Genomic DNA, 144,179 nt, shown 5'->3' on the forward strand with positions numbered 1-144,179 from the left:
GTGAAATTCTGAAGTGGGTGAATAAACCTTTAAAAAAGGGCCTTTTTGGAAAGGGTACCTGAAGGAACATAGTCATAAATATCTTACTAAGAACTTTCTCTTGTAGTTATAGGTTGTTTTCCCAAAATAGAATCTTTTCTGATGGTGTTTGACAACATGCAAATTAGTGAATTCATTTGGTATAAATATCATTAGAAAGACTGACACTATGAGTGGGGGAGTATAGTTAGGTTGTTGTCATGTAAACAGAACTTGAGCTTCAAAAACCACATATTTATTTTAGTTTGTCTTTTTTATTATGAAAGAACAGTTAGCAGATTAATGAAACTAGCCCAATGTTGTATCCTCTACACAATGATTAGTTTAAGGCAATCTGTTTTCAATTAAAGTTTTAAAAGTTAAAATAATTTTGCTTGTTTTAATAAAGTTTATTTTCCGAAAATATGTCTAATGTTATGTTTGACTGTCTGCTAAAATCAAATCAAATGCCTAGTCTTCCTGTCTCCTGCTTACAATTGTCTTTAATCCTATTACTAATTTTTTTTGCCTTAAAGCTAAGGGCTTTGTCACACATTTTACAAACACCTATTGAAGTAGTGCAAATGGATTCTCCTCCCATTATTGTTGGTGAAGAATATTCAGGCAAACCAATAATACTTGTGTAAGTATGTAATTTTATCTCTTAAATTTAGTGCACTTGCTTCTGTAACAGAGGCCTCAGCTTTGATTCTCACCTGCTCTTTTATTTTCTGTTATGCATCTGATGTTGAAACACTGCTTGAGTAATGGTTGTGCAGGTCAGAAATTGTTTGTGACTGACACACTTACTTTGGAGAAATTGTAATTAGACAGTGTCTGATGTGTATCAGTCACTGATTTAGAGAATGCTGTAGTCATTTTACCTGTTAAATAATTATAAAATAATAATGACATTGATACAAGATGGAGGAAACTTTTTTCCTACTTCAGTGTATTTGTCAAACTGTGCCTGGAAGTCACCAGAATTAAAATTTGTCTTTATTAATACTCTTCTGTAAGCATCCTATATATTTTTGTTGCTAAAACTCAGCATTATTTAAATTGTCTTCCAGTGCTGTTACTGTTTGGTGTGATGTATACTTTTTTGTTAAACTGAACACTCTTTCTGTAACTTTTTTTCAGGTATATGAGGCATGCCTATGGATTAGGAGAACATTACAATTCTGTCAAAGTTCTAACAGACACTGCTACAGAAAACAGCAGCTAGCATACAAAAAAGTTGTATGTTCACATGGATAACGGTTGCATCGTAACGTGTTGGGCTCCAGGAAATTCCCAGTAAGACTGGAAAGCAAATGGAATGGATTATAAATTAAAAAAAAAAAGGAAAAAGACATTCAAGGTTTGATTATAAATCAGAAATAGCTCTTGATTTAAAACCAAACCAAACCAAGACCACACAACAGTATTTTAAACTCATTGGTATTAATTATGTTTAGAAGATGATTTGTAAAGTGGTGGCTGTGTAGATCAGGTTTTTTTCAACAGAGCTTCCTCCCAATGCTGCAGGGAAAATATCAAGTAATAAACATTTGTTTTGGTTAGTCTGCATTTCTGCTGAAGATTTAAGGTTACCTGAAGTCCCTGTTCCATTATTTCTGTCAGATTTTCACAATAATGGAAGAGTTCAGGCATTTGAAATAACTGATTGTATTTTGGTTATGGAATGTCCTCTCCAATGTTTCTGTAGTCCTATCAGGACTAATTTCAACAGTGTAGTATTAATTCCCTTCTTTATTTAGGCAGAGAAGATCTGGAGGTAAATCCAGCAGTGGAATATCTTGCTTGGCTGAAGGAATTGTACAATCTTTTTAAAGACTTTCATGTAAGATTTTTACCAAGGTTCAATGTAGGGTTTTTTTTTTGCAGCTGACTGTAGGAATTTAACTGTTGTGCAGGAAGAGCATTGTTATTTATGACTGTAAAGAATACTGTCTCTGCAAGTTAACTGCACTGTTCATTCTCCATGGTCTTTCAGCTGTGCATTTCAGTGAGTCAGAAATCTTACAGAGCACCTCAGTGTCCTCACTTCAGTGGGGAAGTGAAACTCATCTGAACTCATAATTTCTGGATCTGCTAATCTAAGCACTTTGTCATCTAAAGTGTGATGTTTTATAATGCTTAAAACAGCTGGGTGCACACAGCTGTAGAAATAAACACCTTGGGTTTTGTCAGTAACTAAAGGTGATCTGGAAAAGAACTAAGTTTATTTTAATCTCTTCTTACAGGACTTGAAAGGTTTTAATATGGCTTGACTTTTTACATTAGAAATGTAGATTGTTGTCTGTAAATGTGACCTCAAAATTAGAAGCATACTGAAACCAAAGTTTTAATGCAAATGTTTTTTAACAAGAGAAATGATTTTTAATTTTTTTTTAAAAACCTTAGTCAATAAAAGAATTGTCTCTATTTTACTGCTGCTGAGTTGGAGAAAAGCATTCCATTAAAAGATTAAACACCTTTGCCCTGGTTTGAGGATTATGACCTAACAGTATGTATCTTGTAGTCCTTCAGTAAAGCTAGCCTGCAGACTTACATTCCTGGAACTTAGAAAAATCTGCTCTTACTTAAGAGGGAGATAAGTGATCACTTTATGGGTCAGATTGTGTCTGATTTAAAGCGCTTTGAGAGAGGGCGTAAAAAAGACATCAGACAATTACAGCAGGAGTTTTTGGACAAGCAGTTCTTTACACTGGTGCCTGCTGGAAAACAAAGTATTAACCAGATCAGGAGTTTTTACATTCTTATTTATCTGTTATAGTAGAACAAATATAGCTGGTTTATATACCAAACCAGCTGGCTTACTGTAAAATTTGGTTTACTACCTTGATTGTATAAAATGATGGTTTTAATTTCAAACAAAAAATAGGATATAGCAGCATGGAAAGAAATGTTTCTATTCATAATACCATTACAAATGTCACTAAAAATAATAGTAATAAGTACTCTTCTCTGCATTGCTTAGAATTGATGTGATATAAAATGCACATGCTGCATTTTATAGATATGCAGTTCTTTGGTTTATTTGGGTTTCAGTTTTGTTTAACTGAGAGAGAAAAGATGCCAGAATTGGGGGAACATGTGTACCAAGAGTTTGTTATGTTGAAGATGTTTACAGTTTGTATAAAGTTAAATAATTTAATATAGTGAGTGAAAGATCCTTGCTCATGCTGTATGGGACTTACCAAAAAGTAATAAATTGGTTTATTTGTGGCAAATCTTGTTGGGGTCAGTTTTATTTTGTATTCAAATAATTCACTTATTTCCTAGTATGAATAAGCTTATCTGTTTTAAGTTTAGAATCTTACTGTAATATGAATTCTAAATCAAGTGCTTGTATTCAGGCAGACAAAGCTTCACTCCATATGAAATTAAGTTGTTTCTGAACAAAGTTTATCCTTAGCATTGCAGCAGTTAAACTTGAGCTCTTCTGAAAAACTTTTTGAAAATACTGTTGAACTTCCCTATGCATTAGAAGGATGAAGTGAAACTGAGAGGGGGGTCTTCTCACAATTAAGCTTTTAACTTCTTTGTCAGATTACATTTTTCTCTGCAGAATAACACTATTTACTTTGAGTGTGTATTTCAGTAGCTTTCCTTGCTTTTATCTGTAATTCATGTTCTTCAGACACTATTTCTTTTAAGGACTGTTGGGTATTTTTTGCAAGATTAATTGAGATTAGCTGCCAGTAGGAATGCTCACATGAGCAGGAGGGGAGCTGTCTAGTGGCCTGCAATGAATTGTGTACAATATTCTGAAAGGGAAGAATGTATTTGTTGCTGAAAACAGTGGTTACATCTGGCTCTTAGTGGTTGTCCTTGTCCCTTTCGCTTACTCTGCACCAGCCTCTGCTCTGTCCAGTTGTGTGAGCTGCAGGCAGCCTCAGAAAGGGGGTGGGAGGTGGGTGGCAGCAAGAGGGACTGCAGACTGTCATAATTTATTTAAACAGTAAATTAATTCATCTAATAATTATTTGCATAGTAAATTAGTTAAAGAATTTTTTTTAAAAAAAGAAAATATATAAAATGCAATGAAGCAGTGATGTCCTTTATGTATGTTTGTACAATTCTCATAATTTATTGTGCTTACGTGTATTAAAATATTGCACCAAAGCTAAAATGGAACTTTTTTACATTGAGGGTGGCAGAGCACTGAAACAGGGTGTCCAGAGAGGTCGTGGAGTCTCCCTATCTGGAGACATTCAAACCTCCTGTGTAACCTGCTCTGGGTGGCACTGCCTTGGCAGGGTGGTTGGACTGGATGATCTCCAGAAGTCCCAACCCTAGTGACTCTGTGATTCTGTGAAACACAGTGAAGAGAGAATTTGTTTCACACGTACTTGCTTTGAGGCAAATTTGTCAGTAGGAGCACTTTTTGCCTCCTCTCCATGCTCCGTTCTTCTACCCTTTTTAACAGGCAATTCAGCAGAGGCTGTGATAGGCTCCAGGACAAAAGAAAAACAGTGCTGGAATTCTGGGTGTGTGCAGAACACATCCCCTCTGCTCCTGCTGTGACTCAAGGAGTAAGATGTGCTGGCAGCAGTGTAACTGGTACATCTGCTGCTTGTGGGATGGTGGCTGAGTTATGCTTGAGTGTAATGTTATTATGAATTACAACAGTGAGAATTACTGGAGTTAAATGCACAGGTGGCAGTAGAGTCGTGGGGTTGGGAGGGGCACTCTCTCTGGCAGTTTGGGCTGTGGATTTTGCCCCGTTCCTCCCTCAGCAGCACTGGTTGTCATGGAGCTTATGGATTCATGGTGTGACAATGGCTGAGTGAAGGCAGGCAGTGTCCGTTTCATAGGCAGTGCCCACAAATGGAGGTGTGTTCAGGGCAGCCCTGCTCAGACCCTGCACAGGTGTGCTGGGCCAGTGGCATCTGCAGGGGTGCAGCTCATCTCTCTTAGGCCATGCAATTGTTACAAGTACAACTTTCTATTTTTAGTCCTTGAAACACAGCCTGCCTCCCTCTGTCTCCCAGAGGATCTCCTGGGATGTATTTATGAATGATAAGCAGCCTGTGTTTATTACTTAATCTGTAAGAAGTTAAGCAGACTTAAAAATAGGATCTAAAACACAGAAGGTATTTTCTGTACTTTCCTTGGCTCCAGTGAGAATGCTAACCCACCAAATCCTTTGTGTTGAGCAACTACTAAAAGCAACAGATGGGTTATGATTGATCACTAGAGGCATATGATAGATGTACTTTTGAATGCAACTAAAATCCTTAGCAATTGCCTCTGTATTTTAGAAACAGTTATATCATAAAAAAAATTATTCACGCACAAAAATATTTGGTAAAATTCAGAATAAACTGATGCAGCCTCTATGTTGAAGATTAAATAAATACATCAAGGTGTTGAAAAGCTTTATACTCTTTACAAGTTAGAAAAATTGGAGACATAAACTTATATAGTAAGCAGATTAAAAAATATTGCTAAGAGCCATATTTTCTGCAAAGGCTCCCTGAACTTTCATCAGTTTTGCAAATATTTTGTCATGATATATGAAGGAGTTAGACACGTTAAGAATCTGAGAGTGCTCTGTTTGTCCAGAAATGAAAACCTTCCAGATGTGAGTAATGCTGTTTTATTGCTCCTTTTTTTTCCTTTTCTTTTGAAGGATAGCGTTATGAAAACATTTGAGCAAGATCTCTTATTTGAAATTGTGTAAATCATGAAGACACACTTTGACAATTACATCCAGGAAGGTATAAGAAAGCTAAGGATGTGGAGATTTTAAACTAATAATTCTTCCATCTATCTATCTATCTATCTATCTATCTATCTATCTATCTATCTATCTATCTATCTATCTATCTATCTCTCCTCTCAAATCAAAATATGAGTAAAACCTCAATAGTATAAAGATGCAGTAGTTTGTCATTAAATCCTAATAAGGTTCCAATAAATGGGGAAACAGTGAGGGACACCTAATGAAGAAGCATTTCTCTTTTAGCTGTTTGCAGAATGTTGGAGCTCAAAAGAAACAGAACGAGGAAAGTGGTTTGGGGATATTCTGGGGATGTCCACAACTGGGGATGTCCTCATTAAATGCACAAAATGTTTCAGTGCTGAGGAATATTCCAGGTGCTGGTGGCTGGCTGTGCTGCACATTGTGCCCTGGCTGGGGGAAAGTGACTGTAGCCCCAGGCAAACAGTTCTGAGTGTCCTTTTATACTTAAGTGCTTCTCAACAGTTGCACCACATTAATCAGCAGCCTCCAACGTTCAGAGTTTGGTGAGCTCCCTGGGAGTGTTCTGTAGGTTCACTGGCAGCTGCATTGCATCTTCTTCACCAGTTGGTGGAACCGTAGATTGTGTCAATGGATTTTAAAAACTTTATTTTGATCTCTGATATATTTATCTGCATTAGACGTACAGTACTTAATGTTGCTGATTCCATTGTAGTGCTTGCTGTCTGCTTGATCTGCTGCTTGTGTGTGTTATCCAGCTACTTCTGAACATTTTATTACAACTTTTGCAAACGACTGAAGAATTAGAGTCATCTTGGAGATTTTTTGAGAAAGACTACAGGGGGCAAGGATCTGGAGAATGTAAATCCAAGTTGAAAAACTGTTCAGTAAAAAACAATGAAGAGACTATTAAGGAAAATTATTTTGCTGATCTTCCTCTTACATTTTACTTTTACATTTTAGTTGTGACAATCCAGTAAAAATTCCCAAACTCATTAAAAATATTACAGGAGTTTTGAAACAGTCTTTATAAATTTCAGATGCATTGGTATGCAACAGTTTGCAGTCAGAAGACGTAGAAAATCCTTTTACTTAGTCCCATCTCTGGTGGTATTCAAAGCCAGGTTGGGTGGAACTCTGAGCAACCTGGTCTGGTGCAAGGTGTCCCTGCCTGTGGCGGGGAGGGTTGGAACAAAATAAACTTTAAGGTCCCTGCCAACCCAAACCATTCTATGATTCATCATCGTTTCAAGGACTGAAATGAAATAGGCATTTTAATGAGGAAGGGAAAAAATCCAATCCTGTACTGCACACTGTAAAAATAGATGAGAACTACTGATTATTATATTAGAATCTAAATAAACAGGCCCAGAAGAGAATGAACTGGTATAAAGTATAAAGCTTACATTTTATTTATTAAAGCACTGTATATGTTAATGATATATTGTTCAGAGTAAACTCTGTAAATTTTAATTTAAGAGCCATAAAAATTATAAAAGTGCCTTCACTTCTAATTTTGCACATAGTACATCTCACAAACATTTCCTTTTGAAGTATTGAAGTGAGGGAATAGATAATCCATAACTATACAAAGTAACTCAAATTATATTTAAAATTTTGAAACTAAGATTCTGCATGTTTCTCGTGCATGTGGACATACAAAAAAAATGTAGATGTGAAATGTATGTTCTACATATTTGGTTCTTTCTTCAGTTCATTTTATAAAGTAATGCAATAGTTAAATTTCTCATGTCGGGGCTGAATGTATCACTGGCACACAATGTACATGACATTCTGTTCATTCAGTTAATGGTTTCAAGGATAGTTGAACCAAGTATTTGAAGAACTATACACCAAGATTAAAGATACGTATTGAATAACTTTTTATCTCTGTTTTTATAATAGCATAAATCAAAAAGCGGGGCAGTGGATGTGGGGTGGGAATATGAGTCTCAAAGCTGGAAAAAAAATACTTGAGAAGGTTATTAGTGGCCTCAAAAACACGTTTTAAAACAGCAAGTACCTTCCAACAGGTGGTTTACAAAATATCAAAATTTGATTACATTTTTCTAAATGCAGTTTAAAACAAATGAGTAAATATGAAGCATGATTTTCATAGAATGTTTTAGTTTTGAAGGGATCTCTGGTGGTCCTCCAGACTGACATCCAGCTCACAGCAGTACTAGTTTCAGATAGAGCAAATTATTCTGTCTTTCCTTCTATAAGCATCATCTTGTATGTGGAAAAAGGAGACAGAAGGCAACTGAGAACTCTGTAGACAGAAGAGAAATGTGTGAAATGCATGTTCTATGTTTTTGCTTCAGGTTTCTTGTTTCTGTGTCCATGCCAGTCAAAGGGGTCACCTCGGAATTTTTTTATCTGAAGGTTTCCCCAGTTTGAGCTGAGTTTTCAAGTTTCTTCAGGCTCAGTCTCCTAGGTCATAGTGAGGGAGATGTTTGTTTGGGGTTTTCTGATCACTTTGATTGATAGAGCCAGCTGACAGACTAGAACAGCTTTAAAGCTATTTCTGCTTATTCAGCCTATTTATAATACTGGTGTGTTTAATTCAGTAGAATTAACGCATCTGATGCTTATTCCTTTAGACAAGGCTTTCATTCCATAAAAACTCTGCCTTTCTTATATGAGCTATCATGCTTAGTGCTTTTTGGATAAATAATTTTATTGGAAAGTAGCTGAAGACTTACAGAGACTGTAATCTCCTGGTGGGAACTGTTTGAGTTACTGAAGAATTAAATATCAGTTGTTTCTTGAGACTGCTGGAGCTCTGTAAACTAGTAGTTGTGAGCCCATTCCTTGGCAAAGAAATCTGCTTACCTTCTTTGGGCAGATGGGGAGCAACTCACCCTTCATTTTCTGCTTGAATATCAGTTTGTGATTTTTTGTTTGCAGTTTTCTATTTCCAAGGGTCTTTTCATGATCAGACCTCCCTCCAGTTTAGCAGTAACTGCACATCTCATTAAAGCAGTTTCTATTTCTTGCACCTCTTTAATGAAGGGTGTTACAAGACTGAACTGGACATTACTAATGAACTTTGTCACACAGCATTAGCTATCCCTCTCAGCAGATGTCTTGAACTTTTATCATTCTCCCTGAGCCTTTCTTCATCATGGAGCACCAGTCCCAATGATCATGGACTGTTTCTGACACATTTTGTTGTGACATCAAATACTTTGCTAGTTGGATGTAAGCTACACAAGTTATTACACAGAAATTGCTCATTTCATAGTCCTTTCACCTCTTTCAAAAAGACTTCTCCATCTCAGAGGAGGTAATCATTTCTTTACATGTGCAATTCTTGCTGTGACTGCCAGTAAGTGCTCCACCCATACTATGAATTTTTTTAAAATCTGGATTTCATCCATGAGTATCTGATCTCAGGCCAGGGAGTTAATATCAAATAGTTTGCAGCAGAAAGTCTCTGTTATAACTCATAGAATACGTAATGAAAAGAGTGACTTGGAAATGGAATGTCCTAAATTCCTTGGCCATTTCCCTCAGCCATCCAGTCCTCAAGACACATTTGCATTTTATTTACTTTCTGAAGTGCTGATAGCCCTAATTTTTCCCGAGATCCTCTTAAAAGCTATAGAGTTTTGGGAGTAAAAGATTTCTGTGTTGGATAATGAACTTTCAACCCCATATGAAATGATGTAATGCAGTTAAAAACTGCACTTGAAAGAGACTGAGGTGGATATGCCTCATTCCGAAAGTGGGTGACTTAAAGGGTCCCATTATGGAAAAATAAATGGAGCTTCATACTCATAATTACTTTAGCTGACATGTTTTGCTGAGCAGCAATAAAACATACATCATCTTAATATATATTGTTAATCTTCTCAGTGATTTATATCATGCAAGCTGAAATTACCTCACCCAGTTAGACAGAATGAAGTCAGTGAAAAGCAGCTAAGGATAATTAAGCTAGACAAAGTGACAAGTAGGTTTTTCACTGCTTAATATATGCTATTATAACTTATTTGAATACTAAAAACCAACATGAAATTCCTTTCTTTTAACCATAATTGATCCTGCTGTGGATGTGTTCAAACAAAAAAGATTTCAGATATTTCATAGCAGTAAATAAACATGGTTTTATTTCATTTGGAGAACTGTATTAAAATGTGCAGTTTTAGGCTAAGATCTCCAGCTTTGACATTCTTCTGATAAATCATGGATGCAAAGCAACAAACGAGAATTTTGATGTTTGAGGGGTGTGTCTGAATACATTTCTGTCTGTACTGCTTGGGAGAGAACATTTCTGTTTAGGTGTGTTTCTTGCAGTCTTTTCTAATCTGAGAGAAATCAGCCTGTTGATGACAGGAACTGGGAATCTTTGTAATAAGAGAAAAGATAATTGTGTATTCATCTACCTTTTTTTCTTTTCTTTTTAAGATGATTATTCTTTAGATAAAACATACAGAATTTATACTTACTGGGATATTTTCAAGTGCTTTAGCATAAAAGGAGATAATTATATTTTCTTGTCTAAAAATATCCTTCTTTTCAATTTGGACCTCAGGGCAGTTTTTGTAGCATCATTGTGCAAGATGGGCTTATAAGGTTCCTATAATTTTTAAAATACTCCATAATGAAAATCTGATAAGCAATTTCACTTAAAAAAAAAAAAAAAAGTAGTACTTCAAACCTAAGATTTAGAGGAAAAGAAAATCCTCATGTTTTAAAATCTTTTATCATCATTGGTTGTCATTTTGAAACAACTTGGAGCAGTATCTTAGTCCAAGATTTCAGACAGAACCTGATTGGTTCTTTAGTCATGGTTATGCAATCACTTAAGGCCACCATCACTTATGTTCTGTATGCCAGTGAACACAGGAAAACACAAATTTCTTCAAAGCAAAGGCCTGATTTAGTAAGCTGTTTCTAGTTACTCCTAGCTTTTGTTTATGACTAAGTTGTAAAGATATGCTCCTATGCAAGCCTAACTTCATGAAGTGTTGTGAATTAAATGTCTATGCTGTCAGTGGAACACAGGTGCATCTTTGTTCTTGTTATACAGGCCACTGATTTGCTGTGGTAGATAAGGCCATAGAGGTTAAATGTTTTGTCTGCAATATGATGAATTGTACAACAGGAAAGAGAATTGCATTACATAAAGATGTGGAATGAGAAATTGAGATGGAATTGCAAATCTCTAGGAAGCCTTTGGATGCACAGTACTGAGAAACAGGAAATCCTGAACTTGTTCAGCATGAGCATAAATATCTACAGAAGTAAATTAATTTTAAAGTGGCCAAAGTATTTGGATTTTAAAACTGTTATTTTTCTGGTTCTGGGTGATCTTATCTAAGAGGATTTACAGTACTATTCATTGAAGGACTGAATGTTTGTTTGGTTTCTTATACAGCTGCTTAACTAAAGGCTTTATTCTGGTTTATAATTTGTAGTTTTATAAAGCATTTTAAAGACATCAAATATGAATGCATTTTGCATCCCAGTGTAGGCAGTGGAAAGGAAGATAGGATGGTCAGCACCTCAGAAACCCAAATCTCTTAAGAGCCATTTGAACGTGGAGCTACTCCCAGGCAACAGTAACATCTGGATTTCACAACAGCTTAAATAACTTTCCAGATGGATGTTACTTATGTTTCCAGAAACACAGTTGACATTGTGAGAAAAGAGTGAGAAGCTTGAGGATCTGTTTACAGCATCTGTATAGTCCTTACCTTGTTCTTACTGGCAAGTCATCCATTTCACGGACCTTGAGAGTCATGGAATTGTCATGGTTGGAAGGGATCTCCTGAGACTGTAGAGCATAACTCCCTGCTCAGGCAATTTAAATCTTTTGGCATGTGTCCTGGTTTCAGCCCAGAGCAGTGGGAGGTGGGATGGACAAAACCATAATGTTACTCGATGCCAACTTATGTCATTGCCAGGGGTGGAGGAAAAGGATTCTCTTTTGTTCCAAGATAAAGGACATTCTTTTCCAGTGGGGAAAAAGCATGATGTGGTGGGGAAGAGCCAGATGGCATTTGTGTTCTTCTGTGTAAATTGTTTCTTTATCTTATACCTTTTGTTATTAGTATTCTTGCCATTATTGTTTGTTTTCTTATCTCGTTGCTCTTTCCAGTAATTTGTTCTTATTTTAACCCATGATTTTCGTCTTTTATGCCTCCAATTCCTAGCTCCACCTATGGAGCAGAAAGGGAGAAGGAAAGGAGGGAAGGGTGAGCAATCAAGTGGTGTCTGGTTTGGGAGAGTCCTGGTGGGGGCACTGAAGTGGGGAGTATCATTCCTAAACCACAACAGTGTGTCAGTGTGTCAGATAGGAATCCCATTTGGTTTCTGAAGATGTTATACTGAATGCTGCATAGAAGGTAATATTAAGGTAATATTAAGGTAAGACATTAGTAATTACTAATACTACTAATTACTAACATTACTAATCTGCTGGATGCATCACACAGTGGAACCTTTCTAGGGAAAGCCGGGAGAAGACTGCTGCAGCCCACTGCCAGGCTCTCTGCTGGACCGTTCTTGGTGTGCATGACTCGAAGAAATAACCTTTATCCTTCATGTGCTCCTCACATTTTAAAGTTTATGAAGCAAGCTGAGGGCAGTTTGTCCAGCTCAGGAGGGCAACGTTTGTACAGAATGGAGTTGAAGGTATGTATAAGTGTTTAAGAGTGTAGCATGAGGATTTTTAGGGGTTAGTGAGGATGGAAAAATTTCTGGGATAGCACTGAAGGGCTTAGTATGCAGAAAAAGGCAGAACTGATGTAACCTTATCCATACTGACTATTGGCTCTGGTTTTTGAAGTGAAACCTCCTCCAAACTTTGCTCAGTTTCAGGCCAAAAGATGCAGGGAGTAAGTGAAAAACGAAGTAGTGTGGACACTGAAGGGTCTGACACACAAGTTCATTTTCTGGTCCTCAGTTACTTATCAGCATGGATGTTTTCCATGAAGTTCAGTCCTAGTTAGAATATTATTTGTACTGCAGTATAAACAATAAAGGCATAATAAATTAATTTCTTCTTCCTAAATTAAAAATAATCTAAGTTGTTTATTTGATTTCAGAAAACTTGTGTTTTCTTCAGCATCATTACTTTCCGCTCCTTGCTCAGTGTTGCATATGACATGACAGATAACAATGGCCCTGTCCTAAGGATCTCTACATTTAAGTGTTAATCTTGAAGAAAAAAATGACATGCAAGTTGTGCCCTTGGAAGCCTTTGAGCCTTTGAAGCCATTTAGAAAGAACCAACACTGTACAGAACATCTGGCAGAAAAAGAATTCAGCAGTACTTGGGGTATAGATTTATGGAAAGTATTTTTGAAACATTGGTTTTACACTGGTGTTTCTTCAGAAAAAAAAGTGCAGTGCCTCTTATTTGCAGAAGAAAAGGAAAGCAAGCTGAAATGTACACCTGCTAGTGTAGAGAAAATGCTGTGCTCCTGCCCAGTGTAGTCATGGATTGGATGCTGTTTCTGTGCCATAGAGCAGGCAGGGAATGCACTCACTAGATCAATCAGATTGCTCTCTTTGGTATTGTTTACAATAATTGTTAATTAGTTTCCTAGGATAGTACCTCATTTGTGGTCAAAATAAAATGTACACCAGATGGAGAGAAAGTGAATTCCAAAGCAGTAATCTATTAATATACATAATTATTCCTTGTAACTCTAATGGTGGTGGTTTTGGCTGTTTAAACTCCAGCAACAGATAGATCAAGCAGATGACATTGCTTAAATATTATTCAGGGTTTTATTGGGTAAACTATAAACAATTGATATATGATTGCTTTTTGACTGTCTTCTTTCATGTGTTTTAGTTTGATATTGCGATTAACATTTTTTCATTTAGAGACTTTGAGTTCAAATTTTAAAGTTGTAGAAATTCTTTAGATGTGCTTCTACTATTACTTCTAATATATTTCAGCATTTTTGCTATAAGTCCTGCCTTTCCTTGGTTTTGAAACTGGCTTTTAAAATGCAATGTATGGATGTCAGTGTTAGAAAAAAAAATCTTAAAAATAAAGATAAAATACTAGGTTTGAAATGTTTGTAGAGTTTTGTGTTGGGTTTTTTTTTCTGGAACAACTTTAAACTTAAGGAGACTCTTAGACCTTATGGAAAGGAGTCAGAAAACATACTTAATCTTTGGAAATGCTATATTTATATTCTGCCCATGTTTTTATTCCTGTGGGTTGTTTCATTTGGAATCAAGGTTATTGTTACTTTTTTTTATGCTAAGAATCTGATCATTCATGTCATTTCTCTCTCCCCTAAAATTAGAGGGTGTTGTTATTTCTCACCCTTTTGAAAGAATCATGTTGTCACAAAGACAAAACTTGTAAGGAAAGATATTCCTAAGTATGTAATTAGTAATTTCAGTGGGCATCTCAATGTGCTTGAAATTAAGGATGTGCTTAGTAAGCTTCTTCAACTGCTCCAAATTTACTTATTTTGAAATAATTCTAGTGTGTCTACTACTTCTATATTAGATAACTTTAAGGATAAGTAAGTCAAAGTTCCATAAAGAAGTGTGGAATTCTTTTCCTATGTGGGTAGTTTTTTGTGCTTAGAATAAAGGATTGCTGGAATGCAAACATTTCTGGAGACTTTGGCTCTGTGATGGAACCTAGGGGAACTTTGGGCTTGATCTTTTGGCTTTGAACAATGAAACTAGCTGAGAAACGAACTTTTATATCACTGTACAAACTGTGAGAGGTATCTTGGCTATGCTCTACATATTCTGTCACTCTCTTGAATCTGAACATTTCAGTAAGACAGTGTTTAAAGAACACTTAATTCTATTTTGGTTCTTATGTAGAATAAAAATGTAAAAATGACGTACTAAATTCACATCCCCATCCCATTAAGATGACATTAAGAAGGCTGTAGTAGATGCCCAAATATATGGAAGTGACAAAACCAACAAAACCAGAGCTGGTCAGGGGACTTTATTTGCGCTTTGCCTTTAAAAGTCTTTAGAAACCAACATTTTATGTGTAATCAGATTGTACTTCCAAATACAAGAAGATCAGACTATTTTCACAGCTGTCTAGTATAAGATATAATATTAAACACGATATAAAAGCCAATTATTTAAAATATGTAAAGAGATCCTATGATGGTTTTATTTTTTACATTCAACTAATTAATGTAATGTATATGATGCTTTTCCATTTGGTATAGGATGAATTGAAATTCATCTATGAGAAGGAGAAAAGCATATTACTGAAGTTTATACAGTGCTGTCACAGAGCAAATATTCACACAGGCACTGGCACAATGTCTTGGCTGTGTAGGAAGACATCCACACATACAGGTTAATCATTTAGAAACCTTGGGAAAATAAATGCGCATAGATAATTCTGTAGAATGTTAAAAATTATCTGTAATTTAAGTACAAAATTTGTTCTGTTCAGGTTTTATTGTTATATGTACATGTTCTAGTTTATGCTGAAATATTTGTTCTGTTTTCTTTTTCAAAAGCAGTTTCATTACAGCATGAAGTTTCACAGTGTTTCCTGTTTGATATTATATGGACACTGGTTTAAGTTGTTGACTTTTTAAATAAGACGATTTACAAATGCATATACAAATTAATAAGGCAACATCAAAATGGTAGATATTAATTATACTGGCAGATAAAATAAGTCTTTGATGGCAGACAGGGGCCTCATTTACCAGCCACTGGGTTCTAGCATGGCCTGAGGTAGCAGAAAGTCAAAGAAGTGTTGGAAAATGGAATCATGGTGCAGCAAAGTGGTTGCTGTCTCTAACAGCTGCCCAAACCTTTGATTTCCAGTGTAGGTTCTCATTACTTCCTTGTAGTTCTTTCTGGTTTGTGTAGAGGACAGTCATGAGATATCTCACTGCTTTATCTTCTCATGAGCTGCTGAGTAACATTTCCTTCTTCCATTTATGGATGGACAGAGAGTATCTGAAACACAAGAGAGGATCATGCACAGAGCTCCTCTGCCCATGGGGACCAAAATGATAGTTGTACCTGACAAATTTGTGTCAGTACAGACAGGTGAAATTAGTCTTGTTTCTCATTCAAAATGCATAAGTAAGCATGCCAGATTTCTCTGAAGTCTGGAAAGGCCTGCAAAGTTTCTCTGAGTTACTAAAAGTTTAAGTTTCTCTGTAAGTTTTCTGTAGAAATTGTCCTGAGATGTGTTTCAAAGCAAGTTTGGTTGTTGTTGTTGTTGTTATTTTTTTTTTTTTTTTTTTTTTTTAATTACTGTATCTTGGAGGAAGTTTCCCCTCTCTCCAGTGAAATCCTATTACAATTTCAGCTGTGGCAAAATTAACACAAAGTAATCATAGTTTGAAACAACAAGTCTGTGCTATATATGCCTTATTTTATGCACTATTCTCCCAATGTCTAACTTACAAATATTGCACATTTCTGAATGAATGATTCATTTGAGGAAAGTAATTCTAAACTGGGAAAGTGTGAAACTTATCAGTGATTAAGGAACACCCAGTGAATAATTGCATCAGTGCATTTGAGCACATGGGGACAGGTTTTAACAGGGTGGAAGAGAAATGCCTGTATGGAATATGGGAGTCAGAACAAAGAAATCTTGTATAAATGGAGGAAAATTATTTGTAAACCAGGGTATGAGAAGACAAAGGCAAAACAAGAGCTAAAAAGTCCAATTTTTAGAAGTAACGATGGAAAAGGAAATATGAGGGGGAAATTTAAAAAAATGGTTTTGTCAAGATCAGGAACTAAACAAAAGCAACTGCTAAGCACCTGACTCAGCAAACTATCCAGCCATATGCTCAAGTGCATTTTTACTTAACAAAGCACTCCACAGTCAATTAAGCAATCACTGGGGTCAGGAGGAATCTTTCCATAACGGCTATGAGAATTTAATCTCTTAGATTTTATTCCTTTTTAATTTAGTAACATGTAGGTTTTGTGTTCCCATTGTTTATGGGATTAGACAAAATGAGGCTGAAACAACAATAAAGATTTTTATAGTTTTTAAGTAAAATTTTAAATGCATGTATAATGAAAAACACTGTCTTCCTGTTTACTTTCAAAAAAGTATTTGAAAAAGTTGCATCAATTGATGGGTTTCTGTTTTCAAAACATGTCTTAAAAATACAGGGTTTGAAGTATGCAAGAGAGAAAATTGGCATGAAATTAGCTCAGTTGTCTGTACTCCCTCTCCATGACAAGGAAGAGTGGTAACTTCATATGGTTTGGAGCTATCTAGGGCAAATATTGATTATTTGGGAAAATGTGAAGTTGTTCAGTAGCAGTAGTACATTTCTCTTGCCCTGATGAGCATCCCTGCACCCTCAGACAGCACAGAATGATCTGTGCCACCCATCTTTACCAGCTGTCTTCCACCCTCTAGTTGGTGCCATGTTCATATTCCTAGGAAAAACAAGACGTACTATGTTGTGGGATGTAGAGAATTGCCTTAGAGACCCAGGAAAGGGATCACGTTCAAAACTTTGAGATGTTTACTTAGACTACCTAATTTACTATTATCTATTGTTAAATTGTCTAATCTAAGTAACAGCTGATAATTAAGAAAGCACAAAACTACTGCTTTTTCTTCATCAATGAGGTCATTAGTAATCACATCAGAAGAGAAAAAGAGTATATCCTAATTAGCATGTGAGGCAGAGCTATAAAGACAGAATGCATTGTTCAAGTTCACCTAGAAGAGATTTTTTTTTTTTTTTTTTGCTGTAAATATAGATCTGTAACAATTAGTAACAAGTTGTCCAAATCAGAGTCGAGGATCTGCAAGCATGTTTGTACATGGAATTACTTTTTTAAATAGTCAATTGTATAAAATACTACCTGGTTGCATAAAATGGACAAGTAGCAGCATTTGTTTGGGTTTTCTTCTCAATTCTGTAATTTTATGCAAATTAAGATGGACTGTGGTTTGGGATTTGGGGACTATGGAGCTCTGTAATGGGCATTTTGAATAAAATATATGGGCACATCTAGATGCTATATATGAATTATATGAATGAGCAATTTTTAAATTTTTTTAGTACATTTTAATGGATTCTTAAGCACCTGGCATGTGAGTCATGGTGTTCTCAGGTATCCAGGGCCAGTGGGTTGTTTTTCTTCCTACACTTTGGAAGAAATTGCTGAAGGAGTAGCAACATTCCTGATTTCAGGGCACTTGGCAAGTATACTGGGAGATTTAGTTTGGATTATTTGTATACTTTTGAAATTTGGGATTATTATATTTTTATAACCTATGGATGCATGTATGAGGAAGTTCAAAACACAGTCTTTCAAACTGAAGTATTTTTGTGTGTGTCTAGTCATCAAGTCCCAGGCAAGGATGAGAATTTCTACTGAAGTAAGCAAGGTAGTTCAGTGCAGCTGTTTGTTGTGTGACTTTTCTGAGGTTATTGTCTTGTAGTAGTGAAGTTGTTTAGAAAATTAATGTTCTTATGTTTCTATATATCTTTTATGCTTATTTCTGGAACTAGTAAAAGCTGATGTTAAAATTCAGACAATTATTAGTACAGCTCTTCTTGTCTACTCTTTAATTTGGCATCAGTGGATTTCCTGTCTACGCACTGATGATTATTAAGTCAGTCTGGCAAACAACAAATTTGAGGAGAAAGATCATTAAAATCTTTTTGGTCTCAAGTTTGAAGAGTAACCTCTTGTTTTATTTGGTATTCAGTAAGCATTCTTCATGTGAAAGTTTCTATTAAGTGTGCAGACTACAAGGTAGTGGTCTCATAAAATATCTTTTCAGATATTTTAAATTACAATGAGATAAGAAAAGACTATGTGGATATGTAAATGCTTTTAGATCATTTATTTTCAAGAACTGTTTTAGCTTTCCCACAGGCTGCATGGGATTTTCTCAGCTGTGATCCTGAAATTCTGTCAGTTTGCTGTCTCTGAGGGCAGGAATATATTAGCTACTTAAATACTAAATTTTAATTATTACACTTCATAGGCTTTCCTTTTTGAATGACTGTACTTTCTGTCACGTGTTGTAAAATCTGTTGCCACTGTGATTTATATTATGACAGCCTACAGATCTGGATTAATATGCTGCTTTATAAGTATACTGTTAACTTAGTTTCCTCAGTGAGGTAATTAAGTATCTGTTTCAGCTGGATGAAATTAAGTTAACCAGTGAAGTATATGGACACTCTAAAATTGCAGGTTTTTCTGATTAATGCTTTCACTTACTGATGTGTCACTCTAAAATACTTAACAACACCACAGTTTGTTGTAAAAGAGAGTAGAAATGAGGCACTTAGAGGTTTTTGCACAGGGAGAGAAGAGCATGGTATTTTATCATAGGATGCAAAAGGTGAGAGTTCATCTGCCTAAGGGTCTGGAGGCAAGGTATTTCTGATTACTCAGATAGTAAATTGCCAGAATAAAAAACTTACTGTTGAAGAAAGGTAATATATTTTGGGATAATCTGTAATTTAGTATTCATTCCACTGCCATATGACACAACCCTCAGTAGAGAGGAATGCCGCAAGGGGGGTTAAGCACAAGAACAGTTTGTCCCTCCTGAGCAAGGTCCTGAGCAACTTGATCTGGCTTTGAAGTTATCCACTCATTGAAGAAATGTTTGGATAAGATGGCCTTCAGGTGTCCCTCCTCTCTTAAATTACTCTATAGTTCTAAGAATATCTGGAGATAAAGTCCTTGAGGAGTCCTTGTTTCATGATACTAGTTCCCAAATCGTTCTCTTGTGAGACAATCCATAATAAGTGAGCATCGAAATGTTCTGTGGTTGATGACATTATGTTCATTCAGGTAAATGGTAACTTGAAGGTGGCATGTCTTGAACATAGTTACATTTTAGACCTATCTGCTGTTTGTCTAAGTCACAAGACTGTTGCACCTGAATTCCAGGGAAAACAGAATCCTGTCATGGGAGGTGTTAAGGAAACTCCTGTCTGACCATCCAGGAGTTACTCAAACAGTCACAGTCCCACCACCTGAGCTGGGATCACGAGCCTTCCACAGGAGGGGAGGCCCCAGTGACCCGATGAGTGCCCTGCATGATTCCACACTCACATACTTCAATCAGGTTTTCTAACTGGCTTGATACAGGTTTCCCACATCTTAGACCTCTAGATCCTTAAAATAATTTAATCATGGTGCGACAACAGAATAACAGCTTGTGCCAAGAAGTGGAGCCTGAATAAAGGACTCCGTGGGGCTTTTATAACCTTACTTTAGGTGTGCAAATAGTCTGGATTCTTCCTGCTGGTTCATTGACTCCTGTTGTGTCTCTGTCAGGTCACCTAGCTGGTGCTACAGGTCCCCTGCCCTTTGCAGTCCATGGCCTCTTGCCACGGGCTCCTGCCACCCCAAGCTCAGTTTGCACCTGGCAGTGCAGCTGCCTCCTGAGCTGCCTGCACTGTCTGTATTCTTCACCAGGAGCTCGGGTTTGGCCCTCCTAAAGCTGCATCTGTGCCTCAGTGTCCCACAGCTCCTGCTGGGCCAGTCTCAGCTCCATCACTTATAGATTAGACCTCAGACAGGAGAACGGATCTTCTTCAAGATGTGCTTAAATGCTCAGTACACACTGCTTTGAAATGAAAGGGTGCCCATAGTGAGCAGATACTTTGAGTCTCATTCTCTGGAGGTCAAGGCTAGAACCAAAACCAGTGAAGATCTGCTTCTGTGGTGTGGTTACTCCATTGCACAGGCTGCTGAGCACCCACCAGTCAATAAGTTGTGCAAGAGGAGGGGTAACTTGAGTTTGAATTTTTTGGTTTCCTAAGTTGAAAAGTTCTCCTTTATTTGTGTGGCTTATAGGCTGGTTTGTGCACTCAATAATCAGGAAATCTGGTTTACTCTCTCTGTCGTAACATTTGGTTAAGTGAAATAGTATGAAGAAACCAATGCCTGTGATTGAAATACTTTTTTCAACATGCATTTTTGATGTTGAAACCTTAAGCATTGTTTATCTTGCACAGACAAATCTGTGTCAAGGGCAAGGGGTTACCACAAAATATTTCTGTTAATTGCTAGTGTCTGTGTATATAGATTTATATATTTTGGTGTGGGGGTGCGTTGTTGGTTCATAGTTATCCAGTTATTACGTTCAATTGTAATTAATATGAATTCCTTCACAGTTTCCCGCCAAATCCCCGTTTCCATGGTGATGCCTATCCCATAATAGTTGTTTTTCTTTCAAGACTGTCGTGTCAATCACCTAGGTTATATAACGAGTCTTTATGTCCATCAAATGTACCCCACCCCTTGTTCCAGAGAGTTCCTCGGTTATACAGCTGTGATTTGTTCAGGTTTAATGTATGCATTACCTCATATTTCCCTAATGGTCGCTGTCAGTGAAGCCACTCCTCCCTGTTGCTCTATTGGATGTTCATGTACCCACCCATATTGTGTTTATAAGCCGGTGCAACCAATGCTCTTGGTCTCTCTCGAGATGGGAGCCGAAGAATAAACTTCTTCTGTTCTTCATCTCCGAGAGGCCTCTCTCATTTATTCTCCGACTCTACAGCTTTGGGTGAAGCTGCCTGGAAAGAGCCCCAGATCGCGGGTGGTGAGGGATTGCTAATAGCCGGTGATCTTGGGATTGCCTGCTTTGCCGGGTGCTGCTCCTCTGGAAGCCCACTCCCGCATTTTGGCTATCAAGATGTGTTCTCAAATTTAAGAGTTCTTTAATCTGTTTCTAGTCCATTCTGTGACACTTAACCCAGTTTAAAAAGAAAAAAATAAGCTCTCTTTTACTAATTTGAAGGTAACCTCCAAACAGCTGCTAGAAACAACCTTAAAAGGAAGTGAAAAATTACATTTTCTTTACAGACATTTTTCATAAGAAGTGGACACTACTATGTTTCTTATTGTCATATTATTTTTTCTAACATAACTTGCTAAGATTTTTTTTTAAAAAAATCATTAGCACCTGTATGGCAATTTATTAGCAGACAGCTGTAAGGATCTCATCAGGAACAGAGCTTAAGAGGATGGCTGCATTATTTTTTTGGCCTGTTCTCCCTTTGCCATTCATTAGATGTGCTCAGAGCAGACTGTGCCTGAACATTACAAGCTCCCATGGTTCAGTACCTTGCTAATCAACCAGCTGACCTCCTGTCTTAAATTTCTGACCAGTAAATTGAAATGTAGTGAGTAAACCTTTTTTTGATGTTACAGATATCTGATTTTCAACTAACTGTGTTAATAAACCATATAGTTAATATTATCCAGTTCAAACCCCATCATGTCACGACAGGGCATCAGATCAGAACCGAGCTCTTGCATCCTGCAGTAGCCAAAGGAAAATACCAAGGGAAGCCACTCGATGTCAGTGTTGCTTCACCGAGTTTTGCCTAGCACAGCATCCTTAAAAGTGCTGAAAAGCCCATTTACAGAGAAGATGTTTAAGTAGAGCCCGAGCCTTTTGAGCCATGTCTGGCTTCTGTGTTGCCTCGAAGTTACTGTCCCCACAGTCTCATAAATATTCTGTATGATGAGGGGATGGAGATTAAAGCTTTTTGTGTTTCACGAAGGGCAAGAATCATATCTTTGTCAATTTAGGTCCACATTCAAGTAATTGGTGACTGAAATCAGTACTTTTGAAGTTAATTATTACTGAAAACGCATTGCATCCGACTTTGGGAGATAAATTGGCAGGCTTTGGAGTTTGTGAATTTTGTCTGGCTTTGATGCAGCAGAATTTCAGAGGGGGAAGTTGTTTAAATATCAGTAATAAATGATTTGCATACTTGCACATATGCTTCCTCTCTGCCTAGTGTTGTGGTTTAACCCAGGTTTATGTAATACATGTGGCTGATAACCTACTTTTTTACAAATTCTCAAAATTCAGGAATGCTGCTTTGAACAATATAGATTTCTATCACCGTTTTTGAGTTGTTGCATTTGTCAGCACTCTGTTATAATTCCAGTAGCTTGTATAATATTTCCATATGCTGTGTTCTGCAATATATGAACTGCACAATTTGGTCTCTCTAAATTAGTTCCTATCACCTCCTTTTTAAAATTTGACTTTCATTCCTATGCATTTGTGCTTTGTCAAAATACTTAATTTTTTTCGTAGCATTTGTCCAGTAATTTTAGCCATAGTTGCTAAAGACACAAGTTTTATATGACCAAGATTTTTGCCTGCCTTATTTTCCTGAGTCTTCATTTAGTATCACCTTAATCCTTTAGCCATACTCAACTTATTTGACAGAAACAGAGCAGTACCAAAACTGAGTTCATAAAATTTTTTTGTCAGGATAGAGGAAAAAGATGAACAGGAATTAGTTTCTGGACAGAATAAAAAGGTGAGGGAGGAAAGCTCAATCATTATGTATTCATAATATATTAAGATGTAAATCATGTATGTGTTTTTGCCAGTGGCCAGCCAGAAAGGTGTGTGTCACTTTGGATTAATGACAGCACATACTTCCTTTTACGCAGTGGTGGTGGAAGGGAGAACTTCAGGAAGTGAGTTGGATGCTCTGGATGTTCTTGGGGAGCAAATGATGCACATCATTGGGAGCACAGTTCACACTGGGTACTTGCAGATATTTAGTTAAGTGATCTGTCTTCCTGAGAAGACTTACAAAGAGCAAATCACACTGCAGAACCAAAGAATGGACAAGGTTGGAAGGAACCACAGTGGGTCACCAGGTCCAATCTCCCTGCTCAAGCAGGGCCATCCCAGAGCACACATGGCACAGGATTGTGTCCAGATGGTTCTTGAATATCTCCAGTGAAGGAAACTCCATAGTATGTTCCATTATTTCTATCTATGCCTGTCTTAGGTGTGAATAACTTCATTTAAGTTCTATGAGCATATGTATATGTAAGTACAGTTTTTGAACTTTCATGTCAGTTTATGTGAAGTCTAAAAGCAGTTCTCATGCAAGAATAAAAAGATTTCCTACAAAATCTTCTTTCATATGAAGTGGAGTTTAGGGGTTCTCTGTCAGAGTTTGCCAGAAATGTTTTCATTTTGTGGTCTAAGTTGGAATAAGGTGTTATATTTTTATCTTTTTTTAATCTCTTGAGGCTAAAGAATCAAGCCTTCTTTCTTCACATATCCATCATGTATGTAAACTTCCCATATATGCAAATGTTAGAGGACCTGAAGAAAATACAGACTGCCCCCAGAGAGGTTACCCCATTTATTTTTTGAAACATGTTGTAAATCAGGATTTAAAAGCCCACCATATCTGATCCATGATGCAATAAATATCTCCTTCTATATACTACCTGCATTCTAGTTTTTGACTGATGGTAATTATCTTTTTAGTATTACACATAAATATTCTACTAGAATTACATTTTTATGCATTTCCAGAACAAACAAACAAACAAACAAACAACAATGTAATCACTTGAAGATAGATTTTACTTATATACGACTATTAGAAAAGCTAATTGTGAACCATCTAATATTACAGTGTGTGTGAATACACTGACTTAAATGTACAAAACTGAAGGTTTCTCACTTTTATTCTTTCGTGTTCCAGAAAATTAAGTTTTAGTCACTTCAGAGCAGGAGAGGGTCTCATAGTCCTGATAGGTCAGGTACATTATGATACAATTCAAACTATGAAAAACTTGCATAGTCTAGGAGTGTAAAGATTAAAGATTTATAACTAATTAAAAAGATGTGATGGGAAAAAGTTTAATCATGGTGTGTGTGATACAGCATGTTTCCATTAGGATACTGATGTGTTCTAAGAAAGTGGAGGGTTTTTATGTTTCTTTAAGATTCAAAGGTTGTAATATTGTGTAGTGAGGTATATGTGGCATTTACAAAGTATATACAAAGAGGTTTGTTATACATATAGGTATGTACATACCTATACAGACACCAGTTTTCCCTTAAAAATATTGAGTTCTTTGGGAGTTTGTAACCGAAATGTTGCTTTGTGTCATAGCTAACTAAGGATATTTATTAATTTCAGAGTTACAATGAAGAATGTATTTCAATAGTTACGGCGTTATCATCTTCAGATTTACGGATGATGCAGTTTTTTGCTTATCAAATTCACCTCAATTGTTAAGGTGAAACAAAGTTTGCACAAAAATTCCACAACAGCTGTAGGATGTTTGACCTCATGCATGCACACACCCACAGGGAGATACCATCCCTTGTTGTTGGTGGGGGAAAAAAGTCTGTCAATAATGGAAATCCCAGGTGCTCAGATACTAATCTGGGATTGATGAAAACTTGTCCAATTTAACTGACTCTGCAATCAGGAGGTGGGAAAATCTCAATTACAGACTTTTTCAAACATGGTCAGCATTGTGGTGCAAGGAGTGGAGAATATGTTCTTGTGTGTTTAGTGGTGGTTCTTTGGTTTCCTAATTTGGGGGGTTTTTGCCTGTTTCAGAATATTCAGAGCTTCTAGCAAACAATGATTTAAAAAAAGAGACTAGGCTCTTTTACACAAATACCTATATTTGGGTATGTTTTTGCACATGGATATTTATGTGTAGAAATGTGTTTTGATTTTTATTTCATGGTAAATACTGTTATAGTTAGAGGTACTGAACATTTCGTCAAAACTAAGCAGCACCTGACTGCTGAGTAGCTCTCACTGTAGCTGTGAGGGTTCCTGTCTATTTCTGACTATTGAAAGAAGGAAAAGATTTGTGTTGTGAAACACTTGGCAGACATAAATGCCTCAATTATTAAGTCCTTGAACTTTACTTTCAAGTTAAAAAACCAGAGAAAACCAAAAACACAAACCACAAAAAGAAAATAATTGATGCTTAGAGGTTTATTCTAACGAACAGAAGCAAGATTACCTGTCTTTAAAAAGTGAATGTTGCTAATGTGTGGGCAGGGCAAAGAATAAGTATGCAAGGAATAGTTAAAAGTAAGGGTCTGTCTAAAGCTAAGAAATTTTTTCTTTCTCTTCCTTTTTTCTTTTTACTTTTGCAATGCTATGGGACACAGTTGAGGACACCAACTGAATGGCACCCAATAGAATGAACTGATGCATTTGTCTTTGTGCCAGTCTACCCAAGTTGTTTTGGATGGAAAATTCTGCAGTTTTATTTGCTTTAATCCAAACAATAAAATGTAAATTAATTTATATTTTAAAAATATTTTTATTTCTTAATGCAGAGCTGTGACTGGGAAGACACTTCACCCATATGATGGCTCTTGCATTTCAACTTAATTTTCTTTGCCATCCAGAGATACAGAAAACTTAGAGGAAAATTTACTGTGTCCTTGCTCCATATCAGTCAAGGCATTTAAATGCCTGAACATTTAAAGCTCTTCCATGCCCTTATCACTTTGTGTCTGAGCACTTTGTATTGTACACAAGGTGCATGATATTATTACAAGAACAAATGTTTCAAACGTTACTTGGTGAACTGTGTGTGCTTAGAAAGCCTTTGCTGAGTGGACAGCCAAGACTAGCTTTGAACAAGAATGATTGTCACAAGAATTTTTGGCACTGCCCATGTGAAGCTGATACCTTGCAGTCCCTCGCTGCACACTGAGCTTGTTACTCCTAAGTTTGAGGTTTCAGCCTACGGAGAGAGTCTGTGTATGTTTCCGGTAGGACTTATTGCTACCTGATGTTCTGCATTTGCTACATAAATAAGCTTTTTGTTGTCATTTAGGAGACAAAATGCTGATGGAGTAAGACAAGTCTTCCAGCACGAGCTTTACTGAGGTCTTAATGCCTTCTGCCTGCGGCCAGGAAAGCTCCCCCCAGGAGAGACAAGGCTGCTCTCCCGGGCTTGGCAGGGAGATGCCTGCTCTGCTGGGCACTTCTTGCTCAGATTAGCATAGCCCAGCCTATATCACACACACACCCAGTAATACCTCATTTTGCCACTGGAATGAGGCCAAAAGCACAAGCATTACAGGGATATAAAGCGGGAAGTTACTGGAAAGGATCACAAACTAACGTGAGACTAGACCAAATTTTTGCAAACAGCAGAAAATGTGATCTTTGTTGTAGACAGCTCTTGCGTTTAATGTGGCTGTTTATATGATTGAAGCACTTAGTAAGTGTTTTCATTGAGTATAGTTACAGAACAGCTGCAGAAATCTTAAGTGCTTCTGTTCATTTTTTTTTTCTCTGTAGTTTGGAACAGAAAAATCTCAGAAGAAAACTGGAGACTGACAGAGGTCAGGGTGATTCCTCAAGTGTGCACCCTCCTGACAGAGGCACTGCTTTTGTGGGGTAGGAATGATGACAGGGGCAAAAAGGAAAAGAAGCACAGTCTGGAGGAAGATCCAGGCTGTTCGCTCTGAAGACATCAAAGCCTGGTGTATGAGAAGGCTGCCTATCTTGAAATGGGTGCCTGTCTACAACTGGAAGGAAAATTTGGTTCCTGATACCGTTTCTGGGATGATGCTAGCCATTCAACAGGTGACTCAAGGTACAGTGAACTCATTTCAGATTATTTTTTTAAGTTTGTCTGGTCATATCTAATGTTAATTGAATCTAAATAAAAAGATAAGGAAAAATATATAGTCTTAACTCATTTATAGAGTGAAAGTGCAATGTGGATAGAAATGCATTGTGATATTGTAGTTAATTTCTGTGGAACTTTATTATTTATCCCATACCTTTGACAATTTTTCAAACATTTAATGTGGGAGGTCAGAGAGCAGTACCTCTATTCATACAGCATATAGCTATATACAATGTTCTATCAGTTAAATAACCACCTTTTCACTATTTCATATGGAAACCAAAAAAATAACTAAATGGTAATTGCACTCTAAGATATGCTTTTCTGGAAGAAACATGTGCATGATCCTATTACCTGTAAAATTCCAAAACACAGCAGGAAAAATTCACAAATTTCTGTATATAAAGAATGTTCCTGCCAGAGATATTATCAGAGAGAGAATCTGTGACATCCATAGCTTGTAAACTGATTTAGTGCTGTATGGCATCACCTACCACACCTCTTTTCAAGCAGCAATACAAAGTGGGGGTGGAGCTAGACTCCATTTTACAGCTTTAAAAAAAAAAAAAAAAAAGGGAGGAAAAAAAAAGGAAGGAAAAGGAAAAGCTTCTTGAACTCTTAAGAATGACCTGCAGAATTTAAGTTCCAGTCATCTTTCTTAGTAAAGTGATTGCTATGAGGAAATAAATGCTGTTGTCAGTTTTTGATATGTCTTTGAGAGTGTCACCTTCTAATGACAATATCTTACATTTGTCTCAGACAAATCACAGCTTCTTATCTCAGACAGACTAACTCCTTCCTTCATGTGAATGACATATATCGTTTCCTAACAGTCTTCCATATTAAGTATGTTTACTATCATTCATGTTGTTAAATTATAAACACTCCTTTAATTGAATTATGCTGGAACTGGAAACAACAGATTTGTGCTTTTAAAGTAATCAGGAACATCTGCATTGGCAAGATTTAGCTTTAAGAACCTTAATACCATAACTCTGCAAAGTATCTAATTTCACTGGTATGTGTGTATACAACAATTGTAATTAAAATGGTGCTAATAACAATATGTTGAAATTCATGAAAAATGCTATGTTAAACAGCATTTCTGCAGTGTTGGTAGCTTTAGCCAGGATTTTCATGTTTGACTGTTGTACCAAGAAGTTGTTTACTGTAAGAGATAAGTTTAAGAAGACCCAGTGAAGACAGAAAATACAGATTTGTGTTTTCTAGATTATTTTTAAGTACTCTAGAAACAATTTTATCCTTATTTTATGCTGTTTAAAAAGAAATACTTTGAAAATCCTGGTCTGCTTTTTCTTTCTCTGCTTGCTGCTTCTCAAGATTTTGGAATGATTTTAGGGGCTGAAATAGGAAGAGAGTTAGAGACAAAAGCATTTCATCATGTTTGTGGTGCTTTAATTTGAATGCAAATATAAGCACTTTTTCCTAGTGCTGTAAGCATTCCAACTAGCACAACCATCATATTTTCACAGGAAGATTTGTGCATGAAAAGGAGTTCCATTTGCTATACAGCACAAAGCAAAAAACCCAAATTTTGAGAGGTGCTATTGTGACTGTTTTCTTCCATCCACAAGATAAACCAAGAAATTTTTTAATGCAGTACAAGGCAGAGATTCTATTAATAGTAGAAAAAAAGGTAACTGGTGATAATTTGCTTGTTGACCATAGTGTCAATCTCGGCAACCTGTTTAAGCAAATTCAAGTATATGGAAATAAACCTGAGTTATGGAAGTATTTGGAAAAATGTACAGTTGTATTTGTATGCAACAAATTTCTGAGTGATGAAAGCTGCAAATTTCAGGGTGGAGAGAAGTCCAGTAGCTTGAGAATAATTAAGAGAGGCCTTCCAAATGAGCTGTATTTTTCACAATTTCCTTCTGTGGGATTTCTCACTGGCATTGGTCACATTCAGGCTATTCAGGTTGGCAACTGCTCTGATCTGGTGTAATGTGTTTGTGTTCCAGTTTCTAATCTAAATTTTAGATAAAATTGCTGGTTTCTCTTTGTATAGTCTGGAAGAAAAGATGAAAGTCACTGTCCTTACTCTGTCATAGTGAAAGCAACAAAACTGTGCTGGGGAAGAGGCGACTGAGAGGTGTAGTGAGATGGATATAAAGGCATGGGATTATCATGGTGCTGCTGGGCATTTGTGATGAAACAGTCATTACTGAAACCAAGCAATCATTCTGAAAATGTTCCTATAGTTGTTTTATTGTCTGCTAAAAATAATACATAAATATTAATTCAGGAGTCCCAAAATTCAATACTCTACCAATTGAGATAATATTTGTATTGTCTCTCAGCATGTATCCCCTAGGTTTCAAGTCCTTTATCTACTTCTACAGAATATGGACCAAGAAATGTCAAAGATAATTATGTTTCTGAAAAATTTATGAAAATATCACATAGGAAAAAGACCCTACAAGTTAAAAAAAAAAAAAAAAAAGCCCTTTCAAATACACCAGTTGGTGCAAAGGTCCAGCTGGACTTGCACAGTCTCAGACTCTGAAGTCAGCCACAAGTCAAAACCAGTAAAGGAAATCAGGCTTCATCATTTCCAGCTATTTAATTTTAGTTCCAAATGTAATTTAATAATGCTGATATAGAATTCTTAATTCTTACTTCGATACCTAGGGTTGAAAAAATAACCTTTGAATCTAAAATGAATATTGTGACATAGTGTTGAAGTTTACTATATACTGTAAAAGGAAGTTAAGAAATTTTAGCTTTTATATTTTGGTAATCACTACATAATTAGTCTCAAAAACTTCTCAAAATTCTGTTATTGATACACTAGAGGAAGATGTCTCTAAATTAACAAAATAAATCCCTAATTTTCTTGTTGGATTAGCATTCATTGCTCTCTCCCTTTTCCCTTTAGAAAATATTAATACCCCATCAACAATCATCCTATGAAGAGCCTTCTTTCCATTTAATTCTATATCCCTCACCCTTGCAAACAAATTCAACTGCTAGATCCATGTAGATGTCCCATAGGTGCATAAGCTTCTTTTTCCTTTCTGAATTGAAATCATACTAATAAAACAAAGGATCTGTTGTGCAGGTAAGTAGTTCTCAGCAAGCTGCTTTTTTGTTCTTCACTGGTAAATGAAGACTTAGTTGATAAGAGTTAATGAACATTAAGTTATTAGAGAGCATCCAAAGGAGGGTAATGAGGATGATGAAGGGCCCTGAGGGGAAGCTAAATGAGGAGGAGCAGAGATCATTTAGTTTGTTCAGCCTGGAGAAGAGGAGACTGAGGGGAACCTCAACATGCTCATGAGGAGAGATGGAGAGGCAGGTACTGATCTCTTCTCTCTGGGACCAGTGATAGGACTTGAGGTAACTGAGTCAGGAGGGATTTAGGATGAATATCAGGTAAAAGTTCTTCACCCAGAGCATGTTTGGGCACTGGAACAGACTCCTCAGGGAAGTGGTCCCAGCACCAAGCCTGACTGAGTTCAAGAAGCATTTGCCCAGTGTCTTCAGGCACATGGTGTGACCCTTGGGGTGTCCTGTGCAGGGCCAGGAGTTTGACTTGATGATCTTTATAGATCCCTTCCAATTCAGTTTATTCTGTGATTCTATGCTTGTGAGAGGTGGTGAATGACTGCATTTACATCACTATTTTTTCTTTTCTTTCATTCACTCATTAAGTTGTCTATCTTAACTGACAAGTTTTCTCACTTATGCTTTTCTGATTCTCTCTCACGTCCTTTGAGGAGGAGTGAGTGGCTGGCTGGGTATTTAACTAGAATCAACCCACCACAGGTGTGATTCATCTAACTAAATCTAACCATCTGCTTTGTTAAGGTTGATTAATTATATTAATAAGATTTCCTCTGAGTGTAACAGGGCTCTGGTGTAGATACTGATGAGGCAGACATCAAAGTTTAGGTGTCTAAACCATTATATTCGTGGCATTGTGGGTAATAAAGAGTTCATGTTTAACAGTTCATGGTTAAAAGCAGGTCTTACTGTTCTGTTTTCTGTAATTCCTCCACTGACCTGTCATAATAGAATTATTTGTGGGTTTTTTGTGTGACACGGTCACCCCATACTCGTATATGAAGAATACTTTTATCAGCCTGGGTTTGATTTCTTCTTGGTTTCCTTACATGATAAAATCAAGATGCATTATGATGCCGTCTTTCCTTGTAGCTAAATTTCATAAAACTGTCATCATGATTTTTTCTGTAGCCTTCAGAACATGTGCTATGGTCCCATCATATCTCTTCAGAATGCAGCTGCTTAGCTTATTTTCATGGTGGTAACTTTTATTGCACCAAGCAAATTATTCATCTTTACTTTCAATGTCTTTCATATGTCATCTTTCTTGACATTATTTATTCATTACCAAGCTCTTGATCCATCTACCATTAATCTACTTTCTTATCTTTCTTTGTTCAGTCTTGTCTTTTCAAACAAAGAGCTTTTTGCCTCGGGATTAAAATTTTGCAGTGTATGTTTGTTGGTAGTCCATACCTTGGTATTTTGTTATTTAGAATGTGGGGTTTGTGGTTTGTTTTTTGGTTTTTTTGCTGTTTGTTTTTTTTCCTGGGCAGAATTGTGCACACTGCTCACAAAGGCTGGCATATAGAAGCCATGTAGCTAGTACCATAAGCTTCTCTGAATGCAACAGAAATAAAGCCAAGTTTATCTGAAAAAATTTGTAAAACAGACCCTCTGTCATACAGCTGAGTTCATTTGTCAGAGGACTTATTATTCATGTTAGTCTGCTTGAATATATATTTTAGCTTATTTAGCTTCCCTATACAGGTGGGGGACACAAATGTGGGTCATGACATTTTGGTCATGACCTGCTGTAAAAATAAAGTGCTCTGCATAACACCTGAAGTTGTTTTACTCTTTCTGGATATAAATTTCTAATGTAGGTACCTAACTTCAGACAATGTCAACCTCTCTCTCAGGCTTCTTCCAAGCTCTCTCTTGAGGTTTTGATAATTATAAACCTCATCTTCAAGCTATTGATGACCAGACAGACTCCTGCTTACACAAATATATGACTTAAATTCTTTTTTTTTTTTAATTTTCTGGGTGATGATAGTACTTATACCCTGCACTCTTCATTATAACAATTTAGAGCTCCTTACACTGTCCAGTAATACAAATGTTTATGGGTAGGGAAATTAGACACACAAAAATGCTTTTGCTTGAAACAGAAAAGTAACTTATGCAATACTACATTGAGAGTTTATGGTGCAAAGAATTCAAGTTTCAGTAGTTTGTTACTGATATGAATGTCTAACACTGCAGCTGAGTTAAATCCCACCAAAAAACCCCAAACCTACAAGTGCTTTTTCAGCCTTAAAAAAAATGGGTACAAAATTCTACTGAAGAATTTGGTTTGAATAGAAGAACTTTGACTGAGTTTCCTGTGCCATGTGGGAAATGGTCAAGCACACGGATATATAACTGATATCAAACAGAGAAAACGAAACACATTCAGATTGAGGGCTGAGATGGGTAATTACCATCTCAGAATTCTGAAAAAACTAGGTAAGTGTCATTGCATACCTGGTAACATGTACCCTAGATGATTCTGTCAAATTTGGAATTATATTCTATGATTGATAGTGAGTGAAGTATTGTATCCCAGTTACAAGTCTGTATTGCAGACGAGGGACTGGACCAGATGCAAGCCACAGAGTTGTATTTCTCTTTAGTAATAATAATAATGATAATAATAATGAAAAAAACCACATGCACATAGAGCAATAAAGGATATCAGAGTGATTGATTCAGCTATGCAATTCTGAAGCAAGTCTCTAAGACAGCTGGTGAGATTTGCTTCAGATTTATGTATGGATTCTAAAGACAAATCTGCTGCTGCTCTCAGTTAGAGATGGTTTTAATGATGTGTTGGAAAATAATTAGCCTATTTGAAAAAAAAAAAAAGGCTGCTGCATGAGTTAGGAGGTGCAAAGAAAATTATGATTGCTGGCAGTGATGTCTGTTGATCCATTATGACCGATATTGTGTGTAATTTTGGTTGCCTCTGTTCATGGAAGGTGATCTCAGTAGAAGAAAAGGCTAGGAGAAGCAGCAGAAAAACCAAGATTATATTTGGGAGAAAACTTAAATGGCTCAGATAGGTTAATTAAAACATGAGAAGGTTTTTTCCTTATCAGGAAAAATAAAATTTTAAATTAAAAGAGAGTTACAGCACATGGAGAAATGAAAATAAAGTGACATGAATATGTTTAGATTTAAAATTGGAAGTAGTTCTATTTTAATACTGGGTTCAGAAGATGGATTGCCTTATCACATAATTCCATTCATGGATGTGCTAAATTAGAAACAATTGTGTTTGGCTGTCATAAAGGGGAGCAGATCACAAGGGAGGGTCTTCACAATTTTATGCTCCTTTTCAATTTTATGGTCTCTTTTGAGCTGCTGCTCAAAAAAACCCCTGAAATTTTGAACTTCTGTATATATATGAAAAAGTTAAGACAAATGTGTGGGAGTTTCAAAATGAAAACATTGCCTCTGTACTTCTGATTCAGTCTTTTCTTGCTAAGTTTGGAGAATCATAAACATTATTCTGTTTCTTTTGAAATGAACATTCTCTGTGTTAAGTTGCATGTACTAAATAGCTGCCCATTGGAAGAATGAAGGTATAAGATTTGGACTTTCAAACTTACCAGATTGCAATGATGTCAGTGTTTTTAGTTTAAAAAAAATATTTTTTGTAGGCAGCTAGTACAGGGATATGCTTCATGTAGAATTTATATTTAGTATTATACATTTGCTGCCTTTCCTATGACGTCTCATGAACAAGAAATGCTTTGGCTCAAGTGGATTTTGGTGGGCTGTTTTTTTGGAGGGTGGAGGGCCCTTGAGACATATTTCCTCTAAAAGTTAAATATGTAGATGGCATCTGATGAAATCAGTATTGTTATTTCTGCCAACTTCTTTTCTTTTTCATTCTTCAAGCCCAATAATAACTCACTGAGTCTTGGTGTGGTTTGTATGTTTTAATTAAAGTTAATTTAATCTGGAGCTGGATTTATTGCTGAACAACTAATTCCTTAACACTGGCTGGAGACTTTGACATTAAAAAAAATTAACTATACTGCCTTCCTGCATTCCAGAACTGGTGTCCAGTGTTTTGGAAGGCATGATGCCAAAAACTTAAATAATTTTTTTTTCCTTAGCTTTTCATGGAGGAACCCCAGCTGTGTCTTCTCAAGGGTGATAGTTGCCGGGGGTTTATTTCAGGCTCTGATCATAAATGTAGACATAAATATACTCTGAGCTGACTAACTGGAGCTAATAATTTTATTAAGGGGTAAAGCTCCCTTGTAAATATACATCTGGCTTACAAATAACATGTGCAGATGAAATCAAATAGGCACATTTGGAAACAGAGCCAGAAAAACCTCCTACAGAATGCATTGGAGAACCCATGTAGTTCATGATTTGTGGAAGAGAGTGTCCAGTTGAACTCTGTTATAGTTCTCTCATACAAACCATAATGATGTAAGTTGAATATGAAATTTAACATGTTAATGAATAAATGTGTGACAGTGTTTCACACTTTACAACTTTCCAGTAGAGGAGTAAGGCACTTAGGCTGCTGTGCATGCAATATTTTATTTCTAATGTCTATAAAAACTCTTCCAAGTTACACATATGTTAATACAGACCTGGCTAATGGACTGCTAGAAACGTGAATTCAGCTTCTGGATGACCTCTGGCTCCCTTCAGGCCTCCTGTCCAGGTGCACTCTGGTGTACATACATTGTATGTCCAGATGAGCTGTGTGGATCCCTGTGCCTTGGGGTGCCTGAGCACCATGGACAGAGACTGAGAAACCCAGGAAATGTTGGTTCTTGAAGGAAGAAATGACAGCACACATAATCTTCCAGACCAGAAAACCATCAATGTTCCTTGGCCATCAGTTTGCCAGAATGGATGCCCTTTTCATGGATTTCAGAAAGTCCAGCTCATCTGGATTAAGGCCTGTAATCACTCATGACAGGTTTTTGTTTCTCCACAGCACTGATGTGTCTCAAAAAATTTCCTCATAGTTACCTGCTTGCCAGAAACTTCTGAAGGCTTCATTCTCTGTTTATTCTTACTGAAATACAGAGAAATTTACCTATAATCCACTTTCAAAATGCTTCTTTGATTCTGGAGGTGGCCGAATTTTTCAGGTATTATGGCTGACTAGTGGATAATAACTCATAGAACTCACTGTGAAACAGTTTATAAAATCTTTTTGGTGTTCAGATATTGTGTCAAATTTATCTTAAAGGGGTCTTAACCTTTCATCTCAGATTGTCTATCAAGACTGATAGCTTTTTTTGAGGAGCTTTATTAAAAGAAAAGAAAACACTAGAAAAATTTTAATGTTCTGTTTTGTATGCATCTAAACTCTGTTATGTACAGAAGGGTCAAGCTGTCTTGTATAGTGAAATCAAAAGTGGGTGATGCCATCCACCTGTTTCTCGTACCATAATGCTTGCATCTTTTCCTTTTGAACATTAAGATACAAATGTCAGTATCTGAACATCTGTAAAGTGGCAGAATAGGGTTCTCCAAGAAGCATTGATAGGAGACTGATTCAATACGTGTCAGTTCTACATTTTAGGGCATCTTCACAAAATACCTTTCTCACTACATAAATAGAGCTTTGTGAACAGATAGAGAAGCTGTATTTTTCTGAAGCATGAGAGAGTGCCCACAACTCCAGATAGCATTTTTGCACGGGATAGGATGAATTAGTATCACTTAGGGTTCCATAAACCTGGAGACTGACCATCTCAGTATAGTCATACTTAAGAGTAAAAGGCTACATTTACAGAAAATTATTTGAATATACACTCAATCAGAAAAACCTTTTAAGTATATAGCTTTTTACAGTAAATATTAAATGATACTAATGTTGATATTCCTCAAATTAATTTTAGGCTTAATTTTTTCCAACTTCTTAATGTAATTTCTGCTTCACACCTTATATTTCCAAAAGACCTGGTAGAGTTTTCCTCGGAACAGATGTATGTATCATGAGCACATTTCCAGATGCAGAAAATAGTTAACAAGTTGACTATACTCTGGTGATTCATAGCTCTTCCTATGGAAAACATATTTTTTATTGCTGTAGTTTTGGCACTAATCTAATTGGCAGAAACTTCCAACTTAAACTGAGACCTTTCTCCTGTGGTAGGAGGTGGCCTTGTTTCCCTTTGTATCAAGCTTGTTATTTTGGAGTTACTTGAGTTTGACACCGAGCAACAGTGTTGAACATCTCTTACTTTTGAGTGTGGTGTGCCAGAGGATTGTTAAGCACCTGGTGCTAGTCACAGGTCTTGGTTTTCAGTGGAAGTGTGTCCCACAATGTTATCTTATGATAAGGAGGTAGTTAAAACAAACTACAGTATTAATGTACTGTATCCGAACTTGCTGTTCAATATTTGTTTGCATTTCTTTTCATGGAATTTATATTATGAAAACCTTAATGTCACTGCCATGGGGGCTTCTCCATATTACCAGTGAAGATTATGTAAGATCCTTACTTTATGATCTATTTCTTTTAAGTATTAGTGTTTGGAATAAGAAAAAAATGTTTCCTGTCTTTCAACAGGGAAGTTCTTGAGCAAACAGAATGCATTGCAGTGAAATTTAATACTAAAATTAATGAAATAAGCTGAAATATACTACTGATTACATCTTGAAAAACATTTGAACCTTTAGAACATTTTATTCCTAATCATAAAGCCTGAAGTCTTTACTGATTCTATGTTATTGTGCCTCTCTGTTCTTACACACTTCAGTAAGTGACACGCCTCAGTAATGGGAGTGAACACCTAACAAACACCATCAGGACTCAAGTCGAAGGCTGGTAATTTTAGCTCTGTCCTGATTGCCATGACCACACCATGAAAAAAATGACACACTGCTTCTAGAAACTTAATACAAAAGAATGTGAAAGGTCTAGGCATGAAATGGAGAAAAACAAGAGCCAAATTTAAGTTCAGCTTATCTGCCTGTAAACAAATGATACTTATCAGCAGCAGATCATCTGGATTTATAACCATAACCAGGATTAAGAGGCTCTTCCCAAAAACCTTCCAAAGTACATATCTAGCTCAGCATTCAGTACTGAAGCTTGAGTATTTCCCTTATGCTTGTCCACATAGACAGGTCACTTCATTTCAATTATGTTGTTATAATTAAAATGAGACTGAAGTTATACTGATTTTTCTGAATACTTCACTTTTGGGAGAGTAAAATAAATTAGCCTAGCATAATGCTTTATTGCAAGCCTGGAATATCTGTGTGAGTAGTATTCGACTAGTGAATTAATTCCAAATTTTTTGTTTCCTTCTAGTTTTGTTCATAGAATGGTTATAATGGAAGAGCTTTCCAGTGTTAAAAAAGCTTTAAAAACTTCTTCTTTTCTATCTTCCGCAAGCCTTCTTCATGCTCTATTTTGTCTGGATAGGGTCATGCAGTTCTCTCCTGTGATGTTTTTGTTCTCCTCAGGCACACCCTTTTGTGTTGCTCTTGGGTCAAAATCTTCTTTTACCTCTATTGATTCATGTGAACATGGACGTTGCACTACAATTTCAAAGAGCTTTCTTGTTTATGATAATGCTGTGCTGAGAGAAGAGTGCAGAAGTGACTATCAGTAGATGCACTAATTGCAAGGCTGAAGAGCAACCAAGTCCATTTCTGTTTAAAAGAAGTTCAAAACTAAATACATTTTTAAATATTTTTTCTCGAAGTCATAACTGATAGTGTGCTTTGCTGAGCACAGTGTGGATGAAAATGATCCATGTAGGATTCATCTCAGCAAAATCTTCACTGTGAGGTTTTTCTAACAACTGATGAGCTGCTTCACTGAGAACATGACACTTCTGATCTTTTACCATTTTCTTGCCTCTCCCCACCATGTGCACTTTATTACAGACTCAAATGAAAATTTAAGAAGGAGATTTTGAATAAAAATATTCAGAATTGCCTCTGAAAATGCATAAACAAAGACACTCTTTGGCACTCTTCTTTTTATAAAAGTCCCATAACACCAACATTTCACGTAAAGAATGCTCTCTGGAGCAGATAGGAAAGCTTGATGAGAACAATTAACCCTACAGGTTTAGTTTTCTTTGGGAGTTTCAAATGTACCCAGAAGGCAACTCCATTCCCCAGATCTGAATCACCTCTGTGGTCATTCTCACAGCACACACACGTCTGCCCTAGACTTGTGAACACACTCAGGCTGAAGATGGACTTCAGAAAGGCATCTTGTGTGTGTTCCACAGGCCAGTCCTTTCTTCCAGACTGCATGATGAGGTATTCACCAAAATTTTCAGAGCACCTGAGCAAGGCAAGTTCTCCTACTCTTCACTTCCATAGCAACAGCTGTGGGATGGCTGTGGAGCCTCCTGATCTGAGTGGTCTGGGGAGTCTCCTGCTGATGACTTGCAAGAAGCCAATGCAGTCTGACTTGTTACCTTAGGTATCTCAAGTTGAAAAGCAACCAAATCTGCTGCTTTGCAGGAATGTCTCTATTGAAAGATGAGCTCCCGTCCAAGACTTTCTAAGAAAAGGATGGATGCTGTTCTCTATAGCTAAGCAATGAAGGTAAATAGTAAGTCTATAAAGCTAAACCTGAACCAATTCTGCTCATTCTCCATCTCAACATGAAAGTCAAATACTTTCTGTTTCTGAACCGACAGCTTTACATGGTGAAAGAAATGTTAATATCTAAAGGTTTAAAAACTCTAGGCATCTGAAGAGGATGAACTCTGGAATATTTTTTTGTTTAAGAAATTAGAAGAAAGCAGACTGAAGGGGCTTCATCCAAACCAAAATTACAAGTTTTGAAATATTTGTAAGAAGTAACTATCCCACTGCCTGGAGACCTGGCAGTCTCAAACCCATGTTTGTGAGGGTGGGGGTGAAACAATGCTGCCTCCTCCTGCGAGGCCTGGCCATTAAAAGAGGCTTGGAACCACTGACGGAGACAACTTGGAAACATGGTAGGATATGCGGATTTTGATGATGAAATGAAAAACCTTCCACAGATATTTCTGATCCTTATTATACAGTAGTTCACTTACACTCTAGGTTTTAATAAAGAAAGGTGAGTTTTTTCCTGCTCTTAATAAAATTATAGACACTTCCTCATATAAATAAAAAGTAACAAAGCAAACAGAACAGTTTTATCTTCATACAGTGAAGTAATTATCTTTAACTTTCTATAGGGCTGGCCTTTGCTGTTTTGTCTTCAGTCCATCCAGTTTTTGGTTTATATGGATCTTTCTTCCCTGTCGTTATTTATGCCATATTTGGAATGGGACGCCATGTTGCAACAGGTAAGTGTCTGTTTGCTAAAGTAATTTTCAAAAATAAGAAGCCGGATACTGAAATTTATTCTTGTTTAAAGGTCAATGGAAGGAAAATTATCTGTGATTATATGGAAAAAAAGATGGGTTTTGGCTTCTCTTTACAACTATTTTTTGTCAGTTTAAGTACTTTAAAGAACCTCATTAAGAAAATATTTGAGTTACTCCTGCCATTATAATTTAATATTGCACTGACACTTCCTTTGTAAGTGTAATTTAGTAAGAGCTTTTGTATTTTAACTCTGCTTTAGAAATCTGCTTCAGGCTAAGCATTTAGCAAAGGACTCTGCCAACAAGATGCATATAAATGGAAATTAAAAGGTGGAAGTGCCTCTTTAACCATAGAAAACACACATTGCTTCTCACCTGTCTAAAACACAAATCCTGCATTTCTCAGGAAAACAAAAACAAAAACGACCTTCTGAGCCCATTACCTGCTATTGTATTAAAGCTAGAGACTCTCCCAGTGAGGACTCCTGTCCTCTTGCAGAGCAGTTGGGTAGATGGTGAAAGGTGCTGCCTGGCTGCTCTGCTGAGAGTTATGAGTTGTTTGCCCTCAGCAGAGCCACAGCAGCTGAAGAACTGAATGGCTTTGTGCTCCTAATGGGTTGTGAATAGGTTGATGAATGCTCTGTTTCTGAGCCCAAAGAAATCAAATTATAGAGAGCAGCTGGAAAGAATAGTCATTAGACTGAACCACAAATTCTTTGCTGTGCAGAAGTGGGCACTTGATGGCCCCTGAAGTTTGCAAGAAGGATGAGATAGGCCCAGAGGCAGCACACAGCACAGCAGGGTAAAGGGAAGCAGTCCCTGTGGCTGTCAGAAGATTTAAGCAGGGAGGAGGTATCTCTTCCTCAAAGAGGAGAAAATCTTCTGAAAGGAGAAAAGACGGTTCTGGGTAATCACACTCAAAATGAACTCTGCACAATCTGATTTCACAAGTGTATGCAATGTTCTACTAAGAAGTTAGCAATGCATTTTGAGCACCCTTTACATTATTAAAAAAAAAACAAACAAAAAACACCAAAAAACCCGAAACACTCTAAACAGCTATAAATTGTCTTAGAGGAAAAGGAAGCTGAAAGTTTGTTTTCCATAGATGTAGAGAAAGTACTTGAGCGTTCTGATGTCCAAAAAGGATCTCTGGATGTGTTAGTTAACTCATGTTAAAAGGGAAGCATTCAAATAAAAAGTGGAAATTTAGAATGTGGAAAATAAATTTTACTCTTGAATACAGATAATTTAAACTTTACCCTATATTTTAAAGGCATTTCAAAACTAAACTAGAAGTTTGCTGGTATAAAATTGTATTGTCGGAAGTTTGTTGGTGTAAAATTATTCGGAAGACAAGAATCCATCATATGTAGGAAAGTAGATAAATAAGTATCTGGCTGACATAAATTCTAGTAATGAAAACAGATGATAAAATAGGTAAGTACAAGCTGTCAAGTCTGATGTTTTATCCTTGGGAGGGAATACTGTTCAGAGAATGACTTGCTGAGTTCCACAGCTTCGTGTCTGCAGATTTCTTCATGGTCCTTGGTGTGGAAATGCTTTGCATTCATAATTCTATGTCAAAATTTAATCTCAATCAAAAAAAAATAAAATAAAATTAAAAGCCATTGTGGTGTGCAGCTGAATGTGTAGGAGGTATACTGCCTGCCTCAAATGCTCCATAACTCCTTATGGACATTGGAGACAATCTCTTCACTTACCAGAATTTTCTGTAAGACCTGTGATGCTCTCCATATGTACACCGCCTGTAAAAGTATTCTTTGCTAGTGAAGGCAGTCATGTTAATATGAAATGGAAAATCCATCAGTGACCCTGTTCTGTTAATTTTTATTCACTTGAAATGCCTCTTCTTTGAAATAGCTGATCTACTTAAAAAGATTTCTCACCTGGACAACAAACACATAGACCTTTTTCTTGACTTTTGTTAACATAATTGATTTTGAACTATCCCCTGAGGCAGCTTTATCTGCCATAAATAACACATGAAAGTCTTTGATTTAAGATAGAACTATATGTAAGCTGTTTTCAAATTAATTTTATCTCATAACCATAGAATGGCCAGGTTTGGAAGGAACTTAAAGATCTTCTAGTTCCAATCCTTCTGCCGTGGTCAGGGACACCTTCCATTAGGTCAGGTTGCTCAGAAACCCATCCAACCTGACCTTGAACACTTCTAAAGATAGGGAAAAAAAAGATATATATAATCAGACCCTGTTGGAGAGGAGTTAATGTGACTTCTGTAAAGGAAAATCCTACCTCACTACCTTCTAGACTGCTATATGAACATCAACAAGTGCATGGAGAAGGGATATACTTTAAGTATAAGATATCAGAATGGTCAAACATCTACTGATAAGGTTCCAAATCAAAGGTTACTAAAGAAACTAAGTTGTCCTTGTGACAGAAGAAAAGTCCTTTCATTAATTATTAGCAGGTTGAAAGATATGAAGCAAAAGGCTGAACTACATGGTCATTTTTCAGGCTGGTGGTACCCCTGGTGGGTTCCTGAGGAATTCATGCTGTGAGCTTTACTCTGTGAAGGCCGAGGGGAGGGCAGGACTGTGTTCACCAGGTCCTGCAGCAGTAGAAAAAAAGGCGAGTTCAGAGAGAAATTGCTTTAAAAGACTTTTAAAGTACAGATTAAAGACAACAGTACAGCAGATGCTGAACTTCCGCAACCTGCTCTCGGAAGATATTGCGGAAGGAGAAATTACAAGCAGGTTCAGACAAGCCTTTGACAAATTCATGAATGCTAGTCCACAAACAGAATCAAAAAAAGGCCAGCTAAGGAAGTACTTCTCTAACACATTAGCTATGGATGCTGGCATTAAGGGCAATGGCTCACAGAAAATGGCCAGGTTTGTGTGCTTTCCCTGGGTAACACCTCCAACTATCACAGAGGAGGCAGAGCACTGGGCAAGGTGGGCCATTGCTCTGACACAGCAAGATATTCTTATGCTCTCATAGCACATTTGTGTCTTTTCATGTTGAATTGTCATCCTCATTTATCTTTGTGTCATTAAATGTGCTTTACCTCTCTCGGCAAATAAATGTTTTTGTCATAATTTGCCTCCATTTATTAGAGTGCCAGGTACTATTTAATGGGCTAGGTACTATATATATAGTGTGAATTAATTGCCCTAGAAATTTGAATGGTGAACACTTGGGATTCTCAGACAAATAGCTGCTTGATCACACCTAGTGTGAATTAAAAGCATTTCTGATAACTTGAAATCATTGTAAATTGTTGTATTTGAATCTCTTTTGTAAACCTGTCTTAATGAATGTTCTAAGAAAAAAATTGCATTTAATTTGCTTGTATAAATGGTATTTTATGGGAAGAAATGTGTGTTACATAGAAAGATTACCTTAAAAATTGTTCTTATTATGACAGGAATGTACAAAATGGCACTTTTACTCATAATGGCTGTTTTGTAAAAGAGACCATGAGTGATGAGCACAGACAGATATACAATTATTGGTGATTAATGTGTGACTTTTTTTACAGGAACTTTTGCTTTAACTTCCTTAATATCTGCCAATGCAGTTGAGCGTCTTGTTCCTTCAGTCAGAACTAATTTCACTGCAAACAATAATTCAGGAATTTTGGGTTTGTCAGAATTTGAAATGCAGAGGATTGGAGTTGCAGCAGCAGTTTCATTCCTAGGAGGAATCATTCAGGTTGGTGGTGATCACATTTTCTGTGTGCTACTGATGTATTCCCTTTGTGACAGCTATGACATCTGTAATACTTTTTATACTTCTCTGAGAAAAACTAATGAAAACATCTGCTTCAATGGTCATAAGTGATGAAACTAATGTGCTTTAAGAATTTCCTTCTCCTTCGTTGAGATGTAGTAATTATCTGTATACATGCTCCCAGTGTTTTACAATATGAAGCAAAACCACATTCAGTCAGCTCTACTATAACACTCACTTGCAGTTGGTGTCCCCTTTCCTTCTCCTTCAGAAACAAACATGAATCAGCTCCTGGTAAGCACTGACATATTCCTGAGGCTTTCTGTTGCCCTTGGCTTGAAAAGCAATATGATACCATATCCAATAATTAAAAACAGTGGGGAAAACTTTAAATTCTCTTTAGAGTTCACACACCCATTTTAAAGTGAAATAGTAAAACAGATGTCTTCAAATGATTCTCTGAAGTTTATTTAAATGACCAGAGGTCTTAAATTTCTTCTTTTTTTTTTCTTTTTCTTTTTTTTTTTTTTTTTTTTTTTTTTTTTTTATTACTCTGTGTAAAAGGGCCAAGTTTCTTTATCCATTGCCAGTTGCTTAGGTCTTCAATGAAGGCTTCCCTCTTTCCTTGTAAATATTAAAATAGAAGTAATGTATCATCATGTGACATTGCAACACCTCCTAGGTACCAGGGCTCCTGAAAGAAACCCAGACCCTTCTACCTGGTGCTTTGGATCCCTCTCCCTTGCAGAGGATGAGCAAAGGAACCCAGAATGGGATTTTCAGTAGCCTACATGCTTGGCAGGAACCAGGGCATATACTTATGTTAGTCAGTAGGAAATATCAAGAAGCACTGTTATTTCTATTGCATTTTTATAATTCTTTTATTGGTTTATTATGAGGATTCCTTTATTGGATTATGACTTGGACTAGGAGCATGAGGGACAGGTTGCAGACAGCACAGAAAGCAGAGCTGATGCAGATTGTACCTGGCTGTGCCTGCACGTGTTGTCCCAAAGCACCAGCATGCACAGTACAGCACTGCATCTTATGCAAGGTGCTTCAAAGAGCAGAGCATGAATGGAGCCTTTCCTGCAGGACTCCTGTGCTCACAGCTTGGAAATCTCCTATGTCACCCCCAGAGAGGCCAAAATACCTCACGTGGGAAGCTGGTGCCTGAATTCATTTGATGTAAATTCAAAATCCAATGCAGAAATTGTTTTGCTTGGTGGCTGCAGAATCCCATTAGATGTGTAAGTTCTCTTAACCTCTTACTCTTTCATCCTGAAAAGTTCTGCTTTTTCATATGCCTTCACCTGCCTCATCTGATTCATCTCAGCATATGTCCTGTTTAATCCTGACTGGAATGAGAAGAGCTGGTAAATCCTCTCTGTATTTTCAGAGCAGGTCTGGCAGGGAAGTGTCCCACGTGCAGGGGCTCCTCTCCCAGGTCAATAATGCCACTTGCATTAGAATCATACTAACACAGCTGGTGCTTGTCATGCTGCCACTAGTCCTTTATGCAAGTTTAATGGTTGGAGGCCAGAGGAAAATACTTATTTCCTAAAGAAGTGCCTTGAAGCTGTGATATGCAGGTGAAAGTCTGGATCAAGGCTGAGATTAAACTTTGTCATCTTCTCAGGTGCTGTTAAGTGTGAGAACCTCTGCTTCACATAGTGATTCCAGTCTCCCAACTAACAGTTGCTGCAAAACCCAGACAAGGTGTCAGGGCACATCTTGCTCTTCATGGAGAGCTAAGTCAGTCACCACCTTCTATCTATCAGACTAGATTAGAAATTAACTACCAGCCTTGAGTTAATGTATGTTCTGGGACAAGAAGAATTGTGCATTTTGAAGCAACAGCTTTTCATTGAAGATGTCCTGAAATATAAACAGAAGTTGTATCTTCCGTGTAGCTGGTATTTGGGATGGTACTGGTCTGGGAATGGAACAGACCTGGATTATGTTATCAACTAAAAGACTTTAATTTTCCTGAAAAACAGATCAAAGTGCAGTTTTCTAATCCATCACTAATTGCACAAAAGCAGCAAATGCTGTGACTAATCGATACCTTGGACAGCCTGCAGAAGAAAGATGAAAAGTCCTTGCCAAAACAGCTGTTTCCTTCTTGGGAAGAGTAGTTAAAGAGCTGAACACCCTTGGCCTAGAAAGCAATTTGATGCTATTTTCCCAGTAGCCTGGCTAACTACTCTAATCAGCAAATAATATTAAAATAAAAGAGAAAACATACAAAATAGTGAGTAATGGAGGGAAGGCAGGGGCGGGGGAGATGTTTTTGAGATGAACTGCTGTTGGCTAGTTTGTGTTTAGTGCTGACCACAACTGTGCATTTGTGTGTGAGGCAAACTCTGAGCAGGCTCTGTGAATTTCAGTGCCATCTAGACATGAAATAAATTAGAACTGTTTTCTAATCATAAGACAAGGATAGGTGGAGCCTTATCACAATTGAAATTTGGGGCTTAGCTGCTTACATTTTTCCCAAAGTAATACATTTCAGAGTCCTAAACTACTTCTGAAATCTAATGTTTGAAGACGTGTTCATAAAATAGGAAAGATATTTAGTTATCTTAAAAGGCATTCTGATCAAGATAAAATAGTATTAAAATAGAAAATAAGTAAACATAAAAGAAAAACTCTAATTACCATGTAATATAATGCATTCATTATTTCATTTAAAAAGCAGAATGGAAGGCATAATGAAGATTTATTTTTATGTTTGTGTAGCTGCTACTCTATAAAGATAAACACGACATGGAGAACAAATCAAATTAATAGAATTCTTCCCTGATATTAAATACATCATAGGTATTGCTGGGTGGAGAAAATGATGGAACATAGCAGACACCTATGGAGTAATTTTGTAATTAAAATTGGATGCTACCTTTATAACATTAAAAAAATCCTCAAAAGAGCTTTTGGGTAAGATTTTTTCCCCTATTAATATATATGCAAGAATGCTTGCATAAATGTGTGTCTAAAATAATCTCAGCATACCAAACTGAAATTCAAGGTTAAGAATCGCAGAATAAATAGAAGAAAGCTCCTTGCAGATCAAACTGAGAAAAAAAAATATATATACCCTAGGAAAAAAAAAATTCTCTTAAGACCACAATGTTATAGCTTTCAGTTGGGCTAGTCTTCTATAAAGGAGAAAATAGCTGCTTATTGCATTCCAGTCTTGTAACATTTTTATTCATAAGTTTTTCATCTACTGTATTTTAAAAACTAACATGTAATTAGTTGCTGATATAAAGTGTTGGAAATAAAAACATTTCTGGTTTTCAGGAGAACAAATTTACACAGTCTATTATCAATTTGCTTAATAACAAAGGAGCACATATGAATAAGAAGAGAGATTTTGTAAGGCAATATTCTTGTCCAAATCTTTATTACCCTGTGGGAAAAATAATGCTGCACTAGTTTGTTAGAGGTAAAAACCTGAGTCTATTACACACTGATAATCAGGAAAAAAGTCCATTTTTCTTTTACAATGGAAATACCTTAATGCAGGCTCATATTCTGTATTTTTAGAACTACAAGTAGGCTGGGTGGGAGTTCTGGTTCCCACTATTATGGTAGAGCATACTAAGTGTTATTACAGAAAGACCACAGAAAAGACTTTTTCAGGTCCTGGAGTGAGGACTCTGCACACCATCAGAAGCTGCCAGACACTCTCCAGACAGCCAGAATGAACATAAGAGCTGCAGCTTCCAAGACCAAAAGCTAGTGGTCTACCAGTGAGATGTCTATTGAAACAGGCCATGGAGAGTTTTAAATTGGCAACTCAGCCAATCTGAACTGTGTCTGACTGCTGTCTCCAGAGGGTCCATAGATGTCTTCACTTTTACAACCTTAGATTTTGAGATAACCGATCAAATGTACTAAATGAGAGGCTCAGAGTCTGCAGTTTTCCTCCAAGAGATGTTCCCCATGTCTGCCTCATCTACCCATCCCATGCAGCAAATGATCAGAAAGGGCACCACCACTTTGTCTGCTATAACAGTGAAAAACCCCTTCCAGTACAGTGGAGTTTTGAGGGGTTTAAAATTCATTCTCCAAAGCTGAATCTGTGCAGCAGGTAACATGATATCAGTCTTTCAATTTCTGTGGACAGAAAGTTTGACATTAGTGATTTCCAAAGAGCTGTTAAGTGATAAAATTTTTTACTGGCCATGAAGTTAAATTGACTACATGTTAAATGGAATTCTAATAACAATAATAATAATAAACTGAGCATGTTGTCATGGGAAAAAGGTATTGAAAGTGGACAAGAACCAAAGGTTCTGAATTAATGAACATAGAGGGCTTTGCTTTTTGCAATTGCTCATTTTTCTTCTCCTGGCTAAATTCCCATTCTCTTCTACTTGTCAGAGTAAAATTATAAAGCAGTAAAGACAGTTGCAAGAAAAGGTTCTCTTTGTATTCTCTCTCTCCCAATATGAAATTTACTTCTTTTTATCTATTTTTTTTTTTTGAAATCACACATTCCACCACAAAGATTTTTTTTTCCTATTCTAGCACTTTACTGTCACTTTTCTCTGTATTTTTTCCACATCAAGAATGAAAAGAAATCATAAAATATACCAAAAAAATAAAGTGGAAGACCTGCAAAAATGAGCATCACAAACAATAGCCAAGATAAAGCAGATTGTTAGACTTTTTTAAAAGAAAATTGAACTTTCTACAGTTTTGTCAGTGTTACTGGGTGAAAGATTTTATGACCTAATGCAATGTAATGCAATTGTGTGCTGTCAGCTCAGCTCAGTTTCAAATGGTGTTTATTCAAAATGCAATGGCAGCCAAACTGAAATGGCTGTTGCCAGCATGGAGGGTTAACTGTAGAGTCAATCTGGGCCTGTGTAAGTGCTAATAATTTTATCTGTCAAGAAAACTCACATGCAACTAGGTTTGGGAGGCTTGTTTCAAAACTTTTTTCTTCATGATCCAAGCAGTTTCTGTACATTACTCATTCTGCAAGGACAACATGAGGTTCCCATACCAGTTTATGCTGAAAATTACACCCTCCACTCAGAATGTTTCCTCTTCTGGTTGCTTCATTTCTAGATATCTGCAAGAAAGATGTATGGGTGCATATCACATTTATTTAACTATCATGTAAATAAAGAGTAGGATGCTCATGCTCGTGAAGAACTGCCTTTGTTTCTGGGAGTCCTGAGCTACTTTCTGGAGCAAGGAAAGGGGACCAAGTGTAGGCTGTTCTTGTTTAATTGAGTGCCAACAGAAATTGTCTAACTGGAACCATAACTGAAATCATGATTTGCATGTATTTTACATAGCCTATGGTTATATGCAATCAATAAAAGCTGTGTTTGAAATATGTTCTTTTAGTTAGTACCTGTGAAGCATCTTCTTAAAATGCTGCAGATTAAAATAAAAAAAGGTTAAAAAACCCCAAAAAGTAGATCTGAGAGTGATGCTGAAGCTTCTAGGCTCAGCAATCATTTTTCTGTAACTCACAATAATAACTTCCTCTGAAATGCTAATAGTAACTAATACTTCTCTGGGATATTATGTAGAACAAAGAATTGTCTCTGTGGTTTTTATTCCACGGCTAAATAATCATCCAATTTCCTGTAAACGAAGCTGTTACACAGTTAGAAATTTCACATTCAGACAATAGAAACCAGTCTTGGAAACAAACAAAACTTCACTAGGGAAGGCAGAATTTAATTCTTATTGATCTTTGCTACTGTGAACAATGTTTTAAATATATTGGTAGACACGCCATTAGAACAAACAGCTAAGCAAAATATCTGAAATTAGTAATTATCAGTTTTAGGCCTGACTAACTAAATGACTACTCACTGAGGGTATACAGTAATTATCATTATTGGAGTCCAATCCTGAATGGCAATCAATGTTCCAATTGCTCATAGTAAAGAGCAATTTACATGCTATTAGTGGGATGTAGAAGAAAAATCTCTGATTTAATCTCCCAAATGGAAGAGGATATTGCTCACTAGAGGTTTTGTGGTAAATTAAAAGCCACTTATTTTGATTTTTTTTTTTCTTATGTGGTGTTATTCTCAAAGCTCACTCCATACAGGTGAGTTTTTTTGGTGAGAACATGAATGGTATTCAGACATAAAGAATGATGAGATCTGAAAATTATAGTTTTAACTTCAGAAAAAAAAAAACCCAAACCAACAAACAAACCAAAAACAAAAGCAAGGGAGACTCTGATATATTCCAAAATGATGATATTTAGTATGGTAAACACAAAATAAACCTCTTAGAAAGTATTGTAGCAAAGAACTCCGAGCCAAGAGCATGCAACTTTTCAGGCAAAAGAACAGTAAATGCAAAAGACCATAGAAGTAAGAAACTGCAAAAGTCATTGTGAGGGGAGCTAATGGCAGTGTAACTTAATGTGGATCAGAAAAGCATTAAGTGTTATGAAAAAATCACAGTAGCAGCTGTAGTCATGTAACAACTTTGTTGAAAGAATTCAAAGACACAAATCTCCTGCTTTGGAGGGAAAGAATGCTCGAAGTCCAGGATAAGAAGAAAAAATAGTCGAACACAACAATACCTACAATAGTTGTAGATCCTGCTGTAGTTTTACTTCCTGGATTAGAGGTGTCATCACAAGAGTCTCTACAGCCCCTCATAAATTTGATATTTGTTGAAATTACTAATGCTGGGAATCCTGATAGTGACATTATGGCATTCAGTAAGCTGGACCAAGATATGGCTCTTGGCCCATTTAGGCTGCAGAGCAGTGGAGCAGGAATGAGTCTCCAAACCAGTCTCACTTTTTTGAGTTGTTGTACTTCTTGTTGCAGTGTTGAGTGGATGTTTTTATAGTGTTTATTGTGCTCACGTATTTGAGCAGGAGAGAATATTTAGAGTTCCTCTGAGTCTGCTTTTGTTACTAAACCAATGTTAGAGTCTGGTAAACTAGTGAGTAAAATAGTGCAAGTAAACCCACAGAACTTCAGCGGGTTCCATTTTCAGCTATATTTGTCTTCCAAAGGACTTTTGCTTTGTACCTTCAGCTCCCTTATCTTATAACTTATTAAAAGGACTCTGACTCATTGTCCTATCACCAAGAAGCTGCATTTTATAATAATTGCTGGTCCTCCTGCCTTTGCCTTTTAGGTAGCAATGTTTATGCTGCAGTTGGGCAGTGCCACTTTCTTGTTAACAGAACCCGTGATCAGTGCAATGACAACAGGAGCGGCGACACACGTTGTGACTTCACAAGTAAAGTACCTGCTGGGAATGAAAATGCCATATATGTCGGGACCACTGGCATTTTTTCATGTGAGTTCAGTGAAAGAGATGGGTTATTTTATTAGCTAACATTTTATTATGTGCACTATTTGTCTCTGTCTAAGAGTATGGAATTTGTTATGCACATGAACAGAAGATGAACCTTTGTTTTGCTTTAACTGTTTGTAGGAAGAGATTTGGAAACCTGATAGAAAAGTAGCAGGAATGGGTACAGTAATTAATTTAAAATATGTTTGTTAGGGCATCAATCATTTCATTTATTATCCTGAGCCATTATACACTCATACAGGGAGGGTAATCTCTCTCTGGGTCAGCATGTGGAAGGAATATAAATTTAAATATATTTTCTTCATATGCTGCTGAATGAAATCTGACCATCATTGTGATAAAAAGAAAATGACCCAAGATTTGTGCATCTCCTTTGCACAAATTACTCTAGAAATGTTATTTACTATTTTATGACATGATACTGCTTTGCCATAAACACGGCAAGTGGACAGCTTTAAGGTAATTTTTAATTTCATGCAGTATTGTTGCAAATGACTGGTTAAGCTGCTTAAATCATCACCAACAGAGGTACTGGCAAAAAGCAGGTATGAGCTTAATACGGTATGAAAGTGTGATTTTAACAGAGTTCAGTGGCAAGGTTCACTCTCTTACTTGCTCCAAGGATGAAGCATTCATAGGGAAATTGTATTAGTATCAATTTAGAATGGATTACATGGAGACTGAGGATGAAAAAGGGTAAGAATGCAAAGGGTTTGGATACAAAAACTAAGGTGTGCAAAAGGATTTAACAGTATTTCATCACTGAATAATTTAACATTTATGAAGTGATTAAATGGGATGTTTTATAAATATAATAGTGACTTAATTACAGTTTTGTGATAACAACATTCACACACATAATAATTTCCCATGCACACAGGCAGAGTTGTATACATGTCTGTCTGTGAGTATAGAGGGGCTTATCAAAAATTCCCCTTGGCTTCAGGGAAGTATTCATGGCAAAAGCCTGAGTGTTTCTCAGCAGGCAGGGGTTGCACCTCAAGATGTGTGTGTGTGTGTACCAGCCCAGGCCTTGCTGTAAGTGATAATCTTTCAAATATCACAGACTTGAGGCTTCACAGGCTCTGGGAGGTGCCCCACAGAGAGAGAGGTGCTGGTACAGCCCACTGTCACCCAGAAGAGCTAAGAAAGCCTCACTTAGGACTGCTGTGTGCAGGGTCACAAGGCGATTTGCTTTAGTTGACAGTTGGTTTCCATCCTGGCCATAACCCACCTTGGCAACTACTGGAGTTTCCAAAACATTTGGAAGTTGTTTCCAAAACTTCGGCAACAATGGTGCTGTTCTACTTGGGCTCCAGTTCAGGTAGGGAATGTTCCAAGTCTGTCAGGGGATGACTGATCACCCTTTGTTCCCCACCTCAGCCAGACAGTGGCTGTTGCTGTTGCAGTGTTTTCCCACCTGCATCATGTGAAAGCACCTGGTACGGTCAGGGACACGTCACCACCCAGCTGGTTTGGCCAAGGCTGGAAGGTGATGCACCAGTGTCATAGTTACAGCCCTTGGAAAGCACATATTTTTGGCTGAAACCTTAAAGAGCAAAGCTGTATCATCTTATTACACAAAAATCACAAGCATATTCTTGATGGTAACTAATTCCAGCAAGCCCTGAGTTTTGGTGCTGAGAGTGTAATCTCTTGGCATTATTAGTGTTACAACAGTACCTATCAAAATGATATTTTGCTCATAATAAAACTGTATTGGCTTGCTGAGGTGATATTTACATCACACTGATTGTGAGACTTCATCTAGTCAGCCACCAAATTGGGACACCTTATTTAAAAGCACTAACTATGTCTTTGTGCCCTACTACATGCTTTATTTTTTCCTATTATTTGGAAAGTTTGTTCATGTGAAATCTTGATTAGAAGATGTTGCTTTTTAGAGTGCTTTTTCATAGTATTTTATAAATCTGATAGCTTTTCATATGGATAATTAATTTGTTAAATTTTTTACAGGACCAATTTATTAATGAAAATCAGGAGCATGTAATAAACACAAGTAATTTATCCATTTATCTTGTAGAGATACACCTAAAGTGTCATAGCTATTTTTATGAGTGGACAGTTGGCTTATTAGACTATTAAAAATGGTTCTTCATATTTTTTTTTCGTTAAATGATTCTTAATATAAAATGTGAATAGCCTCTTTTTCATGGTGTTTCCATGGAGACTATACTTACATATAGGAATATTGTCATCTTGTAGAGATGACTGGTGTTAAGTACTGCAGCCAAGGCATAATCAAAAAATACATTATGAGCAATAATAAAGAACAGCAGTGATATGAAGAAATATTTCCATCTTGGTGTGCTGATGATATCATATATGAGGTCATTAAAATGCTTTGAGAGAAATCTATTCCCTTATCCCTTGTATTTTTAATGTATTTGAAACAAGTTCTTTGCCCTTCTCTTCTCTTTTGAAATCAAACCCCTTTGAACATATTCCAAAGAAAAAATTTCCTGATTTTTTAAAGGTTCTGAATTGCTCTGTAAATTGTGTGAAAATAAATGACCAAAAATATTTCTACTCTGTTCAGCTTAAAAGAATAATAAAAAAAGGGGCAATTTTACTATCTTAATGTTTAAAAATATTTCTGGTGTCTGTTCAGACTTATGAATTGCCTTAAGAAGGTCCAGTATGTCAGTCAAAAGCACTAGAGCTGGACTTTAACAATAATTTTCTTCTATGGTTGTAGTTTTATGTGAAAATTATATCAATTAGATATAAAGTAGTTTGCACGTGTATCTAAAGAGTGAAAGACTTCAGCATGTCTCTCTGGACATGTTCTTTACTTCAAAATCTTGAAATCCAAAGACTGGTACTTTTGCTTACATTTTTTTTCTTTGTCCACTCCAAAACACCTCCCACTCACAAAACCAGTTGCTTTGCCTCAGGCAGCCTTTGGGTTGGCAAAGCAAGAATAAGAACATTTAATAAAGTGTGATAGGAGAGTTGCAAGTATAGCAAGCCAGTGAAATGAATCTTTATAGCATGTGAGATCATGGTTAAATACGTAGAAAGGAACTTTGCATATGGAGAACAAATCTAGTACACTGGCCTTGAGCCTGCAGTATTTCTGTGTTTACTCTTAGGTTATGTAATTTACTAAATTTTGTTTTCCTTGTACATAGTTTGTCACATTTCAACTGAGCTGCACAGTGCAGCATCAGCTAGTGTTTTGCAAATGGAAAAGGAAAAGTGTAGGTGAAGAAGAAAAACAGTGGGAGGATAATGCATGTGAAATCTACAAGGCAAAAGAAAAGGAAAAATGTCATCAAGTTTTACTCAGCATCTGAAAACTGAAGAACATGTATTTGCCCCTCATTTGTGCATAGATATATTTATCTTTTCACATGTTTCTGCGATAATACAGCACTGCAAAATGAACTGCAATGTAAGAAACTTGCTCTGCAAAATGGGGTCTTTTGTGGCTGTGTTGCAAGTTTGTTGCAAAATCTTTGTATGGTTTTGCTGCAATTCGGAAAAAAACTTTAAACCTTCACTTTCTGCTATCAGTCCTTTCTTTTCACCCCTTTTTTTTCTCTCAGTTACTTGCACAACTTGCAGTATTTGCCTGTACATTTTCCCTCCAGTGTGACATATTTAAAAAACATCAGAATTAAATATTTTTGAAAATGAAATGAAGTTGTCCACTCTTAAAATGTATTGTGTTGAATTATGTGTTCCTTTAATTCCTTTTTTTTGCTTCACCCTCTATACACATTTTAGAGCTAATCTTTTGGGGTTTCATGTAGACATTTGAAAAAACCAATGCAGAGTATTTCATTAATATATCCAAATACACACCCTTTCTGGAATATAAACCATTACAATGTTTAATATCACCTCAAAACTGTTGGTTTCCTATGAGAAAAGGAACATTCAGTGTCTGTATACATATGTGCAGAGCTCAAATATTGCTTGTCTCACTTAGGTCCAAATTACAAAAAAATCCACTGATTGCTCAGAATATTGTCACGTAGGTTCTATTAAGAATCTTTACACAAAACTAGCAATGAAAGAAACTAAAAACACAAGAGACAAACAACTCTTTTGGTGATTTAGAAAATATTTTAAATAATATAATGACAAAGATTGTTTCGTATACTGTAATATCAAGCTAAATTCTGCTGCATAATTTCCAAATTATTTTTGTAAGTGCATCATCTACATATGTGAAATGCTGAACTTATAATTACATTTTTGATTAAAATATTGGTAAATACTTCTTTTGAATCAGATGCCAATTGTTTTGAGAGCTTGAGCTTTCTGTACTTCGATTTAGGATTTAGTTTTGATCTTGGATGAGTGCAGTAACTGACTGGACAGAATACCATGTAAAATGTACAGTTTAAAGAGGTGTCTATTGTGTATGTTGATTACATTCCTGTTAAGAGCCACATGCTCCTTCTTTCTTATGAAAGGGTCTCCTCATTTCACTGGTCATATCATGAATTAAGTGGTTTTAGGTTTTCAGAAAATGGTTACCCAGGAACCGATTAGTCAGTGGAAGCTCTTTAGTCTGATGTAGCAATTAATTTAATCTTGATGTATTACTGCCAGAATTGTTTTGTACTACAGACACTTTGGGGATAGGGCTGTTTGGGCTACTGAATTTGAATGAGCTACAAAGTGTTGGTAGTTCCATTACTTTTTCATTTATTGGGTGATGTAGACTACATACAGAAGGGTACAACTTCAAAGAAAACACCAAAGGATGTACTAGGCAGTTCATAGAAATATTTTGTTGCAAAGTCTGAAAAACTTACGGCAAAGGTTTACAAGATTTGGCTATGTGTTTTTAACATTAAATGGAAATGTCTTTTTTACTCAGTTTGAAAGACAAAAATTCTTGCAGCTGGTGTATATTTCTTCACTAAAATTTTATTTATTCACTCAGTGTTTTGTCTCACTTTGTCTAGGAAAATTAGATTTGATGCCATGAACACAGATCGCTAATGCTGACATGTTAACAGCCAGCATTCATTAAAAAAATAATAATAATAAAAAAATCCCATCTCTCTCACTTCAGCAAGTAGGAATCAATCAATTTCCTCCTTTTTCTTGCCACTTCACCTTAGATCTATCTCAGTCTTGGGTGAATTTATGAGCACAGTTTTGAAAATTGCCTCCTTTTGCCTTAATTAAGCACAGCTTCTGTTTGGTCACTGAGCCAAGTCCTGTGCTCTCTTGAAAATGCATTCTTGGAAAATTATGGGTACAGATCTAGTCCCAAGACACTCGAGATACAATCCACATATTTTCTGATTACAGTGGGGCAATATGTGGTTAAAAACTGTGGTTTAATTCTTCGGATTTAAGACATATCTAGATCATATTACTTAAGAAGTTGATTTTAAAATATTTTCCTGGTTTCTGAGAAATGTTTGTGCTGGGTTGTATTGTGCATCCTTAATCGAAACACCAAGGGCTAAATTTCCTCTTTATGAGGAAAGTTACTTTTCTGAAACCATCTTTAGATTGTTTTTTTTTTTCCCTTTCTAGATTATGAAAATATTCTCAGAGGGAAAAAATCAGGAAGTTATTTTAATTTACCCTTTCTTCAATATGAGCATCACCTCTTCAATGAGTGACAGAATCAGAAGAGCAGAAATAAATGTTATCATCATATTGACTACCTTTCTGCTAGAACTGGGTTCTTTCCTAAGATAATTTTTCTAGTACTTTTTCCTGTCCAAGATAAAATATGTATTTAACCTCCAAACTGTCAAAACTTGTTAGCATTATACATGTACTTGAGAATAAGTTCTCTGGAGCAGAAAATTATTGATCTTTATTTTGATAAAACTACGAGTGTCGCTTTTGATTTATTTTAGTGGTCTTCTTAGTCATTGCCAGAGAAAACACCCTTTCTAATATTAATATTATTATTTCAAGCTTCACTTGCTTGATTTTATTATCCTTTATTTTGGGGTTTAAAAAAAGTTACTTGTGATGATGTCTATATCTAAATCCTAGTCTTAACTTCTGTTCTCTCCATGGTTTATATTTCAGGATGCACAATAGTTCTCAAAATTTAAATGCAGAACTTAAGGGACTGAGCCAATCTTTTTTTTTTTTTTTTTTTCCCTTACAGCTTTAGTAAGCTTGTGTATGGTATCTATCTTTAAGGCTTGCTGTTCTTTTAGGCAATAGACTACTGCTTTTCTTCATGTGGCCAAAAAATAAGTTGTGATAAGATCTCCTGATTTTTTTTTAATTTATTAGGATCAGTGTTTTCTCAAACTTTCTTCACCTCTTCTAATTGTTTCAGCAAACTGCTAATTTTTTTCATTACTTTCTGTTAATCTACTACCATGCCTTATTTTCTGAACCCACAAATTTAGCATAGAGTAAGAATGCACTGTGTCATCTCTGCTGGTGCAAAGGCAACTGCTTTCTTCTGAGTCTGTTACTTACAACATTGTATTCATCATCAAAGGCCTCTGTTTCCCACCACTATTGGTCATTCTATTCCTGTTCTGTATTTCTATTCTGCATGTTCCTTATATTCCTGCACCATATTTTCTTTGTTCATCAGAGATCCAACTACATTTTTCTAACCTGTTTTACAGGTTATTGCAGCACATATTAACTGCTGAAAAACTGAAGGAGTCCCATTCACAGCTCCATAGCTCTGTCCTGTCCTGTTTTCCTTTTAACTTTGCAGTCAACAGAAAAAGGAACAAAGAGGGTTTAGCAGATAACTTTAGCCATTTAAATAATTAATAATATATATATGCAAACTTGGGAACTATTTAGTGTGTGCAGCACCTGGACCTGACCAAAGCATGCTCCATGGAGCACTCTGTAAGGGGCAAGAGCAACACATGGGGAGGCTGAGGATGCCCTGGTGAAATTACTCTGGAAAAAAGTTTCTCTGGAAAAATGACCCACAAATTGCAGAAGATGCCCTGAAGAGGGTGTTCATCTTGGAAGATTCCTGTTGCATATCTTCCCATCCAGCCGCTACTGCATTTTTCATTCTCTTTTCTTTCTTCTTCTCCTTCTCTTTCCCTGTCTTTTCTGTCTTATAAATTTTTTTTCTCAGAAATAACTTTTACTACCAGAGTTGTTGGATGTTATATGATATGGCCACTACAAATAAACCTTTGTGCAAGAAAGTTTTCTCAACATTTTAATGCAGCACTCATTTATCTCACTGAACTTAATGAGACTGAATAAGAAAAGGAAACATATCACATTTATTGGAATTTTATATCTTGCTTCTACCAATAGAATTTGCAAATTAATATATATAAATATTCACTGTATTTTTTTTCAGAAGTCCATAGGAGTGGTAAATTGGTAATTTTCTACCGTGTAAAAATCTAAAATACAGGCCAAAAACTTGTCCAATGACTCAGTTCCTGCAGTATTGATTCAGCCCTCACTCATTATTAGTCTGAAGTTGTGAGGTGATGCCGTGGCATATGATCCAGAATATAATTTTTGATCTGTGATTGTTATTTGCTGTTCACTGTAGATTTATGCCTATGTGTTTGAGAATATCAGATCAGTTCAGTTGGAGGCATTACTTCTCTCCTTGCTCAGTATTGTGGTACTTGTTCTTGTTAAAGAACTGAATGAGAAATTTCACAGAAACATAAAAGTCGTCCTTCCCATCGATCTGCTTTTGGTAAGTACAAAATTATATATCAGGCTTTTTCTTACAAAGGTTTCAGTGGCTCAGTCTGCTGAAGTTTACTATGCTGTCTGCAGTTACCCACATCCACACCTGGCACTTATTAAATAGACAGCTGATTTTCATGGCCGAAGTTAATTGTAAGAACAGGAAATAGTTTGGCTTAGTAATAAAGAAAAATTACATAACCTCCCAATTTGTATAATATTTTTCATATGTTTACTACTTTTTACATAATCACAAGAACACAAAGCCTAGAATGTCGAAGTGTAAGAAATTTGAAATAGAAAATAAAAGGTAACTGGCATATTGTAACTCCAAGCAAGTCCTCTGCTGGGTACTTGTGCCTTAGATGTTGCTTGTGATTTATCTACAATAAAGTTAAATAGCTATGATATTCCTTTCTGTCTTTTTACTGAGTTTTCCTTTAACATAGTAGAGACTACATTGAAATTAGCAATTCATTAAGGATTAAGGGGTAGTCAAATGATTAGCACCAGATCACCATCAGAAAAGTTCTGGTTTTCTCTAAACCTGCAAGAGAAAATACAAAGTATGAAGGAGTTGGTTTTCAGGGTGTGTTATCACTGTTGCTGAAAAAAAAAAAAAAATTTACAAGGGCAAAATGCTGGAAAAGGAGGTAATGTGGTCCTGGCCTCAGTGTTACCTTTTTAGAAATATTGGATAAAATGTACCAGCAAACTAAAGATTGCAGACTGGAAGCCTGTTCTATTGGGATGTATGTGTTCATCTCATTTGAAATACAGAAAATTAGCTTGAACCTCCTCAGGGTCAAATTTTCTACTCCCTCTGCAAGATTCATAACAGCTGGAACATAAAAACAAGAGGCAGAGACATCTTCTGCCGTGTTCTGTGCTGAAGTCAACACTGGCAGTCTGGATTAGATGTGCTCAGAGAACATCAGCTGAATCAGACTACTCAGGAACACCTAAATTACGAATTAATTTAGGCTGCTGACATGATTGGCAGTGCTCTGGGGCACCTGCTGAACAGAGGGACTTTGGACATTGATTGCCAAGGTTCCTGAGGCTTTACAGAAAGCCATACAAATCTCTTTAATTAACACAGAATGCACAAACTGCACTGTAGTCTCACTTCATTACTGTGTCCAAATCTTAGTTTATTTTGACTCTCTTCCACATTTGCGAAAATTTTTTTTTTTAAAAAAATCATAATAATGTTTTATAATCCTGTATTGCTGGATTGATCTAAGGATAAACGTATGAACAATGTCATGTGCTTAGGTGTGGCAATAATAGGGACCGTGTCAGAAGCAACAGAAATGTAACATCTTTTTCTGTTTGAATCACTAGATAATTGCTACATCCATTGCTTGCTACTATGCTGATATGGAATACATCTACGGGATAGAAGTTGTGGGAAATATTCCTAAAGGGTAATTTATTAGCATGGCTTTTAAGCATTTTTATTTCTGAGAACAGTCTCTGAAAGAGTCAAAGTAGTTTGTGAAATAAGAAATAGTAAAAATCTATATTGTTTGTTTCCTGTCCCCTCAGATACTCTCTTACAATTCAGTCCCATGTTAACAAGTTGTATGTGCAAAGATATCATCAGAAAAATACATTCTTGTATATTTTCTTGTATATATAGCTTTTTATTGCTTTGTGGAATAAAAAGTAGGTACTAAGTACTTGATGATGTATGACCGGAGGGCAGGACACTCTTTTCAAGATCATTGCAACTTGGTTTTTGAGAGTTGTCTTGCATTATTGTAGCAGAAAAGATTTACAATGAGATAAGATTTATAGATTAGTACACTCCATTCCTTTCCACCCATATGGTATTTTAGCAAATGTGGTTTCTGAGAACACATGAAAGATTTAATTATGCTTAATCTAGAAAAGAACTTTTTACTATAGTTAAGGATACACTTTCCTCCATGACCTTGAAATGAAGGCAAAAAAAAATCAATATAATTAGCTAGAAAGAGAAATTAGATTAGTTGTCAGAAAAAATGTTCAAACTCTACAGGTTGGTATGGAGGAGAACAGCTGTTGTGTAATTTCCTGCTTGGATATAGCAGGGTTTTCGTAAATTTCACAAAATAGAAGTCCAAAACAGTGTGAGTGCATGTGTGGCAGCTTGCACTGAAAGAAATAAAATAAGGGACATTTCTAAGAAAGAATATGGTTTTCAAGTATTTAGAGCATGCTATGAATCTGAGACTAAAACAAAGCTGTGTGCCACTTCTATGTGTAATGAATGAGAAAACCGTATTTGTCCAGTTTTAATCAGGAATTTATTTTCTGTCTAACCTCATTCAAGTAGTGTTGAAAAACAGAAGCAGAGCCTGGATCATTCCTACATATTTTTAGGTATTTGTTTGAAATACCTAACTGCCTTGTCAATGGAGAGCATCAGAAACCTGAAGAGCACAATTTGGTTTTTAAATGGTGTGATCTGTGCTCTGGAAAGACCAAAGTATTTTTGAAGAGTTCAGAGACAATCTGGGGTGGTTTGGTTCATAACTTGAGTAGTTCTACTGCAATCCCCATTAGATAGGATAAATGTCTGTACCATCAGTAACTGACAGGAATACAAATTTTTTTAAAGATTTAAATTTAACTTACAGGAAAACCAACTATATTAAAAATAAGAAAATATACAGTAGTCTCTTCTACTGAACATTACACAATTAGTGAATGGTTGCTAATTTTATTTGTCAGTCATGGGGTTAATTTATCAACATCTTTTAATTTCTCAAATTGAAGTTTTCAAATTGAATAGTCCATCTGAAACAGTTTCAACTTCTACAAATTCTCTTCTGCTGTTCCCAACTGACTGAGATCTTATTAATCTAAAATATTGTCACCTTACAAGTAATACAAAAATTAGCTGTTCCTGAAGAGATTGTTTCTCTGGTATTCACATAAATTACAGGTATATAGAGACCATGTATCAAGTTTTGCAGAAATTACTGTCTTTATTTTTTATAGGTTGCCATCACCAAAAGCACCACCCATGAGTGTCCTGCCTGAAGTAGTCACTGAAGCTTTTGGAGTGGCACTGGTTGGTTATGTAGCCTCACTAGCTCTTGCTCAAGGCTCTGCTAAAAGGTTTAAATACACTGTGGATGACAACCAGGTAAAGCTCTTTCTCCTTAGTGTCACTTCACCATTTGGGGAAAGTATTATAGGTGAATGCCCAGTAGGAAAAGTTATGTTCCACAGAGCATCCTGACACCTTCTAGTGTTTACAGCAACACCCAGATTTTATTCAAATTATCTCTGCAGAATGCCCTCATTGGTTGAACTGCTCCTTTTGGGGAAGCTCATCCTTCAGGGTAATCTTGTAATGCTACATTCAGTGCAGCATTTGGGTATTAATGCATTTTTCACTGCTTTAACATGAGACAGCTTCTCTCTCCTCTGGCAGCTGAGCTCTTATAGACAAGCTATGATGTTAAATCAGCCACCAATTATTGAAACAAAGTTATTCTAAAACAAAGCCAGGTACTTATAATCCCAGGACTTGTCTGGTGTTTTAACAGGAAATTATTTATACTTATGCAAAGTAGAAGTCTCACCCGAAATAAAGGTTTATTTGGATCTAAGAAGCTGGGTGAGCTCAGAGAGTGCTGCCAAATTTACAGCCATAGGAGCTTTCTGTCCTGAGTTCCACTTTGCAGAGGACATGCTTAAATAAAATCTCTACACTACTACATTGCTTGTCATGGTGGGTGGGTGACTCCAAGCCAGCAGAAAATCCGTGGAGATGCTAATTCAAACACTGTGGTAAGAAAGGCTCAATTTCAGATAACTGGCACTAGTACTGTGTGCTGAAAATGTTGCCTCCACCTTTATGTTGAGTAGTTTGGGATCAATGACATAGGGGTGAATGAAGAACAGTTGTTTCGCAGCTGGAGGTCTGTTTGAACAGCCTATCTAGACAGGTTGGTCTTGCACATCACATCCTGTCCTTTACAACTCTTATGTCTTTGGAAAACACAGTGGGAACATTCTTGTCTGTTCAGGTCTCTAAAATATTTCTCAGTGTGAATACACTGTGCCATATATTTCTACTGATGCTTCAGAGCCACGTTTGTATGGAGCAGAGGGAGAATGCTTTGAGCTTAGTGCAGGTCAGACTCCAGGGTGACATGCTGCTTTGTTTCAAGGCACTCCATGAAACACAGCAACCTGTGTGTCTTTCTGCACTTTTGGAAGTCTTGTAGCTTACACAGCTTCATTACTGAAGTCTTGGAAACTCTGTGTAAGTCTGCATCAAGTAATGGAGCAAAAGAGCAAAACCTCCATGAGAGGAGACCAGCGAGTGGTGTGGCTGTACTGCCTTCAGGGGCCAGGCATAGTGCTTAGCACGGGAGATTGTGGGTGTGTGAGGCTGCCAGGCAAGCTTTAAGGGGTGCTGTTCTGTGCTGTGAAGACAAACTCATGTGCTGGTGTTTTCCTGGCTGGATGCAGCACCATTTTCCTACACATTTTCCTGGGCAGACCAACTGGCTCCTTAAAGTCTGTGATGCTGGGTGGCCATGGCAGAACACTTCCTTAGAAAACGCTCTTCTTCTTAGGCTGCACATACAAGGCGGCTTCTCCACTTTTTCTTCTACAAATCTTTGTTCAGGCGTGTCTGCATTTTGACTGTGAACAAACACTAAATACATTTGTGATGAAAGAAAACATGCATACAGTGTGGCTACCACACTTTCACTAAAACATGCTCTAAAGGAAGAGAAATCAGTGTCTGTCTTTTTTCAGTGAGCCATAAACCAGAAATGATCTGGACAGTTTCCAGACACCAATACTTGGGGCTCAGGCCAATTAAAAAGCAGATATGGATCAAGATGTAAATAATTTGGTTGAACTTAATCTTCAAAATTTAGCAATAGCACTTATTTTGTGGAGAAAATGTCCCTCCCGCTTTTGAAGAATCTAATTCAATATCTTTATCATTCAAAATAGTTCTGAGTTTTGAGAAGATCTATTCTGTTGGCAAACCTTTTGTCATGTACCTGTGGGGTTTTTTTCCCTCAAAAATATGTTCATTCTTTATCACTGCTAATATTTACATAGGGGACTCCCTTGTTGACAAGAGGCATTGAAGTGACAGAACAATAGAAAAAAAACATCTTCTATTTAATGACTTTGCAGGAATTTTTGGCTCATGGCCTCAGCAACGTGATTCCGTCATTTTTCTTTTGCATACCAAGTGCTGCAGCGATGGGACGGACGGCACTTTTATACAGCACGGGCGCCAAAACACAGGTAATGGCTTAGAGTGAAGTATATTGGACATTTAAAGCTGTGCTACTGCTCACTGCCATTGGTACTGGTTTATCCATTGTATTTCTCTAGTCTCCCTTTTCCTCTGTCCTGGGAATGACTCTGCCCTGTCATTTTTTAACAATCTGCATGAAATTGCATGTGATCAGTGATGTCTTCCTAGGAAAAATAATGATTCCATTTGTTAATTTCTACCTGTTTCATTCAATGTGAACTGAAAGGTCTTATGGCAGAAAGGAAGTTAGGAGTTGTGTTCTCAGACTGCAGGAAACCACATAAAAGCCTTTTCAGTTTATGTGAGTTTGTCAGCATTGTAACAAAAGTGCCCTCTAATGGTGTTTAATGGATTTATGGTACAGTCTAATCTGAAGTTTTAGGGAAAAAAATCACATTTCATTTATCTGATTTAATTTATCTTCTATCTGATTTTCAAAATATAATGTAAGTAACCTTTAGAGCTGTTTGTCAAAAAAACACAAGTAATCTCACAGCTTCTGCCTTGTGACATGTTGTACTTGTCCTATCCCTCAGTGTACACTGAGCCCACAGAGATGACATTTAGACTTTTGAAGATGTTCGTTGCTATTTCCTACTGTAGGAAATGAAACCCACAAGCTGTTATTACAGTAGCTCAGGAAAGAGGAGACTGTAATTGCTGAGAATGATAACTGTGACCCTATCAGCCTGTCATCTGTCCTAATTGTGCTAGTGAACAAGAGAGGTAGCAAACCACCTGGGGCACCCCCACAGCATTGCCTCTACCTCTGAAACTCAAGGGCCCTTTGGTGGCAGCCAGTCATCTGCCATATCAGTGCCATGTCCTTTGGAGGTCACTGCTATTCTCACAGGTAACAGGTGACAGGACAAGAGGAAACACCAACAAGCTGAGCCAGGGAAGGTTTAGATTAGATATCAGGAATTTTTTTTATAGAAAGGGTTCTAAGGCATTGGAACAGACCTCCCAGAGTAGGGGCAGAATCACCATCCCTCAAAGTTTTCAAAAATTCTATGAATGTGGCATTTGAGGACATGGTTTAAATGGTGAACATGGTGGTGGTGCTGGATTGGTGGTTGGACTTGATGACCTTAAAGGTTTCTTCTATCCTTAACAGTTCTATGATTCAATGATTCTATTTTCATTTTGTAGCTGTTTCTCTTGCCTGTATAAAGGACATTAGCTGCAAGGAAAAGGTTTATGGAGTATAAGACTAAATACAATCCATAGGGACTGTTTCTCCTCAACCATGTCTTACAATTGTTTCTCATGCAGATCCCACAATATAAAGGAATTATACAGGGCTTTACTTCAATTCTCTACATATTAAATAATTGCTAATTAGCCTAAAGAGTACTCTGAACTCACTTAATCATAATGAAAAATCTAACAAATAATAATCTTGAAAAGTATGTATATGTAAATATTTTAGTTACCACTTGGCTATTAGTTATGTCTCATAAATTTTGGCTGAATTTGATGTCATACAATGTGTTGTCATCCTCACAGACGTCCTCTTCTGTAATCAGTTGGTGTACTAATTGCACAATTTGCAGTTGTACTGCATCATGTTGTACTGGCTTTTTCATGGAAGATTTGAGGTAACCTGCAGACCTATAACCTGAAGGCATATTTGAGCACGTTGGCTCTGGTAGGTGGTTGAAAAGACCGTGATGAAAGGTTGTTCAATACATGAAATGGAAAAAGAAACCACTATAATTTGATTTCAAGACAGCAAACACAGAATAAAAATCTGCTTGGCTTATCTATTGGTTTCACAGTATAGCAGTGCCTGTGTCTAAAAGTTAAGAGTGTGGCTATGAGTTAGCACTATGACATAACAATCTCTCCCCTTCCTTCTTGGAAAGCAACACATCAGCTTAATGCCCTCCTTTGTGGCTGTCCAGGTGGAATGAGGAGATGAGAAGATCATCACTTATAAATATTGGTCAGGCAAAAAGAAACCTTTCTTTAACATAGAGAGAAGGCAAAAAGAAACTTTTCTTTAACATAGAGATAAGTCAGTTAGGCATAGGGCATGGAAGAAATGCAAAGAGCCTTTCAGGGGCACTGAGCAGCCCTTTTTTCTCAAACGGCTATACCTGGATTGAAGTTTTGTCATTTGTTCCTTAGTGATATATTTTCCTGGAAGGAAACAGAAGTGAGGAACTCTTATCACGGACTAGAAGTGTCCTTCAAATAGAATCAACATTTTTTTTCTTGCTCTTCATGAAGGCAGAAAGAGGGAAAAGTTCCTTGTGACTTTACCAGCAGATTTTCTATCTTTTTTTATGTAAACACTCTGTCTATCCTTCTTGATGGTATTTTTAAGTACACCGTGACTTTAATTTTCTAGTGTTTTAACAACTTGTCTGGTTTTGTTTTTAACAACTTGTCTCTTAAAATGAAACCTAATTATTTTGGTAAAGAAACATATTATCAATATAAAAATAAAGTGAGCATCTGTCTACTTATCGTCAAAAACCTTCTGTGAATCTGAACTGTATATTTATAAGACAGAAGTACTCATTGAGCACTCAAGCAGAATAGGACAGTGCAATTTTACTGTAGTTTTCCATCAGATTAATACCATAAATACTGTGAAGAAATATTTAATTATTAGACCATATATTTTTCTAAATTTATATTACTTGCATTAATTATAATCTTTAATATATTTTTGAATGTATTAACATTTTCTTAAGTAAATACACTGTTATCAATATGAAATTGTTAGTGGTTTCTGGTTTAAACAATAGTTTTCTTTTAGTTTAAATCCCAACAAAAGAAGTTAGACATCTTCTCTCATGGAAAAAATGATAGCATATATAATTCTTGCTTCGTGCTATGACAGATCTGTTATTTAGTACAACATAGGGTGCATGGCTATAAATAAGTTGCAGAATGACAGTGGGTGCTGAGAAACTTCTGGGATGAGATATTGCACACACACATTCCATTTAATACTCAAGTGTGTAAGTGATGCTCTGATCTGTGTCCGTGTGCTGGCACCAGGGCCAAGCACAGATGTTGAGCTCTCTCACTATGTTCTCACTGTAGTTGATTAAAGAAGAATCAGAATTAAAATTGAAAATCAGAGATTAAAATTGAAATTTTATGCATCTGCAATCCACAGATATATTAATAGCTAACACCTTCAACATCTGATTCTTGACTTTGTCTACCATATTTTATCCTTTTCATAATTTCTTTTGTTGTTTTTGTTGTTGTTAGACTGAATGATCTGCAATTCTTGTTTATTGTTTTAGGTGGCTTGCCTTACTTCTTGTGTATTAATTCTTGTGGTGATCTACACAATTGGACCTCTGCTGTACTGGCTTCCTATGGTATGGTACTTATCCTTTTTAAAGATTAAGATGTCAAAAATTTTCTAACAACAGTTTCTTTCAGGGAAAGACAGTGCAACCTTTAAAAGAGCTCTATTTAATTTCAGTGGCCGAAAGAATAGTACAGACATGACAAATCTCGAAATCATAAAATACGGGGTGACAGCATAAGAGATACAGATTTTAGATATATATAGTTACATATATAGGCTATCATGTAAGCATATAGAAGTGAATTCCTCTTCTACTTACTTTTGGCATGTAGTTTATGAAAAATATACACCCAGTTTGCTGTGGATTTGTAAATTGACAAAGTGTGGTAGAAATTAATGAAGATTCATGATATTTCTCCAGATATGCCTATGATATAAACTTCCCTTTTCAAATAAATTTGACACAAATTATTTTAGATAGTGATGTAAGCTTAATTACAGAAAGATTATGAAGTATTCTGATATCTCTGTCATACATCTATGTAAGATTCTACATCTATGCTAAGACTCTTTAAAGCAGTGTGGCATCTTTTCACATAAGCTATATCTAGCTTTTGGTATTACAAATTAATAGTTAATTTTAACTAGAGGCATGTCAAAGCTGCTAAATACAGCTCCAAAATTATCCACAATTCTGCCATGTATGTTTTAACTCAACTAAGTTTTAAAATTGCTTTGTGCTATTGTTTACATGGTGTCATGAAAGTTCTCACTTTTCAAACACAGATCCTTTTATAGCTTATTTTAACTATGCAAAGTAAGGACACTTGAAGAAGGGTGTGCAATATGTCCTGGTTTTTTGCCATACTTCTTCCCTACTTTCATTTGTTTTTATATGGATTAAATGTAAATTTTGACCAGTCTCCTTGTAGGCTTTTTCCCCCAAATTGTAAAAATACTTCTTGGTTTTTGCTTTCTTGATAATTTAATTCTCTTCTAATATGCTTTTTCAGCCCATCTATGCACTCTAAGTCCACTGGTTTGTACTCCATTCTTTTTGGCTCTAGATGATTTCTTCATCCATCTCTTACTCCTTCCTAAGCCAAAGAACTAATTTTTTTTTTTTTTTTTTTTTTTTTCTTCAAAATTAATGGACTTTTGCCCTAGAGGCCTTCTCTAGGGGAAGGGAAGGAAGTCAGGAAGAGGAGTTACAATTCTTCACTGCATACAATTTGAGTGATTATTTGCTTATGAATCATTCAGATTGTGGTAGAATGTATTTGGTTTGGTGATGCATGGAGGAGTCTTGGGCAGTCCTGAGGTTTCTGTTGTTTTCTCACAGTTAGGTGGCCAGTAGATTGCCTTCACAAAATAGAAAGGGGATAGGAGGGTTGTTGCTGTTAGCATCTGTCACAAGGACACCTGTACTCATCCCATTTTCTAAACACCTAGCAGGTTTTTTTGTAGTTTAATTATGATATTGACTGCTAAATTAAAGAAACAGCATTTGTTTTCACTAACGACTCTGCAAATGGCTTTTGTGTTTATGTCTTTGCAGTGTGTGTTAGCAAGCATTATTGTTGTGGGCTTGAAGGGGATGCTAATGCAGTTCCGTGACTTAAAAAAATACTGGAATGTGGATAAAATAGACTGGGTAAGTAACACTTAATCTAAGGAGGTTTTCCTGAGACCATTTGGCAAACATCTGTTAATTAAACTTTAATAGTTCTGTGGCCCTAGAAGAAATAAGTGCAAGATATTATTATTGGTACTTTTTGTGCACTATCAGCTCAGAATAACAGCATCAGTAATATCAGTTTTATTACAAAATAACATTTTAACAAATGATAAAGAATCAAACCTAATGCTAGAGATGTGTATACAGACAGATCAAGTTAATGTGAGCAAATATGTGTCTAATTTTTATGTCTTTTCTATCTGTTTAACATGCTTTTGCTATTGTAGCATTACTGAAGAGATTTTGGTATCGTCATCCTCTGGGAATAGGGAATGACCACATAGGTCAAACAGAACTAGAAACAATCGTGATGCAGAAAGATATATACTGAGGGGTGCTGTAGGTAAATTGCCTTAACTCTTCCAGATTTTGCAGAGTATCTATGGTTTGAACATAGAGAAAGATTCTGCACTATGAGAGGAGGGATACATCAGAAAAGGTAAATAGGTGAAAGAGACATAGCATGAAAATCTAGTTTAATGCAAATCTAAATAGTCTCACAGAATTTGCATAGAATTCCTAGGAAATAGTAAAGATGAATCCATGTGTAAGAAGACTCCTGGATTTGTCTTTTGTGGAAGATTTTGGGTGTAAAGGTCAATTAGTAGAACCAAAATTTCTATGCACTTACATGAATATATATATGTTGACATAATGTATGTTTGAGTTAACAATATTCGGACAGGCCACACAGTCCTTTTCTGTGGTGGAAAATCCAGGTAATTGGAGTTAATATCAAACTTCTTTGAAATCACCAGTGACTGAGTATTCTACATCAGTAATGGTTAAATTTAGACAGAATAAAACTTTTTTTTTTTTTAATAGAGTATTGGATTTTAGTATGGGAAACAGAGCTGAGTAAACATCAATGACTGTGAGATTTTTTGCATTTGGTTGCAGAAAACTAGAAGTTCAGAAAACTTGTATTCAGGTGCTTCTTTTGTATTATCCAGAAGAAAAGCTCTATCTTTCCTGAAATCTTTCTTTCCTCAAGCATTAAAATACTGAAAATATTTTCTAGTTCTTGTTTTGTATTTGATCCTCAGCTTGAACCATATTTCCAGTGACAGAAATGATGGATGATGTGGATCAAGAATTATTTTGGGAATAGTGGACTTAAGAACATTGGTAGTTATGGGAGCGAGATATATCTTCTCCATCAGTTCATTGAGAGAATAAGTAGTTACATTTTCCAGCAGGATATTCTGGAATCTCACTAGATCTGACACATCTTCACAGATAGACTACCTGATTGATTTTTGCTTTTCTGGTTTTGGCAGAAAAGGTTGTGTGAGTAGTTAGTTATTACATCTCTGACATCTGTCATCATTTCTAAGAGAGGTTATAGAACGGGGGAGTTTCCTGGGTTCATCTTTTTGACTAAACATACTTGAGCAATGATTTATCTTCAAGTAGTTTTACCATCAGTCTTTAGCTTGACAGGATAAATCATCTTGCTTTAAATAGCATAGTTTAAAGTAAGACTATAAACATTGATCTTGTGTTGCTGCCTGCTCTGAGGAGCCCCACCAAGCCCAGTGATCTGTGTAACTATGCTGGTGTTATTTTGGCCTGACAGGATTCACCCCAGTAATTGACAGAACACTGGAAATGAATCATTCCATCACCCAGGTTATACAAAGTGTTTTGGAGATAGAAACCCTAATAAAACATTTGGAAATAATTAGCAGTTGTCCTTTCTGGAACTGATTCATTGAAGGGTGTGTGTCACGTAGCATTGAAGTCAGGTTTGTTTTGGTTATAGGTCTGGCAAATGATAGTGCATGGAAATGGAATATTATGGAGTTTGTTGCATTGTTCCTTCACACTTCCTTAAGCATCTCATTAAACACAAATGGGATGAAAAATATTTATTTGTTGACTAGTTCTCTATAAATATAATCCTTTTAAATGTAAAAGGTGTGATATTGTTCAGGGGTTGCAGTTGAGGAAATTCATAGGTTCCTTCCATCACAGGATATTCTGTGTTTCTATGAAATCTCTTCTTTCAGCCATGGGTGGCTTTTTCCTTCTAATTTAAATTCCACCTCTCAAATCACATTCAATTACTTTTCAGCTACAACCCCACTGTCCTTACTCCAGAAGTCACTTTCCTGTCATTCATAGCATCCATATGAACTTCAAATGTCTCCTGCTTCAGTTAGGGTCTTCTGCCAGTCCCTATACCTTGGTTGGATGACTTCAACAATCTCAGATTAATAATTGTACTATTCCACTATATATGTTATATGCATAACTGAGAGTGATTTGTCTTGATCTTTTTTTCTGCTTTTTCTGAGAACAGCCAGATAGCTAATCAGTCTTTTCTGTAAATATATTTTACTTCTCATGTCCTCAGGTCAAAAGATGATTTCCTTGTCCTTTCTGTAAGCCTAATTTTTTACGCAGGCCAACTTGATTAACTTGCTGGTTTTATTCTCCAGTTTGACAGTGCTCGTGATACTAGTGATAGTTTCCTAGTATTACTAAAATGAAGCCAGTGAAGTTCTTGTTAACTCTTGATTTTAAGGCTCAGGATCACAGATAAGTTGCCTTTTAAGACAGGCAAAAACTACTGCTTGGCAATGGACTGCTGAAGAAAAATGTTCTCTTTGCTGTTAACAAAAGTAACCAAAGTTAGCTTACTTTGAAAGTAACCAAAGATAGGGGAAAATACTTCAGAAGGTGATATTCTAAGTGAAAAATTACAAAAGAATAAGGATAATTTTTCAGGTTTTTAATTATATAGCGGGGATTTGAGAAGTTCAGCAATGAAATACTCTGGCATTTAAAGAGAAAAAAATGTTTACAGTTACACATATGTCTTGACCAGAAAAAGACCACGGCTGAGATAAAGCCAAGTTTGCATACCTGACTTTTAAAACGGGAAGAATGGAAAGAATTTATGGTAAAAATTACACATTCTCAGCATGGTGGTGTGATGAGAGGCAGTTATGGATGCATGAATTGAAATTGTATGCACATATATTAATATTAAAGGACGTGAGGAATGGTACTAATTCAGAAATTAAAGTAGATCCAAGAATGAGGGTTTCATTTTTGACAAGTATCCTCCAAGATCTTGCCATCGTGAATTTTTGAGACATGCATCGAACACCCTGTCAATCTATTTTGTCAAAATGTTTAGAGGAGAGGGCCTATAAAGAGTCTTCCTTGAAATCTGGAGCTCATTAGTGCATTTTCTTGGGGTTTTTTAGAACTTCTTCAGGTACTATCCTCATGAGGAAGGTGGCATTTTAATTTGTTCATCACACATGAGTCCTGATTCATGAGAGGGCTCTGAGAGCTCTCAGGGCTCTGCTATATAAACAATTTTCCACAAAGCAGGAAGCCATCTCTTCTGTGAGAATAATTTTACATCAATGACTCTGTCTTATGACATCCTAGGGAGATTTTCTATTTTTCATGCATTAGTGAATATGCTAGTGTGAGTTATATTACTTGTGCTGTAGTTGGTCTCAGTGGGGTAGGAAGGAATTTGTAAATGCTTAATCCATTGAAAGCATGATTACCATATAAATTATTTTTAAAGAGTACTATTTCTATCAGTCCCTCTGTTTCCAGGGCTGTTTGCAAACAAATTCTGTCTCAACCATTATATATGGAATGCCTGTGAAAAATTATATCAAAGAACTACCATACCACTTCATTATCATAAGATCATTTAGGTTGGAAAAGACCTTTAAAGACCATCTAGTCCAACTGTTAACCCAACACTGACAAGTCTATCTTTAAACCATGTCTCTTAGTGCATTGGGCAGTTCCTGCTCTATGGCTGTGGTGGGCTTCACTTGAATCCCAAGTTTTGATGAAAGGTGTGCTGAGGATCAATTAAGGATGTGGGAGCATGGCCATGTCACTCAGTCCTTAGAGCCAAAGCCTCCTCCAGGAATCCAGCATCTTCTGCTGAGACAGTTTCTGAATCAACAGGACTTTAATGGGATTCTTCTTTTGGCTATAGGCTGGAGGGCCTCTATTTAGGCAACTCATCACAGCCTCACATTACAGATAGCACAGAACTGGTCAGTTGAGTCATGTTCATCTCTTCCTCCATTAAGCAACAGCATAAGCAGGTAGGAGTTAGATGGACTGCATCCTCATTTTCTTCACAACCAAATCCATTGATTATGGTAGCAAACTAGACAGATAAACAGTGTTGCAGATAGTTTTTTGCAAGGAACCCTACCCATTCAGGCAATAGCTGATCATCTCCTCAGTTTGCGATAAAACAGAGAAGTGCATAATCTGGTTTCAAACTGGTACAGAAATATTTATTATCACCATACCTGTCACTATTGTTTAGCCCTAGGCTCAGAAAGTATTCTGCAAATTATTTATATTATTTTTTTTCCTACCAAGTGCTGATTTTAGACTTTCATCAGTGGTGGATCATTAAACCCTATGAAATGGAAAGTCTAGATGGAGCCAGCTGCTCTACACAGTCACTGTCACCTCTCAGTGCTTCTGATACTTTCTGATATATACAGGAATTGACATAAATCCATTTCTTCTGCTTGTTTCTTTTCTCCATCTTTAGAGTTTTTCTTTAAATTAGTACAGTAGTTTGAAGGTAGATTTTGTTTTGATTTTTGATATTAACATTCCTATAATACATTATTGCTAAGATTTGAAGAGTGATTAGATTCTATCTGTCCTGGAGTATGCAATAACCATATTGAAGTAAGCTGCCAAGGAAAGCTTTGATATTTTTATGACTTCTTTGTTGAACTTTGCAATAACCCATGAATTAAGAAAAAAAAAAAAAAAAAAAAAAAGGAAAAAAAAAAAAAAAAAAAAGTTTTTCAGATCAACCTAACTTCTTTCTACAACTTTGAGGCTACCCTAATTAAAGAACTGCTTCCAGGCCAATACAAAGCACTGAAAGGGTGATTGACTAATGAGAATATAATTGTTTTGGCTCAGCCTCTACAACAATGGCAGTCTCTGATTACAGTTAAGATGTAAGATACTAGGCTGCTGGAGAGGCACTTTAGCTTTCTCAGTAGTCAGCAGTACTTAAACACTTCTGGCTTTGATTCTTCCAATGCAGACTTTATATTGCATATTTATGCTTTTTGTTTTCTTCTGAGACATAAAATTTTTGCAGGTCTGCAGCAGTGATTTAGTTAAATGTGATGAGGTTCAGGTCTGCAGCTGAACTGGATTGCACTGGAGTGGATTCAGGTGTTTTCAAGGGTTCAGCCTTATTATGATAGTCTAATTCTCGATCTCACTGAGTTTCAGGTTTTTAGTTCTGTTAGCCTTTTCACATGCAGGTGAGCTTCTTTATAAAGTATATTTGATTTATAAATCTTGGTATTTCTTATTCATTAATAAGAACTCAGAATCTGTTGCTCATAAAGGTGGTCTTTGCAAATATTTGCACAACAATTCGTTTAAGATGTCAGGTTAAAAACTAGTGATTGAAGACAGTTTCAGAGAATGAACTCCTTACCTAGGAGTCATCCTGTTGAAGAATCTGAAAAGTCTTTTGCAGTAGTTAGGAATCTTGAAGATGAGGGAGGAAAAGGTTTCTTGAGACAGTCACATAACAGTCTTCCTCTGTGAAGCAGAAGTCAGTATGGTATGACTTACATTTTATAATTCATAAAATAACAGCTCTGAAATCTGCTCAAGCAAAATTCCTGTGGTTGGGCTGAGAGTATTCTATTGTCTCTGGCTTTCATGAGTTAAGTGAAGGCATCAGAAAGGATAATCTTAACACTGATTGTGCCATTGTAACATGATCTGTTATTCTGCAAACATGAACAAGCAGCACTGTAATTCTTGAAATGGGCACCTGTGGGGATCAGTATATCCAGAGGAGTGAAAATACTTTCCATTCTTTTTTAACACCTTCTATATAAAGATTAGATGGCAGTCTTTTCTTAAGGCTCAAATAAAGATGTGCTTTATTATACCAATTAGGTTGGTATAAGAAATCAAGTAATTTGTACTTTACTTTTAATTGTTAAATCTGCATGTCTCTTAGTTGTACACATCATTATAGTATGGAAAGAAAAGTGTTCATTTCTGGTAAGAAAAGAATTATTTAAAAATTGAAATATGAAAGTTTTTTATAGAGTTTTTTTAAAATTTCTTTTTAAAGTGACTTTTGTCTCAGATATGCTTCTGAGTGTTTTTTAAAATTGCATTTAGAATTAATACAAAGTTTTAGTAATCAAATATTGAAAGATGAGGAAGTAATATGAAATCTCACTATTTCCACTGGATGGAATTAATTCTCCAGTAATTTTTATTTGTCATAGAGTTGTTTTAGTCAGCTGTACTCTGATAAATGCCACTTTTAATCAGTCTCCTTGCAAATTATAATTCCCACTGATATGATTAGTGGGAGAAAAGCTCTCTGCATGTGACCTCATTAAGGCACGTCATTGTGTGAAAGGAAAGGAGGATTTAAAATCTATGCAGTGAAGAAGGTGACCAGAATTTGCAATGTGAAAAATAAAATACAGGTTCTCCAAAACAACTGAGTTTATTCTGACTTAAGCTGTTAGCACAAGTACAGATGCTATTTTAAGTAACCCTGGAAGGAACCTATGTGAGCACTGGGATGAGCTGTGCCATGCTGCATGTGGTCTCCCATGGAGAGGCATTACTTTAATTGCTATTTCAGTCTTCAGTATTTGCCAGTTCAAAGATCCAAATGTTCATGTGTGTGAGAAACTGTCTTAGTTTTAAAAATCTTTATTTCCGATTCATAAAACATATATTGCTATAAAATTTGAAACTGATCACTTCTTTTTTCTCCCCTCCTTAAAGAGCATATGGGTTAGTACCTACGTGTTTACAATATGCTTTGCTGCTAATGTGGGACTGTTGTATGGTGTTCTCTGCACTATAGTAATCGTGATTTTCCGCTTTCCCAGGTAAGAAAAAAATTGAAACAACTGAACAATTGAAATGTTCTACTAGCACTTCATTATGTATTTGTTCTGCATGTTGCTTCACAGTCAGGATAGGCATAAGGTATACTAAATTTAACAACTGAACTTTAGGTTTTTAGTTGTAGAAAATTGCAAGATAAGACAATTCGAAAGGAAAAGTCACATCTGCCCATTTACCGTAGACTAAGGAATCTCAGAAACATTTTATAAAATGGCATTATTTTGTGGTTTCTCTTATTATTTTACATCTGTAGGATTCGTTCTGTGGAGATAGCATGAAATTAACAGGAAGACTGATAATAGTTTTTTTCCATTAGATATTTATTTGCTCCTTAAGGAAAAAGTATATCTGGAAACTTTAGTAAGAGTCTTCATGAACTCCTAGGTACTATGTTGAATGGGAGTTGCTAGTTGATAATTGTACTGCTAATATAGATTAATGAAACATAACTGTACAACTATTCCAATGTCTAACAAAAAGTATAAGTTCTATCCATGACTTGGAAGAGTCAGCAAAAATAAACTAGAGCAATCAGAAGTTGCTTGTTTGGGTTTTTTTTGAATATATTACAGTTACTACTTTGGATCATGAGTAAAAGGAAATATAGCTGAGGTTCATGATTGATTTGTGCTACAGAACTAATTCCCAGCTCACCAGTCCTGGAAATGACTTGCTGCTCACATGCAGTTGTTTGCATGAACATTGAATCCCACTGAAATTAAGCACAATGTAGACAGCTCGATTAAATGCTTTTTAAGTTAATGGTGTTAGACATTTGTGCACACCTCTATTCTCACAGAATTAGTTGCAGAACCAGCATGAAAATAGTTCAAAATTTCAAGGCAGTTAAAAATTATGGGAGATAGCTTCTGCTTGAATCAGCCAGTACTTTTGTGATAAGATTGTGCTACTCAGCAAACTAAAATTTTGGTAAATTCTGGTACTAATGCAAAAGGCAAGTTTCCATGTTGTTTTTGTCCTGAGCCTGGATGTTAGAGGTTCTCCAACAGCAGAAAGGGATGGATATCTAACACAAAAGAGCCTGATCTAGTTGGAGACATCAGTCTGAACCTGCACTTATTAGTGTAAATAAGATTTTTCCCAATGATCTCTGTGTTCTTCAGTGAAGCTGCACAGGATTGTCCATACCATCTAAAGACATTGAACAAGGTAGCAGCCTTAAATCTGGTATGGCACAGATGGGGTTAACAAGAAAATGTGTAGTAAGCCATGCAGTCGTAGGCAAAAGCGTTAGCAGAAGTGAAGCAAGGAAATTACCATAGATTATTTATTGTAAAGTTTCTGTTGAGATGTCAGAGTACTGGATGCAGTACATGTTATGTATCAGAATGGATTAAAACCAGCAGCAGCTACAGCTTCATTTATGCAAAGATGAGAGAAGAGCTGATGTTTGCAAGGCTCATTTACCTGGCCCCGACACCTGCAAATACTCCTTGTATATTGATGCATCTGTCTCAGAGAATAGATATTTCCATATTCTTCTGCAGTTCAATGTGTTCCTGTAAATGATGTGTTGAATCAGAAGATGCTATGCTGAGCTCCCTTTCCAAGGCAACTTTCTCTTTTCAGTGTGTAGAGAGAATAGGAACACTGGCCCTTTCCAGTAAGTCTCCCATTTTGATAGCTAGAGTGCAATGTTCTGCTTCATCGTATAAAGATATGTCAATTTCAATGACAAATAAAATATCCTTGCTTTTCATGACCCACAGCTATTCTACATATTCATTTTCCCTTTCCTTACAATATGACTTTGCAGGTAAAAGATATTAATTAAACTTCTTTATTTTTGCAGATATTGATTATATATGAGCTACCTTGACTTGAAAGTAGCTCTCTGGCCAGCAAATTAAAATTAAGATTTCCTTCACAAGAGAATTTCATATTCATATTTTCAAAGTGATCTCATAATTCTAAAATCAGCTTTTTACTCTTTAATAGGATGATTATCAGAAAAGATAAGGTCTGTAATCACAAAAGTACTCACAGATTGCATGGTTGGACCTTTAAACTGCTATGCTGTAGTTTGGGGTGTGTGTCTTTTTGTTTCTGCTCAAGACTACTAATGATTTACTGTACAACTTAATTTTTCTATATATATATTGATTACAGAGCAAAGACACTGAATTTGAAAAATATGAAAGAGGTGGAATATAAATACAAAGCAGAAGATAATTGTGTAAGTTATTTTTTAAACTTTTTGTTTGTGTGTGTGTTTCACTAATTAAGATTCGTTTGTATTCTCTAGCTAGTTACCAGATTTTAATCAAGGAGTCAAGGGAATGCTTTTATGATATGACCACTTGAAATCAAAAGCCAGGATAATATAATAATAACAGAACTAGTTGGCCATCAGAAACTGGAATATTTTCATGGTTCTGCTGCTTGTCTGCAAAGTCAAGTTAGGCAAATCCTCTTAGATCTATCTATCTTAGTTTATTTGTCATTTTTAATTATTTAAAGTTTTCTAATGCCTAAATTTAAGAAAATATCTTGCCAGGAATGGAAAGGGCAATCTGAGCAGACAGTAGCAGTCTCTGTGGATAGAAGACTCTCTCCCAAAGACTGTGCCTTTAAAATTTGGCTTCTTACAAACTTAAACCAACCAGTCAGATTCCTTTGGTTATTTTCATTGCAATTATCATCAAAGTCGCTTTTTGCTCAAGTCTACAGTAAGAAGAGAAGGGTAATGACCCAGAGAGGTGAACTCCCTCCTCCAAGATGAAATGGTAGGTCAGCAGCCAAGACAGAAGTAGAACCATGTGTCCTTTCAGCACAGAGCCTCATCACCAGGACATCCTCCCTTCTCCACTGTGGAAGTTTCTCCTATGCCCTTTTTCCTTTCCTAGTGCTGATAAAGGGTCTTATGTATCAGTAAGTCGCATGCTCAGCAGTTATTGCTTTACCATTAAGCAGATTTTCTTTAAGGAATTTATTTTTTCTGGTGAATGTCTTCCATCAGAGCTATCTTGGACTAAAAATCTGAACTTCCAAGGGCTCAAGGGCATTTTACCATTTTGGCATGCTGAGCAAAGTTGGAATGTGAAAGGGACATAAGAATGGGGAGGACTCTGAAATGTGAATTAAAAACACTGTTGTTGAGGCTGTCAATTATTATATCACTTTTCATTCTTAATAAAAATGTTGGAGTAACTTTGTCAGAGATGGGTAACCAAAATTTGATTTGCCTGATATTTTTCACTTCACACAAATGCCTATACATTTTTTTTTAAGCTTACTGCTCCCCTGCCTTTTTTCCCCCCTAATTCAGTAAGATGAACACCAGTAACCTAGTAATAACAAACTAGTGTCTGCAGACAGTGGGGAAAATAACCTTATGTTAGAGAAGCAAATTGCTCAAGAGCTTATTACACAAAACAAAGGAGGAAAATATGCCTTTAATTGAATTTAGAGTCACTGGGTTGCAGCAGGCATTTAGGGTAATTTTTAATGTATGAATGTTAGACTGATCCAAGTTTTCCTTGTAAATAACAGATTAGAATAAACAACAGCACTTTTAAACATGAAAATATGCAAGCTTAATGATCTACCCTGCCATTAAGGTCTGTGGATTTATAGGGGTTATTTCATCAATAAGAGAAAAGACACTTTATGTGGAAAAAATCAAAGGGTATTTAGAAGCTTATGTGAAACACATTTCATCCCAGGTGTTCACTGGCACTGAACTCGTACCCGAGCAGAGCCAGTCCTGTGCAGAGTGTGCAGGGCAATCACCCGGGGCTTCTAAGTGGTGGCAGGGACACACACATGAGATAAATTTCCTGCTTTCTTTAGTAAGGACACAACAAAGAGGAAGTTCTTTTTTCTCTGAACAGTTCTTGTTAACAAAGAATCAAACCAGAGCCAGGAATAACTGGCTGGTCAAATTTAGGCACAGTTGACCTTGTCCATTCTGGACAAAAATTATACCTAAGTCTGTCATCTGTCTGATCTGGCCTTATGATTTGACCCTTTCAAGTTTTGTACCTTGTACTTATGGAAGCTTGATTATCACAGGATTTGATCTTTGCACATCGGTCTTCCTTTTTTTTTCTTAGCTTTTATCTTCTACTTTGTCATGACTCTGAATTGTCCACTTGTCTCACCAAGCTGTGTAGAGCATCATTTGTGTGGGAATCTCTGGGATGTCAGAGCATTTCTCCATTTAAACATACACCATCTTCTGTTTTGCCATTATTTTAGAGCTCTATTGCATACAAACTGAGACATTTTAACTGCCAGTTGAGCTTTGCCACTTGTCTGACTGTGGCATGTTGCTGACGTGGTATTTACTGCAATCACATTCACAGATAAATTGCGCTAAGTCCCTACACATAGTCTAGGGCTCTTTGTCTCTGTTCGGGATATTTGAAATGTTTCCTTTATTTCATGGTCACTGTTGTGATGTCTGAGAGATCATTTCATTCCCAGAAGTCTGAACAGCAGTCTACCATAAGGAGATAATTTATGTGGTTTGTGGTGAAGATTTCCATTCCTGTTTTGCTTGAAAGTCTGCTGGGAAATCTGCATATCTTCAGTGCAACCCCAAACAATTTTTCACTACTTAAAAAATGGTTTATGTCAGCTCCACTTACTTGTGTTTGATTGTGAGCTTGTTACAAGACTTGTTAGGAATAACAAGAGAGTATTGTTTGACCTACATTCTCCTGCAAATTCTTGATTTTTACTTCCATTGTCACACAACCTGTGGAAAATTGGGAATTCAGTAGAATTAACTTAATTTTATCTCCTAGAAGACCATTTTTTAGCATGTCTTGCTCTTGTCCAATATATTTATATATAAATACTGATTTTCTTAATGGCTTTTGAAGGTGCTTTATAAGTACACCTTGACAGTGAGAGGAATAGCACCTGTTTTGTGCAAAATTTTGTCTCCCACTTGTACCTGGAGGTTTCTGAACGTTATCTGGTATCCTTCTAATATTGTTCTGCTGTGTAACATTTATGTTTTGAGCTACACAGTCTCAGAGAAGGTACTGGTAAGCTGGCTGTGGCTTATTCAGTGAAGCACAGAGACAGGCTTAAGGACAATGGAGAGTGCTCATGCAGATTATTGTATTGGTTGTAGAAATGTGCTGGTAAAGCTTTAAATGTGCCACTTGAGGTTAATCCGGATCCACTAAGTATTTTCATGGAGAAGTATCTCTTCATTAAGGTGAAGAGATGACCAAGGTGAATATTTCCAGCCTTCCCCAAACCACCTCCAGTGTTTGCCCCAAATCCTTGTGTACTTTTTTCAAGATGTGTTTGTCTAATAAAATATATTCCCTGTCTCCAAATGTTACCTTGCCTATGCTTGGAAAATCATGACAACTGAAAAAATGTTATTATATTTGTTAGCTAATAGCTCTTAGTGTTATGCCTCATAATGTGAATGCTTTTGTTCATGCCAAATAATATTATAGATAATTTTCATTGTATTTTACTTGTGTTTCCATTCTTACTTCAGTTATGTGTGAAGGCTGATCAATAGAATTATCTGCTAAATCCTCACAATCCAAAGCTCCTCCTAGGTTAATTTACAGGTATTTTCAGGTTTTGTAAAGAAATGAGTCTGGGGTTTGTTCTCCAAAACCAAGATGAACTTTTCAGCATTGTGTTTATTTCATTCCCCAGGAATCACTAAAACAGGTAAAAATACTTTCAGTCAACAGCCCGTTAGTATTCTTGAACGCCAGAAAATTTCACACTGACCTGTTAAAGATAATCCAGAAGGATGGCATAAGCAGCCAGGTATGTGATACTGTAAACAAGGTGGGATGTGTTTTATACTTCAGTAATCACCGTGACTAGGTTGAAGATCACATTTGCTTTCCTTGCATTTCTTAGAGAATGTAATCAGATACTGAAACAGGTATAAAAAAGTAACACTAAAAACTATTCATTTAGAATAAAGCTAATCCTAATTTTAATCAGATTCACCATGGACTATTTTTGTATTATTACTTGAAAATTATATCTCTTCTATTTTTGCATGTAATCCTGTAAGAGATATTAAAGCACTGATCCAAAACTCCAAAATTTCTAGAACTTAACAACCTCAGCTGATATAAGGCTAGAATTTTAGAAAGACAATGAGTAGCTACAAATATGCTTGAATAAAAGGTGATTTTTTTTTTTCTGGAGATAAGTCCATGAGAGATGGACACTTCATTTCTAACTATAAATAATTTTGGGACAATTAGGAAGAAAGGGGCTACTTTTTTTTTTCTCGATGGTATTGTTTCTTTTCCCTCTTTTGCACTGATTGTATTAGAAAAACAAACAGTATACAAATTAAATTTTTGGAGAATATCCCTGTAAGTATAGTTTTGTAGAATTTCCAAATTCATCTGCACATAAATACTGCAAGTTCCTGCCACACTTCCTAAAAGGGAAAAGATAAATTGTCACTTTTCTATCAGTACCATAAAGGCATTCCAATATGATACAATGCTTACTGTAGACAATTTCATCCAGTTTGGCAAATTGGGCTGAGAAAATCCCAGCTGTGTCTTAGATGGCTTGTTAAGACAGCAACATGTGTCTACCACCCCTGCTGTCCCTTGACAAAGAGTTGTGCTACCTATATGTGCTTAGGTGGGTGGAAATTCAGCTCAGAAAATGTGATGCTTTTTTCCCATGGTTTTACTAGGCTGACTGATTTGGATTAGTATGATACAAAGCCTCCAAACAGAGAGAAATTACTTAGGATTTGCATGGAATTAATTTGAGTCAATTTAATAAGTTAATTTAATAAGTTAATTTATATGTTACTTATAAAGGAGATTTTATCCTTTGTCTCTTCTGTAAGGTACTCAGCAGTACAGCTGCCTGAAATAGTGTGCTGTTTAATTTATTTTTTTTGTTGGATAAATGTCTTTCTGTAGAACATAGTGGGTGTGAAATAAATGCAGTTTCAATTTTGTTTCTGTGCTCTGTTTCTGGTTTTAACTCATTTCTACTGAGAACTTGCGTATTGAAATAATTGTTTTAAAAATTACCCAGATAAATGTAATTCTTTAATAAATTTACATGTCAAAGATGTTCTTACTAAAATATTAGCGTAGCAGATAAGATTGCAGCAAGTAGAAAATTAATTAAATGTTAATCTTATACAAGCACTGCCAAGAATTTTTCTTGTCAAGAACATCTTTCCCATATTTTGACCACTTCTTAACCACCTGCTCCTTCTCCAAAACAATTGTGTCCAAAACATGCCTTCTAGTGAATCCAAACTTCACAGAGGTTAAGTCACCTAAAAAGAAATGCAAAATATCAGTTTGAGTATGTATCTCAGTATTCTTCTAAAGTTATACCAGAAAATATTATATATCCAATAGGCTGTTGCACAGGACATGATTTTGGAGGGAATGAGTTAACTTTGATACTGAGAAACAGAATTCTTGTGTACTGCATTGATTTCCTCTTGTTACTGTGCAATGGACTGATTTTCCTTGGTATGTTAATCATTTGTTGCTTTTATTTCAGTGTGAGCAGAACACATTTCTCTGTCCATTTTCCAATGGAAGTTGCCATGGTGAGTTTATTATCTACAAATGGTGTTAAAACCAAGAGGGATGTAAGTGTGCAAAATAGCTCCACATTTTCCTCTGTATTTCTAGTTGCCTGCAAGTTTTGTGGAAATAAATATTTTCAGTTAAACCAAACATTCAAATGAAGCATGTTAACCTTGGCCTAATAGGTCCTGGTTTTCATTCTGTTTTTGACTGACTTTTTAAGATTTCAAAAGCAGGGAACCTCTTGAAAATACCTTTTCTACAGGAGTGGGAGGTTCTAGTAGAACTCTCATTTCCCATTGCACAGGGGCTGGAACTAGATGATTTAAGGTCCCTTCCAACCCAAACCATTCTCTGATTCTGTGTCCCTGTTTATTGCAGTGGGATGAGTGTGTATGTAAAGAGATAGGTACATAGGGGGGGAAACACTTCCTCTGTTGTTGCCTGGACTGATCTTCTGACCAGGCTGAAGAGACTGTTTTGCTAAGCTATGGTCTTGGCTTCTTTTGCATGCACAAAGTTGAAAATTAGTATGAAAAAGTAAAAGTAAGATTATAACCATGTTAAATCTTTGGGATCTTTAAAGCCACATAGGAGAAAATCTCAGAAAATGTCAACTGAATTGTTAGTGACGTGATAACCACCAATATTATACAGTATATCAATACAATATATAATAAGATACCCTAGAGGTTTTCTTTCAATTAAGGATTAAGCTGGAAACTCCACTCTTTCCACATTATGTAACACTTAAATCAAACCAGAGCACATACATTCCCATGGGAGAGCTGCAGCAATCTTTTGCAGTGGATACTTTATACAGATGACTTCATTGTGGACAGAATTAAAACAGTGTTTATTTAAAACACTTATAAGCATTAAGGCTGCAGTAGAAAATCTGATTTGGAGGCTGTTGTCTGAATGTTTGCATTTGTTAACTAGACTCAGGACTAGTACTACAGTGTTTAGTTAAGTTGGGGGGGACAGAGTGTTTTGCTGTAGCACAGCAACCTATGAAAATGGTTATTAAAGATTATATTGTATTTTATTGACTATATTGTAAAATACTATGTTTGAGAATATCTTACCACTACATATTTCAATCATCTTGAAGATGAACTGGTTTCTCATGTTACAAAAGTGACAGAAAGCACAAGATCTCTTTTCTGAAAGCCTAAGTCCTGCCTTGAGGATGCTGTTACTTGTACCAACCAGTCTGTGGTGATTCTTCATGGGGCCTTTAAAACAACAAACAGAGAGAAAATGAAAAACCCCTTTAAAAAGAAAACCAAAATGCAGAGCTTAAATTTTCAAGAAGGAGGGGAGCATGAGGACACAATCCTTAAGCTTTATGGCAGTTGTCCAGGAAAGCATGGAAATTCATATGTTAGAATCTTTCCTTTCTCCCTTTGAGGAATACTGTCTGTACCAGCACCAAATGAAACAGGTGCTCATGCTCATACCACTGATCCAAAGAGGGTGCAGGTCTTTATCCTTCTATTTAGAGGCCAGGCAGCCTCTACTGCAACTCAAGATGCAGCAGGGAATTATTACACTGAGCCTGGGAGATCACATGAACTGAGATCCTATCACAGTAATTCTCAGGAGGTTTCCTTCAAAATTCTGCATTTTTGTTTGTATGTATCTATTCATGTATGTTGGACAGTACAAAGACAGTAAATGGCTGGAGATGCAAGTCTAAAATTCCTTGGCTTTCAGACTACTGTCAGAAAGGAATTACTACCATTATAAATTTGCATCATGGGGAAACTCCAAGTCCTCTCAATAATTTAAAATCTTTATCTCTGCTCTGCCAAAGCTATTTAGCTTAACTCATAATTACAATCAGAATTCCTTTCCTTAATTTTTTTTTTCATTTGCATGCATTATGATAACAAACATTTGTTCACAGAACAATGTAAATAAGATGTGCATTATTTTCTAGTTTTTCCTTTATGAAAGCCAGGAATAATTTTTCTATATGCTAGTTCAGGATACATTTAGAACAGAGGATGTTTAGATTAAACACAAAATGGTCTGAGATTGAAAAATGAATATAAGAACCTTGCAAATCTTACCAACACAATTTTTTCTCCAGCATCAATATGTTTTTGTGAATTAAAAAAATTACCAAACAAAAAAGAAGCATAGTAAAACCTTAGGAAAATTAAATACTCCACTTTACGTATATTTCTTCCTTATGGTTGAATATTAAGTAAAGCCCTAGGCAGGTGTTTAGGGACTATGGAAATCAGTGTCATAGCAGAACTTAAAAGAAAAATAGATGTATTTTCTGTGTATCCCATGAAAAATCATCCAAAGTACCCAAGCTGACTGAATGAGAAATTCAAATTTAAAGAAGCAATTGCTTAATTCTTGAGCCACTATTGCTGCCTAAAACATCTCCATTAATATGTTCAGTCACCACTTTTTCATTGCCCTAATGGTCCTTCATTTGTTCTTTTAAAACATGGCATTTACTTGCCTGATACCCCAGCATATAAAAATAAAAATGTTATTGTGATAGTTTGGGCTAATTTTGTTGAGCTATCATCACTCTTACACCCATTTCTTGAGTATTCTCCTTTTAATTAAAGTTTTTCATTTGTCAAATGTGTAGGTGAGTTGGTGCAGTCATGTCACAGTGAGCGAAGTGTTTTGATATTAGACTGCAGTGGACTGAATTTCTTTGACTACACTGGAGTCTCAGTGCTTCTGCAGGTATTCATAACATTAGAAATATTCTGTATATGTTATAATTATACATATGAGTTATTGGGGCCAACTACTTGTCATTTCACCTATTTCAGTGGATAAATATTTCACCCATAGAAAAGATGAACATAGATTTGGTACTAAATTGTACTATGTTGATATCTAAAATTACATTTAAATATTTCTAAATTTTTTGGATAACAGTGCAAATGTATGTATCTATATGTAATGAAGAGGAGTTTTGTAACTTTTCTGGTGTGTTTTTTTGGTTTTTTTTTTTTTTTTTTTTTTTTTTTTTTTTTTTTTTTTTTTTTTTTTTTTGTTTGTTTTGGGTTTAGGTCATATTTGACCCTGCCATGTCAGTTGTAAAGATGTGTAAATTTACCGCTTTAAAATTTCAGCTTTAATTCTGTGGTTTTATCTGTATATTCTATTGCCTGGTAAGCCAGAGGTCAAAACATGATCTTCATCCTTGCAGACTGGGTTCAGGCATTGCAGGAGTTCCAAGAAGCTCCCAGAAGACTAAACCCAGCAGTCACTGGTTACTGTGGTGAATGGAACTAAATCCAGATGGTGGCTCAGCCACAATTGGTTCTCCCTTGGAGCCAGTCCTGTTTAATAACTTTACTGATGATTTGGACAAGGAGATCAAGTGTACCCTCAGTCAGTTTGCAGATGAGACCAAGCTGGGTGGGAGTGTTGATCTGCTGGAGGGCAGGAAGGCTCTGCAGAGGGGTCAGGACAGGCTGGATCAATGGGCCAAGGCCAGTTGTGTGAGATTCAATAAGGCAAAGTGCCAGATCTTGCACTTGGGTCACAACAACCCCAGGCAGTGCAACAGGCTGGGGCAGAGTGGCTGGAAAGACATGGGTTAGGGGTGGACTTGGCAATGCCAAATTAATGATTGGACTCAATAACCTTAAAGGTATTTTCTAACCTAAACAATCTGTGAGTCCACGGTTCTGCATAATAAGGGGTTCTAGATTATGGATAAAAAATTATGTTCAAAAGCTGGTTTTTACATTTCCATCAGGGAAATGTAAAAGTTGTGTAGTGAGTACAGAGTTAAGTGGGTATAGAAGGTTTCATTTGTATAATTTTTCTGAGTAACATAGAAGACTTGAACTTGGGTCTTAGCCCAGGTATATTCTTGCCCCAACAATTTTCTCAATTTACTGCAGTGATTGCACAGTGAAGTAAGTGTTGCCTTAAAATATTTTAAATTAAAATGACACATATAGTATATACAATATTTATATAATATATTGAAAAAGAAAACTGGAAAAATAAGGTTGGTGGGAGTGACTATTAGCTATCCCTTTGAAATATAGGGCATTCAATATAGTATTAGTTTAAAAAAAAGAGTGAAACTGATGTTTGACAGTGTTTGACAAATATGTGAAAGGTAAGTTTGGTGTGGGCTGTGAAGTGCACAGGTTGGTAGTGCACCCTCTGGATAAATGGTTGGTCCAAAACCAAGTTACTATTCCTCCTACCAAGAGGACGACACTCAACATGTCCTTGTTGTTACAGTCCTTCCTAAAATATCATCACTAATGGAGGATTTTTGAACTGAGTAAGATTTTTGCTTTAGTTTAAAAATAGAATATTCTGTTGGGGTTCTCACTGAATCTCTTCTATCAGAATTTTTCTACTTCACATGGATTATTTAAACATTTTTGAAGCAGTAACTTTTTTGGATATTCCCTATTTGGCAGAAAAATGCCCTACTCTGATTTTAGAGGGATTTTGTTTGTTTGTTTTTTGAGGGGTTGTTTTGTTTTTCTCTATCTTATTAATATTTTGGCTCTGGGGAGTTAAACACTTTCAAAGAAAGAATAAAGAATAACTTACTGCAGAATGCAGCATGATAGTTATGGTGCTTTTTTGACAGAAGTCTCAAAGTTTCCTAGGTCTGATTCCCATCTGTATGGACTGGTAGCAAGCATATGGTAAGGACATGGGAAAACACGCTGAAAAAAGAGAACTGGAAATAATACCCCTAAAAATTACAGTCATAAATTGCAAAATTATTAATCAAATTCAGTTCTAATTCTCAGCAGAGCTGCAGAGTACTGTAAAGAGGTGGTAGGAAATAAATGTGGCTTGGTGATGTTTGCATTATAGAAGGGCTCGCTCTGGTGGCTGCTGGCAGTACAGCTGCTGCAGCAACACTGGGCTTTGCCAAACTTGAGTGTGGGCTTTTTGTGTACTTTATTTTCTGTTGGTATTTAAAACAGCTTTTTAATTTCTTATTTTCAAACATAGATTTACATGGACTGTAAAAACAGATACATCGATGTGCTGCTAGCACACTGCAAAGGCAAGTATCAGCTTAGAGTAAAAATTTTAACATGATGGTTTTTATATCTTCACTACCTTCTCAGTGCTCATGTGTTTGTTTTTTTGCAGCTTCCTTGATAAAAGCAATGCAGTACGATGGAAATCTTGACTCTGAAAACCCTGTGTTTTTTGAATCTATTTCTTCAGCAATTGATGCCATTCATATTCACAGGGTAAGACTTACAAGCAAGAGTAACTGAAGCCTGGAGGCTTCTTGGATGCTCACAGCTATTTCTTAAAGTCTGGAAAATCTTATTTACCCAGTAAACTTTTTTTGTAGAAACTTTTTGTCTGTCTATACTCTACAACCAATCCTCAGCCTGAGGAATGTAGTTTTCCATTTTTTTGCTGCTAGCACCCTCTTCCCATCATCATGTCTCCTTTCAAAACAACATCTCAATCTTCTATGATAAATCCAGAGGTGTTGTAGTGCTTTGATCTGGGCTCATTCTCCACTAGAAAGATTTATGTCACCTAGAAACACCTAACACAGCCTCTTGGTGAGACAAATTAAATCACAGCCAGTTCTGCACTCCTGAAACTACACTCCTGTTTCTCAGCCTGGGATGCTTGAAGCTGCTTCACACACCACAGCACTGGTCTGACTGAAATGGCTCTGGATCCTCAGCTAGTTTGGTTTGAGTTAGAAATCTTGTCTCTGCCTCGCACTGTACCATGCATGCTGTGTTGGCTCACTGGTGGAAAAAGAAGAATTGCACAAAGTGGAAGAGAGAGCTAGAGGGAGAAGGCAGGCTTGAGCATTTACTTGCTCAATGATTCTTGCATTCCTTTTTAAAAAGGTTGTAAACCTGGTTTTTCCTCTTGAAGTACGTGATCCTTTTCCACTGTCATGGCAGTGTAAGTGATCATGCATTAAAAGCAGTCCTGTGGTTTTATTTATGATTCAAACATGGCCAGAGTTTGGCTCACAGCCTTCTCCAAGAGACATTAAACTCATCATGGTCTGTGGTTTGCTCATTTGTCTTTTTTTCTTCACTTTGTATTTTACTAATTAAATCAGACTTGCCTATGGACAAAACCATTTTCCATTGATTTATCCAGATTAAGGTGAGTCGGCACAGTTGATCTAGTGAATTGACCAGAAAAACATTCTCTTCAGCACTTTTCAACATTTTTCATTATGTTGTCCTACAAAAAATAATTTGTTAAAATGGTAACTGCAGGGCAAAAATAATGGGGTTGGCTATTGTATATTTTGTCTGGGTCTGATTAGATGAATTAGAATGATTCTTATGTTATAAAATGTCTGCATTTTTTATTGACATTATTAACTTTCCTAACATTCTTGTAAGATAGTTAAGCAGTCTCATTTTATGGAACTGGGACATGGATAGACCGAGACAAATGTTCATAATGAAAATGGGGAGTTAAAACTCAAAGTCCACTTTTTAAGGAACTGATTGCTTGTTTCTACCAGAGCTGCTAGGTAAATCAAACCTCTGCATAGAGGCCTAGCAGTTTAGTCTGAAAGGCTTGCATGCAGTCTCAAATTTTAAATGTAATTATGAACAGTGTATATATACTGCCAATGCTTCTTCAGAGTATTCACAGTATGTGCTTTAGAGATTTTAATGTGTTCATTGTGTTGAACACATGAAGATAAGGTGGACAGGAGTGAAAAGGCAGGGTGAACTGCAATAGCAGCACCACACTGTAGCTACCAGTTTATATACTCCTCCTGTGCCTTTTTAAGGTGCTGAGGTCAGTAGGACTTTTGAGTGTTAACATGATGGAATAGGCAGAATAGGACAGAAAAAAAAAAGGAGAAAAGAGTTGGAGACTAACAGAAAGTGATTTGTTCCGATTTACATTTCAGCTTCCCCATATAGCAGGAAATAGTCTTCCACTGTCAGAAAGTTAGAGGTAAGAGGGTTTTGTGGTTTTGTGGTTCATTTTCATCTCTGCTGCTGCTCAGAAATGCAAGGGTGTTCTTATCTACATGGTTCAATGAATATGTTGTGTCGTTCTCATTTTTATGTTTATAAATTGATAAGATATTTGCCTATTACTTTATGCAGGTAATCATAAATAACTTTTTGAAATATTAATCTTTATAATGGTGGCATTTTGAAGCTAGCACTCCTTCATCTCTTAATTTTACATTATATTATAGGAAAACATTATAATACTCTTTTTTTCTGTTTCTCTCAATTTAGAATTACAGCAAATTCAGTGAACAGAGTGAAGTGTGATGCTCACCCATTCAGCCTAACGAGTTTCATCTGCTCATATTCAAAATGAACTATATCATGGCTTCTCCTTCACTTTTGTCTCCAGTGAATCTCATAGATGATCTTTTATATATCATATATATATAGTACATTCAGTAACGACAGATCTGCCTTTCAGAAAGAAAATCTTTCAGCTGCAGTCACTCAGAGAATTTTTATGCAATTGTTCTATAGTGGTTTTATAAAATATTTTTATATGCATTTAGATACAAATTATTAGAAAGCAGACATGAGGTACTGTGTTTACTAGCTAGGTGTATTCTTTTAGGTATCTTCTATTGTAACATTAGTTGTAATATGCATCTGTAGTTTTGTGTATAGAATAGAGACATTGTGAATTCTTAAAAGAGTATAATTGACACAGTATCTGCAGGAAGGCATATATCAATGCATACTTTTTCTAATGGCTTTACTTACTCTTTCTCCTGTTCAAGACAGCCATTTGCTGTAACAGCGTCATATCACAGCTATCATATGCTTCCACTTTTTGTACTTGGTTTTGTGTGATTTTTAATGCCTGCCCAGATCAATGGGAGAACCTGCAAGTATATGCAGAGAAGGCAGATGCACGTTGACTAAGAACACTGGACTGCATCCATCTCTACAAGTTGTCTTGTGCTATTATGTTTTGCTAGATTTTCACAGCCACAGATATTCTTTAGCTCAGACTGAAGAGGAAAAACTGGTAATATTTTTCCGAAACTTCTTTTTTCCATCACATTTTTTCTAGTCTGCATTTCCAGTTTGAGCTGTGATTTGTTTGGTGTTGAAATCTTCATCTTAGGCAGCTGAAAGGTGATTGTAGCGACACATAATGTGTGTGCCACATTTCAGCCACAATCCTGATGTGCAGTATACTATGTGTGAGCACACAAAGTGGGTGGAGGAATTCACAGGCTGAGTATTTGGTTTGTACTTATGGGCTGTCAGCAATCATATTATACTATCAAATTGGTATCATGGTCTATGGCAACATAGTAAGGCTTCCAATATTTGAAGGGAGCCTACAAGAAATGTGGAGACTATTTGCAAGAGCATGTAGTGATAGGACAAGGGGGAATGGCTTCAAACTGAAAGAGAGTAGGTTGAGAGTAGATATCAGAAGAAAAATTATTTACTGTGACAATGCTGAGGCACTGGAACAGGTTGCCCAGAGAATTTATGGATGCCCTGACTTTGGAAATGTTCAAGGTGAGGTTGATGGAGCTTTTAGCAACTTATTCTACTGGAAGCTGTTGGAACCAGATGATCTTTAAGGGCCCTTTAAACCTGGGCCATTCTACAATTCTATGTACGATTTTTCTCCTCTTGCTTTGTTCCCTCATGTGAACACCAGCAGTAAAATGTGAATTGAGCAAAAAGGAATCACCAAATTAGAAAGATAAGAAGGTACAGGTTTTTGGGTTTTGCATCAACTTGAAAAATCTATGGAAGCTAATGGTAAATGAATATGACACAGCCATAATGACCATCTTACACTGCAGAGAGCAGGGAAGTACAAGAGTGCTTTGTGCAGCTGACACATATAGGCAAAATCTAATTCTAAGCATTCTGTTTTCAGTCCTTGTCTGGACCCTCCTTGCTCTGTCTGTCCAAAGCTGCTGCCTGCAGGAGATGAGGGGGCTCATGGAGTGACTTTGCATCTCTGCCTAGTTAAGATGTTGATAAGCTTTTCCTTAAGTCTTGGTCACTCCACACTAGTAGACGATAATGGGAGAGAGCTATGGGTATTTTTGTCCTTTCAGTTATGAGTGACTCTTCAGTTATTCCCTGCTTTGTCCCACAGAGGACCAGAGATGTTCTGTACAAGTTCTTCTGAGACTGCTTTGGTAATTACTATGCAAAAGGTTGATAAGTAACTGTGAGAAACTCATTATACGCATGAGAAATAAATTCTGTATATTGTCCCAAGTACATTAATTTCAGATGCTGTAGTTGATTGCAAATGGTTCATTACATCACTGGACTCAGTAACAGGCTATAACACTTGATTAATAATTTCCTGAAATAGTTTTAGTAATTTATTAACACTTTAGAAACTATTTACAATGTACTTTAATCATAGAAGCATCAATTTTATGTCACAGCTGAATGGAGATTTCTACTTAACTGCAAACTGAATAAATGGTATCTTTTCTACTAGGTTCAGCATTTGTTCTTTGTTGGCTAAATGTTTTGTCTGAAAATTTTTAGAATAGTTGATTAATGAAATTGTTAAAAATAAGATCTTTAGCAAAGATAGCATCTTTCATTTTTCAGGAGACTTTCACTTTTATTCTGACTGATCTTGTAAATGGAACAACACAGATATTTTTAAAATTCTTTGTAGTATTAGCCTTTAAAGAAGCCTTCTGCATTAAATAATCAATTTTGTAGTGCTTATCAAAATAATTTCTAATTTTTACTGTTTTCAATAGGAATAATTTTTACCCTGCTTTAGGGATGAACATTTATCTCCCATTAGCTCCAATCTTCCAACACTGAGCTTTAGGATAATATTTCTGTAATCTATTTTGGTATATATAATTAGTCTAAATAACTTTGCATTTCTGAGAGTATGCATTGTTAATTATATTGCCTGTTTGGCAAGTGGCATCACTTAGGATAGTTGTTTCTCAGCAGAAAATTGTTATAAGGGACAAATGAAGATAGCAGCCCTTTCAATTTCTTCTAAAATACCTGTACTGAGTTTAAGCTCTGTCAAGCCAGAAGTGTTCTGTAGAACTATGTGCAGTGAAGGAGGGAGGGTCATTTCTTTTTTTGCCATTGACTTGGAAGAGCAAATTGCAAATTACAAACTATTGACGCAGTTTCCATTTCTCCACCACCCACCCGTCTGAGCTACTGATGTTTACTAAAACATGTGAGTACACATTGCCTGTGTTCAGATGGCCAGGATGCCATTGCCATCAGACCTCCTGGACTGCCAGACCCCCGGCTGCTCTGCTGGTGGGATGGGAGTTCCTTCATGTCCTCCCTGAGCTGCTCTCTGCAAATCGCTGGTGGTGGTGTGCTTGTGACACTCACAGAGTTGAACCAATAAACAACTGCTTAATACTTTGGTGGAAATTTAAGGAAACACCCTAAACCTTCTGGGTTAAGTTTTGGAGGCAATTCCCACTATCAGTTTCAACCCTTCCCTCAATGCTTTTTCTATACACTGTCCACTGGCTTTCCTCTGGCTCTCAGAGAGAGCTTCACTGGAATGGAATTAAATAGAAATGAGTAACCTTTGAAAGAAATCAACAGCCACCATCTAATCCTACTGCAGTTATTGTAAAAGAATATCATAATTAGAATAAATCATGCTTATTCTTCTGATCCAGGAGGGCGAAGGGAGACAAACCCATCCTGTAGTAAAGAACCTGCACAAAATCTGTGTGTCCTTATGGTTGTGCAGGCCTGGCCAAACTATCCCAATGGAGGTGAATTACAGTCAGCAACAATAAGGGGTTTAGTTATTTGTGCCCTGCTGAGGCAGACATTCGTCTTTGTACCTTCAGCCTTATTTACTTGAACATTCCTAGGGCCTTTTCAGAATAACGCAAAGTTTTATTAACTGTGGTTACACCTGTGAGTTGGTGCAGTGTTAGCAATAAGAGCAAACTGTGGAGTTCCCTCTGTCCTCAGTGATTTCTAAACGTGCAAGAGAAAGACTACACCTGGAGCAGAGGCTTGAGGAAGTCTCTCATTTACAAATAGGTTTCAAGTCATGAAACTGAGTTTACTACTCTTAGTAAGCAATTCTGAAAATCTAACCATTCACTCTGATTCCTGTATGTATACATAGATGCTCAGATTTTATCTTGCAAAATTCAGTTATGTATGAGTCACCAAGCTTTTGAAAATCAGTGCTTCAATTCTGCACATTTGGTATATTCTGTACTTCACAGGATAACTTTAATACAAGATTATTTTTTGCAGAGATGGTCCAAAGTTATCAGAGATGATATATTTACGTGACATGTTTAGGAATTTTTAGATATTTTTAAGGAACTTATTCTGTGTTTTAAATAGTATATAATGTGAGTAGTGTTTTTCTCAATATTTAAGATTTGCTAACCAGAGTATATTAAAATGGTTTTCTTATCATATACTTCCTATAGAATTTGTTTCATGCATTACAAAACAAAGCAAGCAACGAGTAAAAAAAGAGAGAGCAAACTGATGTTAAAGAATGAGTATAATAGCAATTAAAAATTAGGCATAAAATACGTAATAAGGAAAAGACTGTTAACATTATATTTATGCAAATTAAATGTTTCTAATTCTTGTCATATGTCTTTCATTTTAAAGGTTATTTGCCCTGATTCTATGATTCAAGTGTCACAAGGTCTGGCTGTAGCTGCTTTGACATAATTTATTTGACAGCTCTATGTGTCATAAATATATAATGTAACAAGGAAAGGTATCTTCACTGTTGAATGAAAACATTAATGTGTCAATACTGTGTATGAATACTGTTTGACATTTACTAGTTTCAAAAATAAAATACACAGTATGCCTTGAAAATATGGTATTCCTATTTTTGGAAGATACTTTGTCTACAGGAAGTCATAAATAAATGAAGGAGCGCAGTTCCAGAGTGCATGCTAAATGGTGCCTTCATCATTAAGATAGATTTTACTAAAGATCACATAATCTCTATGTTTCCATATGCTTTATAATGCATTTAATTTTTTTTTCTTTTTTCCAATTCTGTGTATTAGCATATGCAAGAATAAATTTATACTGAAATAAATTTGAATTTGAGACAATCTGTATGTAGAAGGAGGAAAATGCCTTCATTGTTTCAATTCTTTTTTTTACATTCTGTACTAGCCACTTTGTTATGAGATATGCTGTCTTCTCCAACCTCAATATGTATTAAATCTTAACAATGAAAAAAGAGAAATTGCCTTACATTCAGAAGTTTTATTTCCTCACAGCTCTTACAGGAGTATGGCATATAACAGACATTTTTACCTCTATAAGAAATACAGAAAACTTGGTCCAATTTCTCCAGTATTGCCTCTTTGCAAGCGCAGTCATTTTAATATGTCTTTTTTAAATTGTCATTTGCATCTACAGATCGTGCACCTCATATCCAATTGGCACATACTGACAGCACTGCTTGCATACAGTCTGTGGCTTATCCCAGTAGAGAGGAAATGATGGGCAAATCTTCCCACCACCTCCCAATAACTGTAATGACGTTAATGAAAAATGGATTGACATATCTTTTAAAATTTGGCCTTGAAAGTAGCAGCTTAATTTTTCAAGCCTGGTAATTTATGAAAGCATTTGCTTCTACCAAAATTAATGCAACTGCTACACTTTTGATTTTTATTGTGCTATGAAAAAGTATAAACAATTTACAGTGCCATAAACTCCTAGATGCTAGACAGCTAAATATTCTTAACGTTAATCTCAGTGACATAGGCTATCTTCTAGAGCTAGGCTATTTCCTAGAGCTATCCCTTCCAATTACACTCACACAATAGCAAGGAAACCTCCACGTTGTCTCATTTCAGAGTGAGATGACTGAGAAAATACCATTATTTTTATTCCCAGAATGGGCATGTAGAAGCCCAAGATCAGCTCTCACCAGGAACTTGAAAGGTAACTTGAAATGCAACTCCTTCCCTACTGGGAATCCTCTGCTTCCACAGCAGTTCTGGAGCGTATGACAGGCAAAAGCAGAGAAATGCCTGCTTAATTAATCTTTTTCTCATGTGTTTTCCAATGGAGAGGTCTTTTGTGTTGGACACATTCAGGTGGTTAATATTTAAGAACCAAGAGAATGGCTCATGTTGTTGACTCATGGCTCATGTCTGACTGACTCAATGATCATAAATGTTTCTCATTCCCATTGTGCTTTGTGATACTGTTGCAGTTAAAAATTGCAGCAAAATCTTAGGAATTCTTGAAAACTTTACAATGCTGAATTAAGCTCTACCCTGTACATTCACTTAAATCCTGCAAAATATATCCCACTAATTTGGACACACAGTTTTATATTCCATTTGAGAGGCAACATTATCTGCTCCCTTAATTGTTAATTGCAACTAATTGTAAAATTTTGGGGAGGTGCTTTTGCACATTTCCTCTGTTTTGTAGGCTTAGGTAGTATAGTAAAAATGTTTGCTGCACATTCAGTCTGGAAATGAGGTCTCTCAGAATTCACAGCAACAGTACTGGAATTGTGAGCTGATACTACAGAGCAGGTAGTTTATACTCCAGTATAAATTAATATTTTCAGAAACTCTCAGAATTTTCTTCAAGTTCCTTTTTATCTCCTCTCTTTCTTGTGACTGTTTTTAAATCTCAGGAATTTCATTACTTTCTGGTTTATCTTGGTTCCTATAGCCAAATTCTTAATTCAGAATACCTCCAGAAAGGAAGATATGTTTTGAAGGAACAAGAGCAATTCTAACTTAACTGTTGGGGAAAAAAATTGCACTTTTTTGGTTCTGGAGAGCTTCCAGATTTGAAACATATTTTGGAATATCATGTTTGCAATCTGCAATTTTGATCATAAGATAAGATCATGTTGATCTTATTTCCAGTAATAAAATCGGGTTTAAATCTGCTGATCACAGCTTGGATTTGGTGCTGGCCTGTCTTCACTGTTGCCCTGATTTCAGAGGTCTCCAGTATACCTTGTCTTTAGTTACCAATCCCACTAAACAGAGATGGTGATTTGTAAGTGATGCTCTGCAGACCTGGGGACTGCTCCCTTCTCTGCTTCCTTCAGCCTCTCTCCTAGCAGGAGACAACATGCTCTACACACTGCAGAGCACTAGTGGCTGCAGAAGTGATTGAAACATGAATGAAATGCTGCAGATGCAAAGCTGCAGACCAGGGCTAAGATGCTGGTGGGCTGTGAGACTGTGGTGCACAGGACTGGGAGGAGAAGGGTGCTGGGGTGGACAGCAGGATATGGGAAGAGGCTATACAGGAGGAAAAGAATCAAGCAAACAGGACTGTGATATTGTCTATGAAAGAAAAAGCTGAAGAGCAAAGGTGCAGCTGGGATGTCAGTCTGCATAGAGGTGCTAGATGAAAAGGAGGCAGACCACAAAAATTTGAACCAATTCCTATTGGCAGGCCCTTGATCACTACACAAGGTCATTTTCTTCCAAAGTGTAGTTTGCCTCACACATGGATAACTTCCTCACAGTGCCATTGATACTGTTAATGTGGTTTTAACAGCATTTCAATTACTTCATATTAGTAAAAGTTTGAGTTTTTTTCTGGAGTCAGACATAATGCAGCATTTGTAGGTGTTTCATTCATATAAATATGAAGTACACATATTACAAAGCTCACAACTGCCTCTTTTCAGCTTCACAGACTACACCTTTTCAGAGAGACAGGTGGTCCATAAGGATTAAGAGGTGTACCCCAAGTATTACCACCTCCATGTTATGTGCAGCCCTTGCAAACACTGTGCTTGATCAAAGCACTTCAATCATTTCACCATCATTTTCACCATTGATATACTTCACCAGGATCCACCTAGGATAGTGGCAGCTCCATTCATGTCATGCATCAAAGAAAATTTAGCACAGGACTAGAAGTGTGCAACAAAAAGAAAGTTAAATGGGAAACATTTTGAGTTGAAAGATTAATTCCAAGCTAGGATAACAGTTTTAGAATAACCAGTCCTTTAGGACTAATCAACAGTTAGCTATGGGCAATGTTGGTAGAGTTTCATGGGGATATAGTACCCTGTGCCTTGGTGAGGCCTCCACTCCATCTGTGCAGGGAAAGGACAAACCAGGTAATGCAGTAGAGTCTTCAATGCCCTCAGTGCTCTTCAGAGCTGCACTGAGATGTCACTGCCCTGGAGATGTGCAGGCACTCCACAGAGGACAACTGTGACCCACTGAGCACCGAACAACCAAGTGTCAGCACAGGCAGAGACACTATCGCACCTTTTATCAAGAGAGAGATATCCGTGTGGCTTTGGACAGCTGCTGAATCTGTCTTCATTAACATAGTCCTCAGCTTAGAATGGCATCATCCTGCCTGCCTGGGCTGTGCACACCAAGCTGTGATCTGAGAACTAGACCCAAGCATTTCTAAATTGCCAAAATCTACTGTGCCTAAGGCTGGGCTTACCTCAGGAAGGTACCGTAACTCTTCTATGATTTCTCCTTCCTATGGACATTATCTGGCTGCATAGAAAAGAGGGCAAAAAGATTCATTGGTGCCAAGGGCAAAGACAGCAGAGGGCATGAGCTAGTGATCTAAGTTCCTGTGGCCTGGTTTTCGTAATAGTGGTTTAACATTAAACATATATATTGTCCTAGGAAGAGGGAATAGTACTCAGAAGATCCTCACTCCTATGACTTCCTCAGGCACTAAAATACAATGTCTCCTTTTGCCAGGCAGCCTGGTTAAGGCTTAAACTCTTTTTGGCATAGTTTTGTTGTAACGTAAACCACCAGTAAAAAGGTGGTTACACCCTGAAGGTAAAATGGTAAATGTAAATTTTGCCAGCCTGAGAAGGAAGTTTTTTCTGGATTTCTCAACTCAAATGGCAAAACCTGGGTTATTGTACTGAAGGAACTGCCCTACCTTATGCATGAAAAGAGGACTAGCAATATGTTAGCTCTCTGCTGTCAATACTGAAAAAATCAATGAGAAGCATCTCTATATTTCTGCAAGGGATAAGGGAAATGCCTCAGTGCTTGGTCTGGTCAGCTGTGGGCAACTCTTGTGCCACCAGAGCCACAAGTCTGGACACTAGGTAAAAGCAAATAAAGTGTTCTAATACCTGAAGTCATAAGCAACTGCCAAAACCTTTTACTAGGTGTTCAAAGTATTTCCTCTGCCCACACAGTTGTCAAAAAGGATAAAAAAAAATTAAAAAGGTGACGTTTAACTCTGCAGTATGTAAAGTGTTGCTGCATCAGTGATTTCTCCCCCATGGAACACAGCAGGTAAGTCTTGATGACAGTCAAGCTTAAGCTTTTTTTTTTTTTTTTTTTTTTTTTTTTTTTTTTTTTTTTCCTTTCCTTCAATTTCCTGGCATTTGCAAATATAAGATAGGTCCTTAATGTTATATTAACATAGATTTTTATGTGTCAATTAACAGATAAATTCATTATGAAAACTCATTTAGGAAAGGGCTGACACCAGATAAAGCCTTGAGGCAGCTGTGGAGTGCCAGGATGAAACATCTGCTCCATCAAATTGCACTCAGATGCTCCCATTTCTCAGCTGTTCACTCCTACTCTACAGCATCTCAAGCAGCCACTTACCTCCTCAGGACATACAAGTTCGGACACAGACCCACACAAAGGCCAAATGCCTCCATCAATTCTTCCAGGCATAACCAGCTAAAGAAAGTTGTCAAGATATGCAACCCTTTGACATCATGAAAGAAAAAAAAATCCGTACAAGCTACGTGCCATGTTCATTTTTCATGTGAGGTTTGCTTTTGTTGACTTATTTACTCAGTATTGAATTTGACAACCATCTCAAATATTGAATCTACTTCTGAAACCCACCTATTTTCTATGCTATGGACCTCATTCGCTATTTTAGCTAATGCAAAAATGCCTTCCATTACTAGCTGCGTTGCTTCTCATGATATAATAGAAATTGACTCAGAAAGTAGCATATGCTGTTATCACCCATAATAGATCAGCCACATCTCAAGGATTGGAAGCCAAAATTACCATTTGGCATGTCTGTAAATTCAAATATAACGTCTGTCCCAAGTTGGAAATTAATGGAATTTTATCTATTTTATAGATATATATCAAAGCTTTCACTACTGCCATAAGAGATTTTTCATTTAGTATTTGTGTTAAAGAAATTCTCTGTGGGTGTTTAATGTTGTTGAAGAGCTCATCAGGCTACAATTTGTAAAACACATCTCCTTCTGCCACTCTGCAGATTGTTTCCTCCCCTTTGAGGTTCAGTGCTTCCAGAAACACAGAGCTGGGAAAAGGTCTTAAGAAGCTGCTTCTCTTGTCTCCCTGTCCCAAGGCAGGCCCATTAAACCATTTCCAACAGTTATTTCTCAATAAACTATAAGGCAATACTAAAATATTACCCACTTATACATACACACATCCCTTCATGTATGCGTAGTGCACGTCAAAAATTCTCCCCTATTGATTGGCACTATTTACATTTAGTTTTTAAAGGGCCAATAATACAGAAAAAGGCAATTACTGAGGATGAACCTTATCTGAGCACTTTCAGAACAGAAAACTCCCTGACAGCAGTCAGATTTCCATGCACATACATGGCAGGATCAGACCTTTAATGAGTAACTAATTTCTTACCTGTAGCTGCAGTGCATTTTCAACCAGCACACAAGCTCTGGTGGGGATTTTTCACCCATTTGTATAGACTTTTTTTCACCCTCTGTCACTCGTGTTTTTGATGAGGATTTCTTTTCGACAGCTATGGTTTCTAAAAAGGACAAATTATGCGTCCAGTTCTGCAAACCTGCCTGCAATGAACGCCTTTAGAAATCAGTGGAGCTTTCACATGGCAGATGGCTCCCTAGGATTGAGCTCTACATAATTTTGAGATATTTTAGCTGGGGATATTTTAGTGGCTTTTTCCCTATGCATGACAGCATTATTTGCTAACTGCTAGAAAATGTCATCAGACCCTTTCTCATTCCACAGTGAAACCTTTGGATTTGTTTTGAACAAGCAAAAATGCTTTCTTTCCCTGCTGTACAGGACACTCCTATCCGATTAAAAATATTTCCAGATCAAAACAGTGACAGTAGAAGGGTAGAAGGGTAAACCAGCCATGTTGTGATTCAAAATAGATGTAAAGCCAAAAGAAGGGGGAAGAGGTTTTGCTAAAAGCCTTTAGACAAATGCTCTATTATTGAAAATGCTTCCATTCCTAAAATCCTTGTAGAGGACTTTCTATTTCATTTGTGGTGTCATATGATTTCTCCTACAATGCAATAAAAAATATGATAAAATACAATAAATTCACCAAGTTTAGCTTTTTTGCATTTGTTCAAAAAGGATGAATTCAATGATTATTTCATGTCAGTCCACATCTAGACTGCCTCCTACAAAAACACAGCAAAAGCAAAGCGGAGAGTTGCTTCAAACCTCTCTCTATTTTGCCAGCATTTGTCCCAGTCCCAGAAAGAATTAATTCATTATCCTTGGTCAGGCCTATATCTGCACACAGAGATTGCAGTGGATCATTTTACAGTTTTGCCAATAGACTCTGCAGGGAACATTCTCCTTCAAGCTGGTCAAACAACTGGTCAGACATGTTCTAAACAGCTACTATAGTGCTTACAATGGACTTGAATGTCCAACTGATGTTTAAATTCAAAAGACCTGTCAATGAGTGAAGGAAAGGTTAGCCAGCTCCTGGGGCAGTCCGTAGAATGAAATAGTAGCCCTATTTAGACAGTTTACATTTCCCATTGTGTTTTTCCCATAGAAGATATATGTAGTTATGACTTACTAGACTAGTAAGACTGATTCTGTCAATTTTTTTGCATTTTTTAAAAATCTAAGCATCTATGTCTGCATTCTGAAGCAAAGTAGCTGAATACATCTCACTCCATCCTAGAATTTGTACTCTGTAATATCATTTACAGCACACACAAATACACAACTCCTATTTTAGTTTTCTCCATTCTGATCATGCGACTAATTATCCCTTTCCAATGTTTCCCCTTGTTTTCATCAGGCATTCCTTCTTCTTTGACCTTTCAGTATGATGGCTATTCAACAAAACTACAACTAATGTGGCTTCCTCGTTTCCTTCTTTATACAACACTGTAATTGATAATATCATCTGACTTCTGGAGACAGGAACTGTTAGTTAACCTTCCTAGCTGCTCTTGGCTGAACAGTTGCCAGGTATTGCAGCATGTAAGACATTGAAAATCACAGAAAAATAGTGGCTATCTTCAAAAATATGGTGATACAGCAGTCATTTTAACAGCAGGGTATTTTGATTCATTGTTCACATAATAAACACTTTAGGATTTGAGTCTGGGCTATTGAAGAGATTTTTTTTTTGTTCAAAATAATTCTTAACCATTGTACCAGAGATATTCTAAGCCAGATACTTGATCAGAAAGGTCTGGAGCCTTGGGAGACTGTTCAGACTCCCATCTGAGATCTCCATGCAAATTCCATGTGCTGTTCTGCCTGAGCATGGAAATACAAATGGGAAAAAAACTCACTAAGAAAACAGCACTAGTCCTTATAAGGGATCATGGTGGTTTGTTTTTTTTTTTTTTTTTTATTTTTTTTTTTTTTTTTTTTTTTTTTTTTTTTTTTTTTTTAATGATATTGTATCAAATGGACAAGAAAAAGTTTTGAGAAAGGAGAATGAATAAAAAAGATTTTGCTTTGGCAGTTGAGAATCATGAATGTGTTTTGCAGCTGGTAACCAACAGAGCCAGGGAGGAAGAGTGTTCATTGTTGCACAAGTGACAACAAGTCAGTACATGAAGAGTTAATAGAACACATTTAGAAAATTAGGGATATGGGACCTTAAGGAAGCACTCTAAGGCATAACATGCAAAGCCATTTTTGCTAATCAAAGAGGCATTGCAAATTTGGCTGACATTTGCTTTAATGAAAGACTTTCATTTTTGTCCAGCTCCTCCACAGAGTTCAAAACTGTGTAGCTGAACTCTAAACTGTCTAGTATTTTGTGTTGAAGGTCTGAACTTTTTTGTCAACAAAGAAATCAAGGGATTATGTATTCCCATTTTTCAAACTCTGTTCAGCCAGTGTGGGTGAGCTCTTGCTTGCAGTCCCTGACTTGTAGACCCTATGTTAGTTCATGAGGATGAAAAGCAAATTAATTTCACTATAGGATTACAACATCCAGTTTAGCATTCTTTATACAAACTTACTGAACTAGACCAGTAACTTCCTTTATATATTCACTTCAAAACATCCCTATTTCCTCAACATACAAGCACTCCTCTCCATTTTGGAGGAACTTGTTTATTGTCATCTAAGTTGAAATCTACACATAAATATGTACAATATTCTAGAAACAGGCAGTCTCTTGCTCTCCTTTTATCATCTGAAAGATAAATTACATATTGGATTATAACTTTAACGTTGATATATCCATTTAAGCTTTTCTCTGCAAGGGTGATTAAAAAGTTTAGTTAGTCTAAATTAGCAGAAGTCAATCATAAAGGAAAGTAAATAAGGAATACTTACTATCAGAGGTAATGTTTTTTGAAATTGTCATAATTTTTATTACAATTTTTTTTGTGGAGTCACATCTGGAATAAAGGCAATAGTGTTGTCTTCTTCAACCTGAGATTTGAGGGGAAGTAGGTCTTACCATGGCAAAAAAGGCAGAGCATCCCTGAGATCAGTTAATCTGCCATCAAAAAACATCATCAAAAAAAGAGCTGAATTTATAGACTGAACCCTTAAGAAGAGTTGGTGTGCTGAGATATTCCCTGCCTTGCCTCTAGGTGAATTCCAATAGTACCCAACAGCATCCCAAACCAGGTTAAAGAGAGGGTAAGTATGTCAGAACAAATGAATTCTTATATTTTATTTTGGAAAAAACTCTTTACTTTCATTCTTTGAGAAGGGATTGAACAGGGGAAAAGAACTGTTTTGATTTAAAAAGCCCTTTGTTCCACCAGTTATACTGATTTGGCACCTGAAACATGAAAGTGAAGTGTTTTTTATCCACTGGTAACAGAAAAAAAATATTTAGTTTTTATTTGAATTGTTGTACTATTAATTAATAGGATGAACATTTTAAAATTCTTTTAGTAAAATTTCATGTTAATAGCAAAATGTCTCTCACTGGGGAAAATATCTTGATAGAATGTTGCCAATTTAGCCTGATGTAAATGTGTCCTGGGTTGCAGTGTAGGATGTACACAAAGTATTTATTCTATCACCATCTTCATGAACTGTTGAAACCAGGTGGGCTAGTGTTTTCCCAAGCCCCCTGCCTTTTCTGCTAATGGCCCATTAACGCCTTTGGGGTGTTTTTCTGCTAATGACTTCTGGGGTGTCTTCTGCTAATGACCCATGAGTCACAGGTAACTCCCTCCAGGGGTTATCTCTGCTAATGGGCCATCAAGGACACATTTCACACTTCTCATGCTATTGTGAGATGCTCTGCCCAGGGGGAGGAGTCAAGCATTCTCACCTGGATATAAGCTGGGATTTGGGACAGTGCAAGTAGCACTTATCCACTGGATTCCCAGAGGACCAGAGCTCCCAGACCTTTCTGTGGGATCACTGCTTCAGGAAGAGCACCTCACCTGGACTGCTTCCACCATCCTGCTCAGGTTGTATTCTGACTCTGTCAGTGAACCTTTGTGTTATTGTATTTATTTTATTTTACTTTTACCTTTTTATCTTTCTTCTTATTAAATTATATCTCTGACTTGGAGCCTCTCATTCATTTTGCTTTCAAAACCACAACAAAATGAGAATTAAATCCTTCCATGTTGCTAGAGAATGACAATGATATAAATGAAATTATAATCTACCAGGGAAAAGCAAGTTTAATTTATGAGAGATAAGAGCCTCAGTGGCTGTTCAGCTGAAAACCCTTAACACCCTTCCAAAGGCTCAGTCTGACTTGCATCCAGTGTTCTGGCTGCTTACAAGATACAGATTTTAATTCAGAGGATGGAGCTGTCTTGACAAAAACTCCTGTGGTGTTGTGTTTCCAAGTTGTTACCCACTCCAGGAAATGCTAATCCAGGCAGACTGTGAATGGCTGACACCTTTTTAATACTTTGATGCTGTTCCATGAACTTAAACTGAGACAAGCTAAGTTTTTTTCATTATCTATTAACAAAAAAAAAAACTTGGTTAATTAATCCATGTATTTCATGGACTGTCAATATTGAAAAAAGGTGAGTTTTGGTCAGTATTTTGTACATAATTTTTACTAACACTTGAATAACAGACCTGTAAAGTTTCTCTATTTCTTTGATAGTGATTTTGAAGAATGCACAGCTATGCTTGAACTCTATTACCAGGAATGAATGCAAAATAAAAATGCTCTTAACCTAAGAATAGAAACAATGCTCTATTTACACAAGACGCTTGCAACAATAAAATTGATTATGTAAACAAGGCTATCATTATTGATTCCAATAATTTGTTGGTATTTAGGGAGATTTCTGGTGAAAACTCTTTGCAGTCAATTTGCATTTGCAAATGAATAAAACTGAACTAAAACTGAATAATGAACTCTATGGGTATTTTGGTAACTAATCAGACTTGTGACTTGCTATCTGAGAGAAACAGAAAACAATTTTATGAAAGACTTTCCTGATAAAATTGCAATTTTGTTATTCTCAAAATACTCAATCTATTTATTTTGAGTAAATGTACCAAAAAAGTAAAACCAAAATTGACTTATTATTAAATTGGTATCATTAACTATCCTATTCAAATGCATTGAATATCATGCTATACATAAAGGAGATTTTAATATAACATAAAGTCCAAACAAAATATCTAGAATTATAACTTGAATCTCAAGAACTTTTACAATTTGAAATAGAGTGATTTTTATTTTGCTATACTGATATTATTGAGATTAAACTACAATAACACTAGATAGAGTACCAAAACAGATTGTTTCAACCAGCATGTACTAAAAATTTCTGGATTTTTTATTTAATGAGAAATATCAGGATTTCAGCTCTCCCCTTAATTTAATTCAAAGGAGAAAAAAAGAAAAATTATTACTCAAAAATTTCAATGGCACTGTGTAATAATAGAAATTATGAAAGTAGATATTGGGAAATCTTGATCTAGGAGGTTGCATGAAGACTAGTATTTTTTATTATATTAACAAATCTGTATACGTGCATATGTTAAATAAACCCAAAGATTTTGGCCTGACAGTTAAAATATTTGGGGGTTTACTGTCTGTATTGTCTTAACTAGTAGAGTATATTTATCACTTTTATGAGGGCACATAATTTATACCTACTCTTCACTTGACCTGAGCCACTAAAGCAAATGGATTACCATCAGTTCAAGTCAGTTTATACAAAGACCCTTTTCACTGCTCCAGCACAATAACCTAACAAAGGCCCCACAAAAAAGACTTTGTAGTGTATTTTTAGGATACTTTGTATAATTTTGATCTACTTCAGTATACTTTGCATACCTTCTCTGTGTTGATATTATTTGAGTTTTAAGTACAATGGGCTTTGTACAAAACTACAGAGAAATGAAATAGGGAATTAAAGTAAAAAAAGAAGAATCCTTTCAATGCTTTCATTTGTGATCAGTCACCACTGTACTCCCTCTCATTTCTTTAGAGATTTGTAGCCAAGCCGAGATCTAGGGCCATCTGTTTTTAATCTCTATTCAGGATGATAGTCTGTGGATCAATGAACTCTAGCCACGGTCTATAGAGAAACTGCAAATCTTTTCGGGATAATTTCCAGAAGATAATAATATTCACAAGAGACTTCTTTTGCCTTCCTTATCTCCAGCTACAGTTTTTCATAAAATAATGGTATCATAGCTGCCTGTTCTAACAATTGCTTCTATCATGATGCATTATTGCCAGCGAGCTAAACAATTGAAGTCATAAATCTTTGAGCTTTTACCTCTGCTACCACTGTCCAAAGGAGATTTTGTAAGACACAAGTGAGCTAAAAAGAGTCAAGTGACTAAATTCAAGAGGGTGAAATGGGACAGAAAAGCTTTCCTTCTAATATATTGTCTGGATTTTCTTGCAAGAAAATATAGCATGAAATAAAGTTCCTTCATATGTCTGAAATTAAACACGGTGCACGTGCTTTAGTTAATGCCCATCAGACACCAACCATACTGACAAAAACGAATAATTCTACTAACTGGACATTACACTGAGAAACACATACAAGCAGAAAATAATAACTACTAGTTGCTGTCCTGGTGCCCATTGACTTGGCATCTGCTGAGGATAAAATGCACATGCTAAGAAGTGCCAATCTCGCCGATCTTGCACAGTTCAGTGCTGAGCACTCCCCTACACCCACTTCTGTGCACAACCTGCAGCCATCCTGCCAAAGCCAGAAAACACATGGCTTTGTAAAACCCTGACAGGGTCTGCACTGCTGCTGATTCTCCCCTCCTCATACTGAGGAAAAAGAGGAGAGAGTATCTGGGACTAATGGAGGTACAGATTCCCAATCCCAAACTGAATTTTCTACTGGACTAGTGGACAGCACAATACTCTTCCCAGAGCTGGCTGAAATCTCCTGACTCTAAAGGGTCATTACCACACAAGCAGGTCCATTCCTTGCAGAGAGGCACGAGGGCAGAATAAATCAGCCTATCAAACTGCTCTGAAGAAAAAAATAAATAAGCAGCAGTCCTTAACCCCTAGCTCTCCCAAGTGTACTTTGTTATCTCTTTCAGAAATCTGTCCAAAATTAAATTGGCATAAACTCAGGAAATTCTTTCTGATCTGAGATTCAGGTGTCTTATCTGAATTGCATCACTGCACTTAAAAATCACATCCCTGTTGATGTGAATATCAGTCTTTTCAAATTATTGTTCTGTATGTCATTTAAGTTGCAGCGTTCCTATCTCTCTTGAGAAAAAAAACTAAGCTATTTTTTCAGATTCATGCAACATTTTTTTAGGATGTTGAGATTCTACATTTTAAATATGAACAGCTGAATTCTCCCCTTAGATACATAAAGGCAATTCCCACTGAAATCAATTAAAGCTGTCTTGAAATCTCACAGAGTACCCTTAACTTTATACCCATTTGTATCTTGAAAGTAATTGGACATATATCATGTGAATTGTGTAATGGAAAGATGAATCACCCCCAGTTCACTATCTGGAAGGAGAGTTTGGACACTTGATACATAACTTTTCACTTCCTGTAAATTTTCAGAACCACAGCTTCTCTCTACACCTCCATTTGTATAAAATATTTCAATTTCATGGTGCTAATCCTCTTTTTCTGTGAGCTTTATTTCAATTTTCTGCCAAGACAGGAAGAACTATGGGAAAAAAATTAGTCCTTAATTGAGTGTACTCTCATGTAAAATATTTCTACTCTGCAATATTATGAGGAACATTTTAAAACAAAACAGACTTTATAAGAAAACAGCAAGACTATGGTATTAACCTGAGAAGTATTTACAAGGAAAATGACTACAGTGGTGGAAATTCCAGTTGTTCCAGACTAGTACTTACCTCATCTAAGTCAATAGATTTTTTTGCCACTGATTTTTGTGCTGGACAGAGTTTCACTCTGCTCAAGGGTTGGGACTTCTCTCTTGCCAGAGGAATCTTCGGAGCATGTAAGGAAAAAAAATGAAATGGAATTTTCCTGAAAATATTATTTCAAGAGGCCATGGAAACACTGATAAGCATGTTGCTTATTCTAGAACGACTTCTTAATTCCAAACCATCTCTAGTTTCCATTGAAAATAAATACAGCATTATACAAAGTATGCCATATTAATTGCAAAATATTTTTTCTGAAGCAATTTCTGAGGTATTAATTTCATTGTTTAAATATAAGCATTTTCTTGGTTTTAACAGCTTTAATTCTGATTGAACTAAAGTTAAGCTAGGGTGGAAAATCCACTTTTAAAGATTTATCTGGCTGGAAGATATAGGTACAGGTCAGAAGCCCTTTTAGATAGCCTGTGTGAAGCATCACTCTAGGGAATGGGAGTGTGAGGATAACTGGGAGGCAGCATCTGGAGCCAAGGACCAGAGAAAGCAGCTTTTCTGTCTTCCTTCCATTTCTACCACAGACCTAGTTAGCTTTAGCTTTACATATGAAATTGCCTTCCCAACCATACTTTTAATAGAAGAGCCATAAACTTTTAATTAAGAGGTAATCTGAAAGAAACAGCATCTTTTCGTCGAGTAATAGTCCTTTGCTGGCGGCAGACAAGGCGTTGACTGAAATGAGATTTATCTTCAAAGCAGAAGATATTGATCATATGCTATTACAAGCACAGCACTATTTATTTTACCAGGTGATGGACAGTGAAGCAATGATCTTGATTGATGGATGTCAGTACACAGGAGAGACAGTGGTTTCATGCATTTTTTCAATGGCAGACCTCTGAACAGTTCAAGTCATAATTGCCCCTTCTGGGGGCCAGAAAACTAGGATAATTTTGAAATGAGAAAATAATGGATATTTCTTCCATAGAACAAATTTTCCATTTGAAATACCAAGATCAGTCTATTCCTTAATCAATGGGCTTATAAGTACTCAATTACAGTAATTTTAAATTATTTCAATATCTTTTTTCCTGGAAATAAAACTATTTCACTAATAAAGTATAATAGAGAATAAAGAATAGTTGTTTTTTTTTACATTCAGCCTTAGAGTTTCACCCAAAATCCGTAAGTGTTTCTATGAACACAGAGTATTTCTGCTGCAATCACCTGCTTGTGTATTTTTGGGTGCTCCCTTCATTTGTCCACAAATTACCTACTGGGACTTCTGATTCCTCTCTCCTGTGGCTATGAAAATCTCAATTATCTCTTAAGATCAGTGATGAATTCTGTGTATCTTAAGAGGTGGGGGAACTCCCTTCTAATATCTTTTTGGAGTACAGCCCTGCCTAATCCTACTTGGTGATCTATTTGCTCTTTAAAAACATCCACAGTTCACTAATCCTTTCTCAACATATAAAAAAAAGTACGTGAAAATACAATTCTTTAAAAGAGCAGTGAGAAAACCCAAGTTTCTTTTATGTTGGCCATTTTCTGCTGAAAGCTGTAGGCAGGATATCTTATTCAATAAAAATGGTAAGAACTTTAGCTACGGCTTCCTCACCCCTTTTCATTTTTTTTCCATTTCATTTTATGTCTTGCTCCTGAGAACTTGTTATATCTCACAAATCATGGAACCTGCTCTAAATATTGTGGTTTATTAGCTTTCCAAAGTTCTGGACCTTTCTGCTCTAATGACAATAACACTGGCTAAAGTGGATTAAGCATTTTTCTTTATTTCTACTTCTTTAATTAATTTATTGAGGATTTAGAAGCTGTAGAAAAATATTTTTTTTTCCTCTGGCCTGTTAGATATTATGGTTATTTTGGAGCCTCACAGAAGACATGAGAAATTACATTCATCTTGAATTTCACAAATTTATTTTGTTGGCTTCGAGTATTCTGTACTTTCAAAAAAATCCCAGCCAAACCAAACCAAACCAAACCAAACCAAACCAAACCAAACCCAAAACAAAACCAACCAACCAACCAACCAACCAAACAGAAACTCCACCAGACATAGATATGAATAAAGCATTTTTAAGCTTGGAAAAAATATTTTGCAAAATAGGGTGCCTGATAACTGAGGCACTGTCTGCCCAGTGTATTTGTGCTGCAGGTACCCAATGAAACTGCTGCTAAACTCAGCAGCCTATATTCCTATAATAACGCCTATATTCCCTTAAGAAGTGATGAAAAAGGGTAAGGGGCTTTTGAAGACCCCCAGAGGAAGGTCTTTTCTGGCAAATTATGACCTCTTCTCTTGGGGCCTGAAGGGGAATCTGGGGTTTCCTACTGATCATCTATGATACAAGACAGATTCTGCAGTTTAGGTTCCCCTTTGCCCAAATACTGCATCGCTCTTGCTCCTGCTGTAAGGGGGAGAGGACAAGGGCAGTGACTTTTGGCTTTCGCCAGGCATTTTCTTGGCTCACATCTTGCTCTCTAGTTCTACTCTGGTATCAACCCCAGCTGCCATGGGCTTGTGTTGGTAGCTTTGCTACTGTGGGGTACAGGGATAGATCAAAGTTTGGGCATGAAATGAGGAGCTGGGATACAGAGGAGAATGAAAATGGAACTTGCCTTCTATTTTTACACCTGTCTTTGCCGCCTTGCTCGGTAGGATTGGCCATGTCGGTGTTTCATGGAGCGTCTTGAGAGGGCAGTCCCATTGCCTGGCTCTGCCAGCTATCTCTCTCCCTCTGCAGAGGCAGGGCGTCTCTGCATTAGAAAAAGCCTTGATACACAAATTGCAATGGTGTTTCATAGATGCTGCTTGCCTTCCCCTCCTCTGCCCCAGACTGTCAGAAAATGTTTTCTTGGATATAAATCACTATTTTATTTTAATTATAATTTTATATTTTATTTTAGTTCATTTTATTCTATTTTATTTTGGTTTGACTGCAGAATTAGGGCTGGATTGAAAATAATCAGAAAGAGGATGGCAATGAGACAATCACCTGGTGTGAGATCAGTCCTGTCTTGCTGTGAGCTTAACCACCCTTCTCCTGGGCAAAGTAAAAGAGCAGCAGGGCTTGGGAATGAGCCAGCTCCATCACAGCTCTGTTATTATGCCAGCAACCCTCCTCAGGACTGGGACCAAGGGTTCAGTCTCACTTTGCCTGTCAAAGCCCAAGAAGATAGGACTTGCAATTAAAGTGGACACAATTCCACTTTAGTATCTATTAATTCTGGAGTAACAAAGCTAAGAGTAGCGTGACTAAAACAAGAGTCACTGGAGGATTAACACGTAATGCATTTTTTGTTTTCATGTTGTCCTCCTGGCTGTTCAAAAACAAGCTAATACCATGTTAATGCTCCTTTTAATAATAGACACTGCATGAAACTTGCCTGTTCACACCCTGCAGTATTTGAGCAAGAACCTGGCCCAGATCGTATGCTCTTCGTCTCCATCTGTGCTGGTGGGTCAAACTGCTCTGTGAAAAGAGCTCTCCAATAGCTCCTGGTATTCAGCTAAACTAGTGAGAATCTGAAGTGCTAGGGATTTGGATTGAATTCAGCTTTCCTTTTGATTAAAAAAAAAAAATCCAGACAAACTCACAACTGAAAACCTTCCTGTCTTTTCCAGGTTAAAAAGGAGGGTGAGCTGGAGTAGTAGGTGAGAAGGCCTTTGCTCTGTTGGCTGGAGCAGAGCAGGGCATGGTGCTAGAGCAGCAGGAACAGAAATGCCTGAAGTGAAACTTAGCAGACAGATGTTCCCTCAAAAGAGGGGATCTAGTCCACAACAGGGGTCTCTGCCTGCGCTGTGTCCAGTGTGTGAGCCTTTGTGAAAGCACTTTCTTATTCTTCACCCCAGACAATTCATGATGCTCTCTGGATAGCATTAATGGAGTTGTGTTTCCTTGCATTTTCCACAACTGCCTGTTTTTCTACTTGTCTCCCCTTTTCCGTTTCCTGTTGGCACTGCATCCTAAACTCCTAACCTCTTACACACATGCACTGGCTTTTTTCACTTACTGGGGGAGGTGCTGCACAAATGAGATCCATGTAGTGAGAGTTCAATTGCTACACATCGGAGCACGGCGTATGCTAGCCAGTTTTCTCACCCACACCCCTCTCCGTGGGATTTCTCAGCACAATTGCTTCCCAGCTCCTGCACTTAACATGTGCTGCGAAGTGTAGTGGAATATCCGGGTCTGAGGCCCTGCAATGTACAGGAGGACTCTTCCTGACTTGTATTAATATTGCTGCCAGTGAAATCTGTGGCATTTTGATTGCTTTGGAGTTCCAGTGCTGGAGTGTTTTTCTTTCTGCCTACCCATATGACTCTCCTTTCAGCTTTTTGTCTTCACATGAAAGAGAGGGCAAAAAAAAAAAAAATCTTTTGATGTTTTTTGAGAATATTGCAAGATATTCTCATGAAAACACCATTTCATTTGCTCATGCTCTTGTTCATACAGACTTTCATGACTTCCAGGATTGACTATTTTAATTTGTTCCTGGTGGTGTTCCAGATTGTTTGCTAAACTGGCTGCAGATGGTTTTGAATGTTGCTGCTGCCAGAATTGTTACTAAGACTTGATCTGCAGATCATATTTCTCCAGTCTCATGTTCCCTCTACCCTGGTGCCTGTTAAGCAGCATATGGCTTTAAAATTCTTTGCTGACTTTTAAAGCTTGCACTGGCCCTGATTCTTTTTACCTTCCTGGCCTTATAACGCTTTAGACTTTGGCTTAGGCTTGTGGCTTATCTGATGTAATGGCCACTGACAGTTCAGAGCCAGCATCCAAAAACCAGGCTCGAGTATTGCTTTGGATTTTGCTCCTTGTCATACTTTTCTTTAAAGGAAGTGAAGGAAGTGAGTAGACTTTTTGCTTCTATTGCCTAATATTCTAATGATTATTCCAAGCTTTACACTAAGCTTTTCTATGTAGATTTACACACAGATGCAGACACATGCGAAGTCAACATATAAGCAGTATGCTCCTCCTTTAAAATTCAAAAGTGCAGGCAAAAGAAGCTTGATTCCCAGCTGATGCACAAGAGAACTGGTCTAATAAATTCTGGAGAGCCACTTCCTGATGACACAAGGTGAAGAGGGATAGGTCCTTGTATGGGAATGGCATGGAAAAATTAGGGAACATCACCTTCTCCTATTTGCCTGCTGTTGGAAAAGATGAGATGGGAAAAGCTTACAAATATGATTGCCTGGTAAGAAATACTGAAAATATAAAACCTGTCAGTGAAATAGAAATGAAAGCTAGCTTTGAGATGTGATCATGGCAGGCAGGAAGACAGTGATTAACTGGGAGATGAGTTGAGTGATAACAAACAAAGGGACACCAAGGGACCCAAGGGTGTAGCCCACCAAGGTGTCCGGGAAAGGGTAGATAAGAGAGAAGCATTTAGAGTTTAGAATACAGAGCGATATGGTAATATAGCAGTTCTCAGAGGCTGCATGCAAAGTCTGTAGGTTTTGTATCTCGTGATGGTTGGTCACTGTAAATTAGAATATTGAACACAAAAGGAGATATAATGTATTGCAACAAAGACCTCTCTCTCTTACCCCTTACTCTCTTACCCCTTACTCTCTTACCCCTGCCACCTCTCTTACCTCTCTTACCTCTTACCCTCTTACCCTCTTACCCTTCTTACCCTTTGGCTTTCTCTCTCCCCCTCTCTCTTTGGGGCATCCCTTCAGCCGAGGCTGGTGGCTGAAGGCAGGCCCTCTTTACCCACAATCCTTGCAATAAAACCACGTGTTCCTAGAATGTCTCAGGGGTGCAGAGTTCCTTCTCCCTGCCGTCCACGGATGCTCCACAGTCTGCCCTTCAAATGCTTTGATTACTGAAAGCTGAGTGTCACTCTTATCTGTCTATCAGCTTTGTGTTGCCTCAGCTGAAAAGGAGGTATGCAAGAACACTGCCTTGCATGTTTATATTTTGTCACACAATGTTTGGTTCTCCCCCTAACTAGTGAGACCCTGCTGCTGGTTTTGATCCCTGCCAGATGCAGAACAAAAGAACAATAGAAGGGGACTGGGTTCTTTTCATCTGTTACTGAATCTGCTCATGGAATTTTTATTAATGGTCGTACAGCACAAATGCACAATGGGTGAAATTTTGTATTTGCGGAAATCTATGGGAATTTTCTTGGTGGCTTTATTAGAGCCCAGGCTTTAAGGACTGCAAGATTGGTAAGTGCATGGAAAGAGTTTTTCTGTCAGTTACTTAAGTGAGGATTGCTCTGAGGGTCACTGAGGTGCAATCAGGGGTTGCCATAGATTTAGATCCCCTTCCAGAAAGCCACTCTGCAAGCACAACTGCTGGTATTTATTCTTCAAGGGTTAGTTCATGGAGAGTTCCTGCCCTCTTGCTATCTTTGAGCCCCTCTGGACACTGAGATGTTTGTCTCCATCTGGAAACAATTCACAGTGCTCCCTTCTGCTCCCACCTCAGTCTGCAAGATCACCCCAGGGCTTGAGTGTATCTCACTCCTTTACCTTCACTGACTTCAGTAGAGTTATTTCTGAGAAGATATGTACAAGTTCATTTGGCCTCTGAGTTTACAAATTTCATTTTCTTCTTAGCCTGTCTCTTGGTGAAGTCCTATATATTTTGTACTTATTCCTTTTTATTCTTTCAACAAAGTAGAAAGCACAACACAGATTCTACTTTCTCTATGGAAAATCATTCCAGACTTTTTTGCTTCTTTCACTTCTTCCAGAATTGACCATAGCTGCAGATTAAATAAATTGCTAGAAAAGAAAAAAAAAAAGAAAAAAAAAAAAGAAAAAAAAAAAAAAAGAAAAAAAAAAAGAAAAAAAAAAAAAGAAAAAAAAAAAAAAAAAGGGGGGGGAAAGGGGGTGGGGGGAGCCAGAAATTTGACATTTGACTTGGGGAAAAAAAGTGGGAATAAGAGGGAAAAAAGGGGAATAAATAGAAGAATTTGAAAACTTATGTCCACCACCATTTAATCTGAATGTATTCTGTGTGTTTTGCTTTTGTGTTGTCCTGTCAAAAAAAAAAAAAAAAAAAAAAAAAAAAAAAAAAAAGGGGAGGAAAAGAAAGAAAGTACGGACACAGCAGCACTTCTTCATAAAAATCCTTTTCTCAAGAGAGCTGTATATTTTATGAAAGAAAAAGTCAAAGTTCAGATTACTTTTTGGCTCATAGAATATATTAAATTTATTCCTGTGTGGTAAATTCATCAAGGGAGAATTGTAGGACTCTATAAAAAGTGCCCTAGTAAAGTTAGAAAGTATTGGAAAGTAACTGTACTGTAAAGCAGGGAACACAAGACAAAGGACATGGAGACTCCTTAAAGTTCATGGCAATTTACTGCCATGATATTGAGGCCAGATGACTTACAAAGTCTCCAGGTATACAACCAGGTCAGTGATAAGTAGAAATCAGAGGTTACTTTTCTCCTGTGTGTGCATTTTAAGACTAGTATGAGAACATGACACACAGGACTGCAGACAGATTTTTAAACAAGGTGTTGAGCAATTAGAAAAAAATGAGTTCTGGAAAATTAGGAAAAAGAGTAAACAAAATTGTCTGAGAGCTAGAGAAGTTACTTTCCCTTCACAGACTGGAAGCACAGTGTATTTATTGGAGTGAAAAGGTGGATGTTGAAGTAATTTCTAGTCAAACAGGTATGGCCACAGCAAAAGTTATGGCTGGAAGTTCTGGCCAGATGAAGTCAGAAGAAAACTTGAAACAGGCCCTAAGCAGCAATGGCAAGAAACTACTGCAACACAATACCAAAAAACCACAGTGATACTGCCTAAACAACTCTGAATGCTTTTTTGGGAGACTTGTGTTCACACAAGTTTTACCTTAGCTCACTCACTGTGTGGGTAAAATGCTGTGCTCTGGGATATTCAGGAGAGCAGACTGAAAGAACTGTTGGCTCATCCTTACCTTAAACTTTGGCAAACTGGGAGGTGACTTTCTGGATCAGGCCAGGTTTCTGTTACATTTTGCTTCACACATAAAAGTAGAGCAGCAAACCTAAGACATTATTTGTCTTTGTATTTTAAGGGGGAAAATAATGAATATCAATATTTTTACAGAACTAGTAAAAATGCATTTCAACTGATGCTTTCAATTCCTTTGACTAAAATTAAATTTCTTAACAATTCCAAATAGTTTAATTTTGATTTATTTACTTGAATATTTTGAGCTTAGGACTCAGAGGGACTTGGATTCTTCACAGGAACTGCAGTTCAAATGCAGCATCCCCATTTTTCCTCTGTGGTTTGGGGTCCCCATTTCAGCTGGACCTGGTCTGATGTTTCAGCTTCAGGAATGTCTATGGTGTAACTCAGACAAGGAAGCTTTTGCAAAAAAGAACTGGAGTATGTATTATCTGAACTAAACTGCCATAAGACATTTCTTTGACTTTTGTGACCATGAGGTGAGGTCTGACTTATCTGGTTTGAAGTGTTTTAACCAGCCAAAATGTTTTTCTTGGAAGTCAGTGTTGCCCAGTGAAGATTCAGAAACTTCAAGGAATCATATTGCTTCCTTGCAGTAAAGTTCAGTTTTGCAGAAAATGCATTTTATATGAGAAAGCATTTATGGAAATTTCCTGACTACTTTTATTTAAGAACTAGAGAACCAGCTCTTAATTGAAACAGGGAGAGTGCCAAATATTAACACCCCCAGGGACAACAAAACTGATTAAATATGTGTCTAATGTTCTGTTTTTAATCCAAAGGAAACTGCTTCTATGGCATACATGTTGTTTTAAGTTTTTTTTTCATTTTCCTGAAAAAGTGTCTAAGTGAAACAGCATGTTCTTTATGCTGGGGTCCCATTCCCTCGAGATACTCTCATCGTGCTCACAGCACATAAGTGCTGCTCTTTCCCCTGAGCAAGGAGACACACCAGCAGCATGAGGGCTGCAAACAGCAGTGAGGAAAAAACACTGTAGTGGTCCTTGGGTGTACCTGATGAATTGCTGGGTCGTGAGGTGCAAGGATTAGAGACCTGAGCTTTCTTAGAATTACATTGATTTGTCCCTTCCCGAAGTTACAGCTCTCATGAACAACCCCACTTGATGATTAAAATGAATGGTGGAACACTAAAAATGGCAAAATTTTCATCTCTTTTCAAAATCACGGATTCACAGGTTTGCTGAAGTTGGCAGGTCCTCTGGAGGTCATCTGGCTCAGTTCACCCCACTGAAGCAGGGCCACCCAGAGCCAGTTGCCCAGAACTGTGTCTAGATAGCTTTTGAATGTCTCCAAAGAGAGAAACTTCACAGCCTCTCTGGGCAACCTGTGTTAGTGCTTGGTTATCCTGAAAGTAAAAATTGTTTCCTACCATTCAGAGAGAACCTCCTGTGCTTCACTTTGTGCCTTTTCTTCTGGTCCTGTCACTGAGCACTGCTGAAAAGACGCTATAGCCATTGATAAAGTCCCTCTTGAGCCTTCTTTTCTCGATAAACAGTCACAGCTTTCAGCCTTTCCTCATAGGAGAAATGCTCCAGATGCTTAATCATCTTCATGGCCCTTTGTTGCACTCTCTCCAGTATGTCCATGTCTCTGTCATACTGTGGAGCCCCGAACTGGACACAGCACTCCAGGTGTGGCTTCACCACTGCCAAGTAGAGAGGCTGGATCACCTCCGTCGAGCTGTTGGTAATGGTTTGCCTAATGCAGTCCAGTCTACCATGTGTCATTTTAGCCACAAGGGCACATTATTGCCTCCTGTCAAACTTGGTGTCCAGCAGGACCCCAGGTCCCTTTCACAACACTAATTTCCAGCAGGGTTGCTCCCAGAATGCAGTAGTGCATGTTCCTTCCCAGGTGCAGCACTTTGAACCTGCCCTTGCTGAACAGTGTGAGGACTTCCTTATAAAACTGTTACCTGATAATAGTCTTTGCTATTCAGACACAAATTACATTAAAATAGAGTGGATAATTAAAATAAAATCATTCTGATCTTTTATCAACACTTACTGTTTATGTATTACCAGCAGCACTATCAGAGCCATTAAAATATCCTACTTCCTGCCATACCACATCCACCCTCTCCAGAAGAATATCCATGTTATTGATCAATATCCTTTAGCAATGATGAAAATCTAACAAGGTGGAGCTATTGAGGCTACCCTTAACTCTGAAATAACATTACCAAAGCTTCCAAATCTCTGCTGCCAAGAGAAGAAAGAAAACATCTTGATTTTTATCCCTTGACTTACTACCATTGCTGCACATGCTGAGAGCACAGTGTTCCATCCCTGAGAGAAAACTCACATATCTGTAGTACAGACCTTTAACTTACATACTGTGATCAGATGGTCTATTGCAATACAGCCAGGTGACTTAAGGAGATATGGATCACAGTCAAGGTTGCCTTGGTAGCTCTAGCTTTACAATGCTTTTAACTTTGTAGGATGAGTTGTAGCAATTTTACTGTAATGTCATCTGGTTTTGTGCTTATTAAGCTGCATTATTTTTCTTGAAAAAATTGCATATTTATATGTCTGTGCATATAATTTTTTTAAATTAAATTTGTTACATGAGCAGCTGATATAAATCTAGGTGCAGTGCCACACACTTTATGGTACTTACTTCCTGGAAAGGCTGATGAATAATTGTAATGCTGGCAAATATTTGCTTAGAGGACTCTAAGGCTGAAAGATGTCTTTATAATCTGGTGTTAAATACCATTTAAGAAAAAAAATGTCTCATCCAAAAGTCATGTGCAAATGTAGGCAAAGGTTAAATCAAATCTGAACCTCTTTTATAGGACAGAAATCCAGAGCTGAGGTCACATTAAACCACAATCCAATTCTGTAGACAACATCCTGAGAAAAAGCAGAAATTCAGAGAAAAACTCATCCATCCATAACAAGCAGGTTCTTCTCATCAATGAACACAAAACCAGAGGAAAAGACCAACAAAGCATTAGTTTACTTTGACCACTAATTTGTGGATGGCTAATTGGAGATGACTGTGTAACAGCAAGCAGCAAATGCTTAATGTTTACATCAAGTAATCCAGTGAAATGGTCAAAGATGAGCCAAATCATTTACAGGAGGCTTTCAGTATGGCAAAGGGTTTCAGAGTGGCTTTGCTAAGTTCTGCTGGAGATGTTGCATTTAACTGATTCTTCCTGACTGATCCTGGGCTCTGGATGCAGGAGTAGAACCATGTCTGCCTGTGTAAAAGTATTAAGTTTCCGGCTGCTGCTAGCTCTCAAATGATTAGGAACATGGAGTTGGAAACCCCCTTTGGGAATGCCAAATGCAGTCTCTAGAAAATAAATGCATTAAATATTTTCTTTCATATAGGCACCATTAAAATATGATATAGAGCTAATAAATTTTTAAGTCACAATAAATTAAAATTAGGAAAGGTGGGAAACCTTTTGAATAGCAATGTTACAAAACAGATAAACATAACAGTTCAGTGTGTACAGGTAGGAGTTAATCTCTGATCTGCTGTGCCAAAGACATGCCTGAGGGAGGAAGCAGAAGAATAGTGGTGATTGGCACTTGTTTCCAGATCTGCTCCTGGATTAGATTAGGACTGCTGTATTTGTGACAAGGGTTTCCTGGCCAGAAGTATGTGTGTATGAACCACCCAGGTGGCCTACATATGAACTGAAAGTGCATCCCCAGCTCAGCATGTCTGATGTGCTCTGCATGTGCTGTGCAGCTGTGCACACACAGTCAGTCAGATGGATCCAGTACACACTGTGCTATCCCTCTCATCTGTGCAGCCTATAAACTACTGGGGGAATCAAGCAAATGACACGTACACAGTGTAGGATTTCTAGTTGCTTTTGGACTTCCTACATCCTAAGATTCATTCATTATGGAGGTAAAAAGAGGACATGCCTGGGACAACCCTGACACATGGGGAATGTTATTTCTTATGTATGATTTACCCAAAAGGTGTTTTTTTAGAAGTTGTAAAATACTGTTGTGCATTTATGGATTGGGACACAGTATTGTATGAGCAAAACCAATGCTTTTTTCACCCAATGAAAGAAAGCAAGTGTTTAATACATGACTCCTGGACCAAGCTGAGAATGAAATCATATCAAAGCAAAAATGCACCATTCAAGCAATGCAACATAGCTCCCAGATGCATAAACCTTTGGAGTAAAATAAAACCACATGATCCCCATTCATAAAAAGCAGCCTTTGGTGGCATTTGCTCTGCCTTTGGCTTGCAAACATTCAAGTGTGAAAGCTTTTGTTCATGAGGATATCTGCAGGGATGTGAATACTCCTACACATGCACTGCTGATATTAAAAAGTATATAGGTATACAAACCCCTGTGTAAATAGGCATCTCCTATAGTGATTCTCTTGGAAGCTTCTCTTCATTTTAGGAGTCAGGAAGCAGGTACTATATGGTTTTGATGAGCAAAGGCAGGCTTGGAAGAAGAGACCAGATAAGCAGTTTATGTAAACTGCTATTATACAGAAATATTTGAAGAAATACATGAAAATCAATTCTGTACTTTGGTAAAGCACAGTCTGGGAAGGGGGATATAAAGGAGATGATGCATTGCTTATAGTGATAGGTGTTTTCAGCTATTTGTAAGGTAAAATTTTATTGTTCACAAGGAGAGAGGCTTGAAATATATACAGAACGGAAATTCACAGTAAAAATGCAGCGAGTATTTTTGCCAATAGCAGAACCTTGTGCAGAATGTTTCTTTCCCTTGTCATTTCAATTCAAGACCTAAATGTTATTCACTGACACACAAACTAACAATGACATTTTAAAGCTTGCACAATGCACATGCATCCAGCTCCCCTAGGAAAAGTCAGGCAAACACCTGATGCCTGCTGGGAATTTTGCTGTGGGTGCCAGACAGCTGCTGCCCATCAGTGTTTCCAGGTGTGCTTATTCAGTTGGGAGGTCGCTCCAGCTACAGACACAATCATAGCAGGGACTCAGGCAGGCTGGAGAGACAGAGGACATGCTCAGATTTTGCTGCTTGGGCTGCCATGGTTTTGCCCTGATTCAGAGCACCTGGCTTGTTTCAGGATGCAGATGTTTGCTCTGTTGCCCAAGAACCAGCACTTCATTCCCTTTATAATGAGCACTGTGACCTGGGGGAGTTATTAAATCTCTGGTTCAAAAGAGTCTAGTTTTTCTATCTTTTTGTTTCTCAGCTGACAGTCTAAAGTTCACAAACAGATTAGTGGAAGGAATATATAGAAATTAAAAACTTAATTTTCAAACTCCTCTGAGTCAAATCTAATTGACAATTCGAATTATAGCCTGTGCTGTTCTTTGTTTCATTTTTCTTTGGGGAAATCCCTGCTTAAGTTTTGCTTTGTCCTTTACTATAATTTTACAAGCCTATATTTAAAAATTATTCTGAAGCAACTTCTAGAGGCTGAAGCAATTTTAGGACTACTGCAGTGCTGGTGTGAGACCATGCAATATTCAAAATTGAAAAGATTATACCTTACTCAGGAGACTAGGTACCTTTTTTAAGACCACAAAGTTAATTAAAAAACACAGGCTCTTATATTAGCAGCAAGCTTATGGATCACCATATGCCAGTCAAACATAATGAAATACATGCAAATGTTAGATGGTGTATTCTTTTGTCTCTGAAATTAGCAATTTCAGTGAACAATTTCTGTGCTCTATGTGGGGAATTACTTTTTTTTTCTTTATATTTAAAAAATAGTGCCTATCTGAGTACATACCTTTTGAGTGATAAGAAAGGTAAGAAATAATGTATTGTCAGCAGTGCTTTCTTTACAGCTTAAGGCTTGGCATTCTTCTTTTCCATCATGAATGTCTGCATCATGCACAACATTGACATCACATTGAAGTATCCTCTTTTCTATAAACACATTTCTGCCTCTGGAGGTTGTTTGCATTGAAGGGGAAAAAAGTAATGAAATTGAAGCCCTGGAGAAAATCACTTATGCTCAAGAAACACATTTCAGCCTTTCTGTCTGAACAGGTTTGTTTTCTATTCCAGCTTCATTCTTCATCACTGTCACCCATCCACTTGGCCATTTGTGTTTGAGAAGTCGGGAAAAGAGAACATTTGCTCTTTGTATCTTTGTATCTGCTGCCATAGTCCAGAGCCGTGGCAGAAACTAGACAGCTGTAATGTAACTGCTCCAGTGATTGTCTCTGAGAATCTTAATCAAAGCAAACTAATTTTAAGTAATGGCCAACCTCACAATTGATAAATGCGCAAATAGAGCAAAATATATTGGGGGGAAAATCTAGAGTGTGAACCTGATGTGAAGACAAGTGCAGAAATAATCTTTCTGATTTATATATCTGATAAGAAAATGAAGTCTTAAGTTCTTCAGGATGTCACCAGTATAAGACACTATTTATACCAAAGGGCAGGAGTTCTGAAGTTCTTTTCTTTTACAGAAAATTATTACTATTGCAAGGCCTTTGTAAAGTTCTGTTAGTATAACTTTTTGGTATGTTATCTGAAAATGATACAGCTCTCTCTAAAGATACTATTTCTATCAGTACAGGATCATCAGGAGTTCCATAATGACCAAAATAATGTAATGTAAAAGGGTCTCATGAGGAAATTACTTTTTAAATCAGTATTTTTTTTCTCTTCATGAATATGACCATGCTTTGCTTAGTTATTACATTTGCTGGTGCTCTCAGCTTACCCTGGAGACTTGTCATCATATTCTGAATGAAGTCTATTCCTTCAAATACATTCTGATAACAGTCATAATAATAGTATTTCCAAAGACCAAAAGGTGCTTATGAAAGAAAGCTTTAAATCCTAGTTTGATGAGACTTTGTTTTTGAAAAGCCACTTTTCATACGTATTTTTAAATATTTTTAAGTTATTTTCTTTTTTATTAATATTGTCTTTTAAAATAACTTTATTTTGATTAGCATGAAGGTAAAATTTATTAAATGTCTTCAATTCCTTCATGCCTGTAATCCAACATATACAGAAAGATTATTGCCCAAGTAAATTGCTATTTATTCTCTTTATTTTTTAATATAGTCAAAATTTAGATTCTCTTCTTGCTAAGTTATATAGAAAAAGAGAAAATACATCCAAGAAAGGGTAGTGATAAAATATATGTTTTTACTACAGTTGAACCACAGGATGTCACTGTTCCTCTTTCACAAGAAACAAACTTCAGCTGTGAAAGTAGACCAGATTCTTCTTAAAATTACAGATATGCACAAAAATTACATAAAAAGCACAGAAATTAAGTCAGACATTTCTTTTTGTATGTGTGAGTCAATCTAGGCAATGTGTTGCCTATGTAGAATAACAATTTAATATTCAATTCAGTCTCATCATGTACCAAGATTGATATATTTTTGGTACATCCCTCCAGACAGAACTGACACATATCAATATGTCCCATATTGCATAAAGAGTCAGGCAGAGCTGAATAGAGTTCAGGCGAAAGTTAATGTAAGACATTAAAACTTCTCGTAGCCTTCCCTAGTTAACACTGAATTTCTAAAATTTAGCACCCTTTGCAACCACAAAGCTGGATCTTGACAAACACATGCTGCTTCTAGAGGTTTAATAAGATCCCTCCACAAGATCCTTGGTTGCCTTCGTATATAGAGTTCCCCATTCTAGATGTCCTAGTAGGATGCTGGAAATTAGCTCAGAGAGGCTTTAAGATGTCAGTGTGCTTCAGGCAGTGTTTTTCATCTGAGGGCATTGCAGAATAAAGTCCTTTTCACATGGTCATCCTGATGCCTTTCTTCACTTCCATGTGTCTGTCTAAAGATATTATATCTACCACTACAGGATCATCAGAAGTTCCGTAATGACCAAAATAATGTAGTGTAACGTGAAAGGGTCTCATGAGGAAATTAGCTTTTAAATCAATATATCAGGTTTATTGTATCCAAGTATTTTCTCATTGCAGTACATGGTGCCACTCCCTCACTCACTTCAATTCTCCTCCGAAAGTACCTTGTTTGAAACTCCAGTAATATTGATCCGCCAGTTCACACAAGCCCAAATGCAGTTTTTTTAAAATTACCATTGGCTATGGAATCCACTTTAAGACTTCTTGCATTTTCTTACAGAGTTGTCTTGTTCTTTCTGAATTATTTCTCTGTCCTGAGAACATTGATTGCACGTGATACTTGATGAAGGAATTGGATTAGTGGCACAGGCTTTAAGAAATATTCTGTGTGAAAGATGACTGCTCCCTGGTTGTTCTGGAATGGCTTGTGTGAAATTGAGGCATTCTGGCATATTTTACTCACCTTTTTGGTTTCTATACTCTTCTTCTCACAGCTTTGGTAAAATGGACTCTTCTATTTTCATTCCTTTTGTGGGATGACATGTAAAATATATGGAAAATGTGTAGGAAGACTTTTCACAATCGCCAGTTTCATCCCTGCAGCCCACTGAGATCTCAAACTGAATCACACCCCATCTTCTACGTGTCTGAAATAATTTCCATACTATTCTTTAAAATGGCAGCCAAGAGTCAGTGAGGGGCGGGTGCAGAGACATAAAACAGAAGAGTGCAGTACCTGCAGAAATCTTTTTGCAGAAATCAATGACTAGATCATCTGGCCTCTCAGTCTGAAATCTAGATTTTCCTATCACAGAGGAACTCCTAAAAATAATTATGCTTTTAGTCTTTATAAACAATGAGAGTACTTTGCATGAATCTGTCTTCACAGATATTCTTCCAAAAAATAGAGGAGGTAGCAGTTTGGGGTGAGGGATTTTGTGGTGTTTAGCAAGACATATGGTGTGCAGCATAAGGACCATACTGGATGCAACTCAAGGCAGTAGCAAAATTCCCACCCACATCACCAGATCCAAACCTGGCCCATAAACACTTTCTTTATTTGACAAACCATAGTATAAATGGCTTTTTATTTAATAAATGGACTCTATAATTTCCCCTAAATAAAGGTTATTATGAATGCCACTGAGCTCTCCCCTGCCAGTGACATCTCATTACCATAGGAGCTAATACACTTGAAATGTGGGGAAAATGTATGAAGATTAAGAAAGATTTGTAGGACCTAAACTAAATATGTGGTGACAAACATTTCCCAGAAGTGTTTCAATATTTTGGGGAATATTTAGCTGAATAGCACAGAGGTGACCATAGGCTGAACAACAAGGTTACTACAGTATTTTGTCTGTTGATGCAAGTTGGCTGGATGACACACGGTCCATTGAGCTTCCTGTTTCCACAAACTCCAAGGAAAATTGTCTCCAAACACTAAATATGTGCTCCCATGGGCCAGCCCATGCTACTCTTGCAGAGTAACTGGGTGTCTGACAGAAGTGTGGCAGATGCATCTTCAGTAGCCTCAGCAGGGCTAAAATATAAGTAGCAGTGCAGAAGATGTGGAAACACAGATATCAGCATGGGCTACCAGCTAAACACTCCTCTTGTGTGACAAAGTGTAACTCAGGGTCTCCCCTGCAGTGTTCCTGGGGCTGGTGAAACACAGCATCTTTGCTGTAGTCATACCCTGTGGTGCAGTAATAAGTTGTTCTGTGACAGCACTTTCATTGGAGCTTTTCTCCATATACACTGCTGGCAAAATATGCAAACAAACACACCAACAGTCCTAATTCACAACAGACATGGTTATGGCAGCAATATTTAGCAATATTTTTTGCCTTTTCCAGACCATGTGTCAAATTCTACTTTGCTTTGAATGAAAGCACAATTTTCTCCAGAAAAAAAAGATAAGGGAGATCCCGTTAGATTGAAGATGAAACACTGTAGAGAGAGTGAGGGGGTTACAAAACTCTCCAGTGTCTTTTTTTCAGCTGTATTGATTTTTTTTTTTAATTTCTATTTCATTTTAAATGAATAAAAATAATGTGTAGGCCTTAGGATCCTCAGGGGTACTGAAGCCTGCAGCAAATTTAAGCATACTTACCACTTCAAAGTCAACTGGGCTTTCTCCTATAGCAGACTAGTTGGCATTTCAGGGGGAAAAATTGAAGGGTGTTTCTCGCTGGAGATGAGCATGGAGGAAATGTGCTTTACTTTCAGCAGAAATAAGGTGTTTCTGAAATACTACTTTTTTTTTTTTTTTTTTTTTTTTTTTTTTTTTTTTTTTTTTTTTTTTTCTATTGGGCAGTTCCCTTTAATACCTCCTCAATCCTCTGTTGTCCAGACAGTTTCAGTCAATATGACCTGCACCATCCAAAATCTCTCCAAATCTGAACAAATGGGCACTTTGAAGGCTTCCAGATCCGATGAGTTCTGGTTTTGGCAATCTTAGGGAAGTGTGGAAAGCTGTTCTGGTTTGAAGGGACAATTACTATAGATTTTTTTGATATGTGATGACTGGACTAGAAGATCCCATTGGAGGTGTGTACCCAGCTGTGCAGTGTGTCAGATGATATTGTATTTGAGGTCTTGGTCAGTAAGCAAGTATCCAAAGCACATACTTAGTGCTTTCAGTGTTGTTGGGGAACCAAATTAAGAGCTTGGATGGAAAATCATAAATTTGACTCAGAGTCTAGCTGACAGTGATGTCTGAAAAGGAACAGATTTAATGGGGTTTTAAGTGTCAGAAAGTGGAGGGCCAAATCCCATTTTTTGGAGCTAGAACATTGGTATCAACCCGTGGAGGCCACAGGAGCTTGGTTGCTGCTCCTTGGGGAGTTCTGCCAGAACTTCAGAGACAGAAATTTGTTTGGGGCTGATGGCATCTTGGCAATTCCCAGTGTCAGGCATGAAGTATCCTCAGTTTCTCAGGCACCTCCAAGATAAAGCAGCAAGTGAGGGGAGTAGCTGTCAAGTCCCTTCTTGACTTTACCTAAAAATTTCATAAATAATTTTTCCCAGCTCCTTTTTCTCCAATATCAAGGTCATGTTGGATCAGTAAGTGATGTCTTCAAACAAACAAACAAAAACAAAAACAAACAAACAAAACTCCTACCCTGCTTCCTAATCTTTCTTTAAATCTTTCTAATCACCTGAGAAGTGGCATTTCTATTGTGTTGAACGAGGTCAGTTCTTAAATGGGTACAAATAGCAAGAGAACAAATTAAACACTTGGTTCACTTCAAAACCCACTATGAAGCCACATCAACACTTTTACATTTTTCTCTCCCCTCAGAAGTACACAGGCTACATTTTTGAAGATCAGAACTTCACAGGCTTCCTGAAATAAACAGGGTGCAGAAGAGAAGGGAATAATATTGTTGGCTGGATACTAATGTCCTTCTTGCGTAAGCTAGCAGGTCTCATTATGGTTTTGCATCTTTCAGCTAACTCTGAACAAAATCCAGCACTCGGTGATATTGTGCTCATTTATTTTGTGGGCTAGATCTCTATAACTTATAAAACAAGGATTGGATAATGCTTATTCATAAATTTGCTACATTTCATTTTCCAGTACAAATGTACAAGAAAATACATCTAAATATTTCAGACTTCTTTGTCATAAAACTAAAATAAAATCAATCTAAACCACAACTAATTTCACCCATCAGCAAAACATATTTTCATTCACCCTTTCAAGGCCTTTCCTGTAAAAATCCTCAAGTCTTTAAAGGCAAGCACTGTACTGGGAAGATCATTAACACTTTTGTTTGACCAAGTGGAGGAAGCAGGTTCAAAGAAGAAGGCTTCCCACAGAGAGTAAACTACTATCCTATGAACATCTCACCTACTGGAGTCAGAGTTTCTCCTAAGCTATGTTTTATGATTGAGTTTGGTATCTAAGAAGGTGCTATTTTGATTGACATTTGGGGGGAAATTGTTTCTTGTTTGTTGGGATTTTTTCCTTTTCCCCACCCTCCACGTAATGATAGAGTCATGACTGTTCAGAATAGATTCTTTGGTTGTTTTCATGTGGCTGTCTCATAGAGGCTCTCTCCTTAACTTCTCATATTTTTTAAAGATGTTAATTACCTTTAAATCCCTACATCTGTGTCAAATTTTATTGAATCAGTCCAGAAGGATCAAATCCTTTGTGTCTGTGTGGGAAGCTGGATTTGCAAAACACCTGCAGACTCTATTTTTAGGAAACCAGATCCTTTAATAATCTCCCTTTCTAAGTGATAAGAGATGGCCATTCTTTGCTGACAGTGGCCAAGGCAGTATCCTACAGGTGTGGGATCCCTCCTCTACACAAGCATGGTATGAACATGACATAGCTTGATGAGCTATCCAGATACAAAATGAGGGGTGACTTGCAAGTAGGATCATTTTACACAGGAAGGCAGATTTGCTGTCACTCACATTCACTCCCTTTGCCCAGTTGTGGCACCAAAGCTGACATCAAAGGTAGCTCTGTCAGCAATCCCATCACCAGTGATTCCCTGGACTGAATGTTTTCCTTTCCCGTTGGGTAAACTGCTAAGTGACTCAGACTATGCAAGATCCTTCCTTGTCACCTACATGTTGCCTTTGCTCCTCACTCATCTCAAGACCATCCTTGTAAAAAAAAAACCTACAGAGTTTCCAAACAATCAAGGAAAAGTTTTCTCTTCCCATCTTCCCCTGCGCAAATATCTGATTTAGAAATCTAAGAGCAAGGTTGGCCTAGAGACATCTGGCTTTCCTCATGGTGCAGCACCACCTTATGACTGATGGATAGAATTTGACAATACTGTGGAAAACCCAGCAGTTTATTCCTTTTTGTGGAAAACAGAAAAAAAAAAAAAGAAAAAGTGGCAAATGAACAAATAGAAGGAGGAGGTAAACTCCAGGAGGATCACCTCAGGGCTCAGCATTGCAATTCTCTGCTCTTTAAACCTCATCCAGCCCAGAGTGACTTGTTTTGAAGCACTTAAAAATGCAACTGAGCGGAAATTGCTGAACAAAACATGTTGTAATGAACGTGGGAGTTTCACTGGGGTGAGAGACATGTTGCACACTGTTTTGTCTACTGACTAATGCCACAGTCTAAGGGACAGGCATCACATTCAAACAGAGGAGAGCAGGAAAACAGTGGCAACCCCTACTCACCCCAGCTGTGCTCTCTTGGCTCTCTACTGAACACGGTGATCGTAGTCTGGCAGAGCTGTTGTAGAAAATGAGGTCTGGAACACTTAAAAACATTTTTGAGTGAATTCTGTTTACTAAACACCATGGAGACCTTTTATATCAATTTTCAATCCTTTCAATAACTTGTTTTCCAACAGCACTAAATCACCCACCTCTTCTTCAGATCTTAATTAGACCATCAATTAGGTAAATCACATCTGCTTGTCCTTTTTACCACAGTTCCCCGTGTACAGTAGCTCTGGATATTTTAGAGTATACATCCATGTTGGCAAGGCAAGATTGGCACTGCTCCCAATGCTGTTGCCACCCACCCTCTGTTTTCACAAGGGTGCACACAGATGCAGCAGGGTTGAGGATCACTTCTGTTGCAGATGAGTTGTGTCTGAACAAGGGAGTTACTCTTGGCTGAAAACCCGTTAGTATACAGAAGTATAAACAAAATCAGCAATAAACATGATCAGTTTGCATGACTGTGCACTCAGACTAATGATGAAATAGTTGCCTGGGCTCAAGCGGCTGCCAACTGCTGTCACTCTGCATAATCCATGTTGTGTACAACTTTTCTGTGGCATGGAGAAGGAGGAACCGTTTCAAAGAGGATGCAGGTGTTGAGTCACACCTGGCATGTTAGGAGGATGTACCTCCCTCACTCTGCAGGCCACTGTGCTGCTGGCAGATGGAGTGCCAGGAGCTGAACAGCTCCCTGTGGCTCCTTGGTCACACATACTGTGTGCAGGGTGCCAGGGACGTCCCTGCAGGGCAGGCTCTCCATCCCGCCTCCAGCCCTACTGCACCTCTCTCCTGCCATTTCTGTAGGCACCAGCTGTTTATCTCCTTTGTTTGCAATGGGGCTGAGCCCACCCAGGGCTCTCCATCGGTTTCTTAGTCCTGACCAGACTCACATTGTGAGTCTTAAATTCTTGTTGGTGTAGGTGGTTCAAGAAGCCCTGAATCCTCCTATGCCAAGTCACTCTCACTCACCAGATGGCTTTCACTTCAGTACCTCACAAATTCAGGTTTCTTGTCTTACTGGACACAGCTGAAGCAAGAACATTCAAGTGGGTGAAGATTGCAAAATCTGTCTTTGAGATTATAGGTCCTGACTCTTCTCATCTGAGCTCCTCACAGTCCTTGCCACTAAGGAAATATGTGTATAGAGTGAAAACTCCTCTCTCAGGAAGAATTGCACTTATTACACTTCCCACATTTGAAAACTACTCACTAACATAAAAGGCAGTGTATAATTGGTCCTTCACATTTAATTTGCTTGTGGAACATAATAATAGCATGCACATTACCAAAGAAAGCAGATTTTACAAGGACTTCTTTAACAACTTAAAATTGTTGGATGAGACATTAAAATTATACTAGGCCTTTTAAAATCCTAAAAACAAATTTCAATTTTTAGCCTTCAAAAGTTAAAAACGTCTATATTAAGATTGCATCTAAGATCATTTTGTTGCACTATGTGTGCACTTTGAAGATGTTTCAGGTGCTCTGGTGTCATGATATTGCAGTGAAGGAGGGTGCCATTACCTGGAAATCCTTTTTTAAAGAATTTGGGAATCTAATTGAATGTGTTGCAGCAAAGAAATTATTTCATGCCAGTTCAATGAAATGCAAGTTTAGAGAGCTGGATCTATGCTCCTTGCTTTCTGGCCTCCTAGTGCAACTTTCTTAAGGCCAGGCTAGCAGAGATGCAAAGTGCTCACAAAGGTAGAAGTGATGGATTGGAGCCATGAGAGAGTGGGCTATGTGCTAAAAATTGCAGGATCATCTGAAGTATCAGGACCTCATCATCTCCAGTGTTCATCCAAAGGAGCAAGCTTTCACTTACTTGTGACTCAGTTCCTCAGAGGTTAAATTGTGGGGGTGGCAGGAATGCCATATAACTGGCATTTTTAATGCCTGTGGAAGAAGCAGAACTAAGAGCTCTGTGAGAACTGAATATGTGATCAGTATCTAATTTTAATGATGTCTGCTAAAGTAGTTGTAGGAGTGCCTGGCTGTGTGCTGAATGGGGAACACTGAGGAAGGTGATGAGTGGAATCCTCTAGGATGAAAACCATGTGGCTGTGTGCAGAGGGGCATGTCACACCTTCATGGGCAAAACAAACATCCTTGGTGTTTCCCTGGGCAAGATCTACACCCCAAATTCACCTGGCCTTTATTTAGTCAGGGAATATCTAAAGCATTACTAAATTAATCTTTTTGATGTAGAAGAATGTCACATATATGACATAGACCAATCACATCACAATCTTCTGGAAAGCAGCAAGTGTATTTACAGAGATACATTTAATCAGAAATAGTTTGCTCATAGTTCCTTTTGATTTTTTAAAATTAATTTCCATTTTAAAGTATCAGCAAGAAAATGTTCTGACAAGTTTATAGCAATATATGTAATGTATAATTAAATGAGTTAAATGCGACTGAGAAAATAATTTTTGCGCCCATGTACAAAACCAATGCACAAAAGTTGACCTTTTCAGATAAAATAAAGTCTTTTTTCCACTCTGCTCTCCTGACCACAGCTGTGCTCAGGTGAACTCTGGTTTGCAAGGCTGGACCATGAGACCATTTATTCTTCTGGTGAGGACAGCATTCTCTAACTCAGTGGATTGCCACAAAGGTTCATTGCAGCAAAGATCAGTTGAGCCACAAACTCTCCCAAGTTAAGCCTAGATCACTGCCCAGGAGCAGAGGTCTCCTTTCTCCTGATCAGGTCTTCCTTGATACCATTTCACAGTAGTATTTTTAAAGAGGCACAACTAGTTTTAGAAGTTTCCACATACTTCCCACCAGCCTCTTGTCCACATCTGACTGCCTGCTTGCCCTCACTTGTGCTGATTTAATGGGTTGTGAGGGAGCAATGTCGAACAGTCAGGAGAAGGATTCAGGACAGAGACACACATGGCTTGCCTAAGAAATTTTCCACATTTTTTAAACTCAAATTGTTCCTGTGAATCCCAAGATGGGAGAGCTGGCTTCAGCCTAATCAGGATCACAGCCACAGAGATGTTGTTGTCTGTATTGCCATGAAGTAGATTCTGCCATGCTCAGCTGTTAATTGCCTTCTGTGACTGTGAATGTGACAAGGTACTCCAATCTATTTTTAACATTTCATCTAGTGTTAAAAAACTCGACAGTAATAATGGGAAAGATCAGGGCTATGTAGAAAACTCAGAGAAGTACTACAGAGAGGTACTACCCATCTTCTCTTTTGGAACATTCTTCCTTTACTAACTAGCTGTATGCTCAAGTCTTTTTCCTCCCTTGTCCCTGTGCTTTCCAAGTGCTTGAAGTTACAAGTTGCACAAAACCAAAATGTTTCTCCAGCCCAGCTGCTTGAATTCTCCAGAGGTTTCTTTTTTTTCCTGGCCTTTCTCAGCTGCAGGAGGGAAGACTGCCTCTTCTTTAAATTCCCAGATGAGTCATGATAAAAATAGTGTGGCATTTATACTCATACTAATGCACCTGCAGCATCATCTGCCTCCCAGCTATGAGGCTGCAAATTTCTGCACTTACCAGTGCATAAGTTGAAATACTTATAAGTCTCTGCCAGCATAAAGCATGTCTCTAACTGCAAGCTCAGGAGAAACTCTGAAGAGAGACAGAAGAAAGTGTATGTCCTGAACAATCCTGACTGATGGGAAATTCATACATGATACAAGTTATTCAGATTCACATGCTTAGATTTAGATTTTAATCATGTGATTTAAAACTTTTTAGGCCAGTCTCCAACATATTTTTATGCTCATACAATGTTAGTTCTTCAGTAATATGTTAGTTTCAGTTATTCTTTTTTTTGAATTCAACTACTTTGTTCTAGATCACATTTGTCAGTGATCTATAAACTAGTTCTAGTTTAATCTCTAATAAAAGTATTTAATCATAATTTTATAACATTTTAAATTAATTGTCAGTCTACTGTGCCACATGAAGATATTAACCTTACTTGCTTACTTAAAATTATTAAATAAATAATTGCTGGATTTTTTATTTGATTTGATTCTGTCTAGTCAACCCCTCAACACTGTTCTTATTCTTCTCACATCCCCACAGGCTCAGCCTGCTGCTTGTGGTTCTGTTTGATTCTGACAGCTCTGTGAAGGTCTGTCCCTGGGCCTATAAGCAAACTCTGTGGCTTTCAGTACCAACACACAACCTTTGCTTCCACTGCTGCTTCTTGCTAACTTAAAAGGCCTGCTGATCCTGGGACATATTCTGAGGACATTTTCAAAACCACCGTAAAGTTACTTTTGAGCTTCAAACTAAAAATGAAAAAGAGTTTAACAGTTTTGAAAATTCATTTCCTCCTTTATCTTCTGTGTAACCTTATTGCTTGCTTCACATTCAGTCATTGAATCTTGATGCATGCAGCAGAAATGCATGTGGAGACACTCAGCTGGTGGATTAAGTAAGTGTAGATCCTGCTTGGATAAATGGAGACTCAAGGAGGGGAAAAACTCAACCAAAAGCACTTTTGGGGACACTTAAAATGTATGTCACGATCTCACAATTTCCTCCAAGTTAACGAATTGTATTTGAGAACTGTGTTGGTAATTATTGCATTCATACCTCAGAAGTAAGACCCAGGCATTATGGTTGGTTGGAATTCATCTGAATAAATAGCAGTTTGCCACATTCTTAACAAAAACATTATTCATTAGAACTATTACGTATTAGCAGCCCTGAATAACATTTGGCAATTGCTTTGGGTCTGTGTTACTAAAAGGTCCATAAACGCATACAAATCGCTCAGTGCGCTAATATAAAACAGGAGCAGTAATGAAATAGTAGAGTGAGTATTAAGCTCCAGGACTGCAGTTTTATTCTGCAAAATGCTCCTTTTGCAATTTGTAAACATCTTAGAAACTTGGGTGTTTTTAAGCTATTTAATGATTGTTAGTCGTAAGACTTGATTTGTATTTGCTGCCTGTCCCTCTCCATCTGCAAAAGGCATTAGTGGCAAGCTCAGCTGGCCAGATGATTTTCAGGCAGTGCAACAACAAGCCCTAAGTACTTTGGAGGTTTTAGAACACAGATTCCTGCAGGTGGCTATCAAAAAAAAAAAAAAAAAAAAAAAAAAAAAAAAAAAAAAAAAAAAAAACCCTCTGAAGAAAGTGGCCGAATGGGTGCTATGGTTAGTAGTGCTGAATGGTAGGGTAGAAGGAAGTGTATAGGTACAATGGGAGACTTGTCAGGTTCTGTAAAAGAAATCAGATCTAAAAGAAATCAGCATGTGACCTCTCTGCCCCATGCATGGCTCTAGATTCTAAGAAAAGAAGGCACTTCTAATGAGACAGTAAATGACTACTCTTTCAAGAAGAGGAGTAGCCAGTAAGAAGAAAAAGATTCCTTATTCTACACGTACTGTCACAGAAAAGAAAAGGAGGCTCCAACAAAAGAACTTCTGGGATGTCAGTATAGTATCTAGACACTTCTGGACCTTTAGAGAATTTAATTATGAACAGTGCTGTGAGATGATTTTGCTTGCCAAAGAACAGAAAAAGCTGGATACACTTTCTTAAAGATATTGGGGATGCTTACATTCTACATCAGACTACACTGCTTGCTCAAGATCTTTCAGAAAGCCTCTGGATGAAGCAGAAGCTGATTTTTGTTACCTCAACTCTATGGTTTTTGACTCCAATTCGACCTCTTACATATAAAACATAATCTATTAACCAAATAAAGGATCCTTCCTTCATTGAAATCCAAATGATTTCCAAAGCATCTGCCTCCAGTTCTGCCAGCAATCTGGAGGATACATTGCAGATACCTTAAGGGAGAAGTAAAGCTCAAGAGACATGGATTTATATACATTACCCATCACTGTGACAATGTATGGGAAATGTTCCTCCAATGTCTCCAACTTGAAAAGTCAGTATTTTCTATAAAGGTGAGAGGATTAGAGTGCTCCTTCTTGTGCTATCTCTTAAAAAAATGTTTTATAGAAAGGCAAGACAACACCTTGCCTTAAACTGATTTCTAATTCAATGGTATATTTGAGTGAAGAGAAGAACTAAGAGAGGGAACAGGGAAGAAAAACATATCAACATCTGATTGTTTGTCGTATTTTTGGGTGATAATGGTCTGAGGGTATGGACTTGTGTTTGGGAGAATGAAAATGCCAAGAAACAAACCTGAACAGAAAGTGCTTTTCTTCTGGTGTTTGTGTCAGTCTTGCTAATACCTGTTAGGTTGCTTTCAGAGCAACAAGGATTCCCTTGTTCTTGAAAGCAATGCGACACTGGAGCTCTACTCCAGATCAGTTCAGAAGCAGTCAGGCACATGAAAGATGATCTTCATGACAAATGCTTCCTCCTTAGTATTGGAAGTTTTTTGCTCTTACTATCAGGAGGAGAACATTGTAAATGAAATGTTTCTCTGTTTATTGCTGTAATTCCTTTATATGATTCTCTTGTTTGTTTAACAAGATTTGGAGTTTTGGAGATTATTAAACAGAATCCAGAAATTCACATTTCATAACCAACACTTAATTTCTATTAGGTTTAAAAAGGTTTTTTATAAGGTTGGGGCAACAGAAAACACTGAGCCTTAGCATTAGTTCCATAGCAGTATAGTAATCATGAAAAGGACGTGAGCGGGATAGAGTATTATAATTTATTGCCTTTGATCCTCTACTCTGAGCTGAAATTAGCACATTCTTATCAAGGTTTCCAGTGATTAAGTATTTAATTGCTGGGCATAGCATCACCTCTCTATATTTTAGAAATGGGTGTTGCCTAGTTTCATCTGGGATAGAGTTAATTTTCTTCACAGTAGCTGGTATAGTACTGTATATTTGATTTAGGATAAGAACTTACCTCCTGTGTTCCTATTCTGGGTTTCCTGCTCAGTTTTCACAGAAAACCAGTGGCTTCACCTGTAATTTTGCACAGGTATAATTCAGTTCTAATTCACTCAGTATCATTCACTCTTTTACAGTCGGGCCACAGAGTTAGCAAAACAAATTTTAAATACAGCCACGAACAGAATAATGTTGCTGCTCCTTGAAAAGGGAAAAGAAAGAGGAAAACTTCTTGATTAGATGAGACTGCCCTTCACTTTGAGATGCTTTTTGGGCACACAAGGCAAGTGGGTGACTCAGAGCTCAGGTCTCATTCACTATAGTCTTGGGTAAGCAGGCTGGGAAGAGCATAGGTCAGGGCTGCCTCCAACAACAGCTGGCAAAGTCACTGGTTATCTTTTCTTACAGGGGACTAAAAGGCTGCTCTGGGCAGGAGCTCATCCCTCTGAGCCTCTGTGTCCCCTCATTCAGTAAGACAACACAAGGGAAAATGGAACCTCTCACTTCCTCTCCCTGGTGGCTGCAAAAGCATGGTTGGAAAGGGAAGACACTGGGCTAAAAGGGCAGTAAAAAAAAGGCTAAAGGGGCACGTAGTTTTTCTGTCAGGTGAAGATTGATAATTACTGTTCTGGGATCCCTTTTTATGTAAGGAATTAAAAAAAAACTAAAACAAACAAACCAAACCCCATGGAGAAACGATTTTTATGCTAATAGGTATTCTTTCTTTATTATACAACACTGATTGATTTTGGAATTCTTTAAATGAAGTGTGGCCATTTAGAAAATGCTGAGAAATTTGAGGCTCCACTTAAACAGTGCTAGTTACATGCATCCATGTACAGTAAAGTGTCTGTTAGACACTATTCACAGCATATATAACAGATCACCACTGAAGGACTGACAGCCAAGTAGAGACTGTGAACAAACCCATCAAGAGTACTTCTCTCACTGTACCTGGAAGCTGAACAAAGAGCGTTCTGCTCCATGGACTAACATTTGAAAAGACTGGGTTATAAAAACTGTATTTACAGAGTTTCAGGTTAACATGGGGCACCTGAAGAAAAGAATGATCACAGGCTTGCCTGTCTTTTAGCTGTAGGTAAGAGGGCAGTGAAGAGAGGGAACTATTCATGCTTTTAGCTTGAGTATCATTGAATTTAATGAGAAATGTGTGCTAAAACCTCACGCAGCACTTTGAAGATACAGGGGTCACTTTGTCTCCTATTCTATTGGAATGACTGATAAACCAGCCAGGAACTATATATAGTTTCTGAAACAAGTAAAAATTCCAGCAATACATTAATACTCATGTTTGGCCAAAGAAATAAAAATATTAGGGGAAATAATTATGCAAGAATAGGGGAAGTTGTAACTGTCTTCATGACAGCTGAATTGAGCTACTATGGAACAATTTTGAAGATATCTTCATCGATTTGCCAGATGACAGTAAATTTAACAAAATTCAGAGCTGGCCTTTAATTCTTTCTGTTTAATGTGCTTGTTTTAAAATATGCCACTAGCATGCACCTATCTGAAATACCCTTTGATGTTCATTCTGCACATGAGCCAGCAATGTGTGCTCACAGCCCTGTAAAGCCAACTTTACTCTGGGCTACATCTAAAGCAGCGTGGCCAGCAGGTCAAGGAGGTAATTCTGCCCCTCTGCTCTGCTTTGATGGCACTCCACCTGGAATGCTGCACCCAGCTCTGGAGTCCTCAGCAGAGGACAGGGACTTTTTGAAGCAATCCAGAGGGGAGCAATGACCAGAGGGATGGAACACCTCTCCTGAGAGAGGTAGGGGTTGTTCAACCTGAGGAAGAGCAGGCCCCAGGGAGACCTTACTGCTGCCTTTCCATACAAACGTGGGTCTTATAAGAAAGATGGGGACAGACTTTTTATTAGTCTTGTTGAGATGGACAAGGGGTAATGGTTTAAAACTAAGAGGGCAGACTCAGAGCAGATATAAGATGAGAGTGATTCATCTTTTGTGATGGGTGATGAAACACTGTAACAGGTTGCCCAAAGAGGTGATAGATACTCCATCCCTGGGCACATTCAAGGTCAGGCTGCAGGCAGCTCTGAGCAACCTGAACTAGTTGAAAATGTCCGTGTCCCTGCCAACCCAAACTCTTCTATGATTCGACTCACAGCATACATGTAATTACAAAGCTACAGTACAGGTGAACTCAGTCCTTGGCAACAACATAACAATGGTGTGTGACAAATAATAGCAGAACGAAATGTTCTTCCAACAATTAGAGCTTCCCAGTTATCAAAGATTGCCCTTACCTTCTTACCTTCTGCCTTCAGATGCTTCAGATGGCTGTTTAACCAGCTTGGCTCTGCCTGGAAGCTTTCCCAGAGGCCAAGAGACTCAAGATACTCAGTACTTGCCTGTGTAAACAAGAACAGTGTCAGCTGCTTTATTTGGGCTGGTTTTGCCTGGAGGAAGAACCTAAGGCAGAAAAATTGAATGAATTTGCTTCAAAAATAATCTTCAGACCACATTGGTAAAGTGAATGAGGAATTGGAAAGTTTGTTGAGCACTTTTAGCTGATAGAATTTTTTTTTGTTATTTTCTCCAATGAACATTGCTGTCCTTATTATTTTCACCTAGAACAGTCACCCAGACTTGAACTCCTGGTTGGTTGGCACATTTCACTATCCTTCCCACGAAATCAGAAATTTTGATGGCCATCACTCCCTAAGGCTTTCTTAGAATTTGCCTCTCCAGATGAGTTCTTGAGCAAAAGTGAAAATGTCACTGCGGCCATTACAGCCCAGAAGGAGATTTCTAGGGAGTCATTTTTTGTTAGAAAAACTGGTAGAGCTGGAAAAATAGGGCATTTTTGGTGCACCACAGTTGTTCAACTCTGAAGAAAACACATTTGGCCATTTGTGTGTATTGAGTTGGACAATTTTTACAGAATGCTTCTTTGAGTCTTCTCATTAAATACTACCCTGGTTATGCAGAAGTAGCCATCAGTGTCTTAGTCCTCCATTAGTGTTCTTATGAGCCTGTTCCTTACCATAAAAAAGGTGGTGAGGGATTCACATTTATTGTGCCTGAGTGACTTGAATGACATTTTCTCAGTTTAGAAGCATCTCGACTTGCAGACTCAGCTTGGGATCTGAAAGTCAAGCTGTGCATTTTCTGGCTCATACAGCTTTGCCATTAAAGCTTCATTACATCAAATTCTACTCACAATTAAACCTTTGCAAATAAATTTTCCTCTGAGTTTGCAAAGTAATACTTGAGAAGACAGCATTTTGGTCCTGGAAATAAAAAACATTTAATGACTCTTTTGGTGACACATAAGCCAGAATGGAAACCAGCTTTTTTTTCATACCTTTGTCAACACTAAAAAGTGAAAGGAAAAAATGCTGTAAAAATTCATTTTAATACTAAATACATTGGATAAATATACAGACAGGAAATAGTTAATTGAGTGAAAGGATGCAACTTTTTGACAGTCATTTTTCAGAATAAAGACACATTTTAAAAAAGACACAGGTGTGTTGGAATAAAGAATTTTCTTCTATATATGAAGGTGAGTCAAACTGTCTTGGGACTTCATTTGCTTAACTGACAGGCAGAAAATAGGATTCTGGCTACTACTGCAGCTCCTCTAGCTTCATATGGGAGTTGAAATTGAAAATAATAATGAACTGTAATGTTAATCACTCCTTTATTAGAGCAGGGAATGAGGATCAAGGGGCCTTAGTTCTTTATTTGACTCTTTCATTGAAGTCTTAGCTGATGTGAAAAATATTAACTGAAATATCAGTGTGATGATGCCAATCACAAAATGGTACTACATGGCCCTGTTCCACAGTGTTAGGGCCAGGTTAACAGCCCAGCACAGGCAGCAAAACAGACCCATACACAAACAGGGCACCAGCTCTTTACATTATTTCTTACATAAGCACATTGCCAAGATATAAGGCTACCTATAGAAGGTGCAAAATGCCATTTCAAAGTTCCTGGTGTCTGAGAAAAATGTTCAACTGTCCCTGCCAGTCCCAATATTTTTTCCTATGGCATCTCTCTTTCCTCAATAATTTTTTTTCCAAATCTAGTGGAATATCCAGGACAAACTACTACAGGGCCTACTGTGCCTACTATGCAGGACACATCTCCCACATTATGAAGGAGGTTTAGCCTTGTTAGAAATGGAAGGACTTTGTTGTCCTGAGATCCCATATCACTGGGGACAGTGGTGAGCACTAACAGACTGAGGGAAAAAAAATCTTTTTGTATCACTGTTTCCTGAAGCTGCAGAGACAGATGCTGCATATTGTGACTGTTTTCAGAACAAAGCTTTCAGCCAGGCTGGAGTCCTAGCATTATTCATCCCTCTCAAAACTCTTCCAAAGCACTGACAGCTAAGTTAGATGGCCTGTGCCTCTGCACAAGTAGTAGTTGGTCTGTCCTATGTGGCTGCTATGAAGTTGAGTGTGGTAGTGTTACCCACTGCAAATGGGTCATGTATTTTTTCAAACTTGTGCAGTGGTTAGGCTGATCCACCTGATACTAAGATTTACAAAGAAAGGAAAGAAAACAAAAACATTTCAGGGAAACAACATGATTCTTTGTACACTCAGCTCTTATAAGCAATCTTTTTACTCATTCAGACTTTCAAACTGGATGCTAAAATGCTTTCCAGGAATGACCTGAACTGAAACTTTGGAGGATGCTCATGTTTTGAACCTATTTCAAATCTCTTGCAATCATGTCAACCACCTGCCTTGCTTGAGTCTCTATTAACTCAGCTGGACTTTTTTTTCGTAAAGTTGAGGATTTCAATGAAAACCAGATGTGCTGTCTGATCCAAATTTTCCTGGATAAATAAATGCTCACTCTGTTCCGTCCACTTAGTTATAATACACCAAACCATCTCTAATGGAAATGCTTTCACAGGCCATTTAGTAAAAATAAGGTCCCACTTCTCCTCTACTAGAGAGACACTGATCCTCTGTGCTAATGTAGGAAATGGTGGCAAGAATCACTCTACCCTGGCCAGTGTTCTTGTGTGCTGTAGTGAAGTCTTCTTAGAGGAAAAAAGAGCTTAGCAGAGATCATGAAAACCAGGGAAAAGCCTGGAGTTGACTCTGCAGTGTAATGTAGTGTAAACATGAGGAATGTGGGAGGAGATTGTACATGGAAGTGTTGGGAAGGGAGCATGTAGCAGTGTGGATCAATCATGCAGAAGAGCTGGGCCATATGAGCAAGCAATAACAATAGGAATATTTGGAGACAAAATGTGCTGAAGAGCAGCATTTTCCTGCCTTCTCAGTAGTCCCCCTTTTCCCCCACCCTCAGGCAGGGAAGCCAGATGTCCCCGAAAAACAGTTCATTAAATTGATGTAACAAAAGACAATTAACTCTCAGTAGCAACATTTGGTACTGCTGATGGTTGTGTTCACATCACAGACACCCTGCCCCATGGCAGTGGGGGGATTGCTGAGATCTCTTAAACAACCAGTCAGGTGAAGCAGAAAATGCAGGGTCTCCTGTACAGGGTTCACAAAACCACCCTGGTCTTTTTCTCCTTCAGCTCTCATAGTCACCTCTAGCAAAAAGGTGACAATGTGCTGCTTCTGGTTAGGATACAGGAATCAGGAATCTAACAAAACAGTACTGTGGTAACTGGGACCTGTCTCTCTAGTCTTTGATTAACAGACAATGTTTGCAATGGCTTCATTCAGCACTTAACTAAAATTATTTGTATATGAATAAATAATGCTCATTATTTTAGAGAGAATATGACAGTCCTTTGTTCAGGGAAGAAATAAGTATTCCAGCTCCTCTCTGCTAAAGAGAGACTGGCTTTTATGGCTATCCCTAAGATCAGTGCTCTTTACCATGAGACAGATCTGACCATGACATTTTTTTTAGCAGACCTGTGAAAATATTTTTATTCCCTTCGACTTCCAATATAAACAGATTCTGCTTAACCATGTTTATTCTGCCTTATACTAAGCAGAACTGAGAATCTTAGAAGATGACAGGAGGCTCTTCCTGGCATTAAATTAAAATTACTTTATATATATTTAAAAAAATGTATGCCTTTTGCTATATTCCAATTGTAGATGGCTGTAATCCACTTGCTCTTGCTTGCAGCTTTTTATTTTCAATATATAAAAAGGTTATTAAGAAATTTTGTAGATAAACACAGACCATTTCCAGGAGTGCCCAGAAAAGCTCCAAGAAGAGGGAATTGGCTGAGCTCTGTGAGTGGTGGGCAGCAAGTCTGTCTTTAAATGCAGGGCTCTGCTGGCCATGTGTGCCCTGTCATGGAGAGGCAGAGGCTGCCTGGGCAGTTTTGTTGTGCTCTGAGCTCACAGGAGCTGGTGATGGAGCTACCTCTTGTGAGGCAGCATTTTTATCCCACAATTCTCACTGACTTTATGGCATGAGTCAGGAAGATAAGTTGGAGCTGGAACCTGCTCTCCGTGGAGGCAAAATACTCCCAGTCAGCTTCAGTGGGAACGGGCTGGCTGAACCTAAAGATATTGAGATTATTTCTTGTATTCTTTTGAGCAATTCTTCTCATCAGTCTTTTTCCAAATTTTTGTTTTAAAGCCATGCATGAACCTGATCTGTATCAAAGCCTGTGATGGTTGGGATGTGTTTTATCCAAGGAAGAAAGAATGGGATGATGGTTACCTTGTCATACATGATTGTGAGTGATAGGCAACACCCAAGCTGCCTGTGATGTGTTGCAGGAGAATTTTACAGAAGAACATTTTGGCAAAAACAAGGAGGGAGAGCAAGGGAAAAATAATCCATAATGTATGTAATCTCTCAGAAAGTAAGTTTTGGAGGCCCTTACAAGAGTTAGGAAGGGAGAATAAAGCAGGAAACAGCTTAACACAGTTATAGCCATCCTTGGAGGGAGCTCTTCCTCTCTAACCCCTAATATCATCTTTGTCCCTTGGCTCCAGTGGGACACAGTAAAGCTCAGGGACCAGCAGGGATTGAGTGCACAGGCTCTGTGCACTGGAAACCCTGACAACCTCTCCTCATGGGCAATCTGAGCATCCATTCTCCTCCCCTGTCCTCACTCAGAGCAGCTCCATTAAAACAGGCATTTGCAAAATGCTGCCTGCTGAAAGCATGAGAATTGATCTCTGCACGATATGCCTTAAGGCCAGTAAAAATTAGTTTTCCCATTCTGCAAAGAAGGAAATGAAATGAAAATGGTTAAGTGACTTGCTCAAGATTGAAGAGGGAGCCTTTACTGGAGCTTAGAATGAACAATGAAAATCATCCAGTTAATTTCTTAGGATGGATCCTTTCTAAAAGAGCCACATTTCTCATGAGAGCCTCCCGTCTGCACAGAGGACAATCACAGCTTTTGTCAAAGAGGCAGAAGTGTTTGATGACATTTCTCTTAGTCATGAGGTCTCAAACCTTTTCAGGCTCTCTGAAAAATATCTGGATTTGACTTAAAAACAAGGGGAGCTCTACCTCTCACAGAACACAAAATCCAGCTCCAGACATCCCCAGAGAGGCCATGAACTAAATATGGTCAGGGGAAACTATGAAAGGTTTTCAATCTAAGGCTTTTCTTCTACCAGATCCCAAAATGCTGGTTCAAGGTTGATAAATTGAAGATTAGAACATATATAGAGTTTTCAACAAATTATTCCATCATGGCGTATTGAAGGATTTTTAAAATGAGAATTAAATGCATTTTTAGAAAATATGTAATGTCTTAGAGCCACTCTGGAGCTGGAACAAAACATGTTTTCTTTATTTAAAATGTAATTTTTATGGATGCATTAGACTTAGAGCCAGAGAAAACATTTTTAACTGCTGAGGTTTTACAGCCACTCTAGGGTTAGGAAAGAAAGCTGAAAAAATATTCTGCCTGGCAGATTTTTTAATGCTTCATTTAAAAGTAAAAT

General features: G+C 37.2%; 2 protein-coding genes across 2 annotated transcripts in view; both read left to right on the forward strand.

The window, feature by feature from the left end:
* OTUD6B (OTU deubiquitinase 6B) overlaps nt 1-1,371 on the forward strand; it is an 8,527-nt gene extending 7,156 nt beyond the window's left edge. The window contains exons 6-7 of the mRNA XM_083864889.1: nt 555-661; nt 1,162-1,371. Of these exons, the coding sequence (XP_083721015.1) occupies nt 555-661; nt 1,162-1,246 (192 nt within the window). The 3' untranslated portion in view covers nt 1,247-1,371. The remainder of the gene's footprint in view (nt 1-554; nt 662-1,161) is intronic.
* A 25,530-nt stretch (nt 1,372-26,901) lies between these two features.
* On the forward strand, nt 26,902-90,268 carry SLC26A7 (solute carrier family 26 member 7; the record flags this gene model as incomplete). Its single annotated transcript, XM_083860286.1, has 18 exons — nt 26,902-27,094; nt 39,388-39,498; nt 43,052-43,228; nt 50,387-50,547; nt 58,076-58,228; nt 59,569-59,651; nt 61,213-61,360; nt 63,385-63,498; nt 66,781-66,858; nt 68,350-68,445; nt 75,334-75,440; nt 77,590-77,656; nt 81,115-81,231; nt 82,969-83,017; nt 85,618-85,718; nt 87,981-88,035; nt 88,125-88,228; nt 90,233-90,268. 18 exons carry the CDS (start codon nt 26,902-26,904, stop codon nt 90,266-90,268), a joined length of 1,950 nt encoding a protein of 649 aa, XP_083716412.1.
* Nucleotides 90,269-144,179: the final 53,911 nt, after the last annotated feature.

Source organism: Zosterops lateralis (genome assembly GCF_965231275.1).
Source record: "Zosterops lateralis genome assembly, chromosome: 1".
In the NCBI taxonomy this organism is placed as follows: Eukaryota; Metazoa; Chordata; class Aves; order Passeriformes; family Zosteropidae; genus Zosterops; species Zosterops lateralis.